This window comes from Schistocerca gregaria, chromosome 7, assembly GCF_023897955.1.
Source record: "Schistocerca gregaria isolate iqSchGreg1 chromosome 7, iqSchGreg1.2, whole genome shotgun sequence".
Classification (NCBI taxonomy): domain Eukaryota; kingdom Metazoa; phylum Arthropoda; class Insecta; order Orthoptera; family Acrididae; genus Schistocerca; species Schistocerca gregaria.
The window spans coordinates 254,217,039-254,350,945 of NC_064926.1; the positions used below are offsets into that span (position 1 = coordinate 254,217,039).

Genomic DNA, 133,907 nt, shown 5'->3' on the forward strand with positions numbered 1-133,907 from the left:
AGTCTATCTTAGAAAGGAGGTTCACTAGAAACTTTGTGTTGTCTGCCTCATGTTTTTATCTTGTCGGTAAACATCGTTTTAAATGATTCCAGAATGAGATTTTCACTCTGCAGCGGAGTGTGCGCTGATATGAAACTTCCTGGCAGATTAAAACTGTGTGCCCGACCGAGACTCGAACTCGGGACCTTTGCCTTTCGCGGGCAAGCGCTCTACCAACTGAGCTACCGAAGCACGACTCACGACCGGTACTCACAGCTTTACTTCTGCCAGTATCCGTCTCCTACCTTCCAAACTTTACAGAAGCTCTTCTGCGAAACATGCAGAACTAGCACTCCTGAAAGAAAGGATCTGTGGAGACATGGCTTAGCCACAGTCTGTCAACAGGCATCTGACCCCGCAGCATCCACTGGACGTTTTGTATCGAGGCAAACTGTGTACAGAAGACTTTGGCATAGTGGACATTACTATCGGAGACCTGCTATACGTGTATCTCTGACGCGTCTTCACAGAAGGGAAGGTCTAGAGTGGAGTCGTTAACATGCCACCTGGACTGCCGAATAATGGGCCAACGTTCTTTTCACAGATGAGTCGCGATTTCATCTGCAGAGTGATTCTCGGTGGATTCGTATCTGGAGGGAACATGGAACACGATTTCTGGTTCAAAAATGGCTCTGAGCACTATGGGACTTGACATCTGTGGTCATCAGTCCCCTAGAACTTAGAACTACTTAAACCTAACTAACCTAAGGACATCACACACATCCATGCCCGAGGCAGGATTCGAACCTGCGACCGTAGCAGTCGCGCGGTTCCGGACTGAGCGCCTAGAACCGCTAGACGATTTATGGACGTAAACATTGTTGCAAGAGACAGATATCGCGGAAGATCCCTAATAGTGTGGGCAGGGATAATGTTGACCACTGGAGCATGCCTTCATGAAACGGAAGGAGTGAATCGGCAAGCTTTAACTGGTTTCAGGTACCGTGACGAGGTCTTGGGACCTCAAGTACGATCATTTCGAGGTGGTGTGGGGCCAGATTTCGTAGATGCTCGCTCTTAAAAAAGCACGGATCGTTGACTTTTCTTGAAAATGGCAGCTATTGCACGCTTGATGTGGTCTGCTCTTTCTCCCGACTTGAATCCCATAGAGCATGTCTCGTATGCGCTAGGGAGACGGGATGCATCGCGTCAGCATCCAAGAGTTTCGAGCAGCTCTTCAGGCAGAATGGTCGTTTTTGCCTCAACATGAGACTGATGACATCATCCACAGCATGCCCCGACGTTGTCAGGTCTGTACTGCTGCCAGAGGTGGTCACCACCCCATTCTGAGTACATTAACCAGTTGTCGGAATATGCGTGCAAATCTGCTAAAACGAAGAACATTTTTGTCTACCGTTGCAGGTGATAAAGGTGTTACGTACTGTGTTCTTTACGTTGTTGCTACTTTTCAATCACTATTTATACTGTTTTGTGGCAACACATACACAACCTTCCCCAATTTCAGTTCGTTGTTTTAATTTTGGACACTAGTGCATTTCAATGAAGCATGATTCAAGACAATTTAAAAAGAATGGTTTTTGTAGGCAGAGTCTGTTTGTGTTTGTGTAAGTTTTAGGTGTATTGTAGTGCACTACGGAATGCTGTCATGAGACTAACTTCCTTATACAAGGAACAACTCCAGTACAAATTTTCAATACGCATCCAGCCGGGAGAGGGAAGCAGCGCTGAGCTGAGTACACTGCTGTGCGAGGCAGTGGCGTATCTGCGAGTGCCGCCCTAATTGCTTGTGCTACCTCTTTCTCGAATGCAGGAGAAAACATTAAGTTTTTACCTTTTAATAATCTGTCCTATGTACAGATACAGCGTGTACAAGTGCAAATTAGCCCCTTGATGTAACCTTATTTGGGAATTTAAAGTAGTTGAAACTAATCAGGTACAGGCTGCAGTGATTAATGAATTGCAGGATAGAATTGTGAGATTACTGATGAGGCGGAATGCGTTAGAATGGGATATCACTTCTTCTGGGGATGAGCAAGAAGTCACTCTCTGATGATAATACAGGTAAGGTTGGTTGGTTGGTTGTTTGGGGGAAGAGACCAAACTGCGAGGTCATCGGTCTCAGAGGATCACGGAAGGACGGTGAAGGAAGCCGGCTGTGCCCTTTCGAAGGAACCATCCCGGCATTTGCCTGGAGCGATTTAGGGAAATCACGGAAAACCTAAATCAGGATGGCCGGACGCGGGATTGAACCATCGTCCTCCCGAATGCGAGTCCAGTGTGCTAACCACTGCGCCACCTCGCTCGGTCTACAGGTAAGGTTAATAGAGCTTAATAGTGGGATGAGAGGGAGAGTAAGTGAGTGTATAGAGCATCATTTTGCCAATCCAATTCCGACAATTTTTCGTGGTACTGATAATCAAGAAATAGTCAGCTTTTAGTTGTTTTCTGTCCTCTTAGACAACCAAGCTAAGATTTTTAAGTTTTGAGTATTTTTATAAACTTTACACTCCATCTCCTGTGATTTTTGGGCGATATGATTTGTGCCCTTGTTCGTGATACATTAGGGGATACATTAGGGAAGCTCAAATGATGTCAAACACCAATTGGTTAACCAGAAACGCCTCTGCAAACTTTTACAACATACGTGAGGAATGCAGAGGCGCGAACCCAAGTGACGTAGCGAGTACTGGTAATATAGTGTATTCTGATCAGGCTGAATTGCAAACAGAACATACAGCAGCCCACACTAACTTATAAAATTTGCAAGCATCCATCCAGCTTAGAGCAGCCAAATCTCACGACGCATTCACACAGGAAAACTCGCCGTCTCCAGGTTCTGCTTCGGTAACGACCAGCCATGTAGCCCTGAAGCAAAGTGTGCCCAGCCACTCCATATCGCAAGTAATCCGGCCACTGCAATCTTCCCCTCTGCAGCCACTGCGTGGACTGAAATCCAAGGGCTGTTTCCTCTGTTGGTATCTGCTCGCCTTCTAAACAAGTCTCCTCTCCCGCTTCCTCTTCTTCAGAAGGTGCTCGCGGCGACGCCTGTGTCGCGATGGATGCGGCTCAATGCCGCCACTGAGTTACTCGACCACCCACGCGGCACCGATGGTGCGTATTTAAAGGCCAGCGGCTGCATTACGTCTTGTGACGGGACATGTGTCAAATGACAAGTCCGAGGGCATTCAAAGATCTAAATGGGTGTGTGTGTTTGTCCTTAGGATAATTTAGGTTAAGTAGTGTGTAAGCTTAGGGACTGATAACCTTAGCAGTCAAGTCACACACATTTAAAAAGGAACTCAGTTTTTCTCTGAAATGATTTCCGGTACTGCCTTGCCGATTATTTCCAACATTCTTCTCATTTTCACACTGTCATTCCCGTGTTGGAGAAATGGCAGTTTCGCCTTGACACTGTGTTTCACAGTAACGAACTTTGACAATTTTTCTATGTAGCCAGTAGTTCAATGACCCATGCGTCACCTTCTTTAACATTACAAACCGTACCTTTTCTAATCGCTCACAGCAGTCCACTTGATAGTTGATTTTAACTGCCGTAAGAAGCATATCATTTTCGGTGTAATTTATGATGCCAACGTTAGTAACAAGATTGTCCAGGTTCTCCCGTGATAACCAGAAACCAAATCATTTATCACCTACACACGTCTTCCTCTTTAATAGATGAGGGATATTTTAGCACTTTGGAGGAAACCAAACTGACACTTTCCACTATCACACAAGACTGATTGGTTGCGGGAACGATATTCCTCTTGTCTACAGTCGTACGGTTTGTATCCCGCCTGGAAGGCGGCGAGTGGGTCTGCTCCTGAAAACTGAATGGTAGGTCAAAAGTGTAGGAAGCTTGGAGGAGCACTGCGTGTAAATTTAAATCACCTTTACTATAAGAAGAATATTAATACATAATTTTGCACTGAGGAGCACGTAGGTGCGAAGCCGCATGTATCAAAGCTCACAGAGGTTACACAGGCAAAATCTGTAGTGGCTCGCTCACTTTGAAATAGAAACAATGTTGCTTGGTCGTCTACTCGGGTTCAAATGGGCAGAATCTGGAACGGAGCTCGTAGACCTGCACAGCGCCGGCTAGAGGGCGCTGTCGTTGGTGTCGGTGTGTTAGTGCCAACCTAATAACTTGTACCTACGCCGTGACATCGTAGCTATCGATACCACAATAGACTCCTTCATTATAGTGCCTTTCCCATTTTTGCTGCTGCAAGCTGTGGGCACATTTTTCAACACCTGATCTTTGTATGATAACAATGTGACGCCAACACGATACCGAGGTGATGCCGGCGTGAAACTGCAGGGACGCCGTCAGGTCGTTAGCATACATAATATAAAATTGAATTTGATGTAACAAATACCTCAGCTGGAATGAAGAGCATAGTGCTCGAAAACAGTAGGAGCCTTCTTAGTATGTTCATTAAATGACAGCGCTCGGGCAATTTAATCATAAAAATTAAAACTGCTCGAAGGGTGGGTGTCAAGATCGCGCGCCATTGGTTATTTCGGATTTTCGAAAAAGGCGTAATGTCACTGGCCACTGGGGGAGGGTGGAGGGGGGGAATTCCGGTAACAATGTCATTGCCAGAGGACCGCAAGCTGCTGTCGGAGATTCTGGGAGAAGGTCTGATGCTGATTTCATCAATTCGTGTAATACTGATGCATATATCAGCGAAATTCTTCCACAGTAGCCCTCTACTCACCAGCAGCAATACACGATCAATACTTTCACTGTACATTATTCCATTATAGCAGTGTTACTATAAACGATTTGCTGAAATATTTTCATCAAAAAAGATGAAGAAAACGTTCCAAAGTTCTAATCAAGAACAACTGTCAATGTGTGTAACTTAGAAGTATACATCATGAGATCGAAAGTATTCGGACACCCCCAAAAACATACGTTTTTCATATTAGGTGCATTGTGCTGCCACCTACTGCCAGGTATTACATGTCAGCGACCTCAGTAGACATTAGAGATTGTGAGGGAGCAAATTGGGGCGCTCCGCGGAACTCGGAACAGGACTTCGAATGTGGTCAGGTGATTCTATGTCACTTATGTCATACGTCTGTACCCGACATTTCCACACTCCTAAACATCCCTAGGTCAACCGTTTCCGATGTGATAGTGAAGTTGGAACGTGAAGATACACGTGCGGCACAAAAGCGTACAGGCAGACCTCGTCTGTTGACTGACAGAGATCGGCAAAAGTTGAAGAGGATCGTAATATGTAATAGGCAGATATTTATGCACACCATCACACAGGAATTCCAAATTGCATCAGGATCCAATGCAAGTACTATGACAGTTAGGCGGGAGGTGAGAAAAATTGGATTTCGTGGTCGAGCTGCATCTCATAAGCCACATATCGTGCCGGTAAATGCCAAACGATGCTTCACTTAGTGTAAGAAGTGTAAACATAGGATGATTGAACAATGTAAAACGTAGTGTGGAATGACGAATCACGGTACACAATGTGGCGATCCGATGGCAGGGTGTGGGCATGGCGAATGCCCAGTGAACGTAATCTGGCAGCGTGTGTAGTGCCAACAGTTAAATTCGGAGGCGGTGGTGTTTTTCATGGAGGGGGCTTACACCCCTTGTTGTTTTGCGTGACGCTATCACAACACAGGCATACATTGATGTTTTAAGGGTCTACTTGCTTCCCACTGTTAAAGAGCAATTCGGGGATGGCGACTGCATCTTTCAACACGATCGAGCACATGTTCATAACGCACGGCATGTGGCGGAGTGGTTACAGTAACATCCCTGTAGTGGACTGACCTGCACAGAGTCCTGACCTGAATCCTGTAGGACACCTTTGGGATGTTTTGGAACGCTGACTTCGTGCCAGGCCTCACCGACCGACATCGATACGTCTCCTTGGTGCAGCACTCAGTGAAGAATGGGGTGTCATTCCCCAATAAACCTTCCAGCAACTGATTGAACGTATGCCTGCGAGAGTGGAAGCTGTTATCAAGGCACACCATATTGACTTCCAGTATTACCGATGGAGGGCGCCACGAACTTTTAAGTCATTTTCAGCCAGATGTCCGGATACCTTTCATCACATACTTTATATCTTCATTGTATCGATGTTGCATAAATCACATAATAAAGACAAGTCTTCCAGTTTAGACGTATACTTATTAGGTTCCTTTCAGAGTAAAAAGAGACATTCTTAGCAATCACTTACAACCGTCAACTTGACGAAAGATCCGTGCCTAAAGACTGGAAAGTTGTGCAGGTCACAGTAACACTCAAGAAAGGAGACAGGTATAGCCCGCTGATTTACAGACCCATATCACTAACGTCGAGCTGCATAAGATTCTGGAACATATAGGGTATTCGAACGTTATGACTTACGTCGAAGAAAACGATTTATTAACAAAGAAACAACACGCATACAGAAAACATCGTTCTTTTGGACTAGCTCTTTATTCATGTGAAGTAATGAGTCTTATTGACAGGTGATCACAAATTGCTTCTGTGTTTCTAGATTCCCAGGAGGATTCTGCCACCATTCCTCTCTAGCGATTTCTAATTATATAGCGGGGGTGCGGAATATTATCTCATTAGTGCAAGTGGATTCTTGGTTTCTTGTAAGGCAGGTCACTGTTTGTAGTAATTAATTGAAACCCATCGACAGAAACGTATGTAATTTCTGGTGATCTACAAAGAAGCATTATTGGCCCCCAGATATTCCTAACCTGTATAAATGATTTAGGAGACAATGTGAGCAGCCATCTTAAATTCTTTTCACATGATGCCGCCATTTAGCATTCCGAAAAGTCGCCAGTTGATAAAAATCAAGTGCTAAATGCTTTAGACAAGATATCTATATGGTGCAAGAACTAGCAATTGACTAAATAATGCAACTTGTGAAGTCATCCACATGAGTACAAAAAGGAAAGCGCTATATTTTATTGCACAAAAAATTATACAAATCTAAAGCTTGTGGATTCATTTAATCCTTAGGGATTTCAATTACAAGTAACTTAAACTGGAACAATGATATGTATAACGTTGTGGGGAAGCTAACCAAAGATTGCGATATATTGGCAGAACACTTAGATGCAGTAACAGGTCTACTATACTATCGTTTCCCAAACTCTTCTGGAATTTTCGTGTGTCATGTGGGATCACCATCAGATAGGATTTATGAAGATCAAAATGTTCAAGAAGTGCAGTTCGTTTTGTATTACCGCGAAATAGGGCATGTGTAATGGATATAATACGCAAGTTTGATGGCAATCACTAAAACAGAGGCGTTTGGGGCAGGTTCTTTTCAAGACAATTCAAACACCAACTTTCTCCTCCAAATTCGAAAATAGTTTGTAGGCAGCCACCTACATAGGGTGAAATGATCATTTTGATAAAATAAGAGAAATCAGAGCTCGCACTGAATGATTTAAGTGTTCGTTTCACTCGTGCACTGTTCTAGAGTGGAAGAATTAGAAATTTACCTGAAGACGCTTCGAAGAACCCTCTGCTGGGCACTTAACTGTGAATTTCAAAGAAGTCATGTAGAGGTAGACATGCACGTAAATTGACCAGCTGTATAGGCTATTCATAGCAACACCTGCAATATGAGGTCAATTTTCTTATCATAACTAGCCATGGAGCTATTGTTTGTAACAAAATGTCTGTATCAACAACGAATAAAGGAGCCTCTTACGTTTCCTTATATAAACTAAAGTTGGTCTCTAACTGTAAGAAGCTGTGATACTCATCTAGTAGTTTGCATCCCATGCCAAGTAAGGTGAAGTTATTTGATGAACAGCATTACACATTTTGACACATGGTGCATAAAACATTTTGAACCCAGCTGAAAGAAGTAGCTCATAAAGTTTCAAATATACATATGAATGATCTTCTACGATCTTGTACTTGAATACAATCCACACTCTGCAGGCTCTTAATACTCACTATCTGTTACACTTTCACCTGCTAATGACTTCTCAATTGGAGGTAAATGATCTTCCAGTGAAAATATACTCCCATGGAACGTCCTTTCTGAAGAAGTAAACTCACAGTCCCCATGAAAATATGTCCTCATTATCTTGTGCCCATCTGATTTCAAGTATGATACATGCTTTTCAAGGGGACGCATCAAAATGTAAGTGAATCTATAAATCAGAACTTAATGTGGCATAGCCTATCTGCGTAATGAGAAGAACGAGTGTGTAAATCTTATACTCTTCCTAATGATTTGCATTTTTCCATATTCGATGACAGCAGAGAAATCTGACTTTGATTTATTTTACCTTCTTTACCATTATATACTACTGTTTGATGACATTGGTTGAGATCAAGACATAAATAAAAAAAACAGTTTCAGGGTTTCAGGTTGTTGTTACACCTCATAAGATTTACATACTCGTTCTTCTCATTACGCATTATACTGTTGGTTGGCTATACTGAGCACAGTCATCTAAGTTTGCGTATATCTTTTCTTTGTGGAATAAAAATAAGTCAGACAATGCTCACTACGATATGTTACTCTCAAAAAAAATTTAACTGATAGGAATGTTATGTATATGTATTATCAACTTTCAAAGTAAATATATTTATGTCTTTCTTACAACATGATTTGTGATATGTTAAAGCACACATCGAAAGTCTTACTCGTTCTCCTCACCTTTCATATTCATACACTCATAACCAAAATGTTGGATTCTGTAGACGTTAAACTATCTCTCTTAAAATGTAGTGTTGAACCAAACTAATGAAATTACAGTAAATTTAGCCCATTAAACGAAATCGCATAAAGTACAATGGAAGATATCTTTGTAAATACTGGCTGGCTTCAATTTTACTAGTATAAATTGAAAATTTCAATATCTGCTTTGTTTACGTTTGCGTATGATGCTCCAGAAAATAATACTTAGTTACGAATGTACAGCTCGCCAGTATTAACATAACACTCCTGAACCTAGGTGTTGATCTTCTTTACGTGAAATATGTGATGACGTGGATGAAAAAAGCAAATAACAAACTCAAAGGACAATGTTATCAAAAGACGCAAACTCGACGTCAGTAATGAGATAATTAATGATGGAGCAGCAAATGGTTCGATCGTTCGGTCATCAGATAAAACAGAAAACAATCAAGACAGCAAAATCCCGTAGTTGTTGCTTTGGAAAGATAAAAATTCTCGTGATTAATGTGTTTAAATATTTCCACTATCGTTGTAGCGTAATTATTTCTCAAGACTTAAAGTTATTACAGTGGTGCCAATGTCCCTCGTCATACTGGCCTCTCGAAGCGTCAAGAAACTGAAGAGAGATGATTGCGCTAATGGGCACGAGTCAATTTTGCCAGGCCATGGTTTAAATAATTGAACCATTACACCAATGTAAACCAAGTGAACAGAGTATCGCTGTGAAACATAGATCTCCTATTAGTTCACAGATATAACAAAGCAAACACGCATGTAGTTAAAAATTTTATACAGAAATGCTATGCTGCCCACGAATGGGGAAAGACATACTAAGATAGTCAACATGGCGTTTATAACTGAAATCAAGCGCTCATTTTGACAATTCGACGAACTATCGTACTATTGTTGCACATGTAGCAGTGCAGCCAACCTAGTTTTTAACAGGATCATTATCATTTTCGTAACTTTAGTATCTGCAGTAGTCTATATTATGTGTGTTAAGGTTGCAGCTTTTCCTGGTAAAGTGTCAGGGGGAGCACATTTCTGATGGCAACTTTTTCACTTCCTGACCTGGTGCCAAATTCTAAAATCAGCAATTAATACAAAAGGAAAATTTAAGTACCGTTAGTAATAATATAAGTACTTAATCTATCACAGAAAAACAGCACTTACGCAAAACGTATATCCTTGTACTGTGAAAATTTATTGCTGTATCACTTAACAAGGATCGTTCAGAATCAACTTTATTTAATCCAATTTTTGTTGCAGTGGAAACTCTGTATGATGTGGAAGAAGAAAAAAATATCTTGTTAACTTAAAAATTAAAATGATAATACAATTTTAAGGCTTAGAAATTTAGAAACTAATATTCTGAGTTACACATATATACGGCAGAGTTTACGAAAAATACAGAGAAGGTTTACAGGTGTGCAATATGGAACTCACATTCATTAATTTATGTCACACAAACAAACACAAAACTACATTTAACCTGTAGGTGACTTGATTTATGTAGCTGTAGGTTCCGCCACGTGTGTAAATAATTCAATTTTCAAAACAATCACAAAATTACTTCTTATTAAGCAGAAGTATTTTGGAGTGCACACTTCTAATCAGAACATGGTGTACATTTCTTCCTGTGGAATCTCACTTTATCATGTAGCCTTATTTTACAATACTCAAAGTGTACAGTTTTTTCAGTTGAAGAATGTGATTATCAAGAGGAGGACTGTTTGAAACATGTTTATTCAGATGAAGGAAAAAATCATTCCTTACGTCTTGCAAGGCTAAGGAAACTAATTTCTTAAAACGATCTTTCATGTAAAAAATGGACATTCGCCACTACTCTCTAGCCCATTTTGCACAAATAAACATAATCACTGCATACCATAGACAAGTCACCACTATTTTTTTCTGTTCAGGATACCTGTACTAGAAATTTTAGAACATGTTGAAATTTGCCAAATGTGGCATTCCAGCATTTTGTTCGGTTTCCTAGCCAAAAACGAAGTGTAAGAAACTGTATGAGATAGGTAATCATAGTCCTTATTTATTGCAGTGGCAGAGCAGTTAGCTAGCACTAGTCGATGCTCAAATCTGAATCTGTACCAAAAATCTGTTGGAAGCAGCTTCAGATCCTGGACTGAGACTCTGCCACTCCCCGTCTTATTATAGCATTAAAAAACACCTCCTGCGGGTCTTGAGTTAGTCTATATGCCAGTGTGAAAGTCCTTGGTGGTGCAGATGAGCTTCTGGCAGCGTCATACACAATTAAAGACGAATGTAGACTGTTAATTTTACCTACAAAATCTGCTCTTATTGAGTGAACCGGTTAAGTTCCCTCGGGAGATTCTTTTAATATAAACTGGCAATCTTTTACTTGCTTTACATACTGGCATCACTACGTGGGAAAGTCATGAAATATAAACGCTTATTTTGGATAAAAACCGGATCTTATGGTGATAAATTGATTTCAATTCTTATAAAAGCACAACGAAATATTTCACACGTTTTGTTGAGTACTGTTGCCTACCAAACTGCTATTCTGTGTTCCACTCCTGTGGAACAAAAACAAGTAATTCACTGAAGCATTTTGTTACTTGTAAACTGTCTGTATGTTTCACATGGCCACATGTACAAAACGATAACCATCGCATTAATATTAGGAATGTCGGAAAAATCAGGTTCACTGCACTACTACGTTTGTAATAGTAATAATGCAAATCGTTTTCCTATTTAAGTCAATGCTTGATTTCAGCTATAATTGTCAGCTCCTCTAAACAAGGGCGTAATAATAGTAGTTCGGCGTCCTGCTCCGAGTCACGTGACCTAGATGTTGGTTTCAGTGTAATAACGTCACGCGCAGTCTATGCTATCTATGGTCTATGGCTTTTGCCATTTTGCAGTATTTCGTTTGTTGTGAGTCTATATTTTTGGCCAATGACTTATGTTACATACAGTATAAATCGTATTTTATTGTCTTTGTTTACAGAACAAATAGGTTAGGTGTAGGGAACACAGACTTACATGCCGTTCTTGAAATTATAAGTTACAGAATATACATCAGGTCAGCTCATATCAATGGTTCTGAAACAAATGTATATAGCAGTTCTGAATCACATCTTACAGTGGTGAATTTATCTCTTTCAATGCAAAGAGCGTTTACATAGTGTTTATGAACCATTATGTAAGATGCACTGCCAGGGGTTGGATTATTTAAACCTTGGAGTAAAGTTTATTTTTTGTTGTAATTGTTTTCTGTATAGTCAACATTTTTTAAGTTTCACCATGAATTTTCAACATCTAAATTTCGTTATTAACAACAGTGGAAAGTTGGTGTTCGAATACAGCGTATATATGTTTGACTCTCACAGCACATATAAACAATATATCCAGTTGCCAGTAACACTACATAACGAGCAGAATACGATACTTATTAGCTTCATGAATTATTTGTGAATTCATTATAGTCATAACAATCATTATAATTCCTTGTAGAATGGAGGACGAGGCTTTACACAATATATGTTTAAGCAAGGCAAGCAGTGTAGAACATATGCAGTAGAGCTCTAGTTCGCCCCAGAAAGTAAGATGATACCAGCAAGCGGACTGTCAGAAAGGACCAGCAACAGTTCTCCATTATTCATTGCATCAGATAAGGAGTACATGAAACATTCGTATATTTGAATGAAAACCAAACAAAATCTAAATCCACTTGAAAAATAAATCTTAGCACGTACTGGCAGAAGCACTGCATCTCACAAATTCAACGACTTGACCTAATTACTATAATTCAAGTAGATCCGGGGAAAAATATTTAATACTTTAGTTGATATTAACAGACATATTGAGTTGTATCAGAAACATATCATAATATGATTTGCGGTACATATTGACACAAGTAATATTTTGTAGCTGTCCATAACTACGACAAAAGCATTCACTTAGCATCGTTATAAAGTTAATTGCATGACATGCACTGTTCAGTTGAAATCATTAGTGGACACATCATACATACTTGATATCAACAATCGGCTCGGCAAGTCCTTGATTGTCGTAGCACAGGTCGTAATGCACAGAGCTGACGCGCCCTCAGTCTCTAATGACAGTTTGTGTGCAGTGTACGTGGACCCCTAAACCTGTTCATGGGTAGTTCAGCACTTCACATACACAGATAGGTTCTAGTTCATATATCAAGAGTCTCTGTTAAAAGGTAAGAGTCAAATCACAGTTCCAAGCATGCATAGACAAAGATGATTATCTGTGGCATCAGTCATAAGTGTTTCACAAGAATATTGATTCAGACAGTCAAACAAACATTTTGTAGCTTAACAGTCGTCCTTAGTACCAAGTTTTAAGGCTGCCCCACATGAAACACATAACAGCACTAGGGAACACTAAGTAGCGTTCAACAATTACTATCTTTTTATTTTCCAATCAAAATCTGAATAAATACGTTACACCTCTGCTTCAAGCCTCAACTTGTGCTTCACACCCTTGCCTGAATGTCACAGGCACACGTATATGCATACAGAATGCACCATGTATCGTTGCTCATTTCTCATTTTCCTAAGCGATAAATCTGCAGTATATTTTGAACATATAGTCGGACGAAAAATTAAATGGCTGCCGAGATATGTTGTTATGTGTACAACATCGACGAACGTGAGGTGAAAATTAAAGACGTAGAAGATGATGGTGATGTCAATGACGAACAAGAGGAGGCAATTCAAATGAGTAGCAATGAAAGATCTAGTTGATTCGAGAAGAAGACGGAAAAAGATTCAAATTTAGAAATAGGCGATAAAAGCGAAATACGATTCTCATCCCATTCACAAGTTCAATGTAAATTTTCTCTTTCATTTCGCGACGTCGAGGGTGCTCTTAAGTCATTTAGCAGCGGCGACGGTTACCTGTTTAATAGGTGGATCACGGACTTCGAGGAAACAGAGTTTTTAATGGGTTGAATTCAATTTTAACTGCTTGTTTTCGTAAAAAAAGTTAATTAAGACTTTAGCTAAGCTTTTCATTCAGGGTGAGAAGCGTCTGACATTGGGAGTTGCAGTGAAAACAACTCTGCAGGCACAATTCGATGAAAAAAAGTTCTGCGTAGAAACACCAACTGCTATCTCGAGAAAAGAAGAAACGGGAAGATCCTGTTTTAATAATTTTTTCTCGTAATGAAGAAAATTGCCAGCCGTGTCCATGTTGATAACGACTCACTATTTCAGTATGTAACTGATGGGCTAGAAGACAGCTCAGGCACAAAACTTCTACTTTATGGTGCTGAAAGTGTAAAAGAGTTTAAGGAATAAATGATGCATTACGAAAGAGCTGTGAAGTCACTGCAGAAAAGAAGTGAAAGTTACGGCAAAGAAAATGTAAACCCTGTTAAGAAAGATGCTAAAGACTCAAGTAACAGAAATACTAAAAACGCAACTTGGGATCCAAGCAAAAAGTTTTTCAGTTGTAGTGCTGGTGGTCACAGGTCAAAAGGAAGGGAAATATATGGTTCAATTGCAGAGAATTTTATCACACCTTATCTGAAAGCATGAAGGACAAGAATCATCAAAAGGCAACAATGAATGCAAACGGCGTTAAACAGAGTATCAAGAACCGTAAATTTAAAAATGTGTGAATATTTAACCGAGAGCTGAAGGTGATAATAGACTGTGGCATTTAACTTAATCTGTCACTACATGGTGTTTATGAGATTATGGGTGCTTGTTGTTGTTGTTGTCTTCAGTCCTGAGACGGGTTTGATGCAGCTCTCCATGCTACTGTATCCTGTGCAAGCTGCTTCATCTCCCAGTACCTACTGCAACCTACATCCTTCTGAATCTGCTTAGTGTACTTATCTCTCGGTCTCCCTCTACGATTTTTACCCTCCACGCTGCCCTCCAACGCTAAATTTGTGATCCCTTGATGCCTCAAAACATGTCCTACCAACCGATCCCTTCTTCTAGTCAAGTTGTGCCACAAACTTCTCTTCTCCCCAATCCTATTCAATACCTCCTCATTAGTTACGTGATCTATCCACCTTATCTTCAGTATTCTTCTGTAGCACCACATTTCGAAAGCTTCTATTCTCTTCTTGTCCAAACTAGTTATTGTCCATGTTTCACTTCCATACATGGCTACACTCCAAACAAATACTTTCAGAAACGACTTCCTGATACATAAATCTATATTCGATGTTAACAAATTTCTCTTCTTCAGAAACGCTTTCCTTGCCATTGCCAGTCTACATTTTATATCCTCTCTACTTCGACCATCATCAGTTATTTTACTTCCTAAATAGCAAAACTCCTTTACTACTTGAAGTGTCTCATTTCCTAATCTAATTCCCTCAGCATCACCCGATTTAATTTGACTATATTCCATTATCCTCGTTTTGCTTTTGTTTATGTTCATCTTATATCCTCCTTTCAAGATACTGTCCATTCCGTTCAACTGCTCTTCCAAGTCCTTTGCCGTCTCTGACAGAATTACAATGTCATCGGCGAACCTCAAAGTTTTTACTTCGTCTCCATGAATTTTAATACCTACTCCAAATTTTTCTTTTGTTTCCTTTACTGCTTGCTCAATGTACAGATTGAATAACGTCGGGGAGAGGCTACAACCCTGTCTCACTCCTTTCCCAACCACTGCTTCCCTTTCATGCCCCTCAACTTTTATGACTGCCATCTGGTTTCTGTACAAATTGTAAATAGCCTTTCGCTCCCTGTATTTTACCCCTGCCACCTTTAGAATTTGAAAAAGAGTATTCCAGTCAACATTGTCAAAAGCTTTCTCTAAGTCTACAAATGCTAGAAACGACGGTTTGCCTTTTCTTAATCTTTCTTCTAAGATAAGTCGTAAGGTCAGTATTGCCTCACGTGTTCCAACATTTCGACGGAATCCAAACTGATCCTCCCCGAGGTCTGCATCTACCAGTTTTTCCATTCGTCTGTAAAGAATCGCGTTAGTATTTTGCAGCTGTGACTTATTAAACTGATAGTTCGGTAATTTTCACATCTGTCAGCACCTGCTTTCTTTGGGATTGGAATTATTATATTCTACTTGAAGTCTGAGGGTATTTCGCCTGTCTCATACATCTTGCTCACCAGCTGGTAGAGTTTTGTCATGACTGGCTCTCCCAAGGCCGTCAGTAGTTCTAATGGAATGTTGTCTACTCCGGGGGCCTTGTTTCGACTCAGGTCTTTCAGTGCTCTGTCAAACTCTTCACGCAGTATCGTATCTCCCATTTCGTCTTCATCTACATCCTCTTCCATTTCCATAATATTGTCCTCAAGTACATCACCCTTGTATAAACCTTCTATATACTCCTTCCACCTTTCTGCCTTCCCTTCTTTGCTTAGAACTGGGTTGCCATCTGAGCTCTTGATATTCTTACACGTGGTTCTCTTCTCTCCAAAGGTCTCTTTAATTTTCCTGTAGGCAGTATCTATCTTACCCCTAGTGAGATAAGCATCTACATCCTTACATTTGTCCTCTAGCCATCCCTGTTTAGCCATTTTGCACTTCCTGTCGATCTCATTTTTGAGACGTTTGTATTCCTTTTTGCCTGCTTCATTTACTGCATTTTTATATTTTCTCCTTTCATCAATTAAATTCAATATTTCTTCTGTTACCCAAGGATTTCTAGCAGCCCTCGTCTTTTTACCTACTTTATCCTCTGCTGTCTTCACTACTTCATCCCTCAGAGCTACCCATTCTTCTTCTACGGTATTTCTTTCCCCTATTCCTGTCAATTGTCCCCTTATGCTCTCCCTGAAACTCTGTACAACCTCTGTTTTAGTCAGTTTATCCAGGTCCCATCTCCTTAATTTCCCACATTTTTGCAGTTTCTTCAGTTTTAATCTACAGGTCATAACCAATAGATTGTGGTCCGAGTCCACATCTGCCCCTGGAAATGTCTTACAACTTAAAACCTGGTTCCTAAATCTCTGTCTTACTATTATATAATCTATTTGATACCTTTTAGTATCTCCAGAGTTCTTCCACGTATACAACCTTCTTTCATGATTCTTAAACCAAGTGTTAGCTATGATTAAGTTGTGCTCTGTGCAAAATTCTACTAGGCGGCTTCCTCTTTCATTTCTTAGCCCCAATCCATATTCACCTACTATGTTTCCTTCTCTCCCTTTTCCTACTGACGAATTCCAGTCACCCATTACTATTAAATTTTCGTCTCCCTTCACTATCTGAACAATTTCTTTTATTTCATCGTACATTTCTTCAATTTCTTCATCATCTGCAGAGCTAGTTGGCATATAAACTTGTACTACTGTAGTAGGTGTGGGCTTCGTATCTGTCTTGGCCACAATAATGCGTTCACTATGCTGTTTGTAGTAGCTTACCCGCATTCCTATTTTCCTATTCATTATTAAACATACTCCTGCATTACCCCTATTTGATTTTGTGTTTATAACCCTGTAGTCACCTGACCAGAAGTCTTGTTCCTCCTGCCACCGAACTTCACTAATTCCCACTATATCTAACTTTAACCTATCCATTTCCCTTTTAAATTTTCTAACCTACCTGCCCGATTAAGGGATCTGACATTCCACGCTCCGATCCGTAGAACGCCAGTTTTCTTTCTCCTGATAACGACATCCTCCTGAGTAGTCCCCGCCCGGAGATCCGGATTGGGGACTATTTTACCTCCGGAATATTTTACCCAAGAGGATGCCATCATCATTTAATCATACAGTAAAGCTGCATGTCCTCGGGAAAAATTACGGCTGTAGTTTCCCCTTGCTTTCAGCCGTTCGCAGTACCAGCACAGCCAGGCCGTTTTGGTTAATGTTGCAAAGCCAGATCAGTCAATCATCCAGACTGTTGCCCCTGCAACTACTGAAAAGGCTGCTGCCCCTCTTCAGGAACCACACGTTTGTCTGGCCTCTCAACAGATACCCCTCCGTTGTGGTTGCACCTACGGTACGGCCATCTGTATCGCTGAGGCACGCAAGCCTCCCCACAAACGGCAAGGTCCATGGTTCATGGGTGCTTAGAGTTTGAAAAAAAAGAGTTGTGTTGACAGAATTTGGGAAAAACCTAGTCTCTCCGCATTAAATGTTGAGATTAATGTGGTGAAAATTGCAACATATAATTATCTAGTTTCTAGAGGGACTCTGAGTTTACTAATAGTAATCCAGTTGGAAACGATTTTCAGGATCAAGCGTAAGTTTTAATAAACAAGGGCGAAGTTACTATTAGGAAGCCAGAAAGGGAAGCTCATCTTATGTGTTGCAATGTAGCAGACAAACCAGGATTAGGTACTGACATCTCTGTTAGTGATGAAACAAACAGATTCATCGATGGTTTAATGACCAGTTACACCTCAATAAAGACAAAGTCCACTGACGCCAGAATGAATATTGTTGTGAGTAAACACCAACCGACCCCTATTAGATCCAAAAGTTTGTCGCCAGAAGAGAAATAAGCTGTTGACAGCTTATTCCAAATGAGACTTGGTTAAGAAATAATAGAACCAAGTTCATCTGAATATTTTAGCCAGATTGTAGCTGTATAAATATACATATATAACAAAAATGAAGATTATCGCGTCTGTATAGACTACAGATTATAATTAAACAAGATCGCGATGAAAGATTGTGCTGGAGTACGCTGTCGCCAACACACAACGCGGCATAGAGGTTACGAGAGTATCGACAGAGTTCAAAGGCAAGACTCGCTGCAAGCACGCCGCCAACTCCCTCTCAGTCGATAGTATTTATGATCGCTGCAGCGCACCGGAGAGCCACTTCAGCCAGTTCGTATGAGTTAGTCAGCTAGTTAGTACGAGCCTGTTACGCCAGTTAGTTCGAGTCTATACGCCGTGGAGTTCCAGCGGGTCACCGAGACGGAGCCACAAACTTAGCGTCCAGCGCCAATGCAGGCAACACGTAGTAACCTTATACAATGAACATTGTGGACTTCTACTTGAACAGCACTGAGGCTACGTGGACTAAACAAAAGAGAACTTGTATCACAGCACGTGGAAACATAAGTAGCTCTTTCTTTGTGAATAAAGAACTCACTAATTGCGTGCAGTTAGTGTTGTAGAACGAGGACACCGGCCACCAACCAACATCCTATCCTTGCTTCCCATGGTACAGCTCTAAAGAGACAACGAGAATATAAAAGCACCTAATTAGAATACAACAGTGGCGACGAGAACGATTCACTGAAGACGAATTTGCTTGCTTCTCTGGTTTCAGAGTACAGGGATTTCTAATTGCAAAATTTCTGTTGTGTTCTTGCATGTATTCCAGGAGGCGAGCCGCAGAAGTAATTTCTGTTTTCAGAGGCTTTGCCTGCTTGTTTTCTACTATAACGTATTTATGTAAACCTTGGCTACCCCGCGCGCAACAGCCGTAGACGGCCAATGTAATGGATCTAACACAAGCTTTTCACTTTCAGAACCAACAAACTGCTGCCTTACAGACGACGGTATAACAACTTCTGGCTGTACAAGTAACGGCAGCCGCACAACAGGTCGAGCAACAAGCCCAACAAGTGCTGCAGCCCAGCATACCTACGTTCAGCAGTTTAACGACACAAAAGGGGAATAGCACGAATACCTGACACAGTTCAAATGTGTTCAAATGTGTGTGGGAAATCTTATGGGACTTAACTGCTAAAGTAATCAGTCCCTAAGCTTACACGCTACTTAACCTAAATTATCCTAAGGACAAACACACACACCCATGCCCGAGGGAGGATTTGAACCTCCGCCAGGATCAGCCGCACAGTCCTGACAGAGTTCCACTCTCATTGTGCAGTTCATCGCGTTCAAGGTACTGCGAAGCTACAATACTTTATTTCGATTGCGTGGTCTACAGCGTTCAGGCTAATACAAAAACTGTTCCCAATTGCGTCTCACGACGAACTCAGATATGACGAAGTAATCGCTGCATTAACCAAGTATTATGATCAGCAAATCCAAGTAGCTGCAGCCAGATACCAGTTTTTTCGTTTGCAGAAAAAGTCGGAACGGACGTACCGCCAGTGGCATACGGAATTAACGGGTATGACTAGGAAGTGTAAATTTAAGTGTAGTTGTGGCAACTTTTACAGTGGCCTCGTGTTTCCAGACCCTGTAATAAAGTCCCCGATAGTAGAATACTGGAACAGACTTCAGTACACTGATTCTTCAGTTTCTCAAGCGTTGCAAATCTTAGAGCAATATGATTCGGATGTCATAGCGGCCGGTAAGTTTGTCCAGGACCCGATTTGTCGGACCGAATCGCCCCATGCCAGCGACCATACCAACGCCCTACAACAGCGAGCGCGTACACAGCAGCGCAAGCTGACAGCCACGTTGACGTGAAAACAGGACTGTGAATCTATCGAAGTCTTGCCCTAGATGTTTTGCTTCCCATAAAGGACTAGATTGACCATCATGTAACGCAACGTCTTACGCGTGTGGAAAAAAAAGGTATTGTCCAAGCAGTTTGTATGCAACGGCCACAAACATTCCAATTTTTCCCGCTCCCAGAAAAACCAGGCTCGTGCACATCTAGTGAACGTAGTGTTTTCCAAACAACGTGCCACGTACGAACAGTTAGGTTCACCACGCCTTTCTAAATCTAGCAAGCTCCTCTCTACTTAAAACAGACAGGAAATCCAGTGTTGGATAGTGTAGTTTAACTGTCAATACGAATCTCACACCAGCAGAAATTATGAGACACGGCGAACATTTTCGGTTTAGATGCCTTTTATTTGTTTGGTCTTAGCATCCAAGACAATGCACTTTCCATATCGGCTTTTGATCCGAAAACAAATGTAAATGCTTAAAGAATTTTCTGAACTATTTTCCAGAGGAACGGGAAAAGCTAATCAAATGTTCTACATCTACACCTACATGGATACTCTGCAAATCAGATTTAAGTGCCTGGCAGAGGGTTCATCGAACCACCTTCACAATTCTCTATTATTCCAATCTTGTACAGAGCGCGGAAAGAACGAACACCTATATCTTTCCGTACGAGCTCTGATTTCCCTTGTTTTATCTGGTGATCGTTCCTCCCTATGTAAGTCGGTGTCAACAAAATATTTTCGCATTCGGAGGAGAAAGTTGGTGATTGGAATTTCGGGAGAAGATTCCGTCGCTACGAACAACGCCTTTCTTTTAATGATGTCCATCCGAAATCCTGTATCATTTCTGTGACACTCTCTCACATATTTCGCAATAGTGCAAAACGTGCTGCCTTTCTTTGAGCTTTTTAGACGTACTCCGTCAGTCCTATCTGGTAAGGATCCCACACCGCGCAGCGTTATTTTAAAAGAGGACGAACAAGCGTAGTGTGGGCAGTCTCCTTAGTAGGTCTCTACATTTTCTAAGTGTCCTGCCAATAAGACGCAGTCTTTGATTAGCCTTCTCCACATCATTTTCTATGTGTTCCTTTCAATTTAAGTTGTTCGTAATTGTAATACCTAGGTATTTAGTTGAATTTACTGCTTTCAGTTTAGACTGATTTATCGTGTAACCGAAGTTTAACGAGTTCCTCTTAGCACTCATGTGGATGACCTCACACTTTTCGTTATTTAAGGTCAACTGCCACTTTTCACTCCATTGCGATATTTCTTCTAAATCGTTTAGCAATTTGTTTTGATCTTCTGATGACTTTATTAGTCGATAAACGACAGCGTCATCTGCTCAGATTGTCTCCCAAATCGTTTATATACTGTAGATAAGGAACAGCAAAGGGCCTACAACACTACCTTGGGGAACGTCTGAAATAACTTCTGTTTTACTCTATGCCTTTCCGTCAATTACTACGAATTGTGTCATCTCTGACAGGAAATCACAGATCCAGTTACATAACAATGTTACATTGAAGGACAATGCACAGCCTAAGTTTTCCGGTCCCATCCCGTTCCCATTGCTTTACGAGACAAAGTAGTCAGTGAATTCAAATAATTGCAAGATAATGGTGTAATTGCTCCAATTCAAGCTAGTCAATGGGCACGTCCTCTCGTTTTCTTGCCTAAGCCTTCGTCGCATTCGCATTTGTGTAGACTTCAAGTCTACAGTTAACCCACAGACATTAGTTGGTTGGTTTGTGGGGGTTAAAGGGACCAGACTGCTACCTTCATCGGTCCCAGACATTAGTTGATATCCGTTACCTCGCCCTGAGGAACTGCTGGACAGGCTTTGTGCAGGACGTTACTTTTCTAAAATAGATGTGGGTGGTGTCTATTTGCAAATTCCATTGTATAAAGAATCACAGAAAGTGTTTGTTGTAAATACACACTTAGGACTGATCAAGTATTTGCCTTTGCCTTTTGGCAGTGCTTCGGCACCAGCCATTTTTCAACGTTACTTGGAACAGCTGACTGCAAAAGTGCCATTTTGTTCAAACTGGCTTGACGATATTGTTGTCTCAGGTCGTACACTCTTTTTCGAGTGTTGTCAGAAACAGGACTCAAGTGTCGTCTCGAAAAGGGAGTTTTTTCAAACTGAACTACAGTAGTTAGGTCATGTTATGAACAGTCAAGGTATGCACCGCATCCAATCTCATTTTCTTGCAATCCGTATCCTGCCTGTTCCTAGCAATGTTCCTGAACTGCAGTCAGTACGAAGCAAGATGACATTCTGCACTCGGTTCATACCGTATGCCGCTCAGATCGCAGCTTCACTGAATCGCTTGCGTCGCCAAAGTATACCTTTTTTGTGTGATCTAAGGAGTGTCAAGACGCATTTCAGAAACTCAAATGCTTTGCTTAGTGATAGAAGTTTATAGCATTTTGACCCTGCTCCTCAGGGGAGAAAATCTCCACACCAGCCGGGAATCGAAAGCAGACCCCTGTGCGTGGCATTCCAACGCGCAGACCGTTTAGCTAATGAGGCGGACAGACCAACGGCAAAGCATGGCAATGCAGATACCCTATCTCGCCTTCCGATTGACACAGACTCAGATTTTGATGCATCTGCCGCATCTTGTTGCCAAATAGATGCGCAGTGCTCTGAATTGCTGTAATTTTTTCCCCTGAACAACAGAAAAATTCCACAGGCCACGGAAGTAGACCCAGACCTCAAAATGTTGTCGCATTGTATTCGCACGTCTTCGCCTCGTTCATTTAACAGTATACAGAGCTAAGTTGCGCGCCCATATTTTGCACTTCTGCGTAGCCTTTCAGTTCAACGTAGTGTGATTCTAGTCCAAAATGACAGCGGACTATAGCATGTGCTTATTCCCAAAGTGTTGAAAAAGGACGTCTTGCGGTTGCTCCATCAAGGCCGTTGGGCAATTGTTCGCAATAAGCAGTTAGCGCGCCGGCACTGTACATGGCAGCGCATAAACGCCAACATTGAACAGATGACGCCACAGCGTCGCGCATGCTCCGAGAACCAGTCTGCTCCGCCAGACATCTGCAGTGTGGCCTAAGACTCAATAGCCACGGCAACGAGTGCACATAGACTTCGCTGGACCAATTTGTATCACTCGTTGGCTCATTGTGGTAGACTCCTTTAGCAAGTTCCCATTTGCAGTGCTTATGAACTCTACCACATCATGTAGCACCTTTCAAGCATTGTCCTCAATATTTTGCACCGAAGTACTTGTGTCAGACAACGGATCACAGTTCACTTCATGTGGCATTCAACAGTTTTGCGAACGCAGGGGAATTCGTCATCTAAGAAGTGCTCCATTTCACCCACAGTCCAATGGAGAAGCAGATGGCCAAGTTTCGCACCATCGACAGACAGGAACGGGTGCGGCAACTCTTCCTCGCGCCCTATCACTCGCACTCATGGGTCGGACCATCACCGGCGGAACTTCTGCATGGCCGCCGCCATCGGAAGTTGCTCCACCTGCTACACCCACCGCAATATTCGGCGCCGCCAGTGGTCCGGAAGTATCGCTTTGCGCAGGGCGATCATGTCCTTTTCGCGATTTATGGCCACCATGGGCGCTAGGACATAGGCGTAATCCAGAAACGCAATGGCTCGTACACATACTTAATTGCAGGTCCCGATGGGGTTCCAGCAGAACTGAAATCGCTCATGGCTTCAAGGGACCGCGCGGCCATCGCCGTCATCGCCCCAGCACGCGCCCTCAGGCCTGCACCCCTAGAGGCCTGCAGTTTTCGAGAGGATGTTTCCGTTGCCTCGCAAACAAGATGGTGGGGTATAGTCGGGAGTCCGCCGTCCTCCACAGCTATGGCTCCCGGCCAATCACGACGTCCAGCATCCTGCCTCACTCCCCATTTTCGTTCGCAGCCTCACTAGACGACAACAGTGAGGCGTTTTGGGTGGGGGGGGTGGAGGGGGGGGGAATATGTTTGCGTACGCTGGTGTAGCACCCCACGCGGCACAGAGGTTACGAGAGTATCGACAGAGGTCAACGACAAGACTCACTGGGAACTCGCCACCAACGCCCTCTCAGCCACCAGTATTTATAACTGCCGCAGTGGACCGGAGGGCCAGTTTAGCCAGCTCTTTTGAGTTATTTAGCCAATTACTTCAAGCATCTTACGCCAGTTACAGTCTGTTCCAGCGTGTCGCCGAGATGCAGCCACCGACTTAACCTCTAGAACAGAAACAAGCAGCACATAGGAACCTTATAGTCAACATAGCGGGACTCTACTTCAACAGCAATGAGTTTACGTGGACTACACGGATGAGAGCTTGTACCACATTACATGGAAACTTTAGTTAAGTAGTTCTTTCTTTATGAATAAAGAACCCAGTTATTAATTGCGTGCAGTTTGTGTTGTAGAACGAGGACACAGCCACCAACCAACATACTCTCCTTGCTTCCCATAGCGCAGTTCTACAGGTACGAGAAGTGCATGTGTGCTTTGCGCACTAGACCGCGATAATGCTTTTCCTTCATGTTTATGGTTAAGGTGAAAACCCTTGTGACATACTCAGGGTAGTTTCAGAATTTAGGAAAGTTCTGTCTGGATTATCAAATTCACCTACAGTGTTACAGCGTTTGCTGAACAGTGTTTATTTTGGATTTGGCTCGAGAGAATGTTATATTTATTACATGAACAATATTAAAATACCAACAAAGAGTGGTGTTCAGCGGTGTGGTTTAGTGTTAGAAACTGCAGCAGAATATGGCTTGGAAATTAATTTTTTTAAATGCCATTTCTTGAAGATAACGGTTGAGTTTCTTGGTTATGCCATACGCTGTGGACAAATGTGACCTCTGATAAGACAATGGCCATTCAAAACTTTCCAGAGCTAAATTTGACTGATGAGATGACAAGATAAAAACAGTGATCTCTAAGTGTGCAAAATATTTAATTGTTAATAAAAAATCGAGAAGTAGGGAAAATTTCCTTCGTCCATTACTCAAAGAAAGTGAGCAGTTATATACTTATCATAATGGATCACAATGGTCCACTTTGATCAACACACAAAGGATACAACCACATTCTAAGTATAACTGATGCATTTACCAAGTTTAACTGGATATATTCTGTAAAGATTACAGAGTCGACAGAAGCAGTTGTTCAGATGGTATTATAGAAAACTAATTTTGGAAATCTGGTCCGAGTAACTTGCTTTACTTCTCAAGAATTCAAGGAGTACTGCACTAAAGAAGGAATCGTAGAAATTTTAATATCGGCACCACTTCCTAGAGGAGCGGTCAATAGCTAAAGTCAATGCTAAGGTTAATTTTCGTAGCCCTAATGAAAGGTAAAAGGTGGTACCAACAGTTCAACGTGCTGTGAATTCAACATTCAAGAAAAGTATTGGGAAAACACTATTTGGTCTCTTCGTAGGAGTTAAGATGTACATACAGACTGATCTTCACGTCACTAAATTATTAGAAGAAGAAATTATTAATTCGTTTGAAGAAAGGTGCTGTAACTTGAAGGCAGAAGCTAGGCTACAGATCAGCAAGGTGCAAGAAGAAAACCGTGCTAGCTTGAATCAACGTTGGAAGAAACCTCCATGTACAAAGTTGGGGACCTGGCTGCAATAAAGCGAACACAAAATGGACACACAGTAAAGCTGATGGTCATTTTTGACAGTTCAGTACTAAAGTTCTAACTCGGATATTAATAAAGATTAATAAATAGCTCCTCATGAAAGTCAGAACCGTTTTCTATCTCTTTCTCTCTTTCTCTCTCGCTCGCTCGCTCTCTTTTGAACCATCCGCAAATATTGAGGAAATAAAGACTGCTATTGATATGCGGTATTTACAGAATGGATTGGTAATCAGGGTCTCGTATTGTTAAACAATTCAAAGATCGTAATAATTCTTAGAAAATGTATTTTTGTCCAAACATGTACTTTTAAATGGATCAATTCCTGTTGACATTAACAAACTAACAGTAGGGTAAATTAGACCGTCAGTTGTGTATATTGAAGGAATCTAGTGCGAGTAGCTTATGAGATATCGTACTGTGCAAAGTTTCTACAGCAACACTTGTTTGTGCCATTCAACCTGTGTAGTTGCTAGATACGATGCTTTTATGTTTGCTTACAGTGTGATGTGTGTTTCTTGAGTGCATTATGACTTGCTAGTCAATGAGTAAAAGTCCAGGAAGCAGGTCGCGAGTAGGCTAGGGTATTTATTACTGCAGGAAAAGCAGACCCACTCATGGTGTATGGAGAGTGTATGAAGAATGCAGTCGGTTCTCATGCGGGTAGATATCCCAATAAAACTCCTCAGCTAGTTACGTGAAAGAGGTTGTGTAACACCAAGATACCGTAGCAGGAGGAAACAAGTGACTACAATAGGGGCGGGGGGAGGGCAAATTAAAGTTCTTGTTGATCTGTACGGTAGCTCCTGCGCAGTCACATGAGGAAGTGACATGAGACAGACAAGTGTCCTAGTCACATTCCATTAACATAGGTGCCATACCTATCACATCTTTCTCCATCAAGAGCTGCATGGAAACTTCTGTACATTGCCATTACGACAGGATATTCGAGGTGTATCACACATCTTCCGGTTCATTAATGAAGCAACATTTACCAATCACGCCCAGCTAACCCGCTGAAACATGCACTATCGGTTTGTTGACAATCCCTGTTGGCTTCATCAGGAGCGCCCATGAGTGTAAACATGTGGTGTGGGATACTGAACATCAGCTCATAGGCCCGTTTTTCATAGACGGAGCAATGAACACACACAAGTATTGTAGTCTCCTAACAGACCACGGTTGCCATAAGACGTTCCTCTGAAGTCTAGGAGGAACCTGTGGTACCAACGTGATGGCTGTCCAGCCCATAGTGCACGAAATAGTGCAGCATGCCTTCACGAATTGTTTTCGAATCGTTGACTTGGACGCAAAGGACCTGTACTTTGACCAACCCATTCCCTAGATTTGATGACTGTCGACCGTTTTAAGTGGGGAAAACTGAAAGATGCTGTCTACAAGGACATGCCAACAACACTCGATGGTATTCAGTGCCAAGCACTTAAATGTGAATTGCAGAGTAGTCATGTAGATGTAGATGTGTTGCTGCATCATGCTCATATATCTCCACTGAAATTCTAGCACGTGTGCAGCAGTCGTTCCATACCACACCAGAAACGTGTATTGCCGCTGCCGTTGGTAATTTTGAACATAAGCTGTGATACATTAAATTTATTAATATGGACAACCATCAGCTGTAAAATGGAATGGCGACAGTGAAAATTAGTGTGACCGGTATCGAATCCGGGTTTCCCGCTTATTGTCAGTGGGGTCGCCATACTCTTAGGCTTTCCGTCGACGACTCACAGCCAGAACCAAACTTCCATATATCGTCAACCATGTGATGATCTGTTGTCTCGTTAGAAGTCAGAATCGAAATAACTTCCGTATATACTTGTGTTGTTATTTCGTGTGTGCTACGATGTGTCGGTGTGGGAACTTTTCAAAATACGATATCTCGTAAACGATTCGCACTAGTCTCTTGTAACAAACATTGCTGATACTCTGAATTAACCTACGTTTGGGTTGTTAAGTCAATGGCTATTTTTCCATTTAAAAAGTGTATGTTAGCACAAAAATTAACTTTCTAAGTACTATTACAATCTATTGGTTGGCTAATAAAACGAGATCCTGATTATCAACCTTTTCTGTGAAAACTGCACTTCAGTAGCATTTCTCATTTCTGCAATATTTGCGGAGCAAGTTTTAGGGGAATGGGTTGTAAAATGAATAAGCAACTGACTTCATTCTATATATGTTTCCATATAATGTATGAGTTCCATAACTGTGTAGAAAGTTCTTGTTAATAAATTTGTACAGATTACATGCAGACACCGGTTCACACACTCCCAATACGTACATAAATACGTACATGCTTCAATTACAGTTCCCTCTGGATGCAAACCGGTTATTAAATAATTACTTACAAACTGGGCCACAACAGGTCGTTTGGTCCATGGAATGGAGTATGAAGTACACCAATAAATCTTGTGGAGAATGACAGCCACACACTACTCATAACTACAGATAGCACCAAGCTTTCCCTAAAATACTATTAAATATCTTAGTCATAAATTAACTAGATTGGACTGCGGTTCTGCTAGATACCTCCTTCAGAATACACTCCTTAGTACAAGGGGTGTCGGTAATGTCACGTTTCTGACTGTTTAAATCTTGACTTCCACAACTGATCTGTTTCACTTTTAAACCCTGTCAGTATTTACATCTACATCTGCATTTATAATCCGCAAGCCACCCAACGGTGTGTGGCGGAGGGAACTTTACGTGCCACAGTCATTACCTCCCTTTTATGTTCCAGTCGCGTATGGTTCGCGGGAAGAACGACTGTCTGAAAGCCTCCGTGCGCGCTCGAATCTCTCTAATTTTACATTCGTGATCTCCTCGGGAGGTATAAGTAGGGGGAAGCAATATATTCGAAACCTCATCCAGAAACGCACCCTCTCGAAAACTGGCGAGCAAGCTACACCGCGATGCAGAGCGCCTCTCTTGCAGAGTCTGCCACATGAGTTTGCTAAACATCTCCGTAACGCTATCACGGTTACCAAATAACCCTGTGACGAAGCGCGCCGCTCTTCTTTGGATCTTCTCTATCTCCTCCGCCAACCCGATCTGGTACGGATCCAACACTGATGAGCAATACTGAAGTATAGGTCGAAAGAGTGATCTGTAAGCCACCTCCTTTGTTGATGGACTGTATTTTCTAAGGACTCTCCCAATGCATCTCAACCTGGGTATGGTTCGGTTTTCAGTAATTCTACAGCTTTTAGTACCCATTTCTATAAAATATCTATTTTTATGGGTTTAAAATTATCATGTTTCGTTCTTACAATGTTCTAGAGGAGAGAATTCGGGGATTTTAACTTTGCTTTATATCTCCGCCGTAACACTCTTGTTAAAGTTTTCAACATCTTCTCTGATGCTTTAAGGCGGAATCTCTGTAAAGAACGGAAAATTTTAATCTTCTGCAAAGGAGTGTCCATTAAATGCAAACATTCCACCAAATTTTATACTCCACAAATGGTTGTTCTGTGCTAGGTGCACAACGGCAGGTCTGCCACGTTCACATAGAATATAAGAATTCGTTTCAAGCCAGTCCAAGCCAGAGTGAAGATTTATCAAAGAAAAGTTTGTGTATCTTTTAGGGTAGAAAATGTTCTCGATTCCATTCACTTTGCCCAGCATTTCAAGACATGACTAATTTCCACTGTTGTTTACTGTGAATACTGACAGTTTATATTCACCAGTTGTAGCCATATTTATCCATACACTGTGTTTATAGCAGCATTTGAACCCAGCCTGCACCCACGCTGAGTCCTGTTCGTTGGCGACGAAGGGTGGAATTTGCACGCCAGTACCGAAAATGAACGTCCACTGAGTGGTGACAGGTGACCTTGTCTGGTAAATAACTTTTCTGCTCCGTCAGACAGATGGCCATTGGTACGATGGCGTGAAAATTCTGAATCCAGACACCCTGATGCAGTCGTGGGAGCTTTCTGATGCATCTATTCTTGGGGATCATGCGCACCCAGACATGCAGTTTGTTTTTCCTTGGCACGATGGCATCTACCACCAGGGCTATCCAACGTGTCACACTGCTCGCAGTATGCGTGCGTTGTTCCAAGAGCGTCAGGATGAGTTTACCGTACTCCCCTGGTCAAAAAAATTCCCTGGATTTAAACCCAACTGAGAGTTTTTGGGGCCATTTCGATCAGTCTGTTCACGTCGCGGATCCTCAATCGAGAAACCTAGCACATCCATGTCGGTACCTTCCAGAATCCCACTTACTCTTCCTGCACGTCTCGCAGTGTTCCATGCTGCAAAGGTGGTTATTTATTTATTTATTCGGCTTCCTGCAGTTAACACCCATTTAGCCAACTAAATAAGAGACATGTAATACAACCTATAAATTGATGGCATAACAGTATACAGTTATAACAACATTAACGGTTAACATTGTTGTAGTGGCACAAATGTCACTAAAGTTACACGTGTACCTTTAATAGAGGTGTTGAACATGCTGTGTATCAATTTTACACAGCACCACACGATAATACATTAAAGGTAAAAATAGGAGTACTAGTAATAAACTGTTTAGAGCCTAAATTAAAGCAATTTTCATTTAAAATTCACACTGACAAGGGGAGACCGCCAATTGTGAAATTCAGATACGATTCATACTGCGCATAATAAAAGCTCATGGCCAGAGGCGTAATGTGGCAAAGCACCAAGAAGCACTTCTCAGCCGTTGTCGAGAAAATCGGCAGTTAGAAGAAACCATTGCGGTGAAATACTCTCTACGATAAATAACTTTGCACAGCGTCGTGGCGCAGCGGTAAGCGCTCGGGTTCGTAATCCGAAGGTCGCCGGATGGAATCTGGCGCCATGCAACCTTTTTTTAGTATTTGTTTTTTGTAATATATATATATATATATATAATTCCCGGCAATCAGTTGCAACAATTATGCATATAATAAGTTGTTGAAAGTCGTATGTCGTGGAAAAACTGGCGACTTCGAACATCATTATGTTTTTCGCAAACAAAGTTGTATTTCACAAATATTATTAATTGACTTCATAATGTTAACAACGTATAGTTAACGGAAGACGTAGAAACCATATTCCGAAAGGAATACGTATAGCGTATGTCAAACGTTCGAATTAGAATAGAGACTCCACGAACACAAATTTGCTGTGGCAGGTATGAAACATTAACTCCGTTACTCGCTCGTTACGTAACAGCGTAGTTGCCTGCTAACTTCGAAAGAAGGTAGATGCGGTCCCTAGCGCAACTTATAACATCGTCGAAAATCAGTGCGGACGGGAGAGCTTTGGTATACCCTGTTAAAAAACGGAAAAACTGAGGCGGTACAATTGGAGAGCGATCCACCTTCATCAACATGCATAATCAATTCATTAATATATATATATATATATATATATATATATATATATATATATATATATATATATATATATATATATATATATATATATGATGAAGTCCCATACTCCGTGACGGAGCGTAGGGGATCGATGCGGGAGACCCGCACCGCCGCACTAGGCAAGGTCCTAGTGGAGGTGATTTGCCATGGCCTTCCTCCGACCGTAATGGGGATAATTGATGATGATGATGAAGACGATACATCACACGCACACGCACGCACTCTGCTGCTGAGGTCGACAGGCGACGGACGTGCGCGCACGATCTTGAGAAGCAGATTGTTGTTCGTCGTTCGCTTACGCTCACGCCATGCCTGGACGCGGAAAGGGAGGCAAGGTGGCAGCCGTGGCCAAACTTCTGCTCACGTTGGTGGGAGACGGCCGGGGCGATAAGAAGAGGAAGAAGCGATGCAGACCGCAGCACAAGCTCCAGTGCTACCGCTGCCAGAAAGTCGGCCACGTCGCGAAGACGTGCAAGGACACACCCGCGTGTCTGAAATGCGCCCAGGCGCATGACACACGCGAGTGTGCCAAACCACGCGACGTCACGCCAACATGCGTGAATTGCGGCGGCACGCACGCCGCAAATTCACGCAGCTGTGGCTATTTGAAGGCGCAGCGGCGGCGGAAAGAGGTCACCAACCAAGAAGAGGTGGCCTTAGCAGAGGTCGCGGTCCCCCCGCCCTCCTGCCCTAGCAGGGGAAACGGGGGGCGCCGCAACAACGACGTCCACGAGTTCCGCGAAGCGTTGATGAACGCTAAAGAAGAATGCATCGCCGCACTCAAATCCGCCATAGCGGAAGAGAGGGCGGCCCTGAAGGCGGAACTGGACGGGATGCGCAGCGAGGTAACCCAGCTTAGGGAAGCCTTGCACCTCGCATCCCGTCCGACACCGGACGAGGTGCCCACCCCGACAAGTACGGGGGTGGACGCCGCTACACAGACGACCACCTCCCTGGCAGATGCGGCAACGCAGGTTGCTGGGGAGGTGGCCACAGAGTCGGTGGCACCCGCCGCCGACGACAAGAGGACGGCGCCCACAGAAGCAGCCGCCCCCTCCGCCTCTGCTGCCTCGCAGACAGAGGAACCTATGGAGACAGAGGGAGAAGAGGACGACGACGATGAAGATTTCGAGTGCCTACCCCTCCCGAACAAGAACTGCGTGAGGGAGGTACTCGGAAAGATCGCCGACTCACTGCGGGACGGCAGCTACCCGCACCATAAAACTCCCTACCCTTTCACCGAGAATAACATCCCTCCCCTTCCCCACAAGCCCTATCCATTCCACTGGGGGTGTGAACCCCTTAATCAGAGAGTTAATGGGAGGGAGCTGGTCCGTCGTGGAGATCTGGAGCTTATAAACAAGTTCCCGATCTTCACCGACGCCGACTGGCGGTACATGACGGAGGAGGCCGTCCTGTACATTAAGCAGAACGTGCCCCCAGTGGACATGTCCCGCCTGAAGCGAATCGACTTCGGGCAGCAAGGACATCATCAGAAGAAGAAGAAAAACAAGAAGCCGCCAGAGCAATCTGGCCGATAATCCTGCAGTATCCAGATACCCAGAGGCCCAACCAGAACGTCAGGGAATCCAACATCAACCAGTCAGGAATAGAGGAGGAATAGCCCTTAGGCTTAAACTCCTATACCTCGGGTCAAGGAAGACCCGTATGTAAGCAGTGGCAGTGGCAGTGGCAGACGATACATCAACACCCAGTCATCTCGAGGCAGGAAAAATCCCCGACCCCGCCGGGAATCGAACCCGGGACCCCGTACTCGTGATGCGAGAACGCTACCGCGAGACCACGAGCAGAGGACATATATATATTACAAAAAATTATTAATAAAAAATTTCATGGCGCGAGATTCGATCCGGCGAACTTCGAGTAATGAACCCGAGCGCTTACCGCTGCGCCACGACGCTGTACAAAGTTATTAATCTTAGACAGTATTTCACCGCAACGGTTTCTTTTAACTGTCGATTTTCTCGACAACGGCTGAGAAGTGCATCTTGGTGCTTTGCCACATTACACCTCTGACCATGAGCTTTTATTATGTGCGGTATGAATCGAATCTGAATTTCACAATAGGCGGCCCCCTCTTGTGAGCCGTGCTGCGCCTCGCAATGATGCCGTTTGTAGATTTCCGCCCTCTGTTACAGGCCAGACGGTATCGTTTAGTTAGCATATTTGCGGTTGTGTCTTCTTTTTGTGTTGACTGGAGTCACTCGGTTTCGCAAGCGTTGCCTGTCCGCTAGTGGCAGGAGTAGCGGTCATTGATATGTAGTAACTGTTGCCCTGTCTTTGAGGTGAGGTCGTTGTTTCTCTGGGTTGCGTGAGTGTGCGAGTTGGGAACTCAGGAGGAGCCATGTCCGTGCAGTGCTAGGACACGCCGGGACCGTTGGCTGCGCACATGGATTGTCGGATGGAAGGGCTGTGGTGACGAAGGTGCACGACCTCGCTAAACCAGATCCTGCAGGCTTTAAGATGAATGCGTTTGAATTCAATTGAGAATCCTCCACCATTGTGACATGTCTCGATTCTCCAGTGACTTGGATTTGTGTTGCCGAGGCGTAGAGCAGCGAGTGGAGTGCTTGGGGAAAGCGGATCTGAATAGCTTTCCTCAACTCCTTATTAATATTTACCGCGTTTAGCTTGTTACAATTTGTTACGTTCAACCAGCAGTATTTTTCCTGCCTGGTGTCACTAACGCCCCAGTTACCTGCCCTGGGGTTCAGTATATGTAACGGCAGTGTACCTTCCCTCATATTGCCGCTGCTGTCCGGTAAGGTGTGTAGTTTTGACAGCTTTCTTGATTGTACGCCGTTTGTGATTCTTCAACTCTGGTGCTTGTGATTCCTTTCTCGTACCGGGCGCTCTAAGCACGGTATTCTGGGGGAAAAGTGCAGTCCGCCAGTTCCGGCTTTGGCGTGTTGTTCCATTCTTGCATTTGGTCTATTGGACGTCTGACAGCTTCAGCAAGATTATCATTAGTCATTCGTTAGACTACCACTAGTCTGAGTTACCATCTTGTGAAGTGAATGCAACTCTTGGCTGCCTATATCATAATTCGATATTTGTATCTTAGTATTAAGCCTTATAACCTTATTTACTGCCAATCCTGGCGTCTGATAACTTCTACTGAATTTATGGCCACTTACTTTTTAATATTTCAGTACACGCAAGTTGTAATTGCAGCGAGGTTTTAAACATTCTTAATTTATTCCTATTCTTCTCGTGTAAGGCCTTCAGACGTGATTACAGTGGCTTTTTTATGGTTATTTGCTAAACTGTGTCGCACTGAACACACTATTATTTACACAGTTGTTTATTCCTTCATTAATAATGTGTGGTATTTTTATTTATTGTTGAGTCTGGAATTACTGTTTTAAAAATAAATGTCTATAACTGTAAAAGGCAACCAGTAGTAACTGATTACGGCCCTGTCCACAATCGTAACCGAATCCTGCCTTCCCTTGACTATCGCGTCTCACACACAGTACCCAGCGCTGGGTTATTGTTGTACATGCCAACAGAATGTGATTGTTATCACCTTCTTCAGTGTTATTACAGTCACAGAGCATGGTTGGAGAAATTTCACTGTGGTGAAGGCGCACCAAAAAGCTTCTGCGATTGAATCTTATACTGCAGACAGTAGATATCAGTCACCTGGGTAACAAAATATCACGAAACCAAAGTCTACATGGGATAACAGACTGAACGCGTGCTTCATATCTTCCCCTGAGTAGTTCAGATACGTTGTAGTCCTCTTGCCATTCTTAAAAGTGCTTTTGTGTGGCTAGACAGAACAACTCAGAGAGCGAAAATCTGAGATCGATTAAAGTTGTGGGGTTGGTGGCTTCCTTAACAAGAATGAAGACATCTTCGTTATGAATTATGCCACAGTGAATGCTTTGCTAAATGATTGCTAAGATAAGGTTTGTTGATTTTAGAATTCCACTTTTTATTCCTCAGAGACTGTAAAACGGACAAAGAATCAGATACAATGAGGGCCTTACAATCATTAAGGGGGCTGACACATTTTAAGGATTCTAGTATGGTTACAGCTTCCGCAGAAACAGTCGAAGTTTCCTTGGGCAGCTGAAGCATGTTTGATGGTTCAAACGACTCTGAGCACTATGGGACTTAACATTTGAGGTCATCAGTCACCTAGAACTTAGAACTACTTACACCTAACTAACCTAAGGACATCACAGACTGAAGCCCCTAGAACCGCTCGGTCACTTCGGCCGGCAAGCATGTTTGAGATACGTATTTGTGAACAGAGAAAGGCACATCCCAAAATTCTTGTTTCTCCTAATTTGGAGCCATCGGTATCCAGGGTATCCGGAAATTCACCTTATAGACTTCTACGACTTGCATAGAGGAGTGAGTACATAGTAGACTGAATAAGACTGAATAAGAATCAACGTGCGGAAATGTACCGTTTACGTGGTGTAATGGGACGCGAAGTTAAAGCGTCACCCATCCACAAGGATCAGCTAAGTTTGCAGGTAAATATAAGATTAATTTAGTGTTTCGTTTATGTATCTGTAATATTTTGTTATGTTTGTAAAATATTTAAAGTTTTGTATTTTTATTTTGTATGTTTCATGTTTGGAGAGAGCGGCGCAACTCGCGGAAATAGCATCTTCACTGCCGGAACCAGAATGAAAATTGCTGGCCACTAGACGTCGCGGGTCAACGGCCAAAGAGCAGCAGAAGATCCTGTGGCCGGGTTGTTGCGTCGAACTTCCAACATTCAAATAAGTAAAAATTTGTAATTTTCCATTGTAATGACGTCACAGAATGTTTAGTTGAAGTTTTATTTGTTCATTTCTGTTTTGTCGAGTCTGATGTTCACATCTATATGTAGCATATACGAAGACAATAAAACAGTGTATGCTTTAAAGCTTAAATACGTGTTCGAGAATTATTTATGAAGAGTTATATTAAGAAAGAATTCTTACTGAATTATTCCAAGATATTAATTTTCAGAAGAATTTGATTTCGATTTTTTGAATCTTAAAAGTTTTACAGTCTGATTTTAATATGGAAAAATAAGATAACTTGCAAGAATATAATTTCAAAGAAGAGACAAACGACATCTGAATTTCAAAAGTTTGCTCAAACCAGTTGGATTGAGTGACGTAATTATGCACAAACGATTCAACTGTAGGTGTTTTAATTACAGTTTCGTTCAAGAATCTTTTATAGAGAACTTTAATAAAAGAATTTAAATAATTTTTTGAAGTGTTTTGTAAACGACGTAGGTGACGAAGTCTGCACATGGGCATATTTCAAACAAAAAGCATTGAGTCATACGGGTCGTTACACTACACCGTGGCGACCTTATAAACAGGACTTAGGTACAAATAAAGGTACACTAGTACGAAACAATTGAAACATCAAGAGTCCTTTGGAAGTCAACGCGGGTCTTCGTGGAGCCTTTACCAGCCAGAAGCGACTTATCAGGTGTGTGCATCTGACGGTACGGTCACGTAGTTATTCCACAAGAAAGCGCACCTGTTGGGCAGCAGCTGAACGCTGCCAACCCCGACAACCTTTTTCTCCCTAAACTAACAGGCCCAGTACGTCGGCTGGGGCGCCCCAGCTGGTATTAGAGGTGTTGCTGAGGGCTTCGCCTATCTACGGTGCGGCCGGGTGTGGTCGCAGCCAGTGACGTCTCCGGTGTTCCCGCCGGTTGCGGGGGCAGGGTCGCAGCATCTCACCGATTGCATCGACGGCCGTTACTTCTGCAGCTCACAGCAGCGCACTGATCACCGGGAGCTACAAACTACATTATTAGTGCCCGGTGAGTCTGTTTCAAGTAAGACGTGGTGTGTTGCACTTACAGAAGTGTGCTTTTAATAGGACTGGTGATTACAAGTCTGCGTGTGTAATTAGTTAGCATTTTTCAAAAATGTCGGGAAGTGAAATGTCGAATGAAGAGCAATCTGTGTCTGATAGGAGCATGAGATCCATTTTTAGGGCTATGGCTAAGATGGAAACAAGATTGAAACGATCTAACGTTGAGTCTATAGTTAGACTAAAAGAGGAACTTAAAAGGGAACTTAAAGTGGAACTAACAAAATCCACAGACAGGTTACAGGAACATCTCAATGAAACTAATCGAGAATTAAGAGGTAAAACAGAGGCTTCTAAAATTGTGACGCAGGAAAAATTAATAGGATTTACTAATAAGATGGTTGATAATTGTAAAAGGTTAGAAGAGCGTATCCAGGAATTGCGTGAGGAAAAAGCTCGCATGCGAAACGATATTACCGACTTCACCAGGAGACTAGATAATGTCAATGTCTTAGTTGTAAATGAAATAGAGGAAAAACAAGTAAAGTTACGAGATGATTTCAATATGCAAACAGAAACTGTTCGTAGAGAATTATTAGAATGTATTAAAGAGGTCTCTACCAAAACTGCACAGATATCTTCAATAGATAATGTAGAATTAGAGATATTGGCTCAACCAGTAGAAAAGGACCATACTGAAATCGAAAATATAAAATCTTTAATTACTGAAATATGCAGTAACATCGATACTCCCAAAGATAATGATGTTAATGAAAGTACAGAGCGTTCTCATCGTGAACATAGTGAAGAATCGATGTTAGCAAACCGTGTACCCAGCACAGAGATGCGAATACAGGAAATTACTAAACGGCTATCAGAATTAGATAAGAATGAAAACATTGCAAGTAGTAGAACTAATAACGTAATCAGAGACAACAGTCGTATCGTGTTTGCTGGCATGGAAGACAACAATGCAAATAAAGAAACCACCGCAAGCAAATCCGACAGAACTCCGTCTCTGCAATCTAAACAAAATCCGGCCATGACTCTCGCAGAATGTTGGGACGATATAACGACAAATTCAAGTGTAGCAAGTCGATTTCCTGTATTCAAACCAGGAGGCGAACTTCACCCTATAATCTTCATAAAGGTTTTTGAAACTTCATTACCTCCTAAATGGAGTAATGTGTGGTCGTATGACTAAGGCCGCCCGTCGGGTAGACCGTTCACCTGGTGCAAGTCTTTACACCTGACGCCACTTCGGCGACTTGCGTGTCGATGGGGATGAAATGATGATGATTAGGACAACACAACACACAGTCCCTGAGCGTAGAAAATCTCCGGCCCAGCCGGGAATCGAACCCAGGCTCTTAGGATTGACATTCTGTTGCGCTGACCACTCAGCTACCGGTGGCGGACAAATGGAGTAATGAAAAACGGATGCAATTTGTAACAGGGCCTTTAGAAGCACAAGCCACAGAATGGGCGGTACTGCCTAGGACTGAATTTAGGGACTGGAAGGATTTTGTTAAGCAGTTTCAACAAAATTATTGGTCAAGTGGAAAACAACAACACTTAACTTTAGATTTGTTAGACCCTCCTCCTTATTCTAAACGGTGGGGAGGTTATAAAAATTATTTCGAATGGCATTTAAACCGCGCTAAATTAATTGAAGAACCAATTATTGAAAGTCATCTAATACGAGTCTGAATTAGTAGATTACCATGTTATGTCAAGGAATAAATGATAGAAAGGAAATGGTCGCAACCTTGCGAATTACTGGGATATTTAGAACAGTTATATATACTTAGTAGAGAACGGGAAGACGAGAAATTTAGATTTATTAGAAATGAAAATTCTCAAAACAATAATAATTCAGAACCTCGAACTTTTAACAACAACAATCATAGCCGATTTTGTTATATAAATCGTCAATCTAAAGATCAAGAGAGCAAACAAAATCGGGGTAATAACTCCAAAATGCGGAAATTACACAATAACGATAATGGGACAAATCACACTCAAGTAATTAATGAGGGTCAAGTTGTAGGTGATGTTATCCTTGAAAGTTCGGAAAACTAGTAAAGTCCTTTAGTACGGATCGACTAAAGGGAACTGTTAGTCAAAATTATACAAGACTCACTTGTAATTTTTCATTAAGCTGCCAAAAGGAGAGTGATGGGCAACAAGACCTACTTCGTGAAGACAATCAGATAAGACAGAATATAACTTATAAACCTATTATTAAAGGTGATATAAAGATACCGAAGTAAATATTATAATCGATTCGGGTATCGAAGTAAGTATTTTGTCTAAAGAATTATTTCAACTTAAAAGGAAATACTGGAATTTTCCAACCTTACCTGTAATTGGTGTGACAGTTACAGCAGTTACTGGTAAAAGAAGTGAAAGTATTAGTGAAGAAGTTTATTTAACTTTCGAAATTCCTAAACAATCATTTTCTCACTCTTTACTTGTTGTAGCCAACTTAAACGTGGCCATAATCTTTGGTATAGACTGGTTGTGTAAGCGTAAAGCTATATTAGATTTTAAAGACTCTTCCCTAACCATTCATAAGGAAGTATATACTTTTAAAGTGGTCCTTTCTAATAACCAAGTACCTGAAAATTGTTACTAATCTTTACAAGCTAAGTACACATGGCCCATCAACCTATTAGTAGATTCTAATGATCTTGAATATGAGATGGACCGATGTGAGGCTAGTAATAGTATCGAAGTGAAAGAATAATTTTATTCTATGAATTGTCAATCCGAACAAGAAAAAGAAGAGCTAGAATATTTATTGTTAGAATTTAGAGCCGTCTTCTCGGATCAACCGTGAAGAATCAAAGATTACGTTTGTAAACTTAAAATTAAGGATCAAAAACCATTCTTTAAGAAACCTTATCCTATTCCAGTACAATTTAAAGAACCAGCTAGCAGGGAAATAAATAAGATTCTATAACAGAATATTATCGAACGATCATATAGCGCTTTTAACAGTCCTTTGTAGGTAGTTAAGAAAGCTGCTGGTGGGGTGCGACTGGTTCTGGATGCTCGTGAATTAAACAAAATTATAGAGATGTAAAGAGACAGACCTATTCCTATGGAAATTGCTGGTTCTCGCTACATGAGTACAATGGATTTAACTGCTGGTTCCCATCAAGTCATATTACATCCACATTCTCTGCAATATACGGCTTTTCTTTTTGAAGGCAGCTCATATCAGTTCCAAGTTTTACTTTTTGGACTTAATATATCAGTGCCAACTTTCATTAGGGCGTTAGATTCTGCTTTGGGTCAGCAATAATTACAGAAGATAATCTTATATGTAGATGATATTTTGGTAGCCACTAAAACGTTGAAAGAACATGTAACTTTATTACGCGAATTGTTTAACCATTTAATTGATAGAGGAATCAATTTCAAATTACCTAAATCTTATTCCGCAAAAGAATAAGTGAGATTTTCAGGGCATATAGTGGACAGTAAAGGTATTAGGCCAGACCCAGCACGTATTGAAGCTATTGCTCGATGCCCAAGTCCTAGAAATCGGAAACAACTGAAATCATTCTTAGGAATGGTAGGATTTCTGAGAAGATTTCTTCCAGGGCAGGATATTGTGAATTCTAAATTATTCGATTTATTAAAAGAGAAATCGGTATGGCTCTGGGGAAAAGAGGAAGTTTTTAATAAGATAAATAGGGCATTAATAGGAGCTAAAATGTTATATCACCCAGATTTCAATCAGGAATTTGTGTACAGACGCCTCTGATTATGGTGTGTCTTGCGTAATATTCCAAGGTGATTTGACTAATGAAAAGGGATTGTATCAACCTATTGGATTCGCTAGTAGAACTTTAAATAAACATGAAAGAAATTATTTTGTAACCGAGAAGGAAGCTCTTGCAGTGGTATGGGGTTTTCAAAGATTTAGAGGATTATTAATTGGAAGAAAAACAATTGTATATGCTGATCGTCAGGCTTTAACCTTTTTAAACAATTGCCGGTTACTTCACCATAGGTTATTACGTTGGGTATTATGCTAGCAGAAATTTCAGTACGAAATTATCTATATAAAAGGATCTCAAAATGTAATTTTGGATGCTGTGTCGAGACTTCCAAGAGGTATGGAGAATATTAGCATTGGAGAAGAACCAGGAACAAATTACCATACTTATTTCCTTTTAAATCAGGAGAACGAACGTAAGGTTAAACGGTTAATAACTGCTATTAAACGCAAAGAAAGAAATTATCAGTATAGGGATGTTACACTACACCTTAGTAATGGGGAAGAAACAGTTAACACTAGAAGTGTGTGGTTATATTTCAACGAGTTGTTGTGTTGGGAAGCACAGAGGGAACATCAGAGGTGGAGAATTTGCATGCCGAAAACTGTCGTTTAAGAATTACTTACTTATATTCATGAAGGTTACAGTCATTTTGGTATTCAGAAATGTGTCGAACATCTGATAAAGTATTATTATTTCAAAGATATGTCCGGTATTGTAAAAATCATTATTAGAATTTGTGAAATCTGCCAAAAAGTTAAAGTTAGTAACAAATCTAAGCATTATAAATTAGATGCGGTAATTCCTCGAGGTCTATGGGATCTACTATCACCGGATTTTTTCGGTCCTCTGCCTCGTAGTTCAGGGGGATTCAGTTATGTGCTTGTTATAATGGAATGTTAGTGCAAACATGCGAAACTATATACTTTGAAACGAGCGAATACAGCAAGCGTTATACGCTGTCTCTCCCGAAATTACTTTGTTAACTGGGGCATTCCTAAACGATTTATTTCTGACAACGGTAGTGCTTTTATTAGTCAAGAGATTCAAGATATGATAAAACAATATGGAATAAGGCACATCTTAATCTCAAAATATCACCCTCAAAGTAATTTAGCAGAAAGAGGTACGAAAGAATTAGGACGGTTATCCATAAGGTTGTGCATCCCAAAGTGTTACTTCTTATGGAGCCTTCGTCAGGTGTAAGTAAAGGTTTATATAGTGTTGATCAGATCAAACCCTTCATTCCTAAATAAGATAATATTTAGTTTATGTTACATATGAACGGGTGTTCGTGGTTTATCCATGCAACTTTTTTGTGATAGGGACGTATTATTTTAAGGAAATGACAAAACGTTTACACAAGGGCTCAACAATAATCTACCGGTACTTCAAGAAAGGAAAGATAACTAAAAAGGGTTCATATGGGAGAAATTTTGTTGTTAGGTCAGAAGAAATTTTGTATAATTTTGTATTTACTCGGATAGTAGGAACCAAAGAGAATGGTTAATGGTTTTAGGGACCATGGCCTCCAGAGCTATAATGCTCACAAGGACATAGCAGAGTGCCTTTAATAGAGATTGGTAACAGTGATAATACAGAACACACTAAACGGGGCTCTCTCGCTTGTTTCTCCTAAATAAATTGCCATTACCTAATAAGAGCGTCCGAAGGTAAAGAAAACTGTGCCGAGTTTCTAAAGAAAATTTGCTTGATTTCTTCTTGACCACATACCTCATGCATAAACAAAAGTATTATGGAAACGGACGATGTAAGGTAAATAGTACTAGTACTTATTGTGAGAAACTAATTATATATATATATATATATATATATATATATATATATATATATATATATATATATATATATATATATATACTGTAAAGAGCAACTTTAGTAAATGAATAAACCTGAGACGAACCTATAACAATCTGAACGCTCTATCCTAAAGTAATAACGTTAAGAAACGTGCTAAGTCATTATTTAATAGCAACTATTAAGTGGAAAGGAGTAATCTCAGTATATTCAGCTACGAATAACAACGACTAAAACGTAAATGACAAATAGTCACAAACATTCATGATATTATTCCTTTAAAGTCATAAAAGGATAAATCTATGCAAAAGCAAAGACATTAGACTACGTAAAATGTAAGAAAAAGTTTGAAACATTTATTACCTTAATAGTTAATACTGCATATACGAGAAATTTTATTTTCGGTTAATTCCTGCCAAACTGAGCTTGTGGGTGGGGTATTTAATGGGACGCAAAATTAAAGCGTCACCCATCCACAAGGATCAGCTAAGTTTGCAGGTAAATATAAGCTTAATTTAGTGTTTTGTTTATGTATTTGTAATATTTTGTTATGTTTGTAAAATATTTAAAGTTTTGTATTTTTGTTTTGTATGTTTCATGTTTGGAGAGAGTAGCGCAACTCGCAGAAACACCATCTTCACTGCTGGAACCAGAAAGAAAATTGCTGGCCACTAGACGTCGCGGGTCAACGGCCAAAGAGTAGCAGAAGATCCTGTGACCGGGTTGTTGCGTCGAACCTCCAACATTCAAATAAGTAAAAATTTGTAATTTTCCATTGTAATGACGTCACAGAATGTTTAGTTCATGTAGTATTTTGTTCATTTCTGTTTTGTCGAGTCTGATGTTCGCATCTGTTTGTAGCATATACGAAGACAATAAAACAGTGTATGCTTTAAAGCTTAAATACGTGTTCGAGAATTATTTATGAAGAGTTATATTGAGGAAGAATTACTGCTCAGTTTTAACAAGATATTAATTTCAGAAGAGTTTGATTTCGATTTCTTGAATCTTAAAGGTTTTACAGTCTGATTTTAATATGGGATAAATAAGACAACTTGCGAGAATATAATTTCGAAGAAGAAACAAATGACAAGTTTGCTCAAACCAGTTGTACCGAGTTAAGTAATTTTGCAAAAACCACTCAACTGAAGGTGTTTTAATTACAGTTTCGTTCAAGAATCTTTTATAGAGAACTTTAAAAGAATTTAAACAATTTTTTGAAGTATTTTGTAAACGACGTAGGTGACGAAGTCTGCACATGGTCATATTTCAAACAAAAATCATTGAGTCATACGCGTCGTGACGCTTTGCCGTGTAAAAACATTTTTGCTAGGCGAATATGCAGCAGAATAGTTAGAGGTCAGGGGTGGTTACGTCGGATAGGCTCATGTCATTTGACGGATGTCCTGCCTCTCTGACCTGGTTCGAGCCTAATTCACGTGTGTGTGAATTCTAGAGCAACATGGTTGCGTACATGTTTGCACAATACATCGACATGATACATGCGAATGGCGAAGCAACAGCTACCTGTCGCCTCTATCAAGATCGTTGTCCACAAAGTCCACTTCCACCGGATACCGTTTTCGCCATAATTATGCAATGGCTTCGAGTACGGAAACCTTCACCGTCAGCAGGCGTGACTGTGGTGCTCCAAGGAGACGCTGCTTAACCCAGTCAGAAGAGATCGTACTGCATAAAGTTGAAGTAAACCAGTCAATGAATACATGAGCAATTTCTTCGGCTATCAATGAGTGGGGGGCTTAATTAAAAAGAAAAGACTAATATTAATGAATAAATGCAATAATTTTACTAGCTGTGTGACTGGTTATGAGGTCTCGTAACCGGTTAGCCCTGACTATTATTAGCACGCAATCTGACTGCATTAAATAAAAATAAAGAATGACAATGAATTTCCATTAAGACAATTGATTGATTAAGTCCCCTGCAACTATAAAAACTACGAAACAACAAAGCACAAGTGTAACTGTTCTGTGTGTGGTAGTGTGACTCAACGTACATGTGTCTGGCTCGGTTCTTTCTCAGTACGAAAAAATATTTTAAACACCATTTACAATGAACTAATTGAAAAACCAGAAATACTATAACTGCACATAGAAACCAGAATTACAAGTCTAATAAATGAACACCAGCCAGATGCTTTGTTGACTGTACCTGTGAGCAGTAGGGATTGTTATTAAGGATAACAGTAATACTTTTTTTACCTCATTATATATTGACGAAAATATTTCATTACACCAGCATCACAAATCAAAAGCCCATCTTCTTTCTCAAATACATTTTGACAATTGCATCTTCTTCCTTCTATACATTAAACCAACCGAACAGTACATTTGAGTCAACACTCAGATCATCTACTTTTTCGCTCAACAGAACGACAGCTGTCGACATCCTCTGAACTACTACTGCGCCAGTGGAGGCGGCGGAATAATACTATTTTGCGCAATCTCTAGCGCTGTGACTCAGTGTAGCCAACTTTCAAATTACAAAACAAGTGATACTTTTTTACCTCATTATATATTGACGAAAATATTTCATTACACCAGCATCACAAATCAAAAGCCCATCTTCTTTCTCAAATACATTTTGACAATTGCATCTTCTTCCTTCTATACATTAAACCAACCGAACAGTACATTTGAGTCAACACTCAGATCATCTACTTTTTCGCTCAACAGAACGACAGCTGTCGACATCCTCTGAACTACTACTGCGCCAGTGGAGGCGGCGGAATAATACTATTTTGCGCAATCTCTAGCGCTGTGACTCAGTGTAGCCAACTTTCAAATTGCAAAACAAGTGATATGCTGGCTCACGCCTAAACAATTACTTGTAAAATGGTCGGGTTGAAAACACATTTTCAAATATTTGTACCACGGAAACGGTCTGTTTTCGGACATGGGTTCCAATTCAAAATATCATGTACTAACTCCCGTCTACCAGTTCTAGAAGTCTGTAACGGAAATTTCCAAACACCCTGTGAACGTACAATAAGTTAGACCGTTTGTGGTATACAAGGCACATTATATCGAGACAGATGAGCAGATTTTCCATCGGTAATGTGCCGTCTACAGGCCATTAATATTGCTACACCAAGAAGAAATGCAGATGATAAACGGGTATTCATTGGAATAATATATCACACTAGAACTGACACGTGATTCCCTTTTCACGCAATTTGGGTGCATAGATCCTGAGAAATCAGTACCCAGAACAACCACCTCTGGCCGTAATAACGGCCTTGATACGCCTGGGCATTGAGTCAAACAGAGCTTGGATGGCGTGTACAAGTACAGCTGCCCATGCAGCTTCAACACAATACCACAGTTCATCAAGAGTAGTAACTGGCGTATCGTGACAAGCCAGTTGCTCGGCCACCTTTGACCAGACGCTTTCAGTTGGTGACAGATCTGGAGAATGTGCTGGCCTGGGCAGCAGTCGAACATTTTCTGTATCCGTAAGGCCAGTAAAGGACCTCAAACATGCGGTCGTGGATTATCCTGCTGAAATGTAGGGTTTTGCAGGGATCGAATGAAGGATAGAGCCTAGGGTCGTAACACATCTTAAATGTAACGTCCACTGTTCAAAGTGCCGTCAATGCGAACAAGAACTGACCGAGTCATGTAACCAACGGCAACCCATACCATCACGCCGGGCGATACGCCCGAATGGCGATGAGAATAAACGCTTCCAATGTGCGTTCACCGCGATGTCGTCAAACACGGCTGCGACCATCATGATGCTGTAAACATAACCTGGATTCATAAAAAAATGACGTTTTTCCATTCGTGCCCCCAGGTTCGTCGTTGAGTACACCATCGCAGGCTCTCCTGTCTGTGGTGTAGCGCCAAGGCTAACCGCAGCCATGGTCTCGGAGCTGATAGTCCATGCTGCTGCAAACGTCGTCGAACTGTTGGTGCAGATGGTTGTTGTCTTGCAAACGTCCCCATCTGTTGACTCAGGGATCGATACGTGGCTGCACGATCCGTTACAGCCATGGGGATAAGATGCCTGTCATCTCGACTGCTAGTGATGCGAGGCCGTTAGGATCCAGCACGGCGTTCCGTATTGGCCTCCTGAACCCACCGATTCCACATTCTGCTAACAGTCATTGGATCTCGACCAACGTGAGCAGCAATGCCGCGATACGATAAACCGCAATCGCGATAGGCTACAATCCGACCTTTATCAAAGCCGGAAACGTGATGGTACGCATTTCTCCTCCTTACACGAGGCATCACAACAACGTTTCACTAGGCATCGACGGTCAGGTGCTGCTTGTGTTTGAGAAATCGGTTGGAAACTTTCCTCACGTTAGCATGTTGTGGGTGTCGCCACCGGCGCCAACCTTGTGTGAATGCTCTGAAAAGTTAATCATTTGCATATCAGAGCATCTTCTTCCTGTCTGTTAAATTTCGCGTCTGAAGCACGTCATCTTCGTGGTGTAGCAATTTTAATGGCCAGTAGTGTACACACAATTCATGGGAGAGAACAGTGACTGAGAGGGAACTCGTTATTCAGGGTTTCATATTATTTTGTCACTGGACAGCGTATCTAACAATGTCCCTTGGAACTAGATTACCCGTCAACATGATGCAATGAAATGGAGAACAATAAAAGCAATCATCTGGTTGATATAATTATCGACCATACAGACGAGCGCCAAAGGTCTACTCACCTTTCGATAATTTTTTTTTTTTTTTCTGGCCAACACGGATTACCGGAGGGATTGCGACGCACGTCCCTCAGTGATACCGGTGCGCGAATGGCGGTGAGTGATGACCGCCGAGATAAGAGTGGCCGCCTTTAAAGAGCGCGGGCCGGCTGTGCGGGCCGGCTGCTCCCGCCTGACCCGCCGTCACCATGGTGATCGCCCCGGTGCTCGTCGTCGCCCTGGCGTCGCTCGCCGCCGTCCAGGGGGCGGTGCCCCACCGCAGCCCAGCCACGGCGGCTCAGCGGCACATAGACCTGGACACGGTAGGCAGGCAGCACTCTGGCTGGTCCACCCGAACTCATCTCTGGGCTTGCCTCAACTCATCCAGCCTGTTACTGTAGCTGTTACAGAGTCTCCGAGCGAAACTGGAGGCTGAACAGGGGGCGGTCTCGGATCGCAGCCCTCATCCAGATTTCCACAAGCACATCGATGTAGACGCGGTAAGTACTAGCCTCTCAGTAGGTACAAAAATCCTTCTCTAAAATTCTCAAGGATTTTTTTTCCCTTACGGAAAAGAACAATTAGTCGGGACCCCTAAACTCCAACGATATATGTTATCAAAATTTACTTTGTAACTCGAGAAGAATTAGGACCACCTTTCCTCGAGAAGAGTGGGCGGACCTCAAGGGCATAATATGTTTAGATCATCCGCGTGCACAGACTTCCATGCATCTAGACATGAGCATTTGTGTTGTGTACATAGTTCCGCGTTGTCAGCACGTACACAACTTCCCCACAAGAGCGCGCACCGCTAAGCCAACAGCGCAGGCGCAGCGCTCGTCCGTCTGTGCACTACGAGACGGCGCTGTCTTAGAGACGGACCAAATTCTGCTTCCGCCGATCCGCGTACTAATATTTAACGCAGCCAATGAGATTGCTGCTAACGTATAACCTTTTCTCCTCGCGGACCATATTCGCGCAGGGATACCTGAACGCGCGAGGTATTGTAACGAGTGTACAGACCTCCGATTAGTCAGTCTGCATCAGTCTGCATTAGTCTGTACCAGTCTCTACTCAAGTTTTAGTCTGCGCCTAATAAGATTGCCATACGCCTGTACATAGCCATGAAGATAAATGTGTAGACACTTTTGTCAAGTATCAGAGATATGTGAGAATAAGATTAACGTACCAATACCAAAGGAACATCAGATTGTCAATTTTAAATAGCATCCAGAATCAAGATAAGTAATTTTATGTTATTATTTTAATAAATGTGTGTGAAAATTATCAAGTTCTGTTTAAAGTTGGCCACCGTCAATCTGCTACTCTAAGCGTGCAAGTGGCATTTCTACCGTCTGACCTAATGGCGGAAGATAAAAACGCCCCGATAAGACCACGAGACTGACACTCGCCTACTTCGTTAGAGCGACAAGTCAAATAATCTGATGGTGTGTGTACCGAAAGTCTTAAAGTACGCACACAACAATTTGTCTCATACGTATGTCATGTCAAACACTCTGCACCTTACGGTAATGTATCAGTAATTAATGTAGCAAACGAACAGGAGTCGATAATCAAGGAAGAAAGCACCAAATTTTTATATATACCAAGTGTAACGGTATGATATGAGCGTTTTTTTGTGAAAATGAAACACTAATTTTTAATTGAAAAGTAAAAACGTTTCATTCAGAGTACTGACCATTGCTTTCTATACATTTTGACCACCTTTCTGGCAATTTGTGAACACCATGCCAACAGAAATGTTCGTCCTTTGAAGCAAACTAATCAGACTTCTTCGTAGGAATCGAAGTGTTCCTCAGTCAATGCGTTTCATGTTGATGAAAACAAATGGTAATCTGAAGGGGCCAAGTCTGGTGAATACGGTGGGTGGGGTAGCAGGTTCCAAATGGTTGAAATGGCTCTGAGCACTATGCGACTTAACTTCTGAGGTCATCAGTCGCCCAGAACTTAGAACTACTGAAACCTAACTAACCTCAGTGCTATAGTATACAATTTAAATTGGTAGGCACTGGTGTGTACAATTTAAATTGGTAGGCACTGGTGTCAACAAGCTTAGAGCGATCACATAAGTTTATGTGATCGATCTAAGCTAGTTGACACCAGAAATCGGTTTTGCGGATAATAAAACAAAAAAATACGACCAATGCTGTTTCTCCTTTCAAGTATAACCTACTGACGTCACACAAATCCATGCCCGAGGCAGGATTCGAACCTGCGGAAGTAGCAATCGCGCGGTTCCAGACTGTAGCGCCTAGAACCGCTCGGCCACTCAGGCCGGCTGTAGCGATTAGTATTCACAGTTTCACTGGGTTTTAGAAGCTCATGATACACCACACCTTTCTGATCCCACCAATTGTCTTCTTGCCGTATCGATCTGGTTTTGCAGTCGGTGTTGATGGTTGTCCCGGAATAACCCATGATTTTTCCCGTTTAGGATTCTTAAAATAAATCCATTTTTCGTCGCCAGTAACAATTAGATGCAAAACTGATGTTCTTTCATGTCTTTGAAGCAAAATTTGGCAAATAGTTTTTTGGTTCTCCATCTGTCTTTCATTCAATTCATGTGGCACCCATTTTGTACACTTTTGGACCTTTCCCATAGCTTTCAAACGGTCATAAATTGTTTGTTGTGCAACATTTAGCATTTCTGTCATTTGATTCTGACTTAAAGTATCATCGTCATCCAATATTGCTTGCAATTCGCCGTCTTCGAACTTTTTGGTGGTCTTCCACGTTCTTCATTTCTTACATCAAAATCATTACTTTTTGAACCGTTGAAACCAGCTTTTGCATGTTGTTTCTGATAGAGCATGATCACCATATGCCTCGGCAAGCATTCGATACGACTCTGCAGCACTTTTTTTTTTTTCAAATGGAAACAAAATATTAATGTTTTACGCAAATCATCACTTTCAGGTACAAAATTCGACATCGTTAACACGATGAAAACATATGATGTTGTTTGTTCCATGACTTGATGTGTGCTAAATATCTTTGACAGATGTCATACCAACCACACAAAACAAATTTAGGCTCATTCACAACAAATGTTCCCTTCGACACTTTTGTATCTTAACGCTCATTTCATACCGGTACACATGGTATATGCTGATGAAAACTTGAGCTTGAAGAAGTATATTACTGGCTTTGGAAACAGTTAGTTTTGCTCTTTGTGTTACTGCTAGTCCTAGCTTCTTAACATATTTCGCTATTTCCGCTCACTAGGGAAACACCCAGTCGCAACCCCGTCAGGTTTAGTGATAAGATGGCCCTGTGGATAACTCGTCAAAAACTGAACACAAGCCGGCCACTGTGGCCGAGTGGTTCTAGGCGCTTCAGTCTGGAACCGCGCTGCTGCTACGGTCGCAGGTTCCAATCCTGCCTCGGGCATGGATGTGTGTAATGTCCTTAGGTTAGTTAGGTTGTAAGGTGTCAGGTAAATCCAACACCTTCCATGAAAACCCTGACATAATAAGCAAATCTACTAGTATGTCACATAGCTCCGAATAAATCGTGGCGTTAAATTAACCAAAGTAATACAAATAACGAGTGAACAAATGGAATGCCACAGATTAACACAAGAATGCCTAAATGCATGTCGTACCTTCCCAACGTGAGGCAGATGCAGTTCCGAGGGTAGAAACGAGGACAGAAGCCGAGAGCAAAACCGTGTTAAGCTAGAAGGCCCTACGATAAGGGACAGACGGGCCAGCCTACCTGTGCCACTACCACCCGCATGTTTTAGTGTGAGACTTTTGCGCATGTCTGTTACATTAGGACAATCCTCCAGCCCATGTTAAAAGATAGAGCCCTCCAGAAGAACAGTATAGATCTCACGATAACGCTAAAAGGACCACACCAGCTGCAGGTTTTAGCGTGAGACTTTTTAGCGTCTCTGTTACGTTGCAAACTTTAAAAACATTGCCCCATCACGAAAAGTATAACGTTTCTCATTGGATAGACAGAATTTTTGTAGGCGGAGCTTAAGGTTAACATTAAGACCCTGATTGGTCGGATAAAAACACAACCAGATAGTTTTTTTAAACTAACTCCGGTAAATTGTAGTAAGGAGAAGTTAGAGGAGAGTTGGTTCCGAGACGGCGAGCTGGATGGCTGCTGCGCCGGCCGCTGCCGCCCTGACGCTGCCTAAACACCGACAAGGTAATGAACGCACGCGATGCCGCATTTTTTAGCGCATAAGGCTTCACTCAGAACTGCAGAAGACTCATCTGTTACACCCCTTTTTTGCGTAATACTAGTGTCGACCGTTAATTAAAACTCAAGGTGTTCACATTTGCCACTTGAAGACCAGATCTGAAACGCGATGATTTTTCTTTTATATAGTTATTGAGAAGCCACATCAGCCACTGTAATTTACGACAAGTTAAATAAGTAATTAAAGATAACTGAGGGTCACTGTAGACCATTTTGATAGTTGTAGACCATTTTGATAGTTGTCTCTTTTGTGAAACTTAAATTAAACCGAGATTATAGATGTGATATGGCATAGGTCACCCTTCGATCGATTGTAGAACTTGGAAACCCATTTAGGGAATATTCGTTCACATTTTTGTTGAACGCAGTTGGCTTTTACCAGCCTGTATTAAAACATTTCCTTTTATCAATAGTACAATTTATAAACGATGTTTTGTGAGTAGAATAAAATTTCCAATGGTAAACTTAACTGCTTTTTCGACGTTATTTTACCAGCTAACTAAAAATAGGAAAGCCTTGAACCCTTTCCACTAAATTTAGTTAGTATTAAGATTCTTTTACAGGGAGTGCAGTGGAGCTGGCGCTGAGATCATTAAGTATTTGGTTATATCATCGCTAGTCTCACTGAACTCTCCTGAATTCTACATGTCATGTGTGGTCTGGCGTCTCCTTACCAGCAACAGGTCCCAGGTTCAAACTAGTTAATTCCCTAAAAAACACGCTCAGAGTGTCGTTGCGCGAAAGTGGTAGGGAGACATGATATAGTACAAACAGACACCACCATGAATGTTTAGAAGTGAATAGAAACAGTATTTCTAAGTCTAGGGGACTGATGACCTCAGATGTTAAGTCCCGGTGTGCTTAGAGCCATTTTAACCATTTTTGAAACTGAACACAGAGAAGTGTGTAAACAGGAAGAAGGTGTACTAAAGTGTGAAAAAAGAAGCAAAATTGAAACAGTGAACTGTCCAGTCTCAAGAGGTGCAACATCGAGCGAATGTTAATAGCTACGGCGTCGTGGTTATGTGGTCACGGTGCTGGAATAGGAGGAGGTAGATCCCCGCTCACGTCTCCCTCGTGCCCCGAATTTTTTACTTCACAAAATTATGAACTATCCATCGTGTCATTAACATGTATGTTCGTTGTATACAAATTTGTATTTGTGTCGTGGTGCAGTGTCCGTTTGCAAGAGCGAGGTGTAAGGGAGGGACCGCAAGATGTAACTAGCTGCTACCTGTTTCGCGCAAGTACCACATGGTATGCCTTTTCTGTTCTATTTTGGAAGTAATAACTCCTGTCCTCCTTTTTTGTAACATAGTTCACACCCGATTATTAGTGCTCTCCGTTTCTTTGAGAGGTCTATGTGGCATCTCGCCTACTGTCACTATTCATCACATGTACTTGCGACGGTAATATATTCGTACCTCATGGCTCGCAATATATAATCAATATATAGTATGAACACTGCCAGTATTACAGAAGTAGAAGACACCTGTCAATGACCGGATGGAAAATTCAAAACTTCGTGAAAAAGAAAGAACGGTGCAGGAGGAAGATTTGAATACTGATCTTCTGCTTTATAGGCTAACACCGTTACCATACAACCACGATGCTATGATTCTCACAATCCTCACAATGTTTCACATCTTGAGCTTAGAGCGTTCACTGCTTCTTTTTTTTTTTTTTGCTTCTTCTTTCAGAGTTCAGTACACCTTCTTCCTGTTTTGACGTTGGATCTGTGTCCAGGTTTCGACGGGCTATCCAGTATGCCATTTTACCACTAAATCTGAGGCGATGAGATGGGGAGTAGTACTTGCCAGTAACTTTCGTGGCATAATTTTCTGGAGTGACGCATCACTTAGAAACAAAGTACTGACCACACAAAAGAACGCAGTATGAACAATTATTTTTGATCACTTGCCCAGTAACATAAAATGGCTGACAGGTATCAAAACAAGTCTTAAATCAAACCTAAACTCATTTCCTCTGGAAAATTCTTTCTAGTCCATAGACGAATTTGAATATAGAAACCGGAAGTCTACAAAAAATTAAAAAGTGGAGTAGTTGCATGTGTAGGCCTGAAAAATAAATTTGTTATTAATACTAAGAGAAAAATCATGTATACATATACTGTAAACTGACTCACTCCGAAACATTTTGCTAAAATGTCATACAAAACATGTATGGAACATGTAACTAACTAAGTAACACAAACTCCGAATAGTATCACAGCAGTCGCAAAATAAGATGCTCAGATCAACAAAGAGAGTGGACTTTGAGGCCAAATTCATCAAATGCTGGCAAAGGAATCGAGAGAGAGGAAGATAAATTAGATGCTCTGTTATCTGACTTATTCCAGATCAATGCACGGGAAAATTTTATTGACTCGTACGGTAACGTGCTATCCGGTGTACTTCAATCCCACCAAAATTCATAAAAGATCTGCTTCGTAAAATTAAAAACGAACTAGGTTTTTGAAAATAAATTTTGTACCAGTGTAAAATGTTATATATAGTAAAGGTCATTTGACCGACTGAGAAGAACTGCAAGGAACATCACAACATGCCTGAAACAGCCATGCAAATAAATTGTAGTCGAAATGAAATACTGCACTAGCCTTAACGTGGTGCAGGTTCACATAGCAAAAAAAATCCATAGAATTAAGACTTTTAGAAAATTTTATAAACAGATGTTGAGATTTCAATTGAACAAGGTATCTTATTCGGAACTCAATTGATCTGCGTCTCACCGGCAACCTCGTCTGACAGAGACAATCAACATCTAGGCCAGAAGGCAGAAAAATAATTTAATATGTTGACTCTCACACAGAAGACTACAGTAACGAACCACTTTTTACAATGCTATTTATTTATTTAAACGTCGGCGTTACCGGCTTCGAACCGGTAGCTTCATCTTCAGACGGCTAGTCCATGTTTTACATTACATTTCGTCTTTTGTTTCCCCACCTGACGAAACTTCCTTGGAGTGGCGATGCCCTACAACCAAAACAAGATGTGAGACAATGTAAGTTTAATTGTAATAGTGCCTTACGACGATTTTAAGTGATGTAAGCAAATTATTATTATCAAATTGAAGATTTTTCGGTTACTTACAACTGAAACATCTTCCATTTGATAATAATAATTTGTTTACATCTCTTAAAATCTTCGTGAGGCACAATTACGATTAAAAAGACGTTGTCGCACGTCTTGTTTATGACCTTCAACGTTAACCATACAAAAATGACAATCATTTTGCGGCTCCCTCCAAGCCACAGGAATTGCAAGAGGCATTCATTTTCTCTTCCCATTTTTCCACAGTCTCAGTATCTCAACACATCTATGGCATATCCTGTGCGTTGCCCAGCTTTTGTGTTGATCTCCAATCCTTATAGCAAAGTGTGCTACAAGACATTTTTCACGAAACTGTTAATTTCCTATCTTCGTTTAGAAATTACGTAGTTGCCATAAACAAAACAGAATGCGTTCTGGTTCTTTGAACACTTGTGGAAAGTCATTTCTAAGAAACAGCAAAAGTACTTTTAACAGCACAAATTTAACTTCACAACATATAGCATGATAATAATGAACTAAAATGTTCTGCGTACCACTAGATGTGGGTGACAAATAAGAATAACTGCTCCATCTTACGAAACAAAATTTCCTTTACTTGCAGTAAAACTTCTCTCTTTGGAACTTAGGTTTAAATGAAAAATAAGTTTACTTCGTTTAAAACTTAAATTATACGCCATTGAAAGAAACTAATCATCGGTCTGAAATCACCTTAAGAAAGTGGTTAAGAGTAACGAAAATTACGCAAACGTCAAAAAGCATGTTGCATAGTGAAACCAACTTGTCATATAGCACTGACAGACGTCTAGATGAATAAATGAGATAAAATTTATAAGGAATAAGTTGTCATTGTCAAAATTAATGTATTACAGGATACGTGTGAGTGATCAATTACCCAATAAAATAATTCTGAACAACATGAAACTCACCTAAACTGTGTGTAAAATGCTGAACGGAAGCATGTTGTACATGGAATTAGAGAACTTACGCAAATGTATTGATAAAAGGTCGTGAAACATCTAGAAGTATTTATATCAAATCAGTCATTGGCAATTTACACCTAGACCTCTCTGGTGTAACCTTTTTGATGCGAAAGAAACAGAATAATATTTCATAGATAGCAAGGGGTTTTGAAGGTTGTTTTTAAGTGTACGATGGAAAATAAATAAAACTTCCAGCAGAGGACTAATAGCAGTAGATCCAAAAAGAAATTTTTGTAAATAAGTTGTTTGGTAGCTCTCGGCTTGGTTCCCGTCCTCAGACGACGAGAATAATAAATCAATTGAAAACCTGGAAGCTCTTACACAGTGATACTTCTAACACAGCTATTTTAGCAATACGAATCACATCACCAACCAAGTAAATGTTTCAAGAGTGATAAAAATACTGAGTTAGAAAACTCCTCTATAAAAAGTGTAGTAAGAACAAATGTCACAAGTACGGGGGACAATATTGTTTCATAAGTGTATTGAAGCTTTTTACGGGGTATAACTCATTGTTTTGTAAAATTTTGGAATTTTATGCTAGTAATGGTGTAACTGACAAATGGTACAATAGTATTTAATGAAAAATTTATGAAACTGTATTACGTATTTACTCAAATGTAGGTGAAGACAATATTTCTCCTACAGTGAAGTAATAGAGTTCAACAACAGCCAAGAACTGGTGTATTACCATGTCCCACGCTGTTTGATGACCTTCCATTTAATACACAGTGAACAGAATTGGTTGTTTTAGCAGATGTTAATACCATAATCAGTCCCTACAGATATACAGAAAAATAATAAATTGCGAAAAAAGTCTTTAAAAATTATTCATTGGTGTTCTACAGCTGCTCAGTATCTGAAGTGTTTTTATGTCAAGCATACACAGTTCTGCAAATCAAAGGAGAAAACACCAACTATTAATTTTATACACGAGGAAGAACTTCTGCGTGCATACACTTTTCTGTTATGTGTCTGTGTTTTTCTAAAATGCGATTAACATGTTTCGTCTCGTAGCAAGACACCTATAGCTGTGTTATGATAGAAGGCAAACCCAATCTTCATTAAAACTAGCAATAGTCTGTAGAGGTATGGTCTATATTCAAAATCTTTTACCTCTAACTTACGATATATTCTGAAGTTATCTAAAGATGTTTCTTCTTGGTTGCTATGCCTATCCGACGAAAATATTCCTGTTTATAAATTTGTATCTTCCGTAGTGTAAAGGAATTGAAATATATTTGTTTCAGTTGTGTAATGGCTTACATGAATCTAAGAACTAATTTAGTATCATATTTACTGATGTGGTTCCTGTCACTATCACATATATCGTCTAACTTACTCATAGAAAAAGTACTTGTTTAGCTTAGTTTCCCTGTGTTGCAGTTTCTGCAGAAACTCAGGACAAGCCTGGAGCATAAAAAGGGGGCGGCCTCATACCGCAGCCCTCATCCAGAGGTCCTTGAACGCCATCCGGACATCGACCTAGAGACGGTAAGATCTGAGGTTCAGACACTGTCTTTCACGCGTTCTGTGTCGGAATTAAGACTTGAGTGTCACTACAAAGCTTCAATGTGTAATATTTATGACAAAGTTAATTCACAGAATGTGCCAGAGCGGGTCTCAGACGCCGGCACATACTATCCTAACACGTTTCGCAGATAGGCCCTCGCTTTCAACATGACAACAGTGGTTATTTCCCGCGTCATACTATGTAAAAATTTATAAATTTTTATTTGGACATCCACAGCTTTTTTGCAACGTGTTAATTGTAAACAAAGCCGCCACAGTTGTAAAATAGTTTTATTGACGCAACTCTCGTTCGACAGAAGTTGCTACACGTTACCACGGTTTCGGAACCTTAGCCCCTTCATCAGGTGTATCTGAAATCTAGCGCTAGTAGGTCGCCATTTCCATTCCCAAACACCGAGCGAGGTGGCGCAGTGGCTAGCACACTGGACTTGCATTCGGGAGGACGATGGTTTAATCCCGCTTCCAGCCATCCTCATTTAGGTTTTCCGTGATTTCCCTAAATCGCTCCAGGCAAATGCCAGGATGGTTCCTTTGAAAGGACACGGCGACTTCCTTCCCCGTCCTTTCCTAGTCCAATGAGACCGATGACCTCGCTGTCTGGTCTCCTCTCCCAAACAACCCAACCCAATCCTATTCCGAACAACTAGTAGGCAAGCTAGTATACCGTAGGTGGACCGTCAAATAACGTTCCATAACGTGGCTAAGTGTGGCTCCAAAGATCCCTAACTTTCAAACCCGGCCTAGGAAACTGTCTTTTGTCCCAAAATTGTTATCTGAATGCAAGGCTTTCGGGCGTATCTGAGGGAACAGATACCACCCATGTAACTGCTTAGGTACGCCGCGATGTGTATACGGCTATTTTGTGCATACGGCTATTTCATTGTGGATGCAAACCATCATTTATCCCCTTGCAAGAGCACAGCGAGGCTGCAAGCAACGGGGAAAATGAACGGGATTTCAACATCAGTGGTGAGCAGCACTTTATGGGTCTGACGCGAAGCGTGTCTGGATGGTTGAGGCGGTTAAGGCAACCCTTCTAGAGAAGTGGAGCTTTCGAGTTCGGGTGCGGCACAAATTTCCAAGAGCGTATGTTGAATTATTTCAACGCCCAAACCAGCTTCGTCTTACGAACTTGGGTATTTCGATCCTGTCTCGTTCTTGGTATCACGTCAGTGCTAGTCGTACGTTAACAGCGATCTATAGCGATATGAATGTACTTACTGATGCAGAATTGTTCGATATAAATCCCATGTAAGAGTTCACTGAATTCAACTGGAGAGTGGCACGAAGATCTATGCTGAAATGTTCCCTCACCGACAGCAACCACATACCTGTACTTTTGTATCTGAGGTTCTTGCATTTCTCTGTGTTTTGTGTTTGGGGATGCGTACTACATTGTTGTGAAGGTATTTTCATAGAAACTAGGATGACCGCTGTAACAAACTGAATGCATGTTAATTATGTCATTAGCTTGTAATGCGCCGATGGAAAACACGGGTCCCTTGTACCCAAATAGTCAGAAGGTATTCCTGTACAACTTCTGAAGGTTTGTCGGCTTAGTTCCTGTTCATCCTGTATGTCCCTCCATGTGCACTGTGAGCAGCAAATAACTCTCTACTAATGTCTCTATTAATTCACACTGATTGCTATACCTTTCGGAAGTACGTTATGCTGGCTGGAACTTGTTGAACGTTACTACCAAGTTATCGACCAATGCCTTACTGTTGCCACTCCAGAGCTTTGCATTTGAATTGTTCGACAGAAAGAAGGACCACCGCACTGTTACGATGTATGTCCGCGCGTTACTTTTTATAGATGAATGGTAGTCAAACTTCCTTGCTCAGGACCCAAGTATAACATTGTGGGAACACACCTCGGTCTGCATACGTACAAATCTTATTATTTGTTGATAACCTACGTAAATTAGTACGTTATGAGCCCCCAATAGGCTAAGTGTAGTAGGAGCTTGATAAGTTGCCCGCCAGCCCGCAAGTAATGATTGTTAAAAGTCGGCACCATTCGGGACATTCAGAGTCGATCGTTCTCTGTTTCTGATTGGTCCCATCGTCAACTAAACCAAATATGTGACATTACAATTGCCTAATGAACTATTGTTGTGTTGTCTGTGTGAGCGAATGATTGTCTTGTAACAGTAGATGTACTCACATTGAAATGAATTATGCAATATGAGACACGATCACAAATGTTTACTAAATGTTACAAATGTCGTTTATCTTCTGCTCACTGCCTTGCACTACAAACAACCTCAATTTAATTTCATATTGCTGCTACAATTTGATTAATTTTGCTCATTTTGAGAGAGCTGAAGGGCGATCTGATTGTCAACCATTCAATAGCCAAGATAACCCCCCCCCCCCCCCCCCCCCCCACACACACACACACACCACATGCTCTAAGCCAACAGTGGCCGCGCTACTTAACCTTCTGCTCTTGGGGTAAGCGGCCGAATTCGCCAGTTTCAATTAATATGAAGAATATGTTAAAATATTACTGTCTCTGTAAGTCTTCTTCTTTGTTACTGAGCAGGAAAACTACTCTCTTAAGTAGGCATTAACGTTAGTTGACGTTCATGGAGTCTACTGTTAGTTGCTATATTATTACAAAATAGGGCCGAGAACCACCACTTTATCCGGGCCGCAAGCGGTCCACTGGCCGCAGTTAACGACCACTGTTGTAGATGCTTACTTTCTCCATGATAACGCCGCATTGCCTCTTAAAACTTTAGTGCCACAGGCTTGCCACCTTCTCCGTGCTAGGTTTGGAGCAGAGCTTTTGCGATTCAAAGACAGGTGACAGCAGTTTATTTCCATCTGAGTGATTGTGCGAGTGTGAATTCGTGTGGCTATAAACAGCAGAATTTAACATTTAGGGGTCTTCCGAGACCGACCCGTCTCACTTGAAGTGTACTACTAGGTAAGAATGGTGCTCACCACGAAAAATGTCTAAGAGCGAACTGCAAATGTAAAAGAGAAAATTATCTTACTTTCAAGTAATTTTTTAGAGTGACTACTATTTTCTTAATAAAATCTTCAGAACTGCCGGTAATACCATTTCTCATATTCATAGCTCAATGTTTCAAGTACTTGTAATTTCCCTTAGAGCCGTCGCTCTTCATATGGCTGAAAAGATAGGCACGAAGAGACCCTTCCATTCCGAAAATCGCGTGGTCACCGATACGGCTGAAACATTTGGTGTTGCACCGTTCATTATGACACTTGTCTAAGATGTTTGTAAATGGCTGTTACTTTCTTGAAATCACATGGCCTAATCGCTCGGAGGAAAGAAGCAGAGCAGGATATTGAAGGCTGGTTCTCGGTTCCTAGTCCTCTACAACTTGTTACTAATGTCCTTCAAGTTATCTTCAGGTTCGAGAAAAAGTAGCAAGTATGTGATAAATCATTAGCGAGTGGGCCGTTGCTGGATTCAGCTGTTAGTGTAAAAACCATCGGTAACGGCGAAAGACAGTGATTCAGCAGTAAAGTGGAAACTAAATTCGTCCAAACAATAATCGAGGAGTTCCTCGAAGTTCATAAAATAACTGCTGCACTGTGGTAAAAGAAAGAAAGCCAGGCACTTCGTAACTGCCGATTTTGTCACAGCTTGTTGCAGGAAGAGCTCTCTCTCTCTCTCTCTCTCTCTCTCTCTCTCTCTATCCCTCATCTTTAATATCGACCTGTCACATTGCACTCTCTTTCGGCGTTTTCCTTTGTTTTTTCGTAACACTTCCGGCCTTTAAGGGCTGTCTTGGCACCATTGTTCTATATTTTATATTAATCAGACGTTTCTTCTTGTGGCGGATGATGAAAATGAATTCTGTTACTAAATAGCCAGGATTCAACCGCCTTGACTTATAACTTTTTGTTGCTCTTGTGAAACAGACCAAGATTTTCTGAAATCTTCAAATCAGTTTTGCTCGTAGATGGCGTGACATGCAGGACATATCATGCAGTGCCTTGACAACGGTTGCTGAGGCTCACTGATTTACAGCAAGACCTTCCAGCATACAGCTTACAAGTAATCGCTGATGTTCACCCGTAGGGTCTGAGAACATAATGGACGACATCAGTTCTAAGATTTGTTACCCAACGTGACAAAGGGAAATACGAAGTTATCATGCAGATTGTAGTTTCTCGTGAATTATATAAACCTCTCAAGTTCATAAGCAGAACATTAGTGGATGGATTACTACCCAAAAAAAGCTTCAGCGCAGCAGAAGTACAAGAATATTAAAATTTTTGTAATTTCTTAAGATCGAGCGAAAGTGAAAAGAAAGTAACAGAAAAGTATTCCACTAAAGCTTTAGTTAGCTCTGTGGCAAACCGCGTTTGAGTTGATTCATAATGCCGCACAAGCAAAAGTCGATACCATTTTATTGTTCCTGTCGCTGCTGTATGTTTCCCCGAGACATTATTACTCTGTCCTGAAGGAAATTTCTGCACTAACAAGAGATACATTTTTAGAGCTCGCAATTCCACATAATAGAAATATGCAAATATCACCACTGAGTCTGCTACGCGATGCAGAATCTGTTGCAGTTTATTGTGAAAAACAAGACAACAGAACACCACTGGCGACACAGCCAAGGTCATTCAGTTGCTCCGTCACATTGCTGACCAACAAGGAGTCAGATAATTGACGATAATGCAGCCGTTCAATCCGTTCGTAAAACAAGGCCACGTAAAATGGCAGTATTCAGCAACATTCTTTACTGTACAACGCCGCCACATCTAGTCAGGATCCACAGTCAACAGAAGCCCCTTCTGTAGTAGATGCCACACGTAGGAACCAACAGTTGCCGGCCTGACGAAGTGCAAACGTGTTGTCGACAAATTCAGTCAGGTAAATTTGATCTACCAAAGTTGGAGTGTCACGGGAGCAAAACGTAGTGACAACACACCATTGAATCAATGCATCTCGCACCAGCATTAGCGAAGGTGATCGTCGCAACTGTTTTTAACACTGTAGATAAGTACGGAACGGTTCAACATGGAAACAACCAACAGGTATTATGATTACGTAGCAGTAGTAGTAGTAATAGTAATGTATCATTTTTGTAATATTGTCGGTCATGTTATGGTATTAGAGTTAAAGAAAAAACGATGTAATGAGTATATACAGGAATTTATATACTTACAGGATTTACATATTTAGAGATCTAGTTTGATAACGATAGGATAGGTAATCGGTCGCAGTCGGTAGTCTCCTTACAGCAAAAAGTATCCTGGACTTCTCCGAAGTAATTTATAGCAATTACGGAAAACCTAAATCACGGCTAATAGATGCAGATCAGTGCTTCTATCCTCCAGCACACAAGGCCAGTGGAATCTCTTTCGATTCAACCGTGCTGTACAATATTGATCTGCCAAAAAGTTATTTATTTATGTAATAAGCTAGTGCTACACGATTCGTTCATTTCTTAATCTCTATCTCTGAACAAACAACACACACATTATTTCAAATGTAAAATATAGTCTCTCTGAACTGATGTAGCGACTATGGCGACGATTTTTGGTATCCATTTTAAGTATCACAATTCTCCAATTGCATAGCTGCAAAACTGGGTCACCATCTCTCCATAAGGAATGAGATGTTGAGCTCAGAAAAAGGATAAAATATTGTCATTATCCATAACAAAGCTTTGGACTATGGTTTCTCAGAAAATAAAAAAAACCATTTGCAGAGCGGAAATGTTGGAAAAAGACAGGTGTTTTATTATTATTATTTCGCGTCATATTTCTTTAATAACCTTCTTGGTCAATTTGTGGTACAATTTTGTTCCATTGGCGAAAATCTTGCTTTTAGTCTTATGTTTACTTTTTCTTGCTAAATGTAAGCTTAATGTAGGACTTGTTACGTTGTCATGGACAGAGTTGTTTGTGCTGTATTTGATTTAATTTACTGATCGACTGAGCGTAGACTGCCTTAACGATGCCTACCGAATGTTAGTGTTATTTTTACATACAATGCGATGTCGTAGAGACGCAAATAAAAGTGGTGAAATGTTGTCAGTGAACAGGAAGTATCGAAGATGTGATCGTGGTACATAGTCAGCTCCAGAAAAACTCCCTGATAGAAACTGTGCCACTCACAGGCTTGTTCATGGTTCACTTAACATGAAACCAATAATTCTTCCAGGAACTATACGTATACATTATTATGACCATCGTCCACAAAATATTATTCTGTATTAATTTACGAAGCGTCATGAGCCTCATGACATAGTCAGTTACTATTGTAGTGGCCAATTTTTCCGATTAGATACAGACTGACTTTCAAGATACTAAAGTCTCCAGAGACACAATGGTACATTCCAAAGTAGCTCTTTTAAAAGAACTTTTAGATACAGTACAGTATACATAACAAACAGAATCTCTCGAGTGTAAATGATAAGATGGAGAGTTCATTCACGTTATCATATAGCTTCACCGCAACACATCCAACCTGATACGCAGATAACATTGTTTGTGGTTGCTTGGGCAGATTTAACGTTGATGACTGACAAGATAAAGTCAAGATCGAATCTTTGAGTTAAGTGTTAAGTGTCACATATGAAACTGAGTCAACCCGTAGACGTAACTGGTATGGTCAAGGTACATAGTTGACCAACTTCATTATCTTATATTGAAAGGCGCCTCGAAAAAAGCATAATCGGCACGAGAAAAGATTATTGTGGTATAAATACAGATAACAACTGTTCACGTATTAACACAACTATCATGGTTTCAGCAACACTGAATCCCCGGCTGTAATGAACCATTTTTCATTAGTCTCCTTTCTTAGTGCGTCGCATTCGGGAGGACGACGGTTCAGTTCCGGCCAACCTGATTTAGGTTTTCCGTGATTTCCCTAAATCCTTTCAGGAAAATTCCGGGCACGGCCGACTTCCTCCCCCATCCTTCCTTAATCCGATGAGACCGATGACCTCGCAGTTTGGTCTCCTCCCTCCCAAATCAACCCCGACTCAGTGCGTCCAGCTGTATTCTCTGGTGTCTACTACATTAATTATAGAAAAGCTATATGCACAAGTTTCAAGTGGAAAAAAAGTCTTCCATTAGATCGTCGTTCCTAAGTCGATATGTAGTTATGGAAAGTCTAAAAAGAAAGTCGTTATCTTCCGCCAGTTCGTCTGGCTGTACGCACAGCATATTTTCAATAACTTAACTACTACGTGTGGATCGCTATGGCTCGTACACACTTGTTACACTTTCCGTCAGCTTAGGCTTAACACCACTTTCAGGAGACAATCTTCTACTAAAGGTCTTCATTGTAAGCCCTCTGAAGACAAAGACGTTACTCTGAAATTATCGTTTACAAACATACTTTAATATTAAATCTATAACAGCTGTAGGCGCCTCCGGAACAACTGTGGATGAAATAGCTGCAGTGTTGTCACGTTTACGCTTTATGTCACACCGTGGAGGAGTGCAGCACATTTCAACCTTCAGTGATTAGTATCAGTAACTCTTTTTGCACCTTGTATCTTCTAAAGACAAGATGGGGATAGCACAATGAAGTGAGAACGTGTCTTGCACTAACATAAACGTAAGATAATTCAGTGGATGTAGGAATACAAGTAGAAATACAGCCTTTAACGGTTTTTGTGTATTGTCGTAATTACGTACTTCAGCACAAAAGGCGGGACGTGTAATGTGAGTTTTCTCCCAGTGCCATTTTGTTGTAAACGATCCACTATGTATCAGAGAGTTTTAGGAAAAATCGAAAATATACTCAAGTTTTATGTTGTGGTGCCAGAAGAATTCAGTCGTTTTATAAACTATCAATTTGAGGTTTCAGGTAGAGTACGCAATACTCTGTTAGTTGCCACTATTTTCAATTATGTGCCCCATGCCACATAGGTGAGCTGCTGATCTTCATTTGTCGTATTAGTTCAGCCTGAGTGCTGGCATGTCATTGCATCTCAAGTCCTTATCCTATAGTTCTTCAAATTCAGCCTATTTCTTTTATAAATACAATGTCTGCCTGCATTGTAATTGTAAATTGTCCTTCCTTTTCAATATTTTTATTGCATTGTGTTTTAGCCGAGAACTATTCCAAGAAATTGAGGTCCTAAACATGGAGGTACATCTCCGAAGCACGTGGCAGTGCACATACAAGTATGTGCACTGACGGAAAAAGGCGCAACATCAAGGAGTTGTGCGATGTGAACGAAAGTTGGTAGGCGTGTTTCTACATTTGAAAGGTGATGCCTATACAGATGTCACACCAGTCGCGCTAGTAAAGCAACTATGAGGATGCAAATCACATTTGCCTTAAATCCGAGTGGTAAAGGTCATGAACGTTAGTTGCCTTTGAGACTGGATGTTGTGAGTTGATGTTAGTTAAGATTGCCTTTAAGATAACAAAGACGCCATTGTTAGCACCTCACTTTGTTTGAACGAGGTCGTGTAATAGAGCTATGGTAATCTGAATATTCCTTCTGCGTTGCTGAAGAAAGACTTGGCAGGAATATAGCCACTGTACATGACTGATGGTAGAAGTGGTCAGGAGACTGTTCGGTCCCTGCATGACCGGTCTCCAGACGGCCACGTGGCACTACCGAGAGGGAAGACCATCGCGTTCGGCATGTGGTTCTGGCACATCGTACTGCATCTGCAGTAGCAATTTCAGCAGCAGATGGCACCACAGTGACACAACGAAGGACAGCTCCAAGCAATACGCACTGTTGCGTGCATTCCACTGGCCCTAGACTAGTCTTTTTCGACTTCATATGTGTCAAGCTAAAGCTCACTGGAGGGCATGATGGTTAGGTCTGTTGTGTTTTCTGAAAGCTTGTTCTGCCTCGATGCCAATGATGGCCGTGTTTGGCTAGAAGCAGGCAAGTTGAGGGCCTTCAACCAACCTGTCTGCGTACTACACACACTGAATCTACACCTGGACTAGTGGTCTGGCGCTCAATTTCGTACAACAGCTGGACCACTTTGCTAGTCATCCCACGCAACCTGGCTGCAAACCTGTACGTCAATCTGTTGATTCGGCCTGTTGTGCTGCCACTCATAAACAGCATCCCAGGAGATGTTTTCTAACAGAATAACGCTCGCCCACATACCGCTGTTGTAATCCGACCTGCTCTATAAACTGTCGACATGTTGCCTTGGCTACTCGATCACCCAATCTGTCTCGGGCACATATGGGACGTCATAGGACGACAACTCCAGCGTCCTCCACAATCAGCATTAACCTTCCTTCGCCGACCAAGTAAATAGGCTCTCCATCCTACAAAATAACATCTGATACCTCTACAACACAATGCATGCAAGTTTGCATGCTTGTACTCAATATTCTGGCGACCACGCCTGTTATTAATGTACCAGGATTTCACATTTCCACTGGTTGACCTCGTGCTTACGTCAACCTGTGATCTTTCATTGTTAAGCACTTAAATATATTACCTAGATAAACGTATTCCCGAAATTTCATTACCCTACATTAATTATTTTTTAGTGATAGGATTTTTTCCATCAGAGTCTTTTAGTGACAGATTGTTTTGTGACTTCAACGTTTTACAGCATTGAATCTGCTGTGTAATACGAAAATGATTATGTAGTTTTGAATGAAGATTGCACATTTAGTCTTCAAAGGCTTACATACTGCATTGCGCTATTATGTGTCACTTAATTTCCGAGTTTTAAGGTTACACTTTGCAAATCAGTGCAGTACATTGCAACAATTTTGAGCATGATTTGCCCACTAGATTGTATGCCTGCCGATAATGTTATGTAACAACAGCGATTACTTCATTGATGACACTACAGCTACGAGGGTTGTCCAGAAAGTGAGCTCCGATCGGTCGCTAAAAGGGAACCGCAGTGAAAATCATAAATATTTTATCTGCAAGAGTTAGCTACATTTCTCGGATACTGCTCTACGTAGTTGCCGCTCCGACTTAGACATTTGTTGGTGCGTTATACCAAATTTCCGACACCATCGTCATAGAAGCCAGCCGCCTCTGCTTTCCGATAATTCTCTACGCTGGTCTATAGCGCGTAGCCAGCGCCCAAATGTTGTCTTCGTATCCAGTGTTTCATGTGAACAGAGATGATACTCAGGACGCCCCAATTAGGGCTGTGTTGTGGGTGATCGAACACTTCCCATCGAGAAAGCTGCAGGAGTGTCTTCACTGCCCCTGCAGAGTGGGTCTAAGAATTACCGTGAAGAAGGAAGTGCGTGGCAGTTGTGTTAGGTGGGCTGCATTCATTAAGGCGAAGCCTCTCAGCGGTCCCCCCTACTTGTTCTAGGCACCTTTACTCGCTCACAGTGCGCTCACAACTGAAAAGAGCGTCTTGATGCGATCGACTACTAGAGACACTACCCAACAAATCTGTGCAAAGCTTCATCGGGTTTTCACTGTGGTGTTCATTTCGCGACCGATCGGAACTTAATTTCTGGACAACCCTCGTATTAGGGGAGAGAGAGAGAGGGTGTGTGTGTGTGTGTGTGTGTGTGTGTGTGTGTGTGTGTGAGAGAGAGAGAGAGAGAGAGAGAGAGAGAGAGAGAGAGAGAGAGAGAGAGAGAGAGAGGCGTCCTGTGAAGCGCGAGAAAGTGATGACCAGTGGTATAAACTGTTGTTTTTATGATACGGGTTTCAGCACTGCATCTCGTTGCTTATGAAAATGCACAACGTATTTTGAGTGGTGTGCATAAAGGCATTTTGATGCCATTTACTAAAGGCACTAGAATTCAGTAACACACTCTCAACTGTCGGGTGTTTCACTTGCTTTGCAACTAGCCGCTGAATTTGAAGAATTTCCCTGTAGAACAAGAATTTTATTTGTACAATGTCATCTTCACAATCATAACACGACATGGTTTTAATGTAGTTTGCGGCAGGATGTCGATTCTAGTATTTATCGACCTCAATGTGTGCGATAAAAACAACCCAGTCACTTGTTTATCTGGAAGTAACCATTGTGTTAAAGTAGGAGTGATGCATTTAAGCTTTCACATCCTATTATTTCATGAACAATGTTATCTCTGTCCATTGTATAATGTCTAGATATTTTCATTTATCCATGTATAATTCTTTTAAGTTTTTCGACTCTGCAGACTTTGGTAGGTTGTCTTCGTTTTCAAAGAGTTTTTTGCGCATTTATCACGTTCTGCTGCTGCTGATCTGTTGCATTTCTCTAGCATCTAGCAAGATATGTATTCCTTAAGTCGAGTGCTCAAACTTATTTTACATTTAATTTGCAGAACTGGGTAAAGGTGATGTTATGGAAGCCATATTTGTCCAGGTTTGTGCTTGTGAATTTTATACTGCCTCAGACCATCTTTTTAGGCCACTGGTGGTGTTACACGGGACTGAACATCTGTATTTCGGACTAGCCAAGCCAATTTATTAGACATTAGACCAAGATATGACATGTTCACACATTTAACTATTACACATATTTTATTATTGTTCATTCAATTTATTTGTTATCTGTTGCTACATTGTATTAACCAGTCAAAGGACGTATGCACCATTTATTGCAAAATTTATGAACTGTGTGTTCGAGGATTCTATGTTTTGTAGTAAACCTGTGGAATCTGTATAGCAGCAAACTGTATACTGCTTTCTTGCTGGGACGGGGAACGAGTTTGAGATAGCACCGTCTCTACCAGTAGGTTTCCTGTAAACGTCAAGAAGCAAGATACTGGTTATCTTTATTTGTATCCATGTCAAGATAAGTACAGAGATAGTCTCTTCATGTTCAAGAGTGAATTGAATATTTCAGATTAGTTTCTACCGCTGTTAGTCTTTTGGATCTGCAGAAATAATAGATGTTTTGGATCTGTTGTAGCCTGAGCTCATCCAGAAGTATGGCTACCCAGTGGAGGAGCACTTCGTTACGACGGCAGACGGTTACATCTTGCGCATGTACCGAATTCCTTCGAGCCCCAAGGCGACGTACCCTTCCAAGTACCCAATCCTGGTGATGCACGGCCTGGAATCCAGCGCCGCCGACTGGGTGGTCATGGGCCCCGACAAGGCCTTCGGTAAGTTAGATGGGCGTGTCTCGTCTATTTTGGACAGTTATTAGAAACATACTTTGCTATTTGTTTGCAATCGTCCATATTCCTAGAGAAAGAAGTTTATAGATCCAAAATGGGGTTTAAATAGCACATTTCCTTGGTGTGATGTTAACGACGTTTACGATTCCCATTCATAAGTTGACAAAAGCATACACGATTCACATTCAGTAGTCCATATAACATTTTGAAAAGATTTATCCCATTAATCTCCGGTGTATGTCAAAGTAGAAGTCATTAGATTCTAATCCCCACGGTCCAGTCACATTAATGTCACCACCGCCTATATTCTACGTCAACGTGCAATAACCGATCACGGATGGCAGCTGATGGCATAACGCGTGATGAGGGACTTGGGAAACAGTGCTGTCGTTGTCGTAATGCGGAGACGAACCGATTTATCTGACATCAAAGAGGGCAAAGAGTAGAAACATTTCCAAAACGGGTTAAGTTTGTAAACTCTTGGCATGCCGCTGTGGTTAAGGTATATCGTGCGCGACAAAAGGGTGCTATCCAAAATAGACACCGAGGAAACTGCAGTATACCATAGACCATAGATGACAGGGGTGAACGAAGGCGTTGGGATGTGCACGTGCGAATAAACGTGCAGCTGTTGAGAAACTGACCAACCAGACGAATCAAGGGGCTATCAACAGTGTCTCCTCAACGACCGTTCAGGGAACATGGCTGCGAGTGGGCCTCTGCCAGCCGTTGTGGCCCCGCGGTTCTAGGAGCTTCAGTCTGCAAACGCGCTGTCGCTACGGTCGCAGGTTCGTATCCTGCCTCGGACATGGATGTGTGTGATGTCCTTAGGTTAGTTAGGATTAGGTATTTCTAAGATCTAAATGGCTGATGACCTCAGATGTTAAGTCCCATAGTGCGCAGATCCATGTGAACCATTTCTCGAGTGGGCCTCTGTCGTAGGTGTCTGGCCTATGCTCTTCGTCAGTGATTAAGGCTGGAACCTGCACATCATTACTCTCACTGGACACCCACTGAGTGGCGACAGACGGCCTTGTGAGATGGATCACGTTTTATGCTCCATCTGCCTAAGAGATCTGAAATCACTCTGTAACGATCGTCCTAAGGATGCAGGCTGGAAGAACGAACGTTATGATCTGGCTAAGATCTGCCTAAGAGATATGAAATCACTCTGTAACGATCGTCCTAAGGATGCAGGCTGGAAGAAGGAACGTTATGATCTGGGGAATGCTTTGTGACATTACCTGGACAGTATAGTCAATTTGAATGGCACAATGGATCAACACAAGCATGCATCTTTCCTTGGGAAACACGTCCACTCTATATGCAGTTTGTTTTTCTTCGGCACGATGGCATCTACTACCCGAACAGTACTAAATGTCACACAGCTCGCAGAGTATGTGAGAGTTTCGAAGAGCATCAGGATCAGTTTAGTGTCCCCCTGGCCACCAAACTCCTCTCATTTAATCCCAGTCGAGAATCTGTGGGACCACTTAGACTTCGCGCCATGGATGCTCAACCGAAAAAGCTAGCGTAGCTGGTTGCATGGTACAGTGTTCGGCATAGCTCCAAATCCGTGTCGGTACCTTCCAGAACCTCACTCTCTTCCTGCACGTCTCGCCGTGCTCTGTGCAGCAAAAGGTAGTTGTTGAGGCTTTTGACGGGTGGTGACAATGTGACTGGTCAGGATATTATTAGAACGTTACTGTAGATCGTGAAAATGATCACACAAAACACAGTCACCAAATATCAGGACACAAGAGTGTTGCGAGATAGCTTAGCTCAGCAAGCAGCAGCAGAAGTCGACCTGTGAACAGAATCGCCATGCGAGACCGTCAGCTCTTCGACAGACTCCCTGAAAACGGCTGAAGTCACTCAGCAGACGGCACGCAGCTGGAAGGCACCATTCAGCTCCTGGCTGCAAAGGGACTAGCAGCAGTCCATAAACCCACAGCTGGCAGAGGCTACGTCTTTTATATTTGGGTAGGATGACACATACCAGGTCGACGACTGGCGTAGATTACTTCTCGCACCTGGTTGCGGATAGCAGACCCTGCGTAGTTGGAATGGGCGGTGTATATATATGGGAACTGTGAGAGGACGTTGCCCGCATCTCGTGGTCGTGCGGTAGCGTTCTCGCTTCCCATGCCCGGGTTCCCGGGTTCGATTTCCGGCGGGGTCAGGGATTTTCTCTGCCTCGTGATGTTTTTTTTTTTTTTTTGACAGGACATCATTTTCAACTACGCTTGCCACAGAAGCGGGGCAGTGCCAGGCCTGGAAGCGATGCAATCTGATTCAACATTGCAACATTCTGGCCCTCGTACTGCTCTATATCAACAGCATTCCAGTTTTGGCAGCAAGCGCTTAGGCTAGTGGTTTGACAGAGTCACCTTAGTGTCTAGGCGGAGACTTGCGTCGTGGCACTTTGACATTTTCAGATTCTGCTCGAGAAACGCGGTGACAACTACCTGGTCGTTTACGTAGCGGGTTACGGACGCCAATTTGAAATGCAGTGGCGCAATAGAGAACTCTGGAAGGGAAATTAAATTTCAGGAGAAAGCAATAAAAACTTCACGGTTTGCCACTAACATAGTAATTGTGTAAGGGATGGCGAAGCCTTCGTAGATTATCTGAGTAGAACGGACTGTCTCAAAATAAGTTCTAAGCTGAATATAAGCAAAAGTAAAAGAAGGTCAATTCAATATTGTAGGATTAAATCAGACGATGCTGAGGAAATTGTATAAGGAAATGAGACACTAGAAGTAGGCGATTAATTCTGTTATTCAGGCAATAAAATAAGAGAGGATATCAAATACTGATGATAAAGCATCATAAAAGGGAACGTCGAGTATAAGTAAGAATGTGAGGAAGTCTTTTCCGAGGATGTTTACCAAACTTGTAATGAAGTACTGAATCGATATGACGAAACATTACGCAATATTGTTTGAAATATTTTTCATGGAAACAGCAGAGGTCGAAAACAACTATCAAAAGAAACTGCCAGCAGTTGCTCATCACACCTATTTAGAACGGTTCCTGCTCCGCGCAACCGTCTCCAACAGTCTTCATTACATTTTTCTGCTCATAACAAGAATTAACGTTATATCCGCTGATATTATTACACTCGTTGTTACTGAACTAGTGTGTGCAGTGTCTCTGTTTGTATATCAGTGAAGGTTATTATGGAGTAACTAGTCTGAACATGCTATCGGCGTCGACCATCCCCACAGCGTACGTAATTTCGTACACGAAAGCAAGTTACTCTCGTGGTGGAGAAGCAGCTGCCGAATCCGACGGTTGCCTGTAAAAGTCTTGAAATATAAGAGAAAGAAAACTTCTATAGGATATTCTCGAACTGAAACGCTGCCATTCGCATTTGGTCATTTGATGATTGTGTGCGAGTGAAATGAGTTCTTTTTATCAGAGGAAACTTTCTCTATGCTTTGACCGTGTGATAGAAGCAGGTTCTACCGCAAACATCTACCACCAGATGTTCGAAGTCCTATATAAGCTTGTAGTTCATAATAGTTCCTCACAGAATCCTTGGAAAAAAAATACGAGCCATTACCTTTAAAATGCTACAGACTGTATTCTGGCCGTTACCAAACTCCACATTAACATTACATACTGCTTTTGAATCTCAAAAATACAAATTATATAATATGACGGCTAACAATGACTGTTTCATTGTACACACATCCTACACGTCCTTCTCGTTGTTGTGTCTCGTAACAAAGTCCAGTCAGATTCCGATTTTCTTACTTTCCGCTCGCCATGGAGCAACACGGAGTCAAGCAGTGAATATTTCGCTCGCGCAGTTGAAACACACCACCTCGCGATATACGGTACACTTGGTTAGCAAAGCTGTATGTTGATATTAAATTTACTGTAGCGTAGGTTAGTAAGTGCAGTAAATATGATCATGTGTTTTTATTTTACAGCATACATTCTGGCGGACGCTGGTTACGACGTGTGGCTCGGAAACGCTCGTGGCAACAAATACTCAAGGAATCACACTACACTAAACCCGGATAAGAGCGATTTCTGGCAGTTTAGGTGAGTGGCAAGCTTTCAGGATATATTGGAGAGAGAAAACATCATGACCAGTTGTTTAATAGAGTGTTGGTCCATCTTTAGAACCTAGCACAGCAGCGATTCTGCGTGATATGAGATGGGCAACTCATTGGTAGGTTTCTAGAGGTGGGTGACAGGACAGATGTCTATGCACATATTCACCTAAAATACGAGCCAAAGGTTTGCTGGCCCAGAGTTGCCTATCGCTAGCTTCCGTACATGTTTCATGCTCCATTAGGATCAGAGCAATGGCCGAGTGCACTAACCCCGATTAAAAGTCAATTGTTCTTAAGCGGCGTTTTACCGTGTTCAGCGCAAAATTCCGGTGCACCAACGTCGATGAAACTCAAGCGAGAGAACTGATCATGGTTAAACTTGACAGTGGCTCACGGCCGATTTCCTCTAGATGTTCACGGGTTTATAAGCGTACGGTTTGAAAATGGTGGCGCGTTTCGCTGTAATGATGGGCTCAAGCTATCGTATCCATATTCGATACTTACAACGAACCCAGATAGTTCATTAATTTATGAATCAAACTTACCAGGACTAGAAATAATTTGTGCCTCCAAGTGTGGCCACATTGCCTGTTTTTATCTAAAAAGGGCACTTGACAATCCGATTTTTTGTAATTTTTTATATTTATGGAACTGAAGTTCAGAACTGAAATATACCTTTCCCAAATCAGTCCGATGTAGCCCTTAAAAATTCTTAAGTTCTGACTTTCACGATCATGGTTAATATGCTAAATTAACACTTTTTTTGGTAAATAGTGTGACTACGTTAGCGTGCTTGCTCACTGGGTTGTATTCCAGGTGGTTCAAATTTTACCAAATCACATTTTAACACAGTTGCATGTTCTGTGAGTATGTACTGGAAGTATAAAATAGAAAAGGATAGAAAAAATTTAATTTGTAGTTTTTAGCTATACAACCTTGAGTAATAAACTTTCATAAACGATCCATAACTAAGAATTTTTGTTCGCCCTGAAAGTTAGATTGTTGTGTGCAGTATATACTTAGAAAGAAGAAGAAGTACATTTTTCATAAAAATGACAATTAGATGTGTTAATTAGCATATATTTGATGAATTTTATATTCTAACGAGGAAAGTATTCGAACTGAAAGGAAGAAAAACGAAAAAATGAGGACCGAAACGAAACGCTGTGCATTTCATCTTTTATACAGGGTGTTACAAAAAGGTACGGCCAAACTTTCAGGAAACATTCCTCACACACAAATGAAGAAAAGATGTTACGTGGACATGTGTCCGTAAACGCTTAATTTCCTCGTTAGAGCTCATTTTAGTTTCTTCCACCTACGCTCAATGGAGCACGTTATCGTGACTTCTTACGGGATACTCTACCTGTGCTGCTAGAACATGTGCCTTTACAAGAACGACACAACGTGTTGTTCATGTACGATGGAGCTCCTGCACATTTCAGTCGAATTGTTCGTACGCTTCTCAACAACAGATTCGGTGACCGATGGATTGGTAGAGGCGGACCAATTCCATGGCCTCCACGCTCTCCTGACTTCAATCCTCTTGACTTTCATTTATGGGGGCATTTGAAAGCTCTTGTCTACGCAACCCCGGTACCAAATGTAGAGACTCTTCGTGCTCGTATTGTGGACGGCTGTGATACAATACGCCATTCTCCAGGGGTGCATCAGCGCATAAGGGATTCCGTGCGGCGGAGGGTGGATGCATGTATCCTCGCTAACGGAGGACATTTTGAACATTTCCTGTAACAAAGTCTTTGAAGTCACGCTGGTACGTTCTGTTGCTGTGTGTTTCCATTCCATGATTAATGTGATTTGAAGAGAAGTGATAAAATTAGCTCTAACATGGAAAGTAAGCGTTTCCGGACACATGTCCACATAACATATTTTCTTTCTTTGTGTGTGAGGAAAGTTTCCTGAAAGTTTGACCGTACCTTTTTGAAACACCATGTATATCAGCCGTCAGTTCCCTTACTTTCAAGACCTGATTTGCACCGAAAACTTCGAGAAATATATCTATCCCGTGCTTCAAGAAAGTTGGTGTTCTCCTTTTGTCTTCCATTTCGCCAGAAAGAAACGAGCGAACTAATAGTGAGGTACAAACACATTTATCATACAATGAAGGCTCTCACTACTAGATGTTTCAGCTGCTGAGAATTCTTCCGGGCTGTATGGCCGTGGTCCATGGAATTTTTTATCCCTGATATTTCGTCCAAAGCTAAGTTCGACATCTTCGAAGGTGCTCCTGGTTGTGCTGTGTCTTCCCTCCTCTAGGCAAGACTCAGCATAACCAGTAACACCTCCCAAGATCTCCAACGTAGCTTTGGACGAAATGTCAGGGCTAGAAGAGTTCCATGGAGCACGGCCATACAACCCGGAAGAATTCTCGGCAGCACAAACACACTTAATCTTGTTGATGAAAGTGAGAGCAAGTGACAACGACGTCACTCAACCGATTTTGTCTAGTATCGTATGTATGTAGGCCGTCTGTGTATTGATAACATCTGTGCATTCCCTGGTCACCTTTCATTACAATACACACAGCGGTCAAATACACGGTTGGGTGATGATGGTTTGCTAATTGCCGATTAACGCTGGTGCACCTTTAAGACACTTTAAACACAGTTTACTTTTAACCATCATCAGGGGACCTTGGTTATTTCTTTTAATCAGTGTTGGTGCACTTGCTCACAAGATAATTTGGTAACCAATGCATTAACTATTATATCCCTCAGACCACAGCAGCATGATTCTGGCGTGACAGCACAGTTATCCTGATGGGAGATGCTGTAGCCGTCGGGGCAAACATCAAGTGCGAAGGGGTAAAGGATGTCGCTAATTATGTTCATCGAGTCCACAGCTCTCATGGCGCTTTCGATTACTACAATAGGATAAATTTAAGACCAGTTGAATGTCCCCCATAGTATAATGTTGCCCTAATCGACCTGTGTCCGTGGTGAAGTGAATGATTCGAGCTGTGGTTCACCTGAATGGCAGCGTATCCGTCCTTAAACTATTTTCGGTAGATGCTAACGGCAGTAATACGCGAACCACTAAACAGCTTCGTTGTTTTCAAAATGATCGTTGTTTGGTGCCAGGCCATATCTGCCATTTGTCAAAATTGCTTATGTCAGTGGATTTCCAAATTTGCGGTCCGTCTCGTAGCTAGAATAATTTCTCATTCGTATATGCTCCGCTGTTGTACTTTCATCACAATGTCACACGCGACACCTGCGGCCAGCATTCAGTCTGGTGACTGGCAGTGGTAGTACTGTTGCGGAACATAAGTGTAGATGTAAAATTCATTTAAAATTATGCTTCATAATACTACATTGCTGCAACTCCGATTAGTGTAACATAATAACAGTCCAATAGTGAATACCTCAACTTCCATCACCCTCGCATTTCACGCTTTTTAAAATTATTATTATTTATTTCCAGTTGTCCTACTGTGTTTCCTTTTCTCTATTTATTTCTAGCCAATATTTCAAATATCTGTAGGTCACAGATTCAGTCAACTATGTTTATCTTTGGATCTGTTGCACAATGAAAGAAAACGAGTAGGCCACGGATAGGGCATTTAGCTTTACTCAAAGTGAAAACAAAACTTATTCAGGATAAATCTGCTGCCCTACCGATCGTTTTTATGCAACCATCAACACCAAATACAAATGCCATGCATAAGTTTTTTCATAGTTTCTCGTTCGCTATATGTGAACTATTAGTTCTACAGAGAAAATGAACAGGGCCTTTACATAGGAAATTTAATGTCGTTACGTTTTGAACTGCGATATGTTATCGCTGAACCGTGGCCTCCAGCGAAAACGCATCCCAACACAAAATTAAATTTCCTACAAAAACGCCTGGATCATTTCTTCCGTAGGACTAATAGTTTGCGCATAGCGATTGAGAGAATTTGAAACTCTTGCAGGTGGTTTCTGAAGGCCTGTATATTGATGCTAGTGTATGGATTTAAAATGGTGATATAGGAGAAAAGACTGCAATGATCCCCCTCTCACTTCAACTAGGAATGCACATATCAGGGTCTGTGTATGTACCGAAGGACAAATACAAACAATTTTTTTCTAGTCTCTGAATTTTATTTACGTGAAAAGTGATACGTTGTACTGTGGTTCCACTTTCAGCTATAGATCAGAGGCAGGCAAGGGCGAACTATTTGCAATGTGACCATACATACTAAAGCATTGTAGCGTCCACACAAACCTTTGGGTTGAGAATAACTACTTTCAACAAGTGGAGAGTGCAGGAACTAAGATCCGAGCAGTACACAGACAGTCGTAGGGACAGGAGCAGTAAGAAAGCAACATACACTGCCTTCATCACGCTGATGTAAGACTTGTATTTTGTGCTCCCTACCAATCACCTACGAAAACAGAAGTGGTACACTTCTGTTTTGGGTCTCCAGCCTCTGGCACAGCTAGCTATGAACACAGAGTTGCGGCATCATTTAAAAATAAATAATACGACAGCACAACGTAGTATGTAGTATGTATGGGCTGTTAGACTGCTAAATTTAGTATAAACTAGGTATTATTGGTTGAGCACTGAATACTGTGCCCGAAACGCTTCCGACTTCTACTCATTCTGGACTAGAGAACAAAGCAGTCAAAAAGCGCCAACAAAAAGTACATAACGCCTCGTTGCAGTCAAGTACGATCATCTTAAACATTGTACAAAATCGAAACGTGACTCATAATACTGTATGACGTAATACTTGACCAAATAGGACTTCCAAACAGTACAACAACTTGAAAATCGTGATCAGAAGTAATTTGTTAAAACGCCTATATTTTTGCGTATCTAATACCGGAACACTGTTCTTTCACTATATCTGTTACTGTTCTGAACTGCAGTTTCATAATTCTTCAAGTAAAATTCTGTAACTAAGACTCGAATAATTACCTCAACAATCGCTGCTGTTCCGTCGAAATAAATCAGAATTTCATAAATGTCTGTACATTGTGGAACTGTGATTTGTTGTTGCAGCCTCATATCCATCATTTTGATTTGCAGCTCCTTGTATTGACCGTGTTTGCAGTTAAAATTGTTGGATGTGAGGTCCGCCAGTGTTTTGCATAACAGGTGAACCTCACATCCTACAATTTTAACTGCAAACATGGTCAATACAAGGAGCTGCAAACCAAAAAGATGGATATAAGGTTATTCATGTTGCTCATATAGCTGCATACGTCAACTACCATCTTCGTGTATTGTACTAATGTCATCTCACAACTATTCTGATATTCTCATAAGTTAGCAATGCATGACCTGTCTCCAGTAGGATTATAATAATGTAGACACAGGCGATGCAAGTAAGTTTGGGCTACATGATCGAACACTTTTCCTCCAATCACACAGTTTTTCCCACTTAAATCAAACAGTAATGCAAAGAATTCGACTGTGGGTACCTGCTATACAGTTTAAGTACTCTTCATTACTGATGGTTGGTCGCTCTTGCAAAGCTTTACCTCTTGAGATTTCCCTTTTAATTGTCTTGAAAACAGTATCTTTGGAACTGTAACCTTGTATGATAGCGAATCAGCTGTTTGTTTCAGTAAAACCCAATGACTTTTCAAATCTTGCGATGCCGATGCTCCGCTGTCTGTGCTCGCTGCGAAGACAGTCTCCGGTCGCCTACACTATCGATAGATAGCACTGTCTACGAGATGGTGTTGAGTCGTCTAGTAATTAAGTAAATCAGTTCAAAAGACATAATAACTACGAGTCCGTCACTCGGTCCAAAGTCTGGAATTTACTGCCGGAAGGAAATCTGAAGAAGATTCATTGAGGGACGCGAATCCTGATGGATGCACGAACACACACTTTTGATTTTTACAGTTGATGCCCACCGGCGATAATTTATTTAACTATAAGTTTTCACTTTCAAATTTTATCTCACCCAGGTCATAATTTTTACAATCTCTACACCGCTTCAATTCTATTTGCCGCACAAAAACACTCACTTAGTACTCCCCATTGTACCACCTGCAAATGCTTTCACTTACTCTCCCCTCTTTTCGATCCAAACACATATCGTTATTCTTCTTCATTCACAGTATTGTTAATGTTTTGTAAACTCGCGTTTCTTCGACGAACCCCGTTCAACTCTCGCTCCTCCGATGTCTCGATTCTTCGTGATTGTCATCTTTTGCGCCGATATTCTTAACAATCTTCAGTTCTTACGTCTTCTCCTCCGCTGAAACTTTCAAAACTCCATATCCCTTCTTAAAATTCACAACAATACTGTCGTCACCCGCCTATGAGAACTTCTTCCTGCTCGTCGCAGAACTTCAAAAAACTGCTTTCACTGTCTCAGCACTTCGACTTTCCTCTTCACACTACCCTATCCAACCATTACCACAAAGAAAACGACTGTTTTCGAATAATTTCCTTTATTTTTTTACTAATAAACTGCCATGCCCTCTCTGTTTTTCCATTTCAGCCTCCTGTCTTCAACTGTTTCCCCGCTTCGATAAAGTTACAAAGATTAAATTTTTTCCATCAGACCAAAGCACTACAAGAGTGTATTATAATTAATGTCGTAAACACATACAGTTGGAAGTACACGATACTTGAAGCAAAAAAGTGTCAGTAAACATAGGGTCGAAAATGCTTACCTTAAGAGCTACAAGCAATTTTTCATCTTCTATACTGTGAAACAAACGTCTTCTACTGCAACTTCTTTGCTTTACGTATTTTAAGAACTGGTAGTATGGTCCAAAACAAGGGGAAAAAATCCAGTAAACGTGTGCTCTAAAATGCATTCCTTAAGCGTTGTTAGCACTTGTCCATCTTTGCTACTTTGAAACACCGCTACTCTAATGATCAAGAGTTTGCAACTTTTAAGGTTTGCGCGAGTGTCATCGGTAGTCGTTTAAGGCCGTTCTGAACGAGGGCCATTGTTAACTTCTGTCTGGCCATTTTTAAATCGTAAGAACCATTCGTAACAAGTACGACTCAAACACTCATCACCGTAGGCTTCCTGTGCATCTCTGCAAAGGTTTTATTGATTTTCACTCAAAATACAATTCAGACGCGTTGCTCTTCTAACTCTGTCATCCCGAAATTCTCTAACTTTGCTACTCAACGCTCTACTCAATATAGCACTGAGCAGTAACTAACAGACGTACAGCAATGACCCTTCCGGCATTTCGAGATTAAACACAGGTGTGATCTGGGATGCCAACCATATTTCGCTCCAACACACCGTTGACGCGAAATTACGAATGTTCCGGAATTTTTTTAACATACCTTGTATAATACATCTTTCACTTCAAATACATTGCCGAAAAGAAAGTGCAGTGTCCTGAAGGACAAGATCATTTTATTGGCAAATGAGATAAAAGGTAATTCACCATTGGGATTGTATGATAGCAAATTTAGACAAAATAGCCGAATCAACATAAAGAGTACCCCTCTCCGGCGGGAAAGGAGGAGTGTGTTACCGCGTGCAAACCATCATAAAGGTACCGTATGGTATGCTGTGGTACATTGTGCCATGCATCTTGAGCCTTTTGTTGTAATTTGGCAGTGATTCTTGCAGGCCCTGAAGAATGAGTAAGTTCCTGCCTCATCACGACCCGTAAGTGTTCAGTTTGTGAGAGCTCCGGTGATCTTGCTGGCCAGGGTAGTTGTTGTACATCACAAAGAGCTCTGCATGTGTGGGAATGTTCTGCTAACCACTGCTGAATGTAGCGGCAAACTGCTGACTCACTGAGCCCAACATGTTCAGCAGTCGATCGAAATAGCCATCCAGCTTCCCACAGGCTCACAATGTGGCCCAGTTCAAATAGCTGAAGCTGTTCAACAAGAGTATTCGTCGGTGGGGGAGGGCTGTACCCTAAAATGGATGTCGCAAACACTGTTCACAGTTACTACTCAGTTAGCCTCGTGGAGTAGTAGCGCCTGCACTGTTCGCAACCGCCATCTAGGATCATCGTGTGAGATCTGAAGATGGACTGAAACAGACCCAAACCAGTAATAACAGTTATTATTTTGGGTGCATGAACATGTAGATTAAGATTGTGTAGTTTCATCATTTTATGGCACGTGCCTTCTTGCGGATATCATAATATTTCTGTCAACTGCGGTAGCTTTTCCTGTTCGTAAATGCTGTACACAAGATTAGCTTCCATTTATCATTTTAGTAGCTCTTTATTTAAAAAGTTCAACTGGATTATGGTCTATACCAGGATCTTTGCTATTTTTCGTTTTCTTCAGAACTAGTTCATACAAATCTTTGAAGATTGGTTCTTCTAGGCTATGTGCATTTTCTTCTGTTTCCCCCTCAATAATGTTGTTCGCAGTTGTACAGTTTTCTTAAATAGTATTTCCATCTTCTTGCAAAGTCTAAAAGTAGCAATTGACAACGCTTGACGGTGTACAAATAAAGCCTGTCGTGGGAAATGTACACGTTAAGCTGATGATAAGCAAATGAAGCTTCATCAACGCAGCGTTGCTTACAAACTTATCGCTCTACCAATACTTGAGTCTTGTCAGTCAATCTATAACACTGCTGGAAATAACTAAATAACAAAAGAGACAGAGTTTCGAAGAAAGCCTTCGCCGTTTCTAAACGACTTGTTAAGTGTGAGAAAAAGTGTTAAAGAAGTGATCAACTATCGCCAGTGGGATATGCGTTAAACTTTTCTATCTTCTTCTGTCTGTAGTCCGTCGTCTATCTACTGTAGATATACCATAGAAACTGAAGTCTCATATTGCAGTTCTGTCTTTACGTTCGGACTAATCTCAGGAAATACTATAACGGTTTTGATAAGATTTTCGCTAACAGACAGAATGATTTGTGAAAAAGGTATAAAGGTGTGTGTGTATAATTTACAGATATTTCGTGCAAATTGGCTGAGCAATGATAATTGCACTCCCTAGCTGATGAAAAAACGATACCATTATCATCTAGTGGTGAGTGGCAGATCTTGAATCGCAGTAGCTCGTGCGGTCTGGAGCTGTTGCGTAGCGAAGGGTGTTTTAGACCAATTTTGCGTGGAAGATGATGTTTCCTACATACCAATGTTGTGTGATAAAAGTTGGTTCACACACAAGTTGTGGCGTGGAGAGGTGCTTCGTACGACTGTTACGAGGCAAAGGGTGTTTTATATCAATACTACGTGGCAGAGGCTGCTTCACCCTAGTGCTGCACAGCAGAGGGTGCTTTATACTGGTGATGTGCTGCAGAGGACACTTCATACCAAAGTTGCGTGGCAAGGGTGCCCCCTAACGCAGTTTTCTGCAGAGGGTAATTCATATCAATTTTAATGGCAGAGGGTGCTTTGTACCTATGTTATTTTGGGAATTACTGGAAAACTTGACATGTTACTAGTGTAACACGTAAAGTCGTAGTCACTCGCTCGCTGTAGCCGCTTGATTAACTGACTGCACTGAATATTTTATGACGACTTAATGTGTTACTTTCCCAATAAGACACAAGACTTTTGGTTACGATGATGACGCTCCGGAGCTGAAACCGCTTAACAGTAATTTTCTATCGCATGTGATCAAGGCATTTGCGAATAAAAGTGTGAATTGCAAATACACTGCGTGCTCAAGACGACAATGTCAAATTTCATCGAGAACTGCATTACTTGCACTCACTGTTAGCGTTCCTATGTCATCCCAAGATGTCAGCCAACAAATGTCTTCTCCCGAGTGATTTATTGAGTAATGCTTGTGACGGTAATATTAAAGTTATTAAAACTTAACAATCTTAAATCTTCTAGTGCTCCAACACAGAATGAAGCAAGAAATAGGCAAACGTGGTGAGATTGCACTGTATACGCATTGCCACACACCGTAAGACGACTTCCAGAGTACCGCTGTTGCGTTAGAAGCAGATTCAGCTGGAGGGTTGTTGATATTTCCTCTTTCTTGCACAGTTGGCACGAGATCGGCTACTTCGACCTGCCCGCCATGATCGATTACATTCTCGATCAGACTCGGCGAACTGATCTGTTCTACGCCGGCCACTCCCAGGGCACCACATCCTTCTACGTCATGGCCTCAACTCGCTCCGACTACAACGCCAAGATTCGCGTCATGTTCAGCCTGGCCCCTGTCGCCTTCATGGATAACATGGCCAGCCCTCTTTTCCAAATCCTGGCACAGTTCGTTGAAATCTTGTCGGTAAGTATGTGTGTGTGTGTGTGTGTGTGTGTGTGTGTGTGTGTGTGTGTATGTGTGTGTGTGCGTGCGTGCGTGAATTCCTAAGGGACCAAACTGCTGATGTCATCAGTCCCTAGACTTACACACTGCTTAAACTAACTTGTGCTAAGAACAACACACACACACACACACACACATGCGTGAGGGAGGACTGACGACTGGAACATCCGTCGTGAGTGGAGGGAGGGGGGGGGGGGGGGAGGGGCGCAGTCAGTGACACGGCGCCTCAAACCACGAGGCCACTCCGCGCAGCGGTAAGTATGGGCTTATTTGCGATATTTAACATAATTTTAGTCTTTTTTTCTTCTTTAGGGCCCGCAACAGAAACGTCACTAAGCACCTGAATGACACGTTCTTAAAATTTGTTGCAACTAGTTAAGGCTCGTTGCCTGATATTTTTATTCATTATCTTACTATGGATAGCTGTTCTTTTAGGGGAGACCGGGCTACATTGGCTATAGCCGCACGATGGCCAGTTGGTATCATTTCGTTAAACTTCCATTAGAATACGCCACCTACGAAGGACGTCTGTAGTCGCAATACCGTGGTTTTTTCACAAATGCTTCAGTACAGTCAGAATGGCGAGCAAGGAAGGGCACTTATTTTATGACTTCTTGTTAGTGAAAGATTTTTTTAGTGTACCCCAAGAAAACGCTCTTAATAAAGAAGTAAGTAAAACGATTTAAGTCCATAGATTATGATTATTTTCACACAATATACAACGATGGATGTTTAAAATGTTTTCGTAAATCAACTAAAATAATTCCAATATGGCGCTAGGGCACAATTGCCATCTTATAGAGGGGCACGTTGGTTCACATGGCCTACCAGTCCTGTTCTCTTTTTGTAAGTAAGAACTCTCAACAACTTTAGTATGTCGAGCATAGTCAAATTGTAGATCATTTCCATGCAATTTTTACATAAGTAAATTGTGTCCTACACCGATTTTAAACGAGTAACATCTACGCCAAGTTTCATCTACATCTACATGGATACTCTGCAAATCACATTTAAGTGCCTGGCAGAGGGTTTATCGAACCATCTTCACAATTCTCTATTACTCCAATCTCGTACAGCGCGCGGAAGGAATGAACACCTACTCTCCTGGAAATTGAAATAAGAACATCGTGAATTCATTGTCCCAGGAAGGGGAAACTTTATTGACACATTCCTGGGGTCAGATACATCACATGATCACACTGACAGAACCACAGGCACATAGACACAGGCAACACAGCATGCACAATGTCGGCACTAGTACAGTGTATATCCACCTTTCGCAGCAATGCAGGCTACTATTCTCCCATGGAGACGATAGTAGAGATGCTGGATGTAGTCCTGTGGAACGGCTTGCCATGTCATTTCCACCTGGCGCCTCAGTTGGACCAGCGTTCGTGCTGAACGTGCAGACCGCGTGAGACCACGCTTCATCCAGTCCCAAACATGCTCAATGGGGGACATATCCGGAGATCTTGCTGGCCAGGGTAGTTGACTTACACCTTCTAGAGCACGTTGGGTGGCACGGGATACATGCGGACGTGCATTGTCCTGTTGAAACAGCAAGTTCCCTTGCCGGTCTAGGAATGGAAGAACGATGGGTTCGATGACGGTTTGGATGTACCGTGCACTATTCAGTGTCCCCTCGACGATCACCAGACGTGTACGGCCAGTGTAGGAGATCGCTCCCCACACCATGATGCCGGGTGTTGGCCCTGTGTGCCTCGGTCGTATGCAGTCCTGATTGTGGCGCTCACCTGCACGGCATACGACCATCATTGGCACCAGGGCAGAAGCGACTCTCATCGCTGAAGACATCTCCATTCGTCCCTCCATTCACGCCTGTCGCGACACCACTGGAGGCGGGCTGCACGATGTTGGGGCGTGAGCGGAAGACGGCCTGTGTGCGGGACCGTAGCCCAGCTTCATGGAGACGGTTGCGAATGGTCCTCGCCGATACCCCAGGAGCAACAGTGTCCCTAATTTGCTGGGAAGTGGCGGTGCGGTCCCCTACGGCACTGCGTAGGATCCTACGGTCTTGGCGTGCATCCGTGCGTCGCTGGGGTCCGGTCCGAGGTCGACGGGCACGTGCACCTTCCGCCGACCACTGGCGACAACATCGATGTACTGTGGAGACCTCACGCCCCACGTATTGAGCAATTCGGCGGTACGTCCACTCGGCCTCCCGCATGCCCACTATACGCACTCGCTCAAAGTCCGTCAACTGCACATACGGTTCACGTCCACGCTGTCGCGGCATGCTACCAGTGTTAAAGACTGCGATGGAGCTCCGTATGTCACGGCAAACTGGCTGACACTGACGGCGGCGGTGCAAAAATGCTGCGCAGCTAGCGCCATTAGACGGCCAACACCACAGTTCCTGGTGTGTCCGCTGTGCCGTGCGTGTGATCATTGCTTGTACAGCCCTCTCGCAGTGTCCAGAGCAAGTATGGTGGGTCTGACACACCGGTGTCAATGTGTTCTTTTTTCCATTTCCGGGAGTGTATATTTTTCCGTACGAGCTCTGATTTCCCTTATTTTATCGTGGTGATCGTTCCGCCCTATGTAGGTCGGTGTCAACAAATTTTTTTCACAAGTTTGATTTTATTTATTTATTTACTTATTTATTTTCGAGATTCTGATTTTCACCGATGCCTTCGTACTTAACAGATACAGCTTAATGTTGTTGGTCGTATTTTAATTGTTGTGGCTGGCCCTTCAACTGCTCAAGAACACCCTCGCAGGCCTGCGTTGTCAGTAACAACGCTTGTTAAATTAACGTCACATCACTCGCTCAACTGTGCTTCCCAATGCGTGTAGAAATCAGGCCATGTCAGTAACCGCAACCTATGAATTAGACAGCAAATGAAAAGCAAATTTAGCGACATTGATTTAAGCTCAGGTGAAACATGCGAGACAATGTGAAAACAAGTCCCCACAGACAGAAAACACTTTACAGAGATATACGGATGTTATGTGTAAAAAATATTTTCTGAAAGAAGTGTCCCTATTCAGGCTAAATCACACGATAAAATTCGTCAAATTTAATGCAGAAAGAAAGTAGATAATCTTAAGAAGGTGCTTGAAGATGAAAAAGAGGATGCCCTGTGTCTTAGGCGTCTCAACCCATTTTCTCACAGCAATCCAGATGATGAATGGATTCAATGTGCAATTTGTTGCCAGTGGACACTTCTGTCACTTGTTAAAACTGGAATAAAAGTTGAATTTTTATGAATGTTTGAACTGTGAATATTCTATCCGACACTCAGACGAAGACTGACAAAAATTCTGGACATACTTTTCTGTCACACTGTTATTACGACAATGGAAACAAGATTTATGATTGTAGTTTCTGTTATAAAAGTGTTGGAATTAATATTAAAATAGACTTCGAGTATTAAAATAAATATATTTTCAATTAAACAACTAAGGTCGTCAGTAAATTAAATGATGAAATCATATAGACCAACTTGCCCTAACTGCTGGGCCAACTTGCCCCGTGAGTGGGGTAGGTTGACACACGTAGTATTACTGTGCTAAATATTTATGATTAGACAAACAATGAGGAGTCTTAATTATTAAGTTATAAAATGCCGGAATAATGTACCAATGTTTTCACATAAAAAAATCTAAGGAAACATTTGAATTAGAAGTTGGAAAATATCAAGAAGAAAAAGTAGGCCACCATGTCCCGTTCTTCCCTACCATTTCTTCCTTTTACAGGCATAGTACTCAAGACAGTTTTAAAAAACGATTTTCTTCTTATACGGTACTACTGCCATATGTTTATGCTGATCCACTGTGGATATTTTTACAGAAGCCGAAATAGGCGGTCTTTATAGAGTTCGATACGCTGAACACGAATATGACGATTAAAATAATCTCCTAGCTCAGGGTGATAAGTAAGCTGGGACTTAATTGAACTTACTTAGTATATTGCCGCCGTTTGTTCGCCTCCATGTTGTGGGTGGTGTCTGGCGCTTCTCTATGTGACATCCAGCAGAAATCACCCGTCATGTCACTAATCAACGGTACTATGTACCGCTGTTACATTCGAGAAATATCCTGGTAGAACTGCTCTCTGTGTTCAACACTCCCTGGGAAGACATCGAGGTGAGTGTAAAGGAAGCGCATCCACACGGTTATATTGACACCGGTGACCTTATAAGCACGAATAAGTTCGTCCAGTAGTCCCTGTAAATTTCGGCTCTCCGGTGTCCCAAGAACAACGTCGTCATACTACGACAGCAGTGCACCGCTTGGAGCTGATCAGGTGTTAGAGCAGACTCAGGTGTATGTGTCCCAACAACCGGCGTATCTGAGGCCGAATCCTTCCTGATCACCTCTGTGCTGAGCCGTGGAAACTTCTTGCACAGAAAGTGAAATGCTGCTACATTCCTGTGCACAGCCTTAACAAATGCTGTCATAAGTGCCAACGTAATGTGCGATGATTGGAGAACAATTTTTTTCGGATGCACTAGAGATTCGGCAACCTTTTTTTTCTCTTGAGCGACTGTCCCATTTACACAGGTAGCAGCAAATACTTAGTTTAAGCATCCTGCAAATCCCACAGCATTGAAATGACTTTGAAGTCTCCACATACCGGCCATTCACGTTCCGAATAACAACGGATTCAACATGGTATAACTTTCTTTAGCTACAGCAGCATATGCACCAGGGATGGATGGCCTTTCACCTTGTTTTTGAGCTATGTGCATAAAGCCTTCACTTTTCTAGTCTGTATGTAATATTCAGGTCTTCCAAGAAATTGTAGTGTCACTACAGCGTTTTACATTGCCCTCGGTACTGAAATTATACTGAAGTTTACTCTGGCGCTCCCGAAACACAAACACACGTACTGTGTCAGCTATCCACTGGTGTAGTCATGAGGCCAAGAGTTGGGCTTCACGCACTGGAAGATCTACATCCATGGTCATACCACTGGGTTCTCACTGTGTGATTTTATGTGATTCTCTGGATGACCGTGTTGGTGTAAATGTAACATAAGAGTAACTGACGTTTTTTCGGCTGTATGTGTCCGTTAACCATAGTCGTTCGACGGTGGGATATGTGGGGGAAAAGGAACTGGCAGTTCTTCGTCATGAGCCACAGAGCGAATGACAGGTGGGATGTCAGGGTATTGAATACAGTTTCCCTCTTGGTCTTGACTCCTTCCCTCAAGGAAGATACCTTACAAAAACAGCAATCTGATGCAAGATTTGTCGATTCACGCTAAATAAGAGAACTCCATGGACACGTTTTTACCGTGCATCCAAGAATTAAGTGTAGACGAATACGAGATGCAACACTTGAGTGAAGCCCATGATTTTATCTCGATCTGCCAAGGCGTATGTAAGTCTCGCTGCTTTCGTCACTGGTCGCCTGCTTGAACCACAATTAACGTATGCACAAACGTAACAAAATTTTGCAGGTTTAATACTGCAGGTGCGGGGCATTTTTGTGAAAACTTAACACAGTTCTTCAGTTCCAACACTTCACATCACGTACTCGTACATTCACTGCTGACCGCGTCGACTTTAGTTCTAGTGACAAATAAACCAACGCAAAACAAGAGCACGAAGCCGTGGCAAATGACAATTAAAATCGCGTCTGGTTTTTACATTCAACACTGCCCATCTGACTGAATTGTGTGAACCTGAGTTATGGTGTAAAGCAGTGTTGCAAAATTGTACTTGGAGTATCAGTCTCACATACAGCAGAGAAACCTTCGTCACAGTGCCCATATGATGTCACACAAGAGTGACCATGAAACGTGAAAACCTCATTTACCTGTAACCCTGACCTAGGAGATAATTTTAACCTTGATATTCGTGATCTATGCATTTATATCTATAATACGGCTACTTTCATTCTGTAAAAAATAAAAAGTTAAAGCTTGGATCAGTGTTATTGAAACACATTTTGAAGTTTTCCACTTCGGTTATTCTTCACACGTATTCAATTTATTCTATCTCGCACTATTGGCCAATCGTGCTAGATATAATAAACTGAATATTGGTGAAAAACAGCCGAAGTGATAAATTTCAAAATGTGATTTAAATAAAAATTTTCTATCCTTCCAGTTGTTAAACACAGCATCAGTGAAAAACAGCTTTTAACTATTATGTTTATTTCTGTCTACGGTCAGAAACTATTTAGCGGATATACTGGTTTCGATTGAAAATCATTAGCCATATTCAATAAATACGGGGTTATTAATAAGTAATTCCAGAGCTTTAGAAAACAACTGCACGATAACTACAAGACATACAGGAAGCAGATAAAAATCCATGGTCAGAGCATCTCCCCAACTCTGCAACCTATATTACAGGTGCTCAATAAAACACCGTTTTTGGCGGAGCAAACGTCAGTACGATAGTCAAACTCTGCCATACACATCTCAAAACGTCATGGAAGATTTCAGCAAGCACATTAGTTACCCTCCCTTGCAAATTTTCCAAACCAAGTGGCAGTAGAACTAGGAACACGCGGTTTTTTAAATAAACCCATAGAAAGAAATTTTATGTAGTTATGTCTGCTGTGTGTGGGGGGCCAATGGAGATCAGAAGCTGTGATGTGAAGCACGTCTCATCCAGTACTGTGACAGTTTAGCTTTGAGGTGATAACGAACATGGCATAAACCACTGCCGCAGCATGTTCAGGTTCACAAACAAGGGATTAATTGGAAATAACTTGTTCATATTTTTAATTGGAATTTAGGGCATACAAGGTATAATAATGGCTGTCTCTAAACCGAAACTACAGTTTTCTTATATAAAGAAGAGGGTACAGCTCCTTTTATTTTTGGCCTTGAGGCATATTATCATGGTGTATCTGTGTAGCCATAAATGTTTTGCCTTCGCAGGTGCTCACCCAACTGATTGGCCTGAACGAGTTCAACCCGAACAACGAATTCATGCAGTTGGTGACGGAGCTGATGTGCAGCGATGGGGCGTTCACGCAGGACATATGCAGCAATCTCATGTTCATGATTGGTGGATTCAACGAAGCTGAGATGAACAAGGTAAGTGAGTCAGTTCATCATGTGGGTGTGTGTGTGTGTGTGTGTGTGTCTGTGTGATACCTGTTCTGTCCGATAAACATGTAAAGGGTGAACATTAACAAAACCGATCAACTACAAGGGCATTTTGCTAACTGGAAATGGAGGAAAAAGGGTCCTATGAACATGCGTCCGAAAATGGACAGTGCGATGCAAAGACAACACATCACTGTGAAACACAGTACAGCGCTGCATCACATCTACTTCACAACCGTTGTTGGCCACCGTGGGATGCAATTCACGTATTCACACATACGTGTCTGTCATGCAAGATACACAAAATCGTACATTGGCTTACACCATGTTGGAGTGCCACTTGCATGGAGTTTGTACAAGGGTTCATCTCAGTGTTTTGTAGAACCTAGTCCTCCAGAGTTGGGGTACGCACAGTCCGCCGCCTCCCTGCACATTCGTCTGTCTGAAACGTGCCTTGACCACACACAACACTTAAAAATGGCTTCAAATGTCGTGTGATGTGTTTGCTGTGTCTGAGGGTACTTGTTCTTGGTACAGCCATGCCGCCTATAGACCTTTTTCATCTTTTTGTCCGTACACAAACTTCATCTCGGCTTGTTCTCGACAAGAATACCAGATCATTCTGCTGCTAACAGCGCGCTGCGTCAATCATACAGCCTGCAACACACAAAGAACACACGCCACGTGGTCAGTGGAACTGTCATTCGTCAGCGCCATCTATCTTGGCAAAGATGTGTTTCCTGACATGTTCACGAGACCTTTTTTCCTCCGTTTCCAGTCAGAAATCCATGCGTGCAGCTTTAGTTTTTATTAATCTTCGTGCTGTACACAAACAGTTTATCTGTACGCGTGATTGCGTTTCTAACGTCAGTGTAGATCCACAAAAGGCCATGAGACTCTGGTGGAAATACAGAACTCGCTGCGAGCTGAAAGTAGGTGAACCAAATGTACAGTGTATGCTACTTGAGTATGAAAATTGTGTTTCGAGACTCAGCCCGGCATAAATTTATAACTTCCTCCGTCGAATTATTTCGTTGCCTGATTGCAACTGGCACCAGTCTTTCTTTCAAAATTATAAAAACTTAGGCACACATTCGGTACAAATTTTGTTTTTTTTAGGCATCAGTCCCTGAATTTGAAAACTTCGTTCTGTACTAAACAGATTTGATATGTGCTGTTTGTGTGGTGGAGTGGTATTCTAAGGCATATTGATGATATTTTTTCAAAATTTCTGTGCAATTAATGCTTGTCTCTCTCTCTCTCTGTTTGTAACAAGGAAAGTATTAGACAAACAGTACTGGAAGAAACATCGGCAACAGGAGATAACTAAAAAACAGTAGGAGACTTGCACTCAAAAATTAAACTACTTTTCGGCATCATAACAACAAGAGATTGACAACCAATGTATTTGCAGTCCAGTTCATTCAGTGTATATACAAAATTCAGGTGATACAGATGTATCAGTCTGAAAAGAGTTTTGTGTTGTGGATTCAGAGATATAAGCCATTGTACGTATATTATAAATGCTTTTACATATATAGTCTGCATTGAGGATAAGATAATCATATACTTGCTTACTGAATGACTGCGGCTGTTTTCCTACTAAGGCTATTAATTATTGAAACTTCCCCTTCGTTTCAGAACCCGTTTAGGTTTTTTAACCAATTATCGAGCGTTATTTCTATAGGAAAGCACCTTTACGAAATGGGAATACAAAGGTGTGAAAATAAATTAGCCCAAGAACAGTGACATATGTGTAAGAATGGCAGCGAATCCACACAATGTATTGCTGTTCGTTCGATTTACAAAAGTTTACTGTTTACATGTAGCAGGAAATGTGCAAAGATACAACGTTGACCAAATAATAAAAGTAAGGTTCATCTAACAGTTTCAGAGATTTATTTATGTACATGTTAATGTATAGTACAGGAAAAAGAAAGCTAAAGAAAACAAAATTATTAAAAATGTACAAAATTAGAAACTTGCAAATTTAAAATTTATACTGGTTTATAGACAACACGAACAACCGTAACTTTTAGCATCAGAGCTTTGAAAGGAATTGTTATATAGATTCTGATAAGCTGTAAGCAGAAAACCAGAAATATGTCCAGATGCACTCTATGTTGTAGATAAAACTGAACACTGATAAATGGTATTTCGATTTCATCTAGAATATTAGTTTTCTTCCCTTTCGTTGTATGATAAAGGATATGGAGTTTATCGTAGATGCTTGATGGCGTGTGTTTGTTGTATATGAGAAGCATCATGTATGCACTTGCGTTCCTTTAGTTAGATTTTGTGTGTTTTTTAAGCGAATTCGAATTTTTTTCTGGTTTTTCCAATGTACATCATATAAAAATTTTCACATTCAATTTTATACATTCCTGATTTATTAAATGGTTCCGTTCAGTAGGTGATACGCCATATAACACTTTTAATATTGTTTCTGGTACGATATGTAATTCTGATTTTGATATATTTAAAGGTCTGACTGTGTTATTTAAAATGCTACCGAAATATGGGAGACCTCAATGAAAAAAAAACAAGCGAAAAAAATCCTTGTGCATTCATGATGCAGCTCTTACACAAGAAACACACGTCCAAAAACATTCCATCATGCAAAGAAAGGGAAGAAAATTAATATACCACAAAAATCAAAAATTTTAGTCATTTTAAAACGCAACCATATGCATTGACAATGAATAAACTCAACTACGAAAATGGAACTTATCTCAATAATTTTGCTGTTATTCTGTTTACAGCTAATCAGAGAAAAATAGTAATTCCATCCGCAGTTTGTGCACCAACAGATAAGAGTTTTCATTCGTAGGTCACGAACTGTCTCTGCACTAAGTGAAACTTTGAATTTTCGAACATATCATTTCGGTAGAACATTTTACAGATTTATTGTTTCGTGTTTGTTAGCTTCTATTCTTTGCATATGCACTTATATGTAGCTAGATAAATCTCAGAAATCGTTAAATGAATCTTTATATTTCTGCACATTTCCCGCCTTATGTGCACAAACTAATTGTCAAAATAGAAAGAGCAGTTAATTTTTTGTAATGCAAACACAAATGTAAATACGCTGCTTTTTTATACATATGGCAGCTTTTCTAGGCAACTATCCTTCCATTAAGTTATTTTCACACCATTGTGTTTCCAGTTCGTAGCAGTAATATAAAGTGGTTTTCTGTGCAGATAACCTCTGGTCAACGGGTTAAAAATTCGAAACCTATTGAGAAATGAAGGAAAAGTTAAAAAAATAACCTCAGCGGAAAATATTTCGCTATCATCTCTGTATATAGCATGACTATGCTAAAAAGGCAAGTTGCCACGTAAATAATAGAAGATACGTGTGAAAAAAATGTTATGGCTGCACAAATCAACGACAAGATATGTATGTCTGGTATGATACAGAGATCTGAATGGTTCAAATACAGATGAAAGTTAATAATGAAGGAGTTATAAAAGCAGTGACCAAGATAGTGATCACTCTTTTTATTGACATCCCGTCAACTCCGATCCTATTATGGAGATGATTAAGCGTTATTGCAGTTCATCTCGCAACAGTAATCTAAGGAGTTGTCGAGGTTATAGTCCTACAGCCACTTCCATTCCAACTCTAGCATGTGACCTATAAGAGGTGCCTCTATGAAGCCTATCAGCCAGGTAGAAAGATTGGGTTCCATACAGAGGGTTACAGGGTCGATGGGCTGGTTAGTGCTGGAGGATCACCAAAAAACCGACATTGAAGCAGGCGTGGTGATTATGCTTCTCACCACTGAGTCATGTTGTGTGAAATTAATGTAAAATTTTCCGATATTAAATTAGTTCCATATTCGGATCTGCGGGTAGGAGCTGCTTCAGTGAAACAAAATCCGAAGTCTAGGTAACGAGGTTAGCAGTACTTTCAAATACCAACACACAGTTGTCGTTCGTTAGTGGGAGATGATAGATTGAGAGAAACAGAGGAGGAACTAGAAACATTCAACTAGAGCGTTTTTGGGTTAAGCGAAGTACCTGGAAAAAGCGAAAAATTCTTCTGTGGCTATGGTTATCTATTTGGTCGAATTTTTAGTAAACAAAGTAATTGTAGACAAGATAGTAGTATTAGAGGGAACTAGAACAGAACAGCACTTTTGGTCCTTAAAATATCAGATAATTATAAAATGCAAATATCTCAAGCAGATGAATCAACTTCTAGCCATTCTGATGTAGAGATACAATCCTTCTATTAGTGCCTGGAAGAAATCTGTGAAATAAATGGACACTGTTTTTTACAAATTCATAACTGAAGTATTTAATGCCAAAGTTGGAACATACGAGAATGGTGATTCTGTTTTTGGCAAATATGCATAGTTGAAAGAAGTGGCAAGGGTGAGAGATTATTCCAATTTGCAAAGTGCAAATATCCTATTCGGAAATGGTCTTGGAGGACTTCTGACAATGAAGTGAAAAATGAGGTGGATTAAATTCTAACCGACAGGCTTCAAAATGTCAAAGATACCTCTGTGCTTAACAGATTCAATACAAACAGTGATAATCGACTAATAAGAGCAAGATTTAAAGTGAGCAGAAACGATGAAAACTTGAATCTAATTAACAGAAAAACAAACTTTAAATCTCAAAAACCTGAAAGAAAGGAAAGAGAAATTTAGAGAAAGAATTAAGGGAAAATTAAGGGTATAAAGTAGAAGCGTAACAAAGGCACCAATAACAACAGCTGGAGAAGCACGTGGCTTGTGTAAATCTCAAAAACAACCAAAGAATCGACAAATGAAACGATACGTTTGATGGACAAGAAAAGAACAGTGAAAACAGGAATAGGTAAAGATAAAATAGAACATATAACTTTGCAGTGCTCTGAAATAGAGTATGAAAAAACACATCGAGAAGAATGAATAAGATATGCTGAAATCCAGTCCTGAAAATAACTTTATATAAGAAAGGCAAACCGCAGATCGTAAGGACTCAGCTAATTGCGTTAAATTCAGAGAAACCCGAATTACAAATAATGTTACTCAACTACACTGGATATTTTTATAGCACCCTGCACAAGAAAACGGACGATTATAACTTAATAATAGGTGAATTGGATGCTTTCGTCTCCCAAACCCCAGGAATTCTTCGTTCGGAAGTCAAATGTGCTATAGACACGATATAAAAATGAACTGCTCCAGTTAGTAATGTCTTCTCAGTCGATATTTTAAAGCTGATGGGTGAGGAATCTATAGAGCATTCAGAAAAATATCTGCATGTTGTTTCATAGAGAAACATCCAAGAGATCGGAATAAAGTCAAGATAACTGTAAGTAGTAACAAGCTATACATAGCTCTCGCTCTGTCAGCCTTCTGCCCACACTGTACAGAGTTTTCACTAGAATTTTGAGTACCATTGTGAGCATTATACTTGACCATTCGCAACCCATTTAGAAAGCTGGCTTTCGCACAGTTTTTAGTACGGCTGACCGTGTCCTTACTCCAAGCAAAACAGTAAAACGAATGAGCACCATATAACTCTTTGCCTTGTCTTTAGAGATTCCTACCATGCTGTCAATTCAGTCAGTTGCCCAATTGTGTCTGAATCTCCAACAAAACGTTCACATCGTTTGAGAATATTGTTAACGTAATCAGTGAATTTCACATTCAAAATGGTATAAAACAAGGTGAATCTGTTTCTCCAGGATTATTTGCAGCACTGCTAGAAAAATGAAAGTGTAATTTGAATTGAAAAACAAAGGGAATCCAAGTTCTGCGAAAGAGATTATTATATCGTTTTATTATTAAGTGATATAGAATAGCTTAAAATATTAGTTAGTGAACTTACGTTAGTCCACTCTGAAGTTGGCCTAAAATGAACGGTTGCAACCGCTTAACTGGCATCGTTTGATGTGCGTTAGGCGAACCACGGAGTGTGGGGGCGTGGTCCAGAGTCTACCCGCAGGCGTTAGTAACGAAGTAGTATCTGTCGTACATTTATTTCTCAGGAAGAGTCGAATCACTAGACTAACGTACAGTTTCGCATTCAGCATGTGCGGGATAACCATGAGAGTGCTCCTGCTGCCATAAGAAATCCTGCCTCAGACCACAACTCCAGGTACAGACAGCTTTAGTGTGTCTAGCACTCAGATAGGTTACTTGCAGCGGTCAACTGGCCGCCTTCTAACCAACACACGCCCATCACTGGCACCGAGGCACAACCATAAAACACAACAGACCTCCACCCTGCCCTCCAATGAGCTCTTGTTCGACTCCAATGAAGTAGCAAATGGCGATACGTTGAAGTCAGTGTAATGCAAGCAACGGGGCGTCTGGCTCGGAGCTTTCCTTGAAATTGGTAATTTGTGGTAAGTTACTATGGGACCAAATTGCTGAGGTGTTCGGTCCCTGGGGTTACACACTACTTAATCTAACTGAAACTAACTTACGCTAAGGACAACACACACACCCATGTCCGAGGGAGGATTCGAACCTCCAACGGGGGGAGCCGCTCGTACCGTGGCAGGGCGCCCTAGGCCACGCGGCCTGTCCTTGAAGCAACCGATTTGTAACAGTTCACTGTGTCACTGGGATGCCAACTGCTGCACAAATTGCTGCTGCAGATGCAGCACGATGCGCCAGAGCAACACGTTGACCATTCTTGCCTTCCCTCTCTATAGTACCACGTGACTGTCTAGAGCCCGATTGTTTTTTCTCGTGGCTACCGCTGGACAGTGGTTTCATTCATGCCAAGTCTTTCTGGAATACTCCCGTACTCATATTACGCAATCTCCTTCAAATTCTGTGAGGTGTTGATAATGGCGACTTTGTCACCTTAAATTCATTGTTGACCATCATTAACTAATGGTTCAAATGGCTCTGAGCACTATGGGACTCAAGTGCTGTGGTCATTAGTCCCCTAGAACTTAGAAGTACTTAAACCTAACTAACCTAAGGACATCACACACATCCATGCCCGAGGCAGGATTCGAACCTGTGACCGTAGCAGTCGCACGGTTCCGGACTGGGCGCCTAGAACCGCGAGACCACCGCGGCCGGCCCTCATTAACTCTACACGTCCAGTCTCGAAGGCAACTAACGTTCACGATCGTCACAACGCTTATTTAAACCAAACCCCTTCGTGCGTCCTCATAGTTGTGCTGTTAGCGCCACTCTTGTGCTAGTGGTACGAAATTTCATTATACATCAACCTACAGATGTAGAAACTTGTCTACCAAGTTTTGTTTACTTCATACAACTCCTTCTTCTTGTTGAGATTTTTTTCCGTCTGTGTAATTAAAAGGCTTTCTCAGTGTGTAGGAAAGTGCCGGGTATCAGCGCAAGCCGCTAAGTGGTACACAACAAGTTGTGACATCGAAGGTGCAGATCAGCGGTGCTCGTGGGCTGTCACGCAGGCGACAGTATGGAGAGAAGCAGGCGTCGTCTACCCCAAACGTTTCTGCATTGCAGTGCGGCCATCATAGCTCAGCGCTCAGTAGAAAACCTGTCGCATTCTCATGTGGGTGTAGCCGACTGTGTGGTCCGGGGTCTTGGCTGTCGTGTAGGACACGACCTAGTTACCCGCCATGGATTGAGCAAGACTGCAGCGCATGCACACGAGCTAGCCAAGGGGCTGTGCGAACATGCCATGCATTTATGCACACTATCTGTTACGTGGTACGGATATCATTTGACACATATTGTATACTTCTTATCAACCAAATTCTGACAAACATCATATTAATATGGATCTTCATAGGTCCGAAACGTCGACAACGTGGGTTATACCTATTTATTTGAAAAGGTTTTAGGAACCCAGAGGAAGAACATAGCAACGCTTAGTAATGATATGGGAATCTATGAAAAAAAATTACATGCGTTTGAAGGCAGACATGATCTAACTTCAACATAGCTGCCTGATGAAGAAAGTGAAGTCAGAGTTTGATGTCAATATAATTTTGTATACACAGACACCATTAGCAGGTATGTAAATAATTAGAGTTGCCTTATTCTTGTTATTATTAGTCTTAATGTTGGAACACGTGAGGCAATACTGACCTTACGACTTATCTTAGAAGAAAGATTAAGAAAAGGCAAACCTACGTTTGAAGTCAGAGTTTGATGTCAATATAATTTTGTATACACAGACACCATTAGCAGGTATGTAAATAATTAGAGTTGCCTTATTCTTGTTATTATTAGTCTTAGTATGGAACACGTGAGGCAATACTGACCTTACGACTTATCTTAGAAGAAAGATTAAGAAAAGGCAAACCTACGTTTCTAGCATTTGTAGACTTAGAGAAAGCTTTTGACAATGTTGACTGGAATACTCTTTTTCAAATTCTAAAGGTGGCAGGGGTAAAATACAGGGAGCGAAAGGCTATTTATAATTTGTACAGAAACCAGATGGCAGTAATAAGAGTCGAGGGGCATGAAAGGGAAGCAGTGGTTGGGAAAGGAGTGAGACAGGGTTGTAGCCTCTCCCCGATGTTATTCAATCTGTATATTGAGCAAGCAGTAAAGGAAATAAAAGAAAAATTTGGAGTAGGTATTAAAATTCATGGAGACGAAGTAAAAACTTTGAGGTTCGCCGATGACATTGTAATTCTGTCAGAGACGGCAAAGGACTTGGAAGAGCAGTTGAACGGAATGGACAGTGTCTTGAAAGGAGGATATAAGATGAACATTAACAAAAGCAAAACGAGGATAATGGAATGTAGTCAAATTAAATCGGGTGATGCTGAGGGAATTAGATTAGGAAATGAGACACTTAAAGTAGTAAAGGAGTTTTGCTATTTAGGAAGTAAAATAACTGATGATGGTCGAAGTAGAGAGGATATAAAATGTAGACTGGCAATGGCAAGGAAAGCGTTTCTGAAGAAGAGGAATTTGTTAACATCGAGTATAGATTTAAAAGTCAGGAAGTCGTTTCTGAAAGTATTTGTGTGGAGTGTAGTCATCTATGGAAGTGAAATGTGGACAATAAATAGTTTAGACAAGAAGAGAATAGAAGCTTTCGAAATGTGGTGCTACAGAAGAATGCTGAAGATTAGATGGGTAGATCACATAACTAATGAGGAGGTATTGAATAAAATTGGGGAGAACTGGAGTTTGTGGCACAACGTGACAAAAAGAAGGGACCGGTTGGTAGGACATGTTTTGAGGCATCAAGGGATCACAAATTTAGCATTGGAGGGCAGCGTGGAGGGTAAAAATCGTAGAGGGAGACCGAGAGATGAGTACACTAAGCAGATTCAGAAGGATGTAGGTTGCAGTAGGTACTGGGAGATGAAGCAGCTTGCACAGGATAGAGTAGCATGGAGAGCTGCATCAAACCAGTCTCAGGACTGAAGACAACAACAACAACAACAGTAGTGTATATAAAGGGCTCAAACAGCGTTATATGTTGACTAATTACTGTGAAGGAGACGTAGAAACCACGTACTCGTGCAAAACTGTTTATCAGCACTTGGCAGAATTCGACAGATCCTCAGTATGGGAAGCCATTGGGACAACTTGTCGACTCGTGCAATATCTAGATTTGTGAGAGCGTCCGAATGTGATAGTTACCCGTTGTTTGATTATATGGGAATGTAAGGATTCGTTGATGACACCTGACCACCAAAAGGGAGCATGGTCGTATTGTGATACAAGCTCTTCGTAACCCATTCACATATTCGCTTACCATCCGAGACAATTACTGGACTCCTTGCAATATTCTGTGTCATCCCGGAAAACTGGTGGGAGACTAGCAGCAGCCGGACTTGTGAAATGCCATCCTACGCCTAGGATGTAGTGCACACAACACATGAAATTGTGCCAAGATCGCGAAGTATGATCGGATGAATGGCGACGTGTTCAACAGTATATCGCTGTTCTGCATTATTCCGGCTGCCGACTATCAGCGACTTTGGTGGAAACATAAGGAGAGATCCCACGTTTTCTAACGTTTAAGATAGGTAGAGTGGTGTTACTTCAAGCGTCATGGGTTGTACCATTTGGATGTCAACTTCGTCCCAGTGTCTCTATCCAGAATATCAAGGATCAGTTACAACAAATCTGATCTTATTTATCTCAGGAGAGAATAGAACGATTTTATGGCACCCTTATCAACTAATTCATTGCATGCATCCAGGCCAGAGAGGTGCAGTTACTCACCTGGGCATAGACTGACAGAGTTGTTGGATGTCCTCCTGAAGAACATCATGGCGAATTCTGTCCAGTTGACTGGTTAGAGCTGAATGGAGGGCCTTGCCCGTAATGCTCCAAACTTTCTCAACTGGGGAGAGAAATGGTGACTTTACTGGCCAAGGTAGGGTTTGTCATTATCTTGCTGAAATGTAAATCTATGACGGCTTGCCATGAAGGGCAACAAAACGGGGCGTATGATATCGTCGACGTATCGATGTGCTCTAAGGTCTCCACGGATAACAACCAAAGGAGACCATGATATTAAAAGAAACCCAGACAGTCATTCCTGGTTGTCGGGTCGTATCACGTTCGACAGTCATGATGGTATCCCACTTTTGTCCAGGGAGTCTCTAGACACGTCTACGCTGGTCATCTGGGCTCAGTTCTAAGCTGTACTCACCACTCCAGTAATGAGATCCCAAGCACAAGGCGCGTCTGGAAACGCCCGGGAAAGCAAAGGGACACCAATGTGTCTGTCGCCCGCTCTAAGTCCCGACAGCCAGGAGAGATGATCTGGGGTACCATTTCTTTTGATAGCAGGAAACCCTCTGGTTGTCATCCATGGCGCTCCTACTACATAGCAGTTTGTCGACGATATTCTACACCTCGTTTTTTGCCCATCATGGCAAGCAATCCTGGACTTGCATTTCAGCAACATAATGCCAGCGCGCACATTGCGAAAATTTCTACTGCTTGTCTCTGTACCTGGCACAGCTTACCTTGGCTAGCAAGTCGTTGGATGTCTCTCTAATTTAGAACATTATGGCTAAGGCATTCCAAACAGCTCGAAATTTTGACATCTAACGCGCCAAATGGACAGAATGTGGCATGATATCCCTCAGGTAAACATCGTATAACTTCTTTTTTTCTGAAATTGTAATCATTTGTTTTTCTCTTCATTTCATAGAGTGTATACAGCATTTGAAGGTGTCGACTCGAAAAAATTGTAGGTGCAGCACAAATCACAATCTCATGTCTAACAACAACAACAAACTGCATAAAATGGAAACTGTTTATGGCGCTGTCTAGTGGGCTCTCCTTGACTGTAAAATCAGTAACTAGACTGAAGCACTGGCCGAAAATGACATATTTTCGTAGGTACACAGTCCTGTAGGTACGAGACACATTCTTAACTCTTATTGAGTATTTCATAGTTTTTGATGCAGGTAAATGTCCCAGAGTCAGGTCTGTCTCAGTAGCATGCCAAATAACGAAAATGTGGAACATCTGAATCTATGACATGTGTTAACCAGTAAACAACCGAAATATACCGAAACTTGAAACGATGTGCACTGCAGAAAATAAAAATGGTTCAAATGGCTCTGAGCGCTATGGGACTTAACATCTGTGGTCATCAGTCCCCTAGAACTTAGAACTACTTAAACCTAACTAAGGACATCGTACACATCCATGCCCGAGGCAGGATTCGAACCTGCGACCGTAGCTGTCACGCGGTTCCAGACTGAAGCGCCTAGAACCGCACGGCCACGAAGGCCGGCTCCACTGCAGATAATGACTTATTTTTCTACTGTTGCAGACTATGCTCCCAGTAATCCTGTCACACACACCCGGTGGTGCCTCCAGCAAACAGTTCATCCACTACGGTCAAGAAATCAAAAGCGGTGAGTACCTTGTGCTCTTCATCATAAATAACTCATTAAAAACGTTGTTCTAAAGTGGAAAATGGACGGCGATAATTCTGCAGTAATTCTGAAAGCACTATTTTGACCAGTCACGTCTCAGAATGATTTATCTTACTTAACTCTCGTAATATGAACCATAACAATTGCGATACAGATCGCACTGATGTAAGTGGCTGTCTGACAAATAGAAGTCATGCTGATTTATTACCATGAAGGATGAGACAAAACAACACATTCACTTATATGAGTAAAAAATGGTTCAAATAGCACTGAGAACTATGGGACTTAACATCTTAGGTCATCAGTCTCCCAGAACTTAGAACTACTTAAACCTAACTAACCTAAGGACATCACACACATCCATGCACGAGGCAGGACTCGAACCTGTGACCGTAGCAGTCCCACGGTTCCAGATTGCTGCGCCTAGAACCGCACGGCCACCGCGGCCGAAGTTAAATGAGTAACTAATTCCTCGAAATTAAACTGCACAATGCAAACTTGAGAATTATCGTGCATGTTACTAAATATTGGTTGCGGATCGAATACTATTAAACGCGAAGTATGTTTGCGTTCGGTACAAGATGCAAAAAATGCAGAAGATTTTTTATTCAGGGTAGCCGCAGTCTGGATGTATGATTTTGAAAACAAAACTGTTTCAGCTGTAAGTACTTTATTTATAAGAACGACCAGTATCGCGGCATTATATCTGTATCATCAGGGGCAATAAAATCATGCCCGGATCAGAAAAGAGAATTGGATGACCCAGCGTTCATACTCAGCAATTTTTCGCTATATCTTTCTTCTTTCTATCTTTCTAGGGCCCTTTGTCCTGCTCCAACGCGGGGTCGGCTTTGTTATTACGGATTTGGCAGTGTTAAGGACAGAGTGTGGCCGAATGCCCTTTCTGACGCCATCCTGAACTCCCCGGGATGGAAGTAGTGTACCTCAGCTTTCTGCGTCTAGTTTAAGTCATGAAATAGTGCGAACGTTTTCAAATGTCTGTGAGTCGTGTAACTGAGGCGGAACTTGGGGACCAGCCCGGTGTTCACCTAGCGAGATGTGGAAAACCGCCTAAAAACCACATACAGGCAGGCTGGCCGGCATACCGGCCCTCGTCGTTAATCCGCCGGGTGGATTCGATCCGGGGCCAGTGAGCCTACCCGAGTACAGGAAGCAGCACATTAGAGCTCTCGGCTACCCTGGCGGGTCTCAATTTTTCGCTATGTAGCGGACGTCAATTATAAAACAGTATAAAACGACATAGAACGCTTCCGTGATAACAGGAGTTCTTAGTACCTGGTGAGCTAACGGATCCCCATACACGGAGAAAGTGATCACAAACCTGCCGTATATGATCATCTATGGGATTATGTGAAATTAATCTGCACCGATCGCTTATTTACTACCGCAAGCGCCCACACTGGCTGTGTAATATCAGTCGGCATGACTTCCTCGGTATACTGGGACCAGTTAGCTCATCAGGCCCTGGTCGTCTTGTCATCACGAAAGTGTGTCATGGCAGCGTTCTATGTTGTTTTCTGCCATTTTATAAATGACGTCCGCTACTCAGCGAAAAATTGCTGACTATGAACGCTGCATTACCCATGCTTCCTTTGATCAGAACATGATTTTCTTGCGTCTGATAATGCAGATATAATGCTTCAAAACCGGTAATGCTTACGAGTAAAGTACTTACAGCTGAAACGCTTTTATTTTCAAAAAAGCAAAAGATACAGTCTCTATGCACAAAAGAATTGCCAGAGATGCAGTTCAACGTGCATGATAATCTATGAAAATAATTCACTTTCCGAAATGAAAAGCAACGACTTATATTTCAATAATGTTTTTATTTAAAGTTATCATTCTGACTTTCGATACGTACTGTCAGATTTTCATCATGATGAACTTAGCAGCAGATGAAACTGGTCTGTAAAAAACGTGGAAATCAATCCAAGATGAATGACATTACTTTAAAAGAATAACACGAGACGCTCACTTCAAGAAACTATCTGTAAAATATTGCGAACATCCCAATGGCGATGACACCTTGCTGTATGATACATGTGAAATTTATGGAACATAGTGATCTGTGTTTATCAGCGACAGACAACTAAGTGGCTGTTTGGCTTAGTAAGCATTCATCCATCGTCACAGAAAGAGCTGTCCATTGGGACTGACGTGAACCATCCTCAGGTTCCTGGACAACTCTGATACTTGACGGAAGAGGTGCAATAGAGAATTGTCTTGATGTGTGGGCAGATCTAAAGCTGGATGCCGCAGACGGAAAAATCGAGCACACATGATATGTTAGCATATCCCTCTATGGTCTGTCTATGAGAGAAAAATGAAGGCTGGTGTTTCTATTGTAATCCATGTAAGCAGTTCCTTTATTAAGATAACAAAATAAGCCTTAACTTTTCTCTTCAAGGTACTCACGCTTTGATATCTGTATATGTCAGTCTACACTGAGATGACAAAAGCCATGGGAAAGAAATATGAACATAAACGATTGGATCCTAGACGTCTGGAAAACTGTGTCCTGGTCAGATCACTCCCGATTTCAGTTGGTAAGAGCTGACGGTAAGGTTGGAGTGTGGCACAGGCCACACGAAGCCATGGACCAAGTTGTGAATAAGGGACTGTGCAAGCTGATGGTGGGTCCATAATAGCGTGTGCTGTGTTTACACAGAATGAACCGGGTCCTGTATCGATCGTTGGCTGGAAACTGTTGTGCTTGGTTAGTTGGAGACCATTTGAAGCCATTCATGGATTGCACGTTCCCCAACGACGATGCCATGTCAACGGGCCCCAGCTGTTCGTGGTTGGTTTGAAGAAGATTGTGGACTTGAATTAAATCGTACGTTTATGGGAAATAACCGAGAGGCCAATTCGTGCACAACATGCTGCACCGGAAACACTTTCGCAACTATCAATGTTTCTGCAACGTTTCAGCTTCCAACGACCTGTTGCGTCCATGCCGCGTCGAGTTATTGCACTACGTCATGCTGAAGGAGGTCCGACACAATATTAGAAACTATCCCATGACTCTTCTCACCTCTGTGTAAATTTATAACTTTTAACGCCACAAAATGCATTCCTAGTAAAATTAATATACAAACGCTTTCAATTGGAGGGATGATCCTGGTGCTTTACTGGCAAATTTTCAATATTTGTCTCCAGTTTATTTAGGTTCAAGTTTCAGTGCGCTCTATCAGTAATTTTCAGTCTGTTCCTTTTTTGTTTTTTATTTTTCCTAAGTAGATTTGCCCAATGACTGATTTCGACCGAGTCTAGCTGTTATCTTCGGTTCTTCTGGAAATAATACTACTGTGCATTAGTCGCGCAAACATTAAAGGGGAACACATTCCAATTATTAAAAAAAAAAGCCGCCATAATTGGATTGCGTTCTCGTTATGTTTGTGCGAATCATGCACATTGATATTATTTGCAAATGATCCGAAGATTGAGGAAAAGATCTTAACTGCTAAATATTCTTATTTACCAAGTACCAGGTCGCTCACGGCAACTGATATCAGGACGTTTAAATGTTGAACGCAGGTTGAAACGTCATCATTCTGGCACTCTGTAACAAACCGCGAAACTGTAAAAATTCCCACCATTACTTTAATTCTGGTAAGAGATATCCGAAATCATAGAACTTTTGTCAAATTTAGACTGCACCTTGGTACTACAAGTTTAATAAACATAACCGTTCGATAAGAAATATCTGGTATACACTTGATTGAATTTTCTTCTAAAATTATATATTAAGCATCCAAAACCTCTCAAACAATCGAAAAAAGTGAGAAAAATCAATCGTAAGCGTTTCGACAGCCAGAGTACTTCTATGTAAAGGAGTAATCGATCGAAGTTCTCGTCATTTTCTACACGTAACTACGCCAGTAACCTACAGTTCAAAGCGTTGCTTCGAATTTTGTTTACCGCAATAATGAGAAAGTGACGAGATTGATGCGAACTACCTCTCAGATTTTTAGCAACTAAACGTTATCTATGGCTGACTCAACTTATTGCGAACACGCAGGGCACATTGTTTTAAATAGCTTACAGATTCACGTTAGTGCCCAAACATGGCATATGTTACATCCTCGACATGGATCGCTTTTTCCCTGAAATAATCTTTCGAAACGGTATGAGCTGTTATTTAATCCACGTTGTTCTTGTCAACTCAGTGGCCGATAATGGTAGTTGGTGAAAGACGCAACCAGGCACAAATAGTTTTCAAATGTTTCATTTTAGTGCCTGAACCGGTTTTGGGCAACCGTGTCTATCTTCAGATTTTTAGTTACACAGATGTTTTGACCAACAGCATGTAATCTGCTCTCACAAAGTAGATGTGATTTGTTTTGTTGTGGTCCATGTGGTTTTCCAGGTCGATGTATATATTGTTGAATTCCACACAGCACACATGCTGTAAATAAGATGCTATAGCAGACTTCATAATTTTCTTAATGTTAGTGTTGAGCATAACACATATGCTACACCCTTGGTGTTTTTGTTTGCATTGTAAAGTATCAAACGAACATCGGCCGAAGAACCCGAGACAGAAGTCAACAGGCATTTTGTCAAAAGCTTTGTACTACGCCTCTACAGGGAGGAGATATGCAGAGAGTACCGACACCTTGAAGAAGAAAGCGTGATTTAAGTTCTCTCTCGCCTATGTCACGGTGCCGGGATGAAGGAACCACTCCGAAGTTTTCTAAATGTAAGCGTCTATTCACCACCACCCAAGCAAATCGTATCTACAGCAGAATGGAACGAGCTTTTCTTCGTGAGTGAATTCGTGTAACAGAGATATTTGGCATTAACGGATGAGGAGCTTTTGGACATTTTCTGTCAGCTAAGTAGCAGAATGCATCGAGACGACTGGGACAAATTCAACAGCATCACTCACATGAGCATGCAGAACGAAAACGGGCCATACACTAAGCGACAGAAGAAAAAGTTTGCAAGTTGCTGGAAGCGGATTGACAAGGCGATATCATGCACAGTGGCCAACCTCACTAAACAACAACTTACCAAAGCGAAACAGTCTGTCGTTCAAACAGGTGGGAATCATACCTATGAAGGACATCTTTACTGATGACGAATGGGCCATTCGGACCCTTCCTAGTGAAATAGGAAATACGGCTGAGACGGCTAGGATACTGCGTCGAATAAAATCATCACCTTATAGCCTGAAAAAGAAGAGGTACGGCTATCAACAGTCTTAACTCCGGCAGGAATATATTGGTACTGCCTGCCAATGAGGGAAATGCGACCATCGTAATGAAGACCGAAGATTGTGAGCAGAAGATCCGAGACCTATTAGGTCCGATGACGTACTGAAAACTAAGCGTAAATCCGACGCAGCGCATCACACGGAACACGAATTGGTTAATCAAAGAGTCTTAACCAAGATGTCTCATGGAGAGGAACCTTCGCAACACAGAAGTCCTACCAAGTAGGCTGTATGTATCACCAAAGATCCACAGAAGAATGTCTGTTTCACCTACGTATAAATTGCCAAACCTCTTGGCCTCTCTGCTCCAGCCGCACGTTGGGAAGACTTACACATACATAAAGGACTCAGGACATTTCACTGAGAAATTGAAGAAAGTAAAACTTGGGCCAAATGACATCCTGGTCAACCTATATGTTGGTTCTTTGTTTACCATAGTGCCACTCAGTGACACTCAGGGCTATTTCAATTCCATTTTCAAGCAGGACATCAATTCACGAGTTATTTCACGTGGAATGGCAACTTCTACGAACATCTGGAAGGCTTCGCCATGGGTAGTCCTCTTGGCCCAGTGATGTCCAACTTTTCCGTGGAGCACTTCGAAGTACAGGCACTGGATTTGGCGCCTTGTGAACCTAAGGTGCGGTACACATACGTCGATGACACTTTTGTTGTGTGGATCCATGGATAGGATCAGCTCGGTAATATCCGAGGACACTTCAACAGCCTCCATGCCAACATAAAAATTCCGTGGAAGTAGAAAAGGACAAACAATTACCCTTTCTAGACGTACTGATCGCAAGGGATGGTGAAAGCCTGGGACATAGCGTGAATCGAAAATCGACACACACGCCCCGATACCTTTACAAACTGTCAAAACATCACCCAAGCAAGAAAACAGACATGATTAATATGCTCGTAACGCGGGCAATCAGCATCGCCCGTATATTGCGCCAACACGGAGTAAACACTATTTATGAACCTTCAAAGAAGATCAAGAAGTGTCTCAGATCGGCAAAGGAAAAAAAGAGACCCACTTGCAATGTCATTAATATACTTCATAGCACGCACGTGCGGTAAAGTTTATGCTATAATGACTGGACGATCAATCAACGCCAGAACCACGGAACATTAGCGTCATTGCAGGTTTGGGCATTGGAGAAATCGTCTATGTGAAGCCGACCACGTAGTAAAATTGACCGACACGGAGAAGCTGTAGAAATGCATAAACATGTTAACAGCTTGACGAAGAAAGAAGAAAGCCTCAAGGTGAACGGATCCTGGATTCCCGTGCTGGAGCGAACTACCGTTGAAGATAGCAAGAGGAGAACGGCACCGGTGATGTTGGACGCACGGACTGGAGAGAGGTCAGAGTTCTAACTGATCACAAGGTTGTTGCATTGGGTTCAGATCGGGACTCTGAGCAAGCAGTGCATTTCAAGGACGTTGTTATTCACATCTGTGACCTCATTGACGTTGCTTTTAGACTAGGTTCTCTTTGATGCTGATACAATCAGTGCCTACAGACGCTTCCTCCACTGTACACAGTACACAATACTGTATTTAGCGTTTTAAAGTACAATATGTGGACCACACCCTAACCACAATAAAAAGTAAAGAACTATACTACCTCCTCCATACTTCAGTGTTGCAGTACACATGATGGTAGGTAACGTTGTTCAGGAATTCGCCAATCCCAAACCATTCCACCACACTGCTACAGGGCAAAGCGTGATTTATTACCCAAAATCACTCGTTTCTTGTCAGCGACTGTCCAGTGGCGTCACTCTTTACACCCACCTAAAGCATCGCTTAGCATTGGCTACAGAAACTTTTAGCTTACCATGAGATCCTCGACCATTGTATCCCATTCTTTATAATTCTCGATCGACAGGCACTGTGCTAACACGACCGATGGTAGCAGTGTGGAAGTTACGACTGATACTTTTCACTGATTCCATGAGAGTTTCTTACGACTATCCTCTGCAGTGCTTGATTGTAAGGAGGTTTGCCTGGTCTCGTTTATGCTGTGGTAGTTCCTCGGCAGCCGCATAACCAACCGTCGAGCTGGTCATCTTCAGAAGGGTTAAAATGACCCTCTTTGTTACTCAGGACACATCAGATAATTATTCCACGTTAGAAATCACTGAGCTCTCCTGACATTCTTCTGTTGTTGCTTCTCGACTCACAACACAAAACTCCGGTCTTATTTTATACCGCCGGGACCGCATCTAGTGATGTGTAGTGGTGAGTTCCGTAGCACATAAGGCTGTCCGGATACTTTTCATGAGAAAGAGTATGTTCTTCACGGATTATGCCTTCCTGGTGGGCCTGCGGCCCATGGTCAAAGCGAATTGAAGAGCGGGTGAATGTAACAGAACCCCACAGGCAACGTGTCTCCTTGTTACGACAAGTTTCCAGCTGTCCCCGACTCATTCAGCCCGTCATGACTGACATTAGTTGGATTTTCGCTTCTCTCTCATATCAAAAATAGTAGGTTATCTCTATAGCAGTGATGATAATACGGTTAATGGCATAATACGAGGCTTTCCATAAACAATGGAACACATTTTTTTCTGAAAGTAGGTTTATTTTATTCGGGATTCCAATACACCACATTATTTCCCATTCTCTTTGCTACAGTATCCTATTTTTCAACATTATCTCCGTTTATTGCGACGGCCTCAAGTCACCTTGGTTCAGTTGAGTTTAGGGAAGGATTTGGAAGGACGTTGGCCATGCCCTTTCAAAGGAACCATCCCGGCATTTGCCTGGAGCGATTTAGGGAAATCACGGAAAACCTGAATAAGGTTGGCTGAACACGGTACTGAAGCGTCGTCCTCTCGAAAGCGAGTCCAATGTGCTATTCACTGCGCCACCTCGCTCGACCACCTTAGTGGTACTGCCTGCATGTCCACATGGTAGAACTCTACTGGTCGAAGTCGGAGCCAAGATCTTGCTGCGTAAATAACCCCACTTCCTATGGAGTGCGACCTTCGTTGGGCCAACAGACGAAAGGAAGGTGCGAGAACCTGGCTGTATAGTGGATGAGAAACAACAGTCCATTGACGTTTTGTGAACTCCTCTCGGGTGCGCAGAGATGTGTGAGGCCTTGTGCTGGCATGGAAGGAAAAGATCGTTTGCCTTTTCGTAGTGACGAACACTCTGCAGGAGTCGCAGCTGTGTGCGGTTGTCCGCGATGTTGTTGCAGTAATGACCGACGAATTTTGCACAGACCACAACTTAATCAAAGCTAACACTTGGTTCAAGAATCATAAAAGAAGGTTGTATACATGGAAGAAGCCTGGAGATACTGACAGGTTCCAGATAGATTATCTAATGGTGAGACAGAGATTTAGGAACCAGGTTTTAAATTTTAAGACATTTCCAGGGGCATATGTGGACTCTGACACAATCTGTTGGTTACGACCTGTAGATTAAAACTGAAGAAACTGCAAAAATGTGGGAAATTAAGGAGATGGGACATGGATAAACTGACTAAACCAGAGGTTGTTCAGAGTTTCGGGGAGACCATAAGGGAACAATTGACAAGAATGGGGGAAAGAAATACAATATAAGAGGAATGGGTAGCTTTGAGAGACGAAGTAGTGAAGGCGGCAGAGGATCAAGTAGGTAAAAAGACGAGGGCTAGTAGAAATCTTTGGGTATCAGAAGAAATATTGAACTTAATTGATGAAAGGAGAAAATATAAAACTGCAGTAAATGAAGCAGGCAAAAAGGAATACAAACGTCTCAAAAATGAGATCGACAGGAAGTGCAAAATGGCTAAGCAGGGATGGCTAGAAGACAAATGTAAGGATGTAGAAGCTTATCTCACTAGAGGTAAGATGGATACTGCCTACAGGAAAATTAAAGAGACCTTCGGAGAAACGAGAACCACTTGTATGAATATCAAGGGCTCAGATGGAAACCCAGTTCTACGCATAGAAGGAAAAGCAGAAACGTAGAAGGAGTATTATATCGAGGGTCTATACAAGGGCGATGTACTTGAAGACAATATTATGGAAATGGAAGAGGGTGTAGATGAAGATGAAATGGGAAATACGATACTGCGTGAAGAGTTTGACAGAGCACTGAAAGACCTGAGTCGAAACAAGGCCCCGGGAGTAGACTACATAACATTAGAACTACTGACAGTCTTGGGAGAGCCAGTCCTGACGAAACTCTACCATCTGGTGAGCAAGATGTATGAGACAGGCGAAATACCCTCAGACTTCAAGAAGAATATAATAATTCCAATCCCAAAGAAAGGAGTTGCTGACAGATGTGAAAATTACCGAACAGTTTAATAAGTCACGGATGCAAAATACTAACGCGAATTCTTTACAGACGAATGCAAAAACTGGTTGAAGCCGACCTCGGGGAAGATCAATTTGGATTCCGTAGAAATATTGGAACACGCGAGGCAATACTGGCCCTACGACATCTTAGAAGCTAGATTAAAGAAAGGCAAACCTACGTTTCTAGCATTTGTAGACTTAGAGAAAGCTTTTGACAATGTTGACTGGAATACTCTCTTTCAAATTCTAAAGTTGCTAGGGGTAAAATACAAGGAGCGAAAGGCTATTTACAATTTGTACAGAAACCAGAAGGCAATTATAAGAGTTGAGGAACATGAAAGGGAAGCAGTGGTTGGGAAGGGAGTGAGACATGGTTGTAGCATATCCCCTATGTTATTCAATCTGTATACTGAGCAAGCAGTGAAGAAAACAAAAGAAAAATTCGGAGTAGGTATTAAAATCCATGGAGAAGAAATAAAAACTTTGAGGTTCGCCAATGACATTGTAATTCTGTCAGAGACAGCGAATGACCTGGAAGAGCAGCTGAATGGAATGGACAGTGTCTTGAAAGGAGGATATAAGATGAACATCAACAAAAGTAAAACGAGGTTAATGGAATGTAGTTGAAGTAATGTGGGTGATGCTGAGGGAATTAGATTAGGAAATGAGACATTTAAAGTGGTAAAAGATTTTTGCTGTTTGGGGAGCAAAATAACTGATGATGGTCGAAGTAGAGAGGATATAAAATGTAGACTGGCAATGGCAAGGACAGCGTTTCTGAAGAACAGAAATTTGTTAACATCGAGTATAGATTTAAGTATCAGGAAGACATTTCTGAAAGTATTTGTATGGAGTGTAGCCATGTATGGAAGTGAAACATGGACGATAACTAGTTTGGACAAGAAGAGAAATAGAAGCTTTCGAAATGTGGTGCGACAGAAGAATGCTGAAGATTAGATTGGTAGATTATATAACTAATGAAGAGTTAGTGAATAGGATTGGAGAGAATAGAAGTTTGTTGCACAACTTGACAAGAAGAAGTGATGGGTTGGTAAGACATGTTCTGAGGCATCAAGGGATCACCAATTTAGTATTGAAGGGCAGCGTGGGGGGGGGGGGGGGGGGTAAAAATCGTAGAGGGAGACAAGAGATGAATAAACTAAACAAATTCAGAAGGATGTAGGTTGCAGTAGGTACTGGGAGATGTAGAAGCTTGCAGAGGATAGAGTAGCATGGAGAGCTGCATCAAACCAGTCTCAGGACTGAAGACCACAACAACAACAACAACAATGACCGACGTCTCGCCCAACGACTCACCGTGCTTTTGCTCACTGCCAGGTCTCCGGAAAGATTATGCAAGCGCCTATGAATATCTGCGATGTCCTGGTTTTCCGTCAAAGAAACTCAGTGACAGTTCTCTGTTCGAACCGCACCTCCGCTTCTGACGCCACTTTGAATGCTATGTACAACACCACCAACTATCGCAACTTCATGAAACTATAACAACTGAACTGGGAGTGTTCCACGATGTCCTGCAACAAATTCCCCACTTTTTAAATTGAAATAGGCTCAGAAAAAATTTCTTGGATTACTTATTGGAAGTCCCTCGTCTATCTCGGTGTGATGTGTACGTCTTCCTACTGAAATAAGTGAAGATTTGTAGAAATTCGTTCTCTATACGGTTTGGTTTCACTAAACTGGATGTGAAATGATCGAAGTTCCCGAATCTCTGTTTCAATGGCAACTAGATTACATGGGCACTTCGTGAAAGTAGAGGATATCATAATTTCTTTAATATCTCATATCAGAAAATGATTCTTTTTTGCAAATTTATGCCTCTTGTGTGTTTTCTGGCAAGTTATAAGAACGTAAAGAGAATTTCTGTATAAAGTACCTCGTCCACTGTAATTGGACAAAGAAAGGTTTTCTCAATTGTTTTCTATATATTTTTGGTTTCAATTTCTTCATGTTATTCCATACACATTTTAAAAACGGATGCAGGGATGAATGTATGTATGATCTACATCTCCTCCTAAACCACTGGACCGATTACAACCAGGCCGGCCGCGTTGGCCGAGCGGTTCTAGGCGCTTCAGTCTGTGAAAAACCGCAGCATTAGGCATGAAGTTTTATTTATTATTTCTTTACTATTAACCTTTTCGCAAGAGATTTCGCATGCATCAGCCACAAATGCCACTGAATATACCTACAACAACACATCACTGTGCGACACATATTTCGGGTGATATGACGTCATAAACATTGAGCTCCCTGTAAATGAAACTGGATGTCGGAATTCACTAGATATACATATGAAATACGTGTATAAATACGTTACACATACAGGATGTTAAATATATGTGACATGTCTGTCAGCAGGCAAAGTGATGGGTGAAACACTGCTTCTAAACCCTGGTTGATTTCAATAAAATTTGGCAGATATATTAATTACTAAAAAAGGAAACAGTTGTGAGGTTAAGAACCAGCAGGCTCCTATTGGGGTAGAGGTGATAACTGGGAGAGAGAAGGATGGAGGAGGAGGTGCACAGACAGAGAGGGAGAAGAGGAGATGCATAAAGACAGGGGAAGAAGGAGATGTGCAAAGGTTGGTAGAGGAGGAGATGAACACAGTGAGGAGGAAGGAAGAGGTTTACAGAGGAAGAAAAGAAGAGAATGTACAGAAACAAGGGGGAGAGGGAGAGGTGGGAGGAGAGAGGAGACGACGGACAGCAACAGGGGTAGGATAAAAAATGCAGGGAAAAGGAGAAGGGAGGCCGGCAGAGGAATGAACACCAAAGGGGGTGAGAAGCAAATGGACAGTTAGAGGGGGGAGATGCACAGGGAGAGGGGAAATGTGAGCTGGGCAAACAGGAGGTAGGAAGAAATGGGCAGAAGGGAATTTACCAAGTGGACACAGAGAGGATGAGCAAATGGACCGAGAGAGGAGGGCAGAATAGATGCACAGAGACAGGGCACGAGAAGATGGACAGAGAGTTGCGGTGGAGGAGGTGGACAGAAAAGTGGTTGGAGGAGATGAGTGGCTAGAGAGGGAGGAGAAGAGGAGATCGACAGAAAGAGGGGAAAAAAGGAGATGGGTTGATAGGATATTCGAATAAATACATACCTGTTCACTGCCATGCGATCAGCTAGTGCCATGACAATGTTTCACACACGCTTTGTTACAGGCCATTTTCGACAGTACGACTTCGGTGCATTCGGCAACCTGCAGAAGTACGGCAGCTTCTGGCCACCCGACTACGACCTGAGCAAAATCACTGCCAAAGTGGTTCTCCTGTACAGTAGCAACGACTGGCTAGCGGCTGTGAAGGTAAACACTATTTCTCAATGAAACCGCTGATGACCTCTTATACATTATTGCATTTATCCTTACTGATTGTTTGATACTACTGAAAGGTGAAATGATACTTTATTAAATATTTCAGTTAGTTTTTATAAATGTCAATAACAAATTTGTGAAAATTCATAAGGATTTATCTTCGAGTTCATTGTGGATCCAAGGACTTACACCACAGGCACACTTTGGTGCTGTGGCGAACGTTTATAGCTTGATACGGTTAAAAGAGCTTTATAAATGATGTCACTTCGTTTGACCTATTTATGTCGTACACCTCTTTACGTGACATTTAAGAACACAAATTTTCAAGGGAAATAATCTTTTACATAAGCACATCGATTCATTTGCTAATAACAATTTAACTTAAACATTACACTTCGGAATGTTTCAGGTTTATTGAAATAATTTTCGACCCTCAACTAATTGTCTCTCCATTAGCACAATATCGCTGTTATGTTCATTGCATTAACATCGGTCGTTTTGAAGAGACCATCTCTGAAAAAAATCAACTCTCATGCCAGTCTATCAAAAATATCTTTGGAAGGAAGACTGAACCTTGAAATGTATCAATGACAGTGCACAGCAGTTCTAGAGCTTGCATGGCAAGAATACTGTTGCATTCGTTTTGGTTTCTTCTTTTGATTCCTTGTAGTTAGTAATTTCAGTAGCGAAACTATGTTTTATCTTCAGTCTCTCAGTTGTGTAGTTAATTCTCATAGTAATCTCACTCTAGTTTCATGTTTCTCTCTGAGTACTTTGGTCTGAAGTATATATTCTGGTATTGGGCAGCCCCGTTTAATGGAGAGTGAATGAGGTATGTGCTTGTAATGAGTATAGGGGCAATTGGTTGGTGTCCACTGTAAAAGCTGTGCTGAGTACAGCTGATGGCTTATTGACTGTTAACATGGGGTGGATCTGTGTTTAGGCACCTCGAATAGAACGTCCCTTTGCCGCGTCTTTGCCTAACGGTGCACATTAGAGCGCTGCATTTGCGTGGCCAAACCGAGTGAGCAGCATTCGTTAACCACGCGACATGACTCACATTCACGTGGATGAGCACTCGTCAGGCGTAACTGTACAATCGAGCGTCACAAGGCAGTGCGAGGAGTAGGGGAAGAGCACAGAGCCTACGTACAGTGCAGCCTATATGCGTATCTGTGTGGGCGCGAAGATTGGTCACCACGACCACGCCTCTTCTGCCAAATATTAGTAGTGAAAATTTTCTATCGCCAGGATTCTACCCTGTCTACCTCTGAGTCGAGTGCCACCGCACAGATATGCGTCGGCAACCTCGGACATGGAGGTGTGTAGACAGTTTGTCCTAACTGCCGAAGAGACCTCATATCCTCACAAACGTTAGGAGTCTTCCACGTAAAACTTCGAAGACAACACTCGCGGAGCAATTTCAAGTGCCACGACAACATAAAATTAAGTGTTCAAGGAGAGAAAATGCTATACACTTTTTTCGACCTGTTCCAACTGTCTAGTCTAGGATCGTCACATCGTAGAATCAATAGAAGTCAGAGAAAAGATCCAGAAGATCGACAGAAGAGAAGCACGTTTAGTAACTGATTCACTTTTGTTTCACGGGGATGTTAACACCAAGTCAATGGCAAACGTTGCTAGATAAGCGATCTTCGTTACACAGACAGGTTTTTGCTGTTAAAAGTAAGAAGTCCGATATCGAATGCTTTTTGAAAGAGTCAGTGGGTAAATTCTTCAGTATTATGTCCTAAAATTGTCTTGACGGTAAACTTAGATAAATTCAAGATCACACGCCTTGGCGGCATCCGTTACTTCCACTCACGTATAAGGGGACGGAAAAGAAAACGATTGTAATATTTCAGCGCTGGGGAAAGAAATCGGCCGTGCCCTTTCAAAGGAACCATCCTGATACTGAGCTGGAGTGATTTACGGAAATGATTGACAAGCAACCCCTTGAGTGCGAGGCCGCATGTTCAGTCTTTAGTAACGCTAATTTGAAAATGTTACGTTAACATTTATGACAGGAAAACTATTACCTGCACATGACTCACAATGTGCATCAGGAGGGCGACAGAGAATGAGTGTCCAGGAGGTGCACAGATCAACTTCTGTGCAATGTATGTATTACACTTCACAAAATTGACACCGTCGCCATTCAAGAAATGTTCAAAACAAATCCTTAACTTGCACCATAAACACCGAATGCAACTGGCGCTCCACAGTGATTGCAAAGGTTCGCATGAAGGTCTACGGCGATGAGAACTGATGAAATGCGATGGCATACAATCGAACTCGAAACAGTCTGCATAAAGCTTGTCGTGAAACTGTCTTCCGTGTAAGGCGTTGATGTATATGGTGCGATAATATGTTCTATAAGCACGGAAAAACAAATATCGAGATGCTGAATTTGTCAATGGTTCCAGGTGGTATGAAATGCTATGTTACACACTTTTCAGGCGACATAGTTTGCTCTAAAGTAATATGACTTTATACGCAGACCACGAATGAAGCAAAAGCAAGTTATTTTGACCAAAATTTGGACAAAAGCTGTGCTCATACCATAGTTATAGATCTCTTAGGTCGATTTTCCGGCATTTGCATGTTGTGACGTAAGTATTCCATACTGCCCTTGGAAGAACACGTATACGAGAAAGAATCGTAGAGGGCAGAGCACCTCCATCTTCTCGGAGCACAGGAAATAACTTTCCAACCAATTCATAATCCCGATTAACAGTCGGCATAATTGTATACGATTCCGTTATGGCTTTGGTGTTAGATGATCTTCATACAACTCTCTTCGTGCCTCTAATTTCCAGAGTTCGTTTCATATGCATTTCCATTTCAAATCCTGATTAGGCGGAGATGAAAACAATTGCCTTACTAAACGGTGGGATAAGTTTTATCTCATCTACATTTCGTCCGATTGTGCAGTTTACTGCGCACCTTCAAGTTGACATTCTGTTTGAAATTTCGTTATCTTACGTCTCCCAGTTCTGTAGCAGCCGTCCATTGCTTCCCCTGAAATCACTGTAATCCATGTCACACCCAGTTTGATGGGCGTAACATAGGTAGCTATCACGAACATCCTGTAAATTGTTTCGAGCATCCTTGAAACAAGCAAACCCCAGTTTTTGTAACAAGTACGCCTGCCCTCCCATGAATACCCGTAGTTTTTCTTATGCACCACACGGCCATATTGCTGCTGATTATTCAAAATCTTTTTTTAATTGTTTTTTTACTATGCTGTTGATGACCTTCCACGTACGGAATTATGTTTAGTTTCAACTCCTTGGACAATGATTGTTCTTTACTACGTTTCACTGGAGACGAATTTGTGGCTCACTATCGTAAAAGGATGATGAACTACAAGGCTCGACACCTGTTTCGGTATGAGTTTCACTTTTTAAACACGTATCTTCATCATTGTACTCCTCATGTACGTTGTCCACACAATCGAGCGTTTACGACGCATTCCACTGACTCATCTTGCAGAAACGCTAATATTCCCTCAGCCACTTCTTTCTCATTCCGCAAAATTCATTTGCTTTACTTTCTACGTAATGTAACTTCGGCAATTGTTATGTAGATATAATGCAACGTTTGGTTTGTTTATGGTTGCCATTGCTCTGCTTTGTTTCAACACCACTAGCACTGTTGCATTGTTGTGAGTTGGTAAATAGTTTAAGTGCGCTCCGAAGCTTCAAGCCGTGCTCACCATTAGAAATTTCCAGTTCTTTCTCCTGTTGGCACTTGCAGTCAATACTGTGGTTTCTTAGTAGACAATGTGTGGGACGTCGGGTGCCGCAATATCATTGGCCTTTTGCGACCTCGCATTCAAGGGGTTCGTTGTGGGATCATAATCTGAATGGATGGACGTCAATTTCAGCCGTCGTCTTCCTGAATGCTAGACCAGTGTCGATAACAGTCGAAGGATCAAGGCGGTGGTCGTGGTACTGGTACATAAAGTACTAATAGAACCTCCTTCAACGACATAGAATTTTTTTTGCAGGATTACGGCCAGAATGCTTTAATCTACTTTATGATGCTTTTGTAGGCACACGCAGTTCTTTGTTATTATATCACTAATGCCTGATCTCACATTTAACTGGATTTGCCACAATTTGTAGGATTGTCTTAGTAAAGATGCTGCCACTTTTGAGCCTAAGACCTTGCACGTCTATTTCCTAGTGTTTAACTGAAGGCTCATACTTATTTTCTGCTGCAACGAAAATTTCCCCTTTGAGACAAACAATAAAGAAATAAACTGAATACACCGATGACCTTCCTGTCTGGTCTCCTTCCCCAAAAAACAACAATTAAACTGAATATAAATACAAGGACAGTAGAATACGTAATATATTACAGCGAATGATATATATGTAGTGCATGTGATAAATTCCACTTGATAGTGTTTTCTGGAAAGCAACGCTCTAAGCATTACAAAGGCTAAAGCTCTGATCTAACCTCAAGTAATGTTTAGTTGAAGAGGTGTCTCTTCGAGCTATTCGTTTCGTACCCTGTTCACAATCCCTTAAGTCAAGTGTTCGCATTTCCTTTCCAGTTAATCTAGAACAATTATTTTCATATATTTCGAAGACGACATTTAATTAGTGGTTTATCTTGTTGCAGGATGTGAACAGATTATACGAGAAGTTACCCAACTGCATCTTTAAATTCCTCGTGGAGCAAGAAACCTTCAATCATCTTGACTTTCTTTGGGCAATCCATGCCAAAGAGTTGGTCTACGATTATGTCCTTCATATCATGGCTTTAAATGTGTAAATTGTGATCAAAATTTGCGAACACAATATCTGTTTTGTTATTGTTTGTAAGCCTCAAAAACTGTAAGAAGTCTTCTTAATTTCTGTCTTCTATTCGACTTTCATGATCCTGAAAAATACTGTGTGCACTTTCGCTCTACATATTCCTATTATCAGTATTTAGGTCTTTTTTCCGGTCCATTGTTATGAATCATCCAGCTTAGTATACCTATTAAAGTTTGTTTTGCGAAACTTTCAGTCCAGCAAAAAAAAGTATGGAAACTGTGTGAAGCATTGTTACTTGCACGTATAAACTAAGACCTGAGCGTTGTTATCCATTTCAAAATGTAATGTTTCTTGGTGCCAACAATTAAAAAATTACTTTGCTAAATCTTTGTTTTAATTTGCTTTTTCTTGTGCATTTAAAAAAAGTAAAAGTTCTCTGTTTTGACAATGTAAGCATGGAAGGTGCATTACAGTGCGTGATTTGGAATGGAATATTTATAGAAGTACAGACGACAGTACGTTTTCAGTACAGATAATATGATTTACAGTTGCGTATGAAAACAAACCACAAATCACTTGCTACAACACTCTCAGGTGACAACACCTTGCAGGACTGATCTGTGAATTGCTCTGAGAACCTTGTAGGCAAACTTCGGGTCTAGGTAACATAGTAAAGCTACAGTTTCTCAAGTAGTAGTGTCTTCATCCCTGAATGTGCTTTTATTGAACTACATACCAACAGTTAATTTCTATGTTCGAGAATAATTATAACTTTTATAAAAGTCACTATAATATGTACAAGGTGTAATGGATAAAAGTGCAGACATTTCCGGTGGTGACTGAGGACGATGTACTGAACAGTAATACATCAGTATTTACTTCATTTGCAGATTAATAATTATAGCCATTAAAAGTTGTGTGTTTTTAGGTTGGTTAGTTCCTTCCAGTAAATGTTGCAAGAGCAAGTCATTAATGCTTATTTTCCGTTGGGCAGCAGGTCATGTGTTGAAACGTGGACTCATTGACACAAGTCGGTTAGTCTATATTGACAGGAAAATTCGGAAATTTGTTAGAAACTGATGAGGTCATCAGTCCCTAGTCTAACTTGAAGTAACTTACCCTAAGGACAACACCCACACCCACCTACCCACACACACACACACACACACACACACACACACACACACACACATGCACACACACATGCCCGAAGGAGGACTCGAACCTCCGAGGGGTGGAGCCACGCGAATCGTGACAAGGCGCCATAGACCACGCAGCCTATATTGGCAGCTGTGGTCCATGTATTGATGCAGTACGACCGTGTAGAAAACATCAGATCGTAAAGTTGGTGACGTGTTTGTGGGAAGACAGTTCGATGCAGAGGAACAACAATCAACACACTGATGTGTGCACATATTACTCCCCATATACAAAAATATATGCACTTATGCCTGTTATATCCTTGGTTCGCAGTGCCTGTGTCTCTTTATTTTAACAAAACACACTAAGTTGGATTTATTAAACACATATTGGGACAAGACATTCAGTGGTACTGACTACGGAGGAACAGAATAATTTACCATCATAGAACTGTATCAGACTGAATAACAGAAAATAAATTAAATACAGTAACAAAAACTGTGGAAGTATAGTTCGCAAATAAGCACCATATAAGAAAATTACTATGCAGCTGAATAGTGGTGGTGCGCAAGGCACGCAAGAGAAATGACCAAACAAATCTGTTTTAAATATGGTGTCCTGAATGCTACAAATAGTCATTGAGAGCCTTCATGATTTAACAGATCTTAAACCAACAGCGCATACAAGGAGCAAATTAACAACCATTCAGTTCAGCGAATTCACATGAACTAGAAATAAGTAAAAATAAAAAAATTAAATGGAGAGCTTCAGTAGTAGCGCAATGATTAAGACACAAATAAAAACATCGACATACTATACAACGCCGTATTGGCAAGGTGTAGTCGCCTTGGGGTGCGGATTTGGCTCCGCTTTTGGACGCTAAGCCTGCTCTATCAAACAGATTTCAGTCAAGTTCGATCAAAAGAAACAAAGACCGTAGCCTAAATCACAGAGGAATAAAGAAATTAGCACAGGAATTGGGCCAGGCCTGTGCTATAGATCGAAATCCGCCACACGAAAGTCAAAATTACAGCCTCAAGAAAAAGAAATAGTTTTTCCGTGAATTAACGAAGTCGAATCAAAGAAACTTGTGTTGTTGTGGTCTTCACTCCTGAGACTGGTTTGATGCAGTTCTCCATGCCACTCTATCCTGTGCGAGCTTCTTCATCTCAGAGTACTTACTGCAACCTACATCCTTCTGAATCTGCTTAGTATCTTCATCTTTTGGTCTCCCTCTACGATTTTTACCCTCCACGCTGCTCTCCAATGCTAAATTTGTGGTCCCTTGATGCCTCAGAACATGTCCTACCAACCGGTCCCTTCTTGTCAAGTTATGCCACAAACTCCTCTTCACCCCAATTCTATTCAATACCTCCTCATTAGTTATGTGATTTACCCATCTAATCTTCAGCATTCTTCTGTAGCACCACATTTCGAAAGCTTCTATTCTCTTCTTGTCCAAACTAGTTATCGTCCGTTTCACTTTCATACATGGCTACACTCAATACAAACACTTTCACAAACGACTTCCTGACACTTAAATCTATACTCGATGTTAATAAATTTGTCTTCTTCAGAAACGCTTTCCTTGCCATTGCCAGTTTACATTTTATATCCTCTCTATTTCGACCATCATCAGTTATTTTGCTCCCCAAATAGCAAAACTCCTTTACTACTGTAAGTGTCTCATTTCCTAATCTAATTCCCTCAGCATCACCCGACTTAATTCGACTACATTCCACTATCCTCGTTATGCTTTTGTTGCTGTTCATCTTATATCCTCCTTTCAAGACACTATACCTGTACATTCCGTTCAACTGCTCTTCTAGGTACTTTGCTCTCTCTGACAGAATTACAATGTATTCGGCGAACCTCAATTTTTTAATTTCTTCTCCATAGATTTTAATACCTACTCCGAATTGTTCTTTTGTTTCCTTCACTGCTTGCTCAATGTACCGATAGAATAACACCGGGGAGAGGCTACAAACCTGTCTCACTCCCTTCCCAACCGCTGCTTCCCTTTCATGTCCCTCGACTCTTATAACTGCCATCTGGATTCTGTACAAATTGTAAATAGCCTTTCGCTTCCTGTATTTTACCCCTGCCACCTTGTAGCGTGGCCAAAATCTAAGCACAGTTCCAAATACAGTTACCGAGCTAGACGTTCGACTGCCAACCACAAATTGTACCAAACTCGCACCACGTGGGCGAGGAGTGATTAAATAATCTCCACGTGAAGTAGAGCATTTAACCCCAAGCTAACAATTTCGGCTCGGTACCGGACTGCTGACAAACAGCAGATAGAACACAGTCTTTTGAATAACGCTACAGCCACGTATAAGATAGTAGTAACAAACGAAAAATAAAGTCCTCGCTGAGTGAGACTTAATAATTAAGATAAAGACGCCCCACAAAAAAGAGAGCCGAAATTGGTAGTATAAACACCCAATAAGAAAATAAATGAAGCTGAACGCTCCATTAATAGTGCATGCAGAACGAGGCACATAAAATCAACCCATTTAATATACGAACGCGCGCCGCCACAAATCCGATATCTTGCAGGCAGCCCACTGAGATGTTGAAATCGAACTTCGCGAATAACACTCAAACTGGATCATTAAATAAAGAGAAAAATTCAGTAGCTTTACAGGAGTGCACATGCAACTTCCTCGATGGAGGCAGTAATGGAATCAATAACCAGAGCTCTGATATCGAACTGGACGTGGACATCGAAAAACAACAAGAAAACTACCGACCAAAGAGTCGCAGTATTGGTATAGGAAACGGCATTACAGCTATGGTTACTTCCGATGTTCTCGGCTCACTCACATCCGATAAACCAAATCGGTAGCTCACCAGACAAATCCTTACAACGATCCAGGAAGGGCAGTGAGGAGCAGACACACAACTTCAACAAAGCGATGGTCCACCTCCAAGATCCAGGTCCAGTCAGTCGCTAAAGCTCCCTCTCCAGGAACGCTCCCCACACGTCCAAAGGATTGCAGTCGGTTGTAAGCACGGTAATATTTGTTCACAATCCAGGAACCCGCCTGAGTGTCTCTTCGTGGTATCGTTAACACACTCAGAACCGGTGACTGTTAACTGCCGAACTTGTACCAACCACCAACAGCCGACAAACTCCTCGGATTGCCGCCGGGTTCCAGCCCGGCCGCATCATCCCTATTTTCATCTTCCCGGCCTCATTGACACTGCAGTCGCCGCCGATATCCGTGCGAACCACGCCCCCCTATGACAAAGATGTTCTTAAAGCAAAGATGTTCTACTAAGCACCATGGGGCGACTATCGGTTGCGCAAAATTCGTGTAAGGCATAACTAGTTATAAACAAAATTTTTTGTGAGACATTTATTTCATTTGTCATAATTTTTACCTTTTCTTACGGTACAACATTTATGTCTTGTAACACATTCTTTGTATGAGATACACTAAAGAGCCAAAGAAACTGGTACATCTGCTTAATATCGTGTAGGGCCCCCTCTAGCACGCAAAAACGCAGCAACACGAAGGGGTGTGGACTCGACTAAAATCTGGAGTAGTGCTGCAGGGAACTGACACCATGAATCCCTCAGGGCTGTCTATTAATCCGTAAGAGTACGAGAGGGTGGAGGTCTCTTCTGAACAGCACGTTGCAGGGCATCCCAGATATGCTCAATAATGTTCTTGTCTGAGGAGTCTGTTGGCCGAAGGAAGTGTTCCCGAAACTACTCTGTAGAAACTCGGGACGTGTGGGGTGTCGCATTGTTTGCCTGGAATTGCCCAAGTCCGTTGGAATGCACAATGGACATGAATGGATACAGGTGATAAGACAGGATGCTTACGTACGTGTCACGTGTCAGACTCGTATCTAGACGTATCAAGAGTCCAACTACACAAGCCCCACACCATTACAGAGCCTCCATAGCTTGAACAGTCACTGCTGACATGCAGTGTCCATGGATTCATGAGGTTGTCTCCATACGCGTACACGTCCGTCCGCTCGATGCAATTTGAAACGAGGCTCGTCCAACCAGACAACTGTTTCCAGTCGTCAGCAGTCCAATTCCGGTGTTGACGGGACCAGGAGAGGCGTAAAGCTTTGTGTCGTAGTCATCAAGGGAACGCGAGTGGGCCTTCGGCTCCGGATGTCCATATCGATAATATTTCGTTGAATGGTTCGCACGCTGCCACTTGTTGTTGGTCCAGCATTGAAGTCTTTGACAATTTGCGGAAGGGAAGCACTTCTGTCACGTTCAATGCTTCTCTTTAGTCGTCGTTGGTTCTGTCTTGCAGAATCTTTTTCCGGCCGCAGCGATGTCGCAGAGTTCATGTTTTACAGGATTCCTGATATTCAGGGTACACTCGTGAATCATCATCGCTACTTCGGAGATGCTGTGTCCCATTGCTCGTGCACAGACTATAACACCACGTTCAAACTCACTTAAATCTCGATAACTCGCCATTGTAGTAGCAGTAACCGATCTAACAACTGCGCCCAAAACTTATTGTCTTACATAGGCTTTGCCAACCGCAGCGGCGTACTCTCCATGTTCGCATATCCCTGTATCTGAATACGCATCCTTACACCAGTTTTCTTGGCGCTTCAGTGTAGAATGCACACAAACCGATTTGCTAATGAAGTTATTTTATGTTTATGACGATTAATTTTATGTCACCAATTTTATAATAAGCTTAAGCACGTGTCATCTCCGCATCACGACGATATCGTGTTTGACCTCCTTTTTCCTGGCGTAGTGCAGCAGCTCGACGTGGTTTGGACGCAACAAGTCGTTGGACCTGCAGAAATATGGAACCTGTGGTCACTATAGCCGTCCATAAATGCGAAAGCGTTACCCGTGCCGCATTTTGTGCACGAACTGATCTCTCGACTATGCCACATAAACGTTCTATGGGATTTACATAGGGCGATCTGGGTGGCCAAATAACATTTGCTCGAACTGTCGGGAACAATTGTGTCCCAGAGACATGGTGCATTGTGATCCAATAAACCCCAATCGTTGTTTGGGAACATGAAGGTCATTAACGATTGCAGTTGGTCAATGATAGGTTCAGTTGGACCAAAAGATCCAGTCTCTTCCATGTAAACACATCCCACACCATTATGGAGCCACCACCAGCTTGCACAGTGTCTTGTTGAGAACTTGAGTTCACGATTTAATAGGGTCTGCGTCACACTCGAATCCTCCCTTCAGCTCTTACATACTGAAATTGGGACTCTTCTGACCAGGTCAGGGTTTTTCAGTCGTCTAGGTAGTTTGGCAGTATGAGCCCACTTAAAGCTTTGACATTGCTCCCCGTCTGGTCTGAATGCATGACTGACTCAGTCGGGAATGGTATTATAACGGCGTTATATCCTTTCCAGAGGCAAGCTGGTCCTGAAGTAACTGTTCCTCGACATACTGAGTACTGGCACTGGGGTGACGTCCAAGATAGTCCCACACACCTTCTAGCGGGGAGGGATCTGGATATGCTGTTAGCCACAAGAGCACCTTAGCAGCACGCAGATAGCTCATTATAGAGACATGCGTCATGTGTGGACGAGCATTATCCTCTTGAAAAGTAGCACCGCAACACTGTTGTACGAACGATAACTCACAAGGATGCAGAGTATCCTTGACATAAAGTTGTGCAGTCACAGTTAAAATAATCACCACCATCTGTGACCTAAAGTTAAACCCAATAGCTTGCCACAGCATGAGACCATGAGTAACACCGCTGTGCCTCTCCAAAATATTGGAAGAAAGGAACATCCTCACCCAGGTCAGCGCCACACTCTCAGACGTTAGTCATCCAAGGTAGTAAAAAACCGCGATTCATCACTGAAATCTGTACGGCGCCATTCAACCAGCAGTCCATGCTTCCCAATCATGGCACCACTCCAAACGCTGCCGTCAATGTTGTGACGTCAACGGCATCCTACGCGTTCTCCAGTCTGGCTGCTACTACTCGCTGACCAACGGTGTCAGAATGTCAGACGACACAGACTGTTGCAGGTAACCCATTACTTGTCGTCAGATGGCGCCTGCAGACAAGAAGGGGCTACAAAGTGCTTGGCGTAAGGTATATCAACCCTCCATTATAGTGGTCAATCGACGTTGAGGATGAGTGTGATTTCCCTCACCTTGTAACGCCAGTTCAGTGCCACATCTCAATGCTCCACATGTATGTATTCTGTATGTTATGACCAGCAGACGGAATGGATATCCAGAATGAGGCCCCATTTCAATAACGCAGTCTCACATGAGCTTGTGGCAGCACCGTATCATTCACAGTGATCACTCAACATCTGAAATTGCTCACTCTCCTAATATACCATACAATGCCTCTTAAAAGCACTATATATAAACAACACGAGTGAACTCTGGTGACCACTGTGCCTTACACAGATAACTGCAACTTTAATCATTTACATACCAGCCGACAGGGCCGTCCATAAGAGTAGCAAACCCGACAAATATCAGGGATCCGGAATCTTTTTTTTGGAGGGGGGGGGGGGGAGGAGGGGTGCGGAGTCTTGAGAAGAACTGAACCTCTACATTTATTTTTGTTCTTTATCCTGTTGCGATTTTTGTAGGACTGAAATCTTCGTCAAACTGTCTGTGCTGGACGATCGTACAAACAAATATGATCAATATTGCTGCTGATGCTTTTGTTAGTTTATGAGTCTGAAATAACATAAAATAAGTAGACGCAACACAAAATTATAATTTGTTGCACTTCTTTTGGAGCTGTTACCTCTTTACTGCTTGGCATCGTCGGCAGTATTCGTAAGCTAATACCGAGTGGTGCTGCTTATTGTTTGACCTTGCGATGTGGCATTAATTAAATATCATATCATTTTAATTATTACAAATAAGTTGCACGTGTGAAAATGTACGTTACTGTAAAGCGATTTTACGAAATCATCTTACTTCCGTGCATCATTTGCTTTACAATAAGTCGTCAGTATGCAGAGCAAGCTGCAAACTTTGTCAGCACTGCCGGAGATGTTCCCTGCGCACCATTCCTCGCTCCACGTCCACCTTACCCCTTCGTTAACTGCTCTAGTCTGTAACACGACTCGAGAAAAATTGGACAAGCCTTCTAACTACGGAAATTTATATTACAACGTTTAATGATAATGGGCTGTAGCGAAGACTAAGCACCATTATCACCAAACTAAGAGATAAATCACCACCTCCAGAGTCTGCCACGTTTATCAGTGACAATCATAACGTTTCTAGAGATTAAATATATTTAAATATGGGTTGACCGCCTTTGTAAAGCCCCTTTTCTGACAATAATAGCGTCTATTCCATTGATGACAAATCTAAAAGAATTTAGAGAGTCTAGTGTTGTGACTTTTCCGTTTTCATAAAAACTGCATTTGTAACGATACTGATGACCAAATATTCACACATGGTGTTTTACAAACAGTGTGCTCGATTCCATTTATTAAGTAATTATCAGAAGTAACGGCAGAGTGCATGTTGTCGTTTTCATCAGAATTGGGTTTCTTTGCTTGTCCAGGTACTATTGGGATCTGTGAATTTATCAGGCAATCCGCTTTATATTCTTTTTGATCTGAGATATGTTACAAAATTTAAAAAATAATTTAGTACTGTTATTTTGACTGTTATTTAAAGCTTTCCTCATTCATGTGAAAATATTCTAGTAGCCATTTTAAATATTTATTTCAGGATACTGTCGGGTTATGCACATAATCCTAGAGCATAGAAGCGCTCATAAAAACGTAAACTCGATGAAAACTTTATGAAAGACCTAGAGAAAATAAAAAGGAATTAAGTAGCTACATTATGCCAACAGATAATCTGGTGTCGAAAGTAACACTTTATTTTCACCAGAAGCAGAAATTTGTTCTCCGAAAAAACGTAAACTAACTGCATTTGATGCAGGTATTTTGCCTCTCAATGAAGGAGAGGAAAGCAACCAAACGCCTTATTCTGATGGACGTATAGACTGTGACTGGAATTCAAGTGATCCTGTGCAACTCCCATATCCATTTTGTAATAGTGATAGAGACAGGAGCGTTAGAATGGGCGTTTCAAGTATACATCATCGAACAGTACAACAGTTTAAAGACAAAGTAGAAAATTTACCAAGCATCACTTGTATTCGAAATACTTTAACAACAAACTGAAGTAGAAAAAGATGGAAGGACAGTCAGAGTAAACTCTGTTGGCCATCCTTATTATTTCAGAATTATAGCAAAAAGGTCGTTACACCTAGGTTAGCTAAGCTAGATAAGGGATTTGACTAAAGGAAAACAACTTGGAAAGGACTCTACTCTCTTCTTCCTGGTCACGAGAACACTTTTGCGTATAAAAACAATTATTTAGCTTGGAGATATTATCTACAAACTCTAGTAGGTAGCAGTCTATATTCCGCATTCCAGGAACTATTGCTGAAAGAAAGAGACCTTTTATCTGTTTAGACATCATTATCTGCATGGTGTCACGAAATCTGCCTTTTAGGAGAAGTAGTACCAGTTACGAAAGCCATATGATGATAACTACTTTCAGTTAATTTTAATCGAATATTCAATTTATGTTGAAAGCCGTCATGAGAAACTAAAATTATTTATCTTGGAGAACACAGAATGGGATTTTGTCTTTGTTTGGGGATAGTATATTAAAGAAAATCTTGGAAGAAAAGCAGGAAGCTCTGGTTTTTCATTTATTTGCGATGCTGTTTCAGTTGCGTCTAAGACCAAGCAGAATATCCTGATTTTAAGGTAATTTTTTGACAAAGAGGAATATAGATGGGAAAATCATAAATAGATTCATAAATGGATTTTCAGAAATCGTAGATGCATTTAACCAGCATGACACTGTTTTACAGCACCGTTGTGGTCAGTGCTTTGATAATGGATCATGCATGAATGGGCAAAAAGAAGCTGTGTAAGCGAAAACTAGAGACATGTATCCACTGGCAACATTTGCTACCAGTGTAGCTCATATTCTGAACTTGGTGCGATTACATGATAGAAATAGTAATGAAGTACATTATTCAGCTATTTTACGGGCAGAGGTAAGGTAAAATTGCGAAAAAATCCAATTTTTTTTCTGTGTAAATTATTAGATTGATTCTTTAAGAGTAACATTTCAAAGTTTCTTAATCGAATTTTAGCTATAAATATGTTTTAAATACGTTTATTTGAGAGTCTCTGCCTGTGCTGTGATCCACGCTGTCTCCACGCTAGAAATTTTTTGTGTGTTAATTTTTCGTTAACACAATCGAAACGAACTGCAGATGAGTCTAGAAGGCTGTGAGAAAGATTATCTTTACTTGTTCCATTGTTCAGTATTCCTTTGTTTACTAAGTGTGTTTTTGGATAGTGAGTACTACAAACTTCTTTCAGTTTTTATTTTTGCATATCTCAAACAATTTTGCTCGAAATGGGTCGTAACAGTAGAGACATGTTAAAAAAAAGTGAGGAAATGTCTAATATTACGTGTAAAAGGTACAGGAAATTAAAAAAAAATGTGGTTCAGATGCTACTCCTTAGTGTGGAGAACAATTTTCGACAAACTCACTGAGTTCATCGAAGAAGAAAATTAGTGAAAGAATTGATGATGCTGTGTATAGTACGAAAGCGAGTTTTCCAGTGGATTAGGTTAGCTTAGAGCCAATTGAGCCATTTTTGAAACTGAACACAGATGAAGCGTGTAAACAGGAAGAAGGTGTACCACAAGTGGTGAGATGCAAGCAACTAGGAAGCTATTTGAAACAAGCAAGTGGTGGGATGGAAGCAGCTGGAATGAAACTAATATTCCAAAGAGCAGTTGAACAATAGGGTGTTAGGTACGTGAAGTATCTAGCTGATAGAGATTCCAGTGCAACCTTTATGGTTCGCGAACTAGAACTGAAAAACTGGAATGCATGGGGCATGTTCAAAATCGAATAGGACTTAGACTTCTCAGATTTTAGAAAGAAATGAAAGGAAAGAAATTAGAAGGCGGAATGCAACTGACATATGTTAACAGACACAGTCAAGGAAATTCACATATTACAAATGTATAACGGAAAAGCTGTAAAGGATAACTTACATAGTATGAAAACAATATAGCAAGACTTGCGGGCAATATCCTTTCACAAACTTTCCACAGATGATAATCTTCAAGATTCTCTTTGTGACTTGTCACGGTGCAAATATCTTCTGACAGAAGCCAATGGAAAGCCATACATCCACAAACATTCTTTGCATTAGCTGTTTTAGATGTAGTAAAACCAACTTTGAGGGATCAAGCCAATCCTTAACTGCTGAAAATAAGTCTACAGGGGTAAACACAGAATAAAATTGAGAGCTACAGTCACCTTAAATGGGTGCGTTGTACAAAAAAAGTGTTTGTGTCCTCAATTGTTGTGTAGACAGTTCCATGTGATGCACGTCTAATGCTGAATAGTGGTAGTGTAGGTAGGATTAAGTGCCTGTAGAGACTAGGATTCCATACAGGTTGATTCACACTGAAGATACTCAGAAGGGTTGATGAAGTGCATCTGGACAAAGCTCAGGTAGCAAAAGGAAATATCCAACAGTTGTCTAAGCAAAAGGGACAGGTGACAAGGTTACTCCAGGAAAAAGAGGAAGAGAATACTATTATAGATATGTAGAGCATTAGTCACTAGAGGGATAGCAACACTGACATATTTCAAATTAAAACTTTAAATGTAAATTCCTGTAAGTTGACTGTTTTGAGTTATAATGTATCTTTTCTCAGGAAGTACAACGGCTAAAGTTCTGAAATTTGCCGCAGTTCTTATGTACTAAATAATCCTGTGCGACACTTTTTCGTTATCTTTTCGCTGAGCAAAGTTCTCATTCAAAATGTGAGAAACGTAGAGCAGTTCTGGGTAACATAATACCGAAAAATTAATTTCCAAGCAATTATAACCTCAAACAAAAATGTTTTTCACATGTTTCATTAGCCTCTTATGCAGATGTAAAGTATGTTGATGCACATTTTCAAGAGAAAATTGCACAGACTGTCAAGCAATATTTTAGGAGACATATATATTTAAGTACAATAATATATTTTTCGCTTCATATATCTTTAACCATCTGTACAATTCCGTCAGTACGGGATGGCAAGGGTTATTAAATACAAAATCTGTCGATCTCTTCATGGTCTGTCTAAAACAAGATGGAGTGCAACAACTGAGGCAGTGAATGCTACAGAAGTAGGTTGGATTAGCTTTGATTTTATTATCTTTAAGTATTTTAATTAGTAGTTTTACTATCTTTTGATTTTATAAGTTATGAGCTTTATTGTTCTTTCATTATTATTTCTTTTCCTTTAGCTTTAGCTTGTACGGCTTCAAGCTTCGCTGAAGCTCTCTGAACCCAATAGAAGCTTTTAAAAAAAGCAAAAAGTCAATGCATCTTCGTCTGTTTTAGACCACATAAATGTAAGAACTTTGATTCTGGAGTCAAAAGATATTTCCCTCGACAATGAAATGAAAAATATTAAAGCGCTTAAGGTTACCATGGATGAGGATGTAAGAGCTCTCTGACCTGAATTTTTAAGCAGAGCTAAAAAGACGGTTAGTGAAATTGGGATTGAGTCTGTTTATTGATAAAAGATAAGAAGGAAAAGGAAAGTGTCCTTAGATGAAACAATCCGTAGTAGTAGAGAACCTGATACACTCGCAGATGAATCTAAAGAACAACCATTTCAATGAGAGGTTACTGACGTAATAATAAACAATATTCTTTCTCAGATGGTTTATCATTTTGAAGAAATGGAAATATTTCTGCAACTTTCAAAGCCCTTGTGAGAATAAATAGAACTTTGGATAGCAGTGAAACGATTAAGAAATTAATTAGACCTTATCCTGATGATATGAAAAACTTGTAAAAGGAATACAAATGTTTAAGTCGGTGAGTACAGCTATTTTTTCCGCAACTGATAGAGACAACAGTTAACAAATTGCTTGCGTTTCTTGTTCTAAATGAGATTTATACTTTGAGCTTACATTGTGTTTCCCTGAACGTTGCAATGCAGTGACTGTTACTTCAAATGAGAGAGGATTTAGTAAAATAGCACTAATTAAAAAACATTTAAGATCTATTTTAGGCAAAGAGACAATTAATCATGTAGCACTCTTATCAATAGAGCATAAATGTGCTTCTGAATTGAGCTTAGGTATTGTAGTGGATAATTTCATCAGCTGCAAGAATGGAACATTCCACATTCCATCTCCAGTCGTTCGAAATTGCTCAGCTGACACTGACGGTTTCTACCACAGGCTTTTAAAATTAGGATAGCTATTATTATTATTCTTTCTTTTTCTCAGACGTTATGTCTGGTCAAAAATGGAAAGTGACACAGACCTTGATCAAGCGTGACTTTCTTTTAACTGTACGGTATATGTTATATTGCATTTAGGAACTTTTGGGTAATTGAACATGCATCAATAATTACGGATTTCTGTAGTTGTAAATATAAGTTTGGATGTAGCTGTATTGCATTGATCTACTGTGGATATTGTGTGGTATGACTCCTGTAGTTGATAGTATAATTGGTATAATGTCAACTTTATCCTGATGCCACATGTGCTTACTTCCTCAGCCACTTGGATGTATTTTTTCAATTTTTTCTCCTGTTATCGTTTGTATATTTGTTGTATTGGGTATTGATATTTCGATTAGTTGTGTTAATTTCTTCTTTTTGCTGGTGAGTATGATGTCAGGTTTGTTATGTGGTGTTGTTTTATCTGTTATAATGGTTCTGTTCCAGTATGATTTGTATTCATCATTCTCCAGTACATTTTGTGGTGCATACTTGTATGTGGGAACGTGTTGTTTTATAAGTTTATGTTGTAAGGCAAGCTGTTGATGTATTATTTTTGCTACATTGTCATGTCTTCTGGGGTATTTTGTATTTGCTAGTATTGTACATCCGCTTGTGATGTTATCTACTGTTTCCAATTTTTGTTTGCAAAGTCTGCATTTGTCAGTTGTGGTATTGGGATCTTTAATAATATGCTTGCTGTAATATC

At 41.4% G+C, this 133,907-nt stretch overlaps 1 protein-coding gene and 1 non-coding gene across 2 annotated transcripts; one reads left to right on the forward strand and one right to left on the reverse strand.

The window, feature by feature from the left end:
- Positions 1–157: 157 nt before the first annotated feature.
- Positions 158–232, reverse strand: Trnas-cga (transfer RNA serine (anticodon CGA)). Its single transcript has one exon. It is a non-coding gene; the product is annotated as a tRNA-Ser (tRNA).
- Positions 233–47,218: 46,986 nt separating this feature from the next.
- LOC126282057 (lipase 3-like) lies at positions 47,219–120,133 on the forward strand. Its single transcript, XM_049981495.1, has 10 exons — positions 47,219–47,448; positions 47,527–47,625; positions 56,802–56,909; positions 68,771–68,966; positions 72,923–73,037; positions 82,966–83,212; positions 90,114–90,272; positions 101,997–102,081; positions 114,828–114,970; positions 119,612–120,133. Exons 1-10 carry the CDS (start codon positions 47,335–47,337, stop codon positions 119,762–119,764), a joined length of 1,419 nt encoding a protein of 472 aa, XP_049837452.1. The 5' UTR covers positions 47,219–47,334; the 3' UTR covers positions 119,765–120,133.
- The last annotated feature ends 13,774 nt before the right edge of the window (positions 120,134–133,907 follow it).

Excerpts from the sequence above, each read along its gene's own strand:
- LOC126282057 (XM_049981495.1), top strand. The coding sequence starts at position 47,335 with ATGGTGATCGCCCCGGTGCTCGTCGTCGCCCTGGCGTCGCTCGCCGCC. Across the intron at positions 83,213-90,113 it reads AGTTCGTTGAAATCTTGTCG|GTGCTCACCCAACTGATTGG; the intron begins GTAAGTATGTGT and ends TTGCCTTCGCAG. Across the intron at positions 102,082-114,827 it reads CGGTCAAGAAATCAAAAGCG|GCCATTTTCGACAGTACGAC; the intron begins GTGAGTACCTTG and ends GCTTTGTTACAG.